At 40.0% G+C, this 144,179-nt stretch overlaps 1 protein-coding gene across 11 annotated transcripts; it reads right to left on the bottom strand.

The window, feature by feature from the left end:
* Positions 1 to 22,067: 22,067 nt before the first annotated feature.
* Positions 22,068 to 103,941, bottom strand: VRK1 (VRK serine/threonine kinase 1). 11 transcript variants are annotated; one of them, XM_087447968.1, is made up of 15 exons: positions 99,906 to 100,085; positions 73,912 to 74,120; positions 68,905 to 69,069; positions 64,069 to 64,124; positions 56,488 to 56,569; positions 55,476 to 55,563; positions 50,574 to 50,682; positions 50,365 to 50,457; positions 48,207 to 48,339; positions 47,319 to 47,439; positions 46,962 to 47,020; positions 42,228 to 42,406; positions 27,309 to 27,399; positions 26,015 to 26,086; positions 22,068 to 22,493 (listed from the first exon to the last, which is right to left on the bottom strand). In XM_087447968.1, coding segments are annotated over exons 2-15 (1,281 nt in total). In that variant the 5' UTR covers positions 73,913 to 74,120; positions 99,906 to 100,085; the 3' UTR covers positions 22,068 to 22,461. The 11 variants fall into 11 exon arrangements, with proteins under 11 accessions (XP_087304094.1, XP_087304096.1, XP_087304095.1 ...); XM_087447970.1 differs by lacking the exon at positions 73,912 to 74,120 and adding an exon at positions 97,724 to 97,975; XM_087447969.1 differs by lacking the exons at positions 73,912 to 74,120; positions 99,906 to 100,085 and adding an exon at positions 103,861 to 103,941.
* Between the last annotated feature and the right edge of the window lie 40,238 nt (positions 103,942 to 144,179).

A 144,179-nucleotide genomic window follows, 5' to 3' on the forward strand; every position in this document is an offset into this window, starting at 1 on the left:
AGGTCTGGAAGCATGCGTAGTATGTTATTTGAATGAATTAAATTTTGTTGAGTTCTATTTCAATCAGATTTTGAAATAAGATGGGTGAACATCATGTCCTCCATCATCTCCTTTTATTTTGCCTTATATTCAATCTCTCTGTGCCCCAAACTCTGCAAATAGGGGCTCTTTATCATTCAAAGATAAAATCCCTTTTAAAGCAATACAATTCTTTTTTTAAAAAATAACTTCATAATTCATTTATTCCACAAAAAATATCATTTATTGAGTGGCCCTTTTGTGCTAGACATTGGGCATCAAGCATTAAGTCAGCAGACAATTATCATTCCAGTATTTCTGTAAGCTTTTCAGAAAAAGACATTAGATGTTTAATTATAAAAATAGTTGTTCATACATGTAAAACAGGGAGCAGACAGGAGGGATATCTAAGCCAGATTGATGGGATCAGGGAAGGCTTCCTGGAGGAAGTGAAGTCAGACTCTTAAAAAACTAATGGGGGGCCAGCCTGGTGGTGTAGTGGTTAAGTTCGCGTGCTCCGCTTTGGCGGGCCAGAGTTCGCAGGTTCGGATCCCGAGCACGGACCTACGCACCACTTATCAAGCCATGCTGTCACAGGCGTCCCACATATAAAATAGAGGAAGATGGGTGTGGATGTTAGCCCAGAGCCCATCTTCCTCAGCAAAAAGAGGAGGATTGGCAACGGATGTTAGCTCAGGGCTAATCTTCCTCACCAAAAAAAAAAAAAAAAAAAACCTAATAGGAATTAGTTAAATGGAAAAGAGGAGAAACGGCTTTTGGACAGAGGGAGTGCAACGTGCAGAGACAGAGGCTTGACAGAGGAGCTCATTTGAAGAACTGCAAGCTGTTTCTTTAAGATGCTTCAACATGATCTGGGAGTGGCAAGACCTTTATTTCCAATCGGCTTTTCTGCTCAATAAATAGAGCACCTTTGGAGTCTTCCTTCTTTTTCCCCTCAGGGTACGATCGTGCATCAGTGTCATAAGTCCATACGTTTTTTGGAAGATAGCCAATATTAGAGAGCATACACAAGCCAGGGTGACAGCGATTTCTGGAGGGGGGGAACTGAAGGACTGGGAGGGCAGTGAGGCTCTTAGAAGAAGGCCTGGTGAAGGGGGACCCAGAAGCCACACGGAAGTGACTCTGACCAGCACAGGAAAAATGGTAGATGCAAAATCAACCACTAAGAGGGGCTGGATTCTGCAATCCCATCTCCCCATATTCATACCTGCATGCGTGCACACACACACACAAAACTAGGGGACATCTGGGATGGCTCTTGGGTCATTTATTCAGGAGAGTTGATTAGACCAGCAACAGCGCTCGCACGTCCTGGAGAAGAAACGCCAGAAATAAGGGCTACTTTGTCAGAAAGGAGTAACTGTAGAGCAGAGACTGAGTTGTATACATGTCAGGAATCACCAGGATGCTAGTCACAGAATCGAGGGCATCCCTAGGATCCCACCTGTCCACTCAGGAAGGAAAGAGTCTATGACTATGGGGGAGGAGAACGACTCTGACCTCCTGAGGTCTTCCGGAAATGTTGCTTCTTTGTGGTGCCCACTCACGTAACGTGTAATGCAACTATCATCCAGTGCTTTCCATTCACTGGAATTCCTTAACCTTGTAGTAACTTCAAACTTTCTTAATTTCCAATACTCCCATTTTCCCAAAGAAAAGGGAAATACAACACCTGGCACTCTTCTGAAAAGTCAATTTACCCAAAGGAAATTCCTTATCAAATGCATCGATGATGCTAATGTATTAGTTCCCCGCTCAACCAATCTCTCTTAATGGCGAACAACAGCAAGGCTAGAGGCTCTACAGATCGCAGGAGAAATGGAGGACATGGGTCTAGTGCAAATGAACTCACAATCCCAGGTGGGGAAATGAGATTCCACGTGGAAATAATAGCACCCAACAGAATGCAGCCAAGAGCCTGAAACGTATGTGCTGAACTGGACATTCAGTCACTAGACCTTTATTGAACCCATTGATTCCATCACTGGTTTACCCATCTATCTTATTATGCAGTGTTTGCAAGCACCTTCCAGGTGCCAAGAACCACAGGGAATACAAGGGTGAGGCAGAAGCAGTGCTTCTTGCCAATGCAGAGCAAGAAGTGAGGATAAGTGACTGTCACGTAGGATTGGAGCTTACGAGGGCTGCACCTTTGGTGCCGTGGGAATTTAGAGGAAGAAGAGCACCGCCCCCCTTCACCCATGGAGCACCACCGGGCAGCCCATATCTAATAACAGGTCCATGAGGGAGAAGGGTGTACAAAGGTCTAGCCCCTCACCTCAACCTGGGACTACCCTGAAGGGCCATCCCAGCTTCCCTGGGATTGAGGACTTAATGGTGAGTGCACCACAGCTTAACTTCTCCCTCTGCCTCATCTTGTCTTCCTCACTCCCCCTCTGGCAGTGGGGTGCTGGAGCTGGCTGCCACTGTTCGCTCCTGGGCCAATTTTGAGCATCCTTCCCAACTATGCATTCAGTCATGTCAGGCTGGTATCTAGAAATCAGCCATGGCGGGAGAATTTACACCATGGAAATCGGCAAACTACAAATCAGGAGTCCTCCCCACCAGAATATTGTTATTAAACATTTACCAGCATACTGCTGCCCATGCTGTCAATCCTCAGTAAACTTCCTGAATGCAAGACTCCTCTCCATCTCAGGGTCTGTTCTCTGGGGACCTGATTTAAGACACTAGGTGACAGTAGGTGGGACACCTCTGCAAACCAACCCTGCCTCGACTCCCAGGACTTTGGCCATTTCGCCTAATTCACTGAGCCTTAGTTTCCCCATCTCAGATGAGAGGCCTGGCCTAGATATGTGCATTTTTGGCTGCGTCGTGTGGAGCGCTGGATGCCCAGGTTGTCTGTAAGGTCTTGGAAAGGATGTCAAGTCCCAGGGTGGCCTGGGATCTAAGCCTTAGGGTCCTCATCTATAAAATGGGGACAAGTCTCTCAGGTTATTAGGAGGAATACATGAGACCAGTGAATAAAAACTCCCAGTCCAGTGCCTAGCCTGGGACAACCTCTCTGCAAATCAATGAAAGGCTCCTGGACTGTGGTTCCAGGAGAGCGGGATTCATTACCCAGCCAGAACTAGTGGCTCAAAAACGTGTCAAATGATTAGATGAAATGAATTGCTGTCCGTTACACAGGAACACACAGCATGGAAAGAAATAACCAACCAACCCAAATGTAAGATTTCCACTCGCTTTTTTTCTTCTCTGTTGCTGCCATAAACAGAAGACAATTAGAGAATTCTAGGGGAGGCTTTTAATAGCCAAATAGTTAAATTAAACTGCCTCTTTAGAAGCACTCTGCCTTGCTTCCCACTGTTAGGCTACTGTCTGGTGCGCTGGAAAGGGTCTGCCTTGGGTTGTGGCGTCACGTACTTGCTTCATAGGAGAGATTCGTTTCACCCTCTCTGCCTTTGTCCAGCTACAGCTGAGGGCTAACTGCCGCCATGGAGTGTGTCTGCTGCTGCAGTCCTCTCCTTGCGGAGGGTAATCACGAGGATTTCCAGTAACCCAAGATGCAGGATCATGCCTTTCTTGGAAGCACATGAAAGCCACTTGTCTTGAGCATTCTGGCGTGCACCTTTACCGATTCCCAAATTACATGTTCGGGAATACAATCTGAGATGTTGCTTCCATGTAGCTGTTTGGCAACACGCTTTCCTGGGCTCTGTCTCATATTATTTGAACATTATCAGCAGCTGCATTTCAGGTGGGGTTTAGCGAGTAGAAATACAGGACGCCCAGTTACATTTGAATTTCAGATCAATCATTTCTTAGCATAAATACGTCCCAAATATCGCCTGAGACACACTTATCCTAAAAACATTACTCATTATTTATCTGAAATTCAAATGTAACTAGGCGTCCTGTATTTCATCTGACAACCCTAATTTTCGGGAAATTTCAGAAAACAAAAAGAGTGAGAGAAATCTGTGAGGTTCGACTTGAAGCAGCCGCAACCAGTTTTCCAATTTTGTGTTACGGGAGATGTGCATCATTGTTCGCCATCACACTGGCCAATTCTAATTTCTTGTATGTAGTAGCTACTGGAGGGCCATCCATGAGAGGAGATGGAGTGTGGCAACGTTCTAATGACTTGACATTAGAACTTCCTACCTTTGAAACATTATGAGTTTTACAGGTATTGCTGGAGTAGTGGGGAAAAATCAAGGGAAATAGTTCCCCCAAACTCTACACACATTGAACACAGCTGCTGCCATCTGGAACGTCTTGTAATTGATCTCAACTACTGTCCCATGAGTAGTTCCTGCCACTTTGCCCATCGTCTCCATGTTCTTCTGAAAAGGGAGGGGATCTATGAGTCAAGACAAGAACCTCTGCCTTTTTACAAGTTAGTTTATTTCTGGATTTGGGGCCCGACTTTTCAAACAAGGACGGGGAACTATGCTGTACTTAGGTGCGGGCGAGAGATCTGAAACCGTGCAGCACAGGACTTGCCCTCGGTTGTAGAGGGAAGATGCTTGATGGATTCCCCCCTGTATTCCCGGACCAAACGCCCAAAGAAAGGGATGGGGTGCATCTGAAAGTTTCCACACTGCCGTTGACTATAGTAGCAGTGTTTTCATGGCTCACATTTCCACCATCAAGGCTTGCACCCCAGGTTGTTGCTGAATGAGAAAGTCCTCACAGTCCCTTGGTAATTACAGAACAAGATCTCCTATCATAAGCTAAAGGGAATTCAAGTCTCATTACTTAACATTCATGTCATTTAGGTCATGATCTGACACCAATAATTTATTGTTATTTTGTGTGTGTGTGTGTGCGTGCGTGTGTGTGTGTGTGTGTGTGAGAGGAAGATCAGCCCAGTGCTAATATCTGCCAATCCTCCTTTTTTTCTTTTTTCTGCTGAGGAAGACTGGCCCTGGGCTAACATCCGTGCCTATCTTCCTCCAGTTTATATGGGACGCCGCCACAGCATGGCTTGCCAAGCAGTGCATCGGTGTGCGCCCGGGATCTGAACTGGCAAACCTTGGGCCGCTGCAGTGGAGCACGCACACTTAACCGCTTGCACCACCAGGCCAGCCCCCAATTTATTGTTATTTTTAACTTCCTATTGCATAGGTGTGAAAGCCATTCACGTTAATCACCAAATATTTCCAGTTCTCCTTCTCGGTGCAGCCTGGGTCATGGAACGTAGGAAAGAAGCAAATCCCTGTGGTTTTTAAGCCACTGAGATTTTAGAATTGTTTGTTACTGCAGCATGACCTAGGCTACGCTGACTGATACAGTCAGGGTTGAAAATATTTGGGGGGTCCAAGGGCCAGGTTGCAATGGCTGAGCATCAAGTTACTCACAGAGATTGTGGCCACAGGGGACAGTAGCAAAAAGGGCAGCTCTGGAGCCAGAGAAGTTTGGGCTCAGATCCTGTTGTACAACTCATTAACTGTGTGACTTTGGGCAAGCCACTTGACCTCTCTGAGCATCAGATTCCAGGAAAATCATAGCATCCTTGACACAGGGTCACTATGAAGATTAAATGAGATAATGCATATAAAACAGCACAGTGCTTGGAACATAGTAAGCACTTAATGAAAGTCAGTTAATACATTTTTATATTTATTATTACAAGATGGAGGTCCTGATATAAGAATCTCCTCAACAATATATTTAGCAATCTCTGCTTGAAGTTTCCAGAGGTGAGGAGTTTACTGCCTCATGGGGCTGCTGGTTCCATCTGACTTAAAATAGCTATCAGTCACTTCTCTGATTGGCCATCTCCCTTTAACTTCTGCCTCATTAGACCTTGTTCTGCCTTCTCCAGTGACTCAGAGAAGTCTTACCCTCCTTTCACATGACAGGTTTTCAAATATTTGTAGACACTGACCTTCTCCACCTCACTCACCATGACCACTTCTGTCCTCTTCTCCAGACTAAATAGTCCCAGTTTTTCCAATTTTCCTCGTGTGGCATGGTTTCTTAACCATTCTCCATCCTTCCCACCCCCATTTGGAATCACCTAAATTTGTCCAGGTCCACGCAGATGGGAGCACCAAGATGTGGTCTATTGGGTGCCAAGAGAGTGAGTCAGCCACGCAGCCTCCAACTGGCATTACCCTCTGTTGACCTGGCCCAGGAGATGGTGATCAGCTCAAGCCTCAGGCCCTTCCCCAGGATGTGCTGCTGGGCCACATCTCCTTCATCCTATTCTTGGGTGATGTTTTTTCCTTCATATAAATTCTTGACAAATTAATTTCATTTCCCAGTTTTCCTTGTCTTCCAACCATTCATTCATTCGTTCAGCAAACATTTATCCTACATCAACCTTGTGCCAGTGCTCAGTAGTGAGGCTACAAAGACCACAAGTGGTTCACAGGCTGCACAGGAGACTAGTAGTCGGAAAGACTGTCCATCTCTTCCGACTCTTGATATCATTCCAAGTATAAATTGTTACTCCTAGTACATTGTTTCATCTGTAAACATGATGAGCAGATTTCTAAGTCTTCATATAACAAATGATTAAAATGTGGAGAGAAGGACTGAGAGTCACAGCAGGGCAGGGGGACTCCTCTGGGTGAGCTGTCAGCCAGCCACGCCTCCACCCAACTGTACCATGCCCATATTTCTGCACTTTTCCCACTTTCTCCAGGACCCTTTGCCTTGCTAAAATAAAGTTTCACTCTTTTTATTCCTCCTAACTTCTAGCAAAGTAAATATACAAGAAGAAAGAAAGCAAGGAGGGAGAGAGGGACAAAAAGGAAAGAAAACTTTAAAAATGAAGAAAAGAAAAGAAAAAGATTTAGGTTAGCATCATCTGTTTAGTTAAACCCAGAATATGGTGTGACACTGACATTTGAAGCTTTGCCCATGTAGGTCTCTGACATCTTTTACTATTTCCATGAGCACTCGAGAAACACCAGTGGTGTTTCTGCTGCCACACATCAGCACATTCTAGCTGTCCCCTTGTGTGCCACAGGTCAGTGCTTGGACACTCAGATTCATTTGAAATGTATGACTCTTCCTGCAGACTCCACACTTCTCTAGAGCTCTGAGCATCCCTTAAGAAGTACTTTCCTTCATTAGGAAAACTGAAACAGATTAACAGGTAAATAGTTCTGCTGGTCCTTTCATCTGCCAACATTAACCCAGTGCCTGGCAGATAGCGGGCACCCAATAAACATTTGTTAAATAAGTGAATTGTTTGAAAAGAGGAGAGGAAGGAGGCAGAGGAAGCCCCTGGAGGGCTCCCCTGAGCAGCACAGGACCCCACGTTCCTCAGGGAGCTGGGGAGAGGTGCAGGGCTGCAAACAAGGGAGCTCGCTCGTTTGCCCTTCCCACTCCACATGGCCTAACAGCCCCCAAAATCTTAAAAGACATCTCCAAACATGTTGAAGGATAAAACGAAGGAAACCCCTCAAAAGATGGAGTGAACAAACAGGAGAGCAGTCCAACAAGCAGCCGCTCAGACCCAGAAACACGAAACAGTGGACTGGAGGGCGGGAATAATCAGAGAATACAAGAACACGTCCCAGAACCGAGAGACAAAGTCCTCCAGCCTGAAAGCGCCACTGAGTCCAAGCCACAGGACGTGACAGTCTCAAACAGCCTCTCAGTGGTCAGGAGCAGTCACCGCTCCACCCTGTTCCTCTCCAGGCAGTCCTCCCAGGGCAGTGAGGTGGTCTTTTCTAGCGTAAAGTGGACCTGTCACTCCTCCGTATATAACTTTCCAAGGGCTTTTCATTTTAAAGAGAATAAAATCCAAGCTCCCTTCCAGAGCCCTATGTGATGTGGCTTCTGCTGAACGCTTGGACTGCATTTTCTCCCACCCCTCCCTCTGTCCACCACTCTCCAGCCACACTCTACTCCCTGCTCCTCAAACACCCTGAGCTCTGGACCTCGACGCCTGCTTTTGCCTCTTTCTGGAACTGTCTTCCCAGGGAGCTTCCTCCTTCTTGTCCTCCAGGCCTCAGCACTAACATCGCCTCCTCAGAGATCTTCCCCAGTCACCCTAACTAACAGCACACACCGTCCAACAGACATTCTTCAAATTCATTTTTCTGTTTTATATTTTTCATTGTACTTGTCACTACCTGAAATTATTGTAGTTATTTATATATTTCTTATCTTTTTCCCCTACCAGATTATAAGCCCTGTAAGAGTGAAAGCCTTGTCTGTCTTACTCACTGCAGAATCTCCAGGTTTTAGAACAGTGCCTGGGACAAAGTAAGTGTTCAACACTTGACAAATAATTGAGTTCCCAGTACAACAAATAACAGTAAGCTCTACCAAGGGATGAAATATTACAAAAGCCAGGCTAAAGAGAAGATCCTAAGAGTTTCAGGGAGAAAAGGGAATCCTGCAGTGGACTTCCCCTCAGCAACACTAAATGCTAGAAGTTGTTAATGGTGCAACACTCTAAAAAATTTGAAGGAAAAGAATTTTTGACCTAGGCTTCTATACCTACCCAAACTATCTATCAGATGTGAAGGCAGATTAAAGATACAATTTTTTCAGACATGCAAGGATTAAAAAAATTAATAATAACCTCCGATGTATGTTGTTAAAGAGGTTCTGGAGGATGTAGTAGTGTAAAGCAAGAGAAAAAATCAGAAAGAAGCTACAGAAAGCAGGAACAGGAGATCCAATACGGTCAAGTGATAGAGAGAAGTCCAGCATCACAGTGGGGGCCCTGGGTGAAGAGCTGCACAGGAGCCCTGGGACTAACTGATGCCATGGAGCAAGAAGGAAGGCTCCAGGAGGGAGGCCTCTAACTGAAAAAAAAAGAAGAAAACTGACAGATTTTCCGATATGATTGAGCACATAAAAGAAAAAGCTACTGATGGGTATTATAACGGATCTGATACAATAACTGTAAAGAATCAACAATACATAGAAAATTTTACAAATAGTGAAAAATAAGTGAGGTCCTCTTTAATTCCAGGAGAAACAAAAAGTTTTACAGAAAAAGAAAAGGATATCACAGTATATTGAAATAAACAATACCTACCTAGTTGAAATAACATAAACACTGACTACCAATTTATCTAAAAATATGTAGTATATTGAAAGGATGAGAAAGAAAAGAGGAGAAGAGAGCTAAGATCTCATTTACCATAACAAGAACTCAGTCCTTGAGTTTTAAAGTGATAAATAGTGAGTTCATCAACGTCACAAGATTCAAGAGCAACACACAAAACTCAGTTGTATATATTTATGCTAACGATGAACCTGCAGAAACAAACATTAAAAACATACCACCACTTACAATTGCTCCAAAAAAAAAGAAATACTTAGGAATACACTTAACAAAATAAGTACCGGATCTGCATACTGAAACTTACAAAGTACTGACAAAAGAAATCAAAGACAACCTAGATAATTGGAGAGACACGGATAGGAAGACTCTACATAGTAAAGATGTCAATTCTCCCCACATTGATCTATACTTTTTTGTGTGTGTGTGTGAGGAAGATCAGCCCTAAGCAAACATCTGCCAATCCTCCTCTTTTTGCTGAGGAAGACTGGCCCTGGGCTAACATCCATGCCCATCCTCCTCCACCTTATATGGGATGCTGCCACAGCATGGCTTGACAAGCGGTGCGTCGGTGCGTGCCCGGGATCCAAACTGGCGAACCCCGGGCCGCCGCAGTGGAGCACGCACACTTAACCGCTTGCGCCACCGGGCCAGCCCCTTGATCTATACTTTTAATGCCATTTATAACGAAATTCCAGCAAGTATTTTTTGTAGACATAAACAAGTCTTTCTAAAACTTATATAGAAAAACAAAGGTTCTAGAATAACTAAAACAATCTTAAAAAAGGCCAAAGTGGAAGGAATCTACCTAATATTAAGGCTTACTATACAGCTACAAGAATCAAAACAGTGTGGTACTGGCAGAGGGATGGACATATAGATCAATGGAACAGAACAGAAAATCCAGAAATAGACCCACTTATAAATACGTCCAACTAATTTTTGACAAAGGTGCAAAAAGCAATTCAATGGAGGAAGGATAATCTTTTCAAAAAATGATCCAGCAACAACTAGACATCTATAGGCAAAAACCTGAACCTTGACTTAAAACTCAGAACATATACAAAAATTAACTCAATGGAAGACAGATTTAAATGTAAAACCCAGGGCAGGCCCTGTGGCTTAGCGGTTAAGTGCGCGCGCTCTGCTGCTGGCGGCCCGGGTTCGATCCCGGGCGCACACTGACACACCGCTTCTCCGGCCATGCTGAGGCCGTGTCCCACATGCAGCAACTAGAAGGATGTGCAGCTATGACATACAACTATCTACTGAGGCTTTGGGGGAAAAAATAAATAAATAAAATTAAAAATATATATATATAAATGTAAAACCCAAAACTATAAAACTTTTAGGAAAGATAGAAAATCTTCAGAATCTAGGACTAGACTGAGTTCTTAGACTTGACACCAAAATCATAATCCATACAAGGTAAAATCAATGCACTGGATGAGTGTTATGGACTGAATGTTTGCATCCCTCCCCAAATTCCTATGTTGAACACTACCACTCAATATGATGGTATTAGGAGGTGGGGCCTTTGGGAGGTAATTAGGATTAGATGAAGGTCATGGGGATGAAGACTTCACAAATTACAGTAGTCCCCCCTTATCCATGGTGGGATTTGTTCCAAGACCCCCAGTGGATGCCTGAAACTGCGGATAGTACCGAACCCTATATATACTATGTTTTTTCCTATACATACATACCTTCCAGCCTCCAGAACTTTAAGAATATTTCTGTTGTTTATAAGCCACCCAGTCTATGGTATCTTTGTTATAGCAGCCCAAGCTAAGACAGTGGAGTTCTCCTAACTTTAGCATTCATAATTCAACCTTTTGGGCAAAGGAATCTTCTCTAGGGAAACTGACCAGTCCAAAAGGAAAGACCTTAGGATAACCACACAGCAGTGCAGGGGGTACCTCTTGTGCACCACTTCAAATCCTCTCTCACTCCAGCCCAAGCCACACTGACTAATTCCACACAGGCCTCCACCAGCTCCTGAGTGTAACCTAATGGCCCCTCGTTTCCTTCTCTGGATTTGCATGAGATGTCTGCCAGGAACAGTGGACACTCCACATGTGCAACTCAGAAGTGTGGCGAAGTTAGCACCTAAAGAAAGGCAGTCTCACAGTGGAGACTGTGAGATGCATTTCACTGGGCTCCTGGGAAGGTCCTGCAAGATGTGTCAGTCGCTCTCAGTTGTAGCCAACTTGATGACGCATCCTTGTCACTGTGCTCCCTTCTTCTCTATTTCCATTCCCTTGTCCCTCACAACTCCTCTCTGGGATCCCATTCACAAATTAACCACCTGCACACAAGCCTTTGTCTCAGACTCAGTTTTCTGAAGATCCCAGCTTAAGAGATGAGGTTCTCCTAAAAGTGACCCACCTCAGTCACTCTACAGGGAAGCCAAAAAAATGACAGGTCCAAACCCCTCCCCCTCACACACAGACTCAGAACTCCCCATCATCTTTTTAGTGGCTCATGCTTATGTATGAACAGACAGCCAAGGAGCGCCAGACATTTAAGAAAACCATCTAAAATGAACGACAAAGACCAAACAAACAGGACGAGGGAGTGGGAATGTAACTTGGAGAACTAGAGACTCTGCAGGGAAAGCCTCCAAATATTATAATTAAACTCCTCAGTGATATAAGAAGATCCTGCATCTACGAACTAAGACCAGGATGATATTTAAAGAAAAAAAAAAAAACCAACAAAAAAAGAACATTTGGAGAACAAAGAGCTCTTGGAAATTAAAAACATGACAGCAGAAATTTTTAAAAATCAGAAGACTTAGAAGAAAATATTGAAGAAATCTCTCAGGAAGTAGAGAGAAAAAGACAAAAGAGACATAAAGTAGGGGTGTGGAGAAGGCAAAAAGGCTTAGAAGATCAGCCCATGATTCCCAACATCTGAATAATACAAGTTTCAGAGAGAACAAAGACTTCAAGTGTGCCCAACAGCAACACTGGAACCTAGAAGGTATCAGAACAATGCCTTCAAAACAGCGAAGGAAAATTATCACTGACCTATAATTTTCTCTGAGTCAAACTGTCAGTCAAGAGGAAAGAAGGAACAAAGACATTTTCAGACAAGCAAGATTTCAAAAAATTTACCTCCCACACACCTTTTTCTCAGGCAACTAATGAAGGATGTGCTCCACCAGATAAGAGGAGTAAACCGAGAAAGAGGAACACTGGCCCAGGAAACAGGTTACCCACCCAGGAGAGACACTGAGGGAATCCGAATGAGGGAGGAGTGACCCAGGAAGACTGTTGTGCAGATGGGCGAGGCTTTGAAAATCTGTGGCTGAGGACTGCGCTGGGCTCCAGAGCCAGTCACTCGTCTCCAGTGAGGACAGACAAAGCCCAAGTCTCTTCTATTGATGCAATCATCGAAAGATCTCCCAAGATGATGATGTAAAAGCGAGACTGAATGATGAGACAACATAGCCCCTAACATCATGAGTAGTTACAATGACGCCTGGTATTGGACCTCATAGCTTGGCTAGGGCTCACACACGCTGGAAAAAGGAAAGGTTCTCCATTTGCTTGCCATAGATTCTTTTGATTTTTAATACAACAAATAAAAGCAGGATTATTTGCTAACTAGATTCCTTAGAGGTCCATGATCTTCAATTTAAGACTTTCACTATTTACCTTTATTCCTATTAATTTTTGTATCATGTACCATTTACATATATTACTTTTTCAAAAAATGAGTATTTCCTAAAAATTAGTTTAAAATGATGTACAGGTAGGTGAGGGCTACTATATATTGCAGACATTCACTTAAAGCCCAGAGTGGTCATCCATCAACAGCCAGAGGGTCCCCTGTTCCTGCCTTCAGTCTTCCACGGGAGAAGCCATCAATGCCTGACCTCTTAGAGAATTTGTGACGTCACTTTCAAAGCCAGTTCTATTTTTTTCAAAGGCCAACTGGTTACATCTACATTTTGAATAGTATATTAATTTTGCTGCATATAATCTAGCACTGGATACGAGGGCCTCTCTTGCCCTTTCCCCCAGCTTCTGGCAGAGGACAGGAATCACCAGGCCCTCCAGCATCTCTGGTCCTTGGCTAAGGCAGATGGAGCTCTGCACCTTGACAAGGAGGCCACACTTCCACTGACGGCACCTTAGCCATCTAGCCAAAGGCTGGAGAAGCAAATCCTGTCCAAGACCCCATGTGAATGCGGGCTCCTGACCATATTTGAAATGGACATGTAATGAACGCCTGGGTTTCACTAGACTCTGTCTGCAGGTGCCTTGGGTAGGGAAGACAGCACTGTCCAAGCTGAGGCCTGACAGCACTTCCGAGGCTGTGAGAGAAGGTAACTACAAGGTGGGCAGACACTGGGGAATGGAGAGCGTTCACACCCACCACCGCTTTAAAGACTTACTTAAGATCACACTACAATTCCTAACATCTTCTGAATGGGGAAATTGAAAAAGCCACCATTTTGGGTTTTTAAAAATCTGTGTATTTTTGAAGCAGAAAAACTATTCATTTCAAAACAGGACCTGGGCAAAATTGGCAGGGTGAGGGCGGGTAACCGCTTCAGAAGCACTCAGCTGAGTCAAGGTGACAAGACTTATTTGCCTTCTAGTTTCTCTCCACATCTTCATCCCACGGTTCTAATGATTCAGAGATGAAATGTCAACTGAACACTCCCTGTACTCGTCTAATTTCTTCTGACAGCCTGCTTCACAAATTATAAAAATTTTTGAAATTCAGTATCTTTGAAAATGTAAAATAGACGCACTGCCCCAATCCGGAGGGAGGGGGACTCAACGTAGTAAGTAAAATCATGATAAACTAATTTGCAAAGGGTGGGTAGGGTTAGTGTTAGAAATGGTCTTCTGCATTTCAAACATAACAACAATGGAGACCATCAATTAGGCACCGAGTGTTCTGAGCCTATGTGCTGGCTCGGCTACAATTTTTTTTGTTTTTTTTAATGTCTGGCAGAATGTTTTACAAACTAAACCCAGCAAGACTACAATTCTACCAGAAGGTGCCTCAGATGGTTTTGCTAATAATTTTGATCAGCTGAAATACAGAAAAACATCCTTTCAATTATTCACTTCTCAAAACCCATCAATGTTAAGTTGGAATATTAAATGCCCCTTTCTTCCTCCCTCCATCACCATCAACCAAGTAAAACCAAACCCCAACAGAACCCTCACAAAAAGGAAAAGGGGGGAGGCAGTGACATTTTTGAATATAGTAATGTACTAAAAATCTTGTCAACGTTAATTTGTCACCACTGGGAAGTGGAGTCCAGCTTTTGTGTAACTTTGCTCAAAGAGAGCAAGTTCCTTTAGAGAACTCGGGGGAGGCTGGCGTTGCCACTGCTGCAAAGACGTAAGCGCGAACCACCCTACATTGGCTTTTGTTTTAACAGCCTTTTAACCAACTCTGTTAATGGGCTGAATGCAATTTAGATATGGAACTTGGCTAAAACGTAGCTTCAATTGGCTATTAAAATTTAAGAGCCAACTAAGATAGCTAATTACAAAAAAAGCTCCAGTGATAATGCTAAGCAGAATTAGTAATAGCAAATGACAGTCTGTCTAGTCTTATTCCCATAGGGAAAGAAACTCTTAACTGAGAAGTCAACCAGACAATGTGCAGCAAACCGAATTGCATTACTGGTATGATGGCATACAAATCTGGCAGCTCACTGGGACAAAACAGGGAGCAGAGTCTGTCAAACTCGAGTCAGAAAGCAACTGCCCCTCGTTTACATACCAGCCAGAGCAGACTGGAGGAAATTCTGTCTTTATTCACAGTTGATGGGTAAGTGCTATGCACGGAGGAACATTCCTATAAAACCCTAGCGGGGACTGATGAGTGAGGATGGAGGGGACAGACCCTCCAAAAGGCACAATCAAAGGGAAAGATCCTTCACCGATACAGAAGTAGATTCTCCCTTTACATACTTAGGTCTGAAAAAGACAACCGTGAATATCTGACTGCTAAAAAGTTGAGCTTAGAAGGGAAAAAAATGTTCTCCTTCTTTGCTTCATTACAGATCCCCTCATTATGGCATCAGCTGAAGTGCAGCCCAGCTCTCCTGTGAAGATTTATCGTGTGTGGTGGCCACTTTGAATCGGAGGTACTGGAGTCTTGAACATTCCCTCGTCAAGAGTCTCCCTGCTGTGCCTGTAAATGTCAGTCCGGTTTCTTCACGGCTGTGCGCACAGATTAGAAACAGCAGGAGAGCGGGGAGTGTGACTACAATACCAGTAAGGACACTTGTCTTCGTGGCACCGCTCAAGTGATTCTTGGAATGCAGGACCCTGCTGTTTTCTAATATTTACACACAACTGGAGTCATCAGGAGCAGTAAATGCAGTCTAAAGGCAGTTTGCTTCTTTTGTTAGGGACTTTACATTCAAATAGGGATATCAACAAAAACACCAAAAAAAAACCCAAACCCACCGTTTTGAAAAGTTTCATATTTCCCCCAATTTTGCTGCTAAAAGACCAACCAGGTATTATCCTGACTGTTCACTTAGCTCGACCCTCCCTTCCAAACATTTTCTGTGTGCATCATACAGCTCACCGGGAAAAGCAGGGGGCTGGGATTCTTGACCTCGAATCGTGTCTTCACAGGCTGCGGTTTCTCTGACCTCTACAGAACAGACAGGGCCTTGGAAAGCATTTTGATGTAATTTCAGCCACCTCTGTTTTCTGAACACTTTGCATGACATATCAAAGACTCATTTGGGGGCTGTAGCACCTGGAATACAGACAATTTCTTTCAAAAGCCTGGTTAGGAACTTAAAAACCCACTGTGACTGTATGACTATCTTAAGAAACCTCTAAATGATCCTTCTTTAAATTATCAATGGTAGGGTAAATTACATATTTTTGTCACAAGCTTTTAAACATCTCCCAAGGATTTTGGACTAGACACTTGAGGGGGTTGGTGGGGGAGTGTTGCACAGGGACCAGGTCACATACCTTTGCAACTACAAACAGATTAGCGTGTGCACCATACTTCTCCAGCTGAATTGACTCATGCATTAGCACCAAATGTTCTATTAGAGTTAATGAAATAAATGAAGACAAAAGAACAAAACTGTTTGGGGGGCGGGGGAAGAGGACACTAAAATGCCCAGAACATAAAGGTCTTCCTAAGGATCTTGAAGGCACATTTCTCTATCTAGAAAAGTTCTAGAGTAAACTATTACTCTCTTCCCTCTTCACCAGGCAACTTAACAGATTCAGTATGTACTTCCCAGTTGTATCTTTCCCGGTGATATACTGCCCTAGAACTTTCCAGCGTTCAAGACTAGCAGACCCTTTGGTTGCTTTACTCTGATTTTTAAGTACTAACATACATTGGACCCTTATAAAGAAAGTTTGAGGAAGTGTGTAGGGCATCTATCACATGAATTATACCAAGGACTATCATGAACTTCTGTAGTAAGATTTTTGCGTCAAGGTCAGAAAATATTGAAGACAGCAACTTTTCCGTTCTTAAACAAACTGTAGCCCAGTAGTTACAAGGTGTTCATTTACATAAATGTGATCACTTTTCACTTGCTTCTAAAAGATATTAGAAGCAGAAAGACAACCTACAGAAAAATGGGACCTGATTTCAGACTACTGCCACCCCCTCCAAACTCTGGATTCACGCCTTTAAATCCCCTTCCTGGGTTAATCTCCATAATATATAAAGAACTCACACAACGGAACAACAAAAAAACAAATAACCCGATCAAAAAATGGGCAGAGGATATGAAGAGACATTTTTCCAAGGAAGATATACAGATGGCCAATAGGCATATGAAAAGATGTTCAACATCACTAATCAACAGGGAAATGCAAATCAAAACTACAGTAAGATATCACATTACACCCCGAGAATGGCTAGAATCACCAAGATAAAAAACAACAAATGCTGGAGAGGATGTAGAGAAAAGGGAATCCTCATTCACTGCTGGTGGGAATGCAAACTGGTGCAGCCTCTATGGAAAACAGTATGGAGAGTCCTCAAAAAATTAAAAATAGAAATACCTTATGATCCAGCTATCTCATTTCTGGGTATTTCTCCAAAGAACTTGAAATCAACAATCCAAAAAGGTTTATGTACTCCTATGTTCATTGCAGCATTATTTACTACAGCCAAGAAGTGGAAGCAACCCAAGTGTCCCTCAACTGATGACTGGATAAAGATGTGGTGTATATATATACAATGGAATACTGCTCAGCCATAAAAAAAGACAAAATCGTCCCATTTGCAAAAACGTGGATGGACCTGGAGGGTATTATGTTAAGCAAAATAAGCCAGACAGAGAAAGACAAACACTGTATGACTTCACTCATATGTGGAAGATAAACTAACACACGGACAGAGAGAACAGTTTGGTGGTTACCAGGGGGAAGGGAGTGGGGGGTGGGCACAAGGGATGAAGGGGCACATTTATATGGTGACTGACAAATAATAATGTACAACTGGAATCTCACAATGTTATAAACTATTATGGCATCAATAAAAAAATAATTACAAAAAAATGAGTGCATTAAAAAAAAAAAAAAACCTTCCTGCCTCTGTACTCCAGGCACAAAGACTATCTTATAGATCATCTCCACTCATACTCTTGATAATTCAGACTTGTAACTAATGTTGGACTTAACTAAGCCAAAAAGAGGAAAGAGGCTTTTGAAGATCATTTGCAGTGCTTCATAAATAAAACTGTAATTTGCTAAATACAAAAATTTTACAGGTTAACTTAATGACAAGCCAAAACTACAAAAATTTAGAACTACTACTCATAAGTTGCAAAATGCTACTGTCATAATAAAAGAAAACTCATCATTATATGAATAACGCATCCTTAGTATAGTGGAATTAGTATTTTATTTGTAAAATAACACTCAAGTGATGGAGAGTTGCCTACCCATCTGGTCAGCAGTATACTGCACAGACTCACTAATATAGGGTGTGAGGCTCTATTTCTCTAAAGATACTTTCCCAATATTATTTCTTCGGTGTGTCCTGTACTCTTTATACCAACAGAGCATAATGAATGAAGGAGGTACAGAATAACCTGTGGAACTTATAAAAACCACAAAACTTTCTCTAAGCAACTGTTACAACCATGAAAAATCATGTAGGCATGAAACAGGAAAAAATAACATAGCCAAAGGATAAGAGTTTGAATTTTGTACTGGTGGTGAGAGGGTCAGTGAATTTCTTCTTTCTTGTGATTTCTGTTCATGTGGTTTGGGCAATAAATAAGAATTAATAAGTTAAATGGTGTTAATTAAATCAGTGTGGTGCGGGCATAAGAACAGACAGATCAATGAAATGGAATGGACAGTCCAGAAACAGATCTTGGTGTAAGAACTTACGGGTAATAAAGCATGCATCACAAACAAACCAGGATGGAAGGAGGTGGGGAACAGAATTTATCTAACAAATGGTACTGGAGCTACTGGTTAGCTATTTGGGAAAAAATCCACTGTGATCCTTACTTCATGCCATACGTAAACCAAAATAAATATGGATTAAAAATTTAGAAGCATTAAAACAAAAAACCTAGAAAAACCCATGGTAAATATTTCTGATTTCAGGATGGAAACTATTTTAAAACAGGGGCAGAAATTACAACGAAAAAGATCAATAGATTAAAGCCATAAAAATTAAACTTTATAAAAACAATAAATCATCAACAAAAAATAAACTGAAAAAGTCAGCAACAAACATGACAAAGGGTTAAGATCATTACTATACAAACAGTACAAACAAATACATCAAGGAGAAAATAGAATGACTAGTTTACAAATAAAAAATTGCTCAGGTTCACTAGCAATTAGAAAAAAACTTACCTTATCAAATTATAGGGCCAGCTCCGTGGCTTATCGGTTAAATGCGCGCGCTCCGCTACTGGCAGCCCGGGTTCACATCCCAGGCGTGCACCCACACACTGCTCCTCCGGCCATGCTGAGGTGGCATCCCACATACAGCAACTAGAAGGATGTGCAACTATGACATACAACTATCTACCAGGGCTTTGGGGAAAAAAAAAAAGGAGGAGGATTGGTAATAGATGCTAGCTCAGAGCCAGTCTTCCTCAGCAAAAAGAGGAGGATTAGCAGGGATGTTAGCTCAGGGCTGATCTTCCTCACAAAAAAAAACAAAAAACAAAAAATCAAATTATAAAAATTAGTAATACTCAAGGATGACAAAAATGAAATTTGAGGGGGCCGGCCCAGTGGCATAGTGGTTGGGTTTGCATGCTCTGCTTCAGCGGCCCAGGGTTCACAGACTTGGATCCTGGGCGCAGACCTACACACTGCTTATTAAGACATGCTGTGGCAGGCGTCCCACATATAAAATAGAGGAAGATGGGCACAGATGTTAGCTCAGGGCCAATCTTCCTCAGCAAAAAGAGGAGGATTGGCAATGGATGTTAGCTCAGGGCTAATCTTCCTCACCAAAAAAAAAAATTAAAAGTTGAGCATTCTCATTTACTGGGCAAAGTGTTAACTGATGGATTTTTTCCAAAGCAAGTTGATAGCATAAATCAATAACCTTCCATTTGCATAGTCTCTGACCCAGTGATTCCCTTTCGAAAATCTAAGGAAATATTTGTACATGTCGACAAAGATTTCTGCCCAGTTTTATCCAAGAATATTGTTTATAATATCCCAATACTGAAAAAAACTTAAATGTCCAATATTAAGGAAATAGTTATGAAAGTATCATAAATCCATAATAAAAAATATTATGGAAACATAAACATTATATTTATGAAGTTAATAATATAGAAAGTATTTAATGTTAGCTTTAAAAGCAGAATATAAAGCTTTATATAAAGTATGATAATTATTCAAAGATAAAAATGCATAGAAAAGACTGAAAGAAAATGTTTCAAAACATTACCAGCGGTTGCCTGTGGGTGGTAGTAGTATGGCTGGTTTGTCCTTTGACACTTTACTGTATATTCTAAATTTTCTACAATGACCATGTGTTATTAATACACCTTGATAACTAGAATAACATAGAGCACTAAAAATAGAATTTTAAAGAATAAGCATATAATGCTGACATATATATGCAGACACACATAAATACATATAATTTATTTATATTTCCACTACTAATTTATTACTGTGCAACTAACGTCTTTATAAGCACATTCAATTGAGTAACTCAGATAAGTAACTGGGGTTTTATAGCTCTGGCCTATTAGCGTTTTATTTGTCTTAAGAGATCACTACTGAAGAACACCTAGAAGCTATTTTACTTCAGGGCTTAGTTGGTTACCAAAGATTTATCAGTTACTTTCTGGAAATGCAGAGCACACATAGCTCCTGCTGTGGGAAGGACAAGAGCCTGGCACAGATGTCGATCCTCCACAGACCAGAAAGCCTCAGCTCGCTAAGGACATAAGCCAGCGGCAGAGGAGGCAGGCAAAGTGGGGCTAGGAATACGTGTTGGAAGAGGGAAGCTGGACTGCGAAGGGAGAACGAAGAATGGCAGAATCCACCGAATGCAGAGATTGGAAAGAAAATAAAAACAATGCAAGATTAAAATAGGAAATATAGAACTGAAAAAGGCAAGAAAAAAAGCCTAACTCTGAATAACAAGGAGGTTATCTGACCATGTTTAAAAATAAAGGGGGTAAGAGACACCAGTGTAAGGTAGGGGACAGAAGAAGAGCAGAACCAGGGTGCAGCTGACACGTCCAACTGGCCACTAGGGCTACTAGTTTCTCATTTCTGCAGCTCTGCCAACAGAGAAACATTCGAGAAAATGCCAGCACTTGTTAAAAACAATATGTGAAGAAATATTTGTTTTCTTAATATTTAACCAACAGGTTTGGCTATGTTTTTGTGTTTTGAAAAATAAAAAAGGCTAAGGCATATACACAGAAACACAGCACACACATTTTATCCTATTTTAAGCGTCAATGTGTTTGAAACAGCACTTGAGAGTTGATTTAAGTGTTACAAATAAACTTGGGACCATAACACTGATGAGCACTAAAATCGAACATTCTACAGAATACAGAAGGAGTCTCTGCCCAAAATCTAGTTCTCTATTCTGTAAAGACACATAGCCCTAGAACTTCAGGAGGCATTTACAAGGTTAACCTTCAGAGCCAAGTCTGCAGGTCTGTTTTGCATATTTCAGCATCTGACCACTAGGGTGGTAAGCGCTTCACGTGACAACCAAGTAGCCACATCAGAGCCAAAAGTTACAGTCTGTTGCTTAAACTTGGTACAACCTTGACAATTTTTGATATGTCTACATTCCACCTGTACTATTATTTACTTAATATTTTCTTCAAATCAACTTGCTTCTTTAAAAACTGGAATACCTACTTTGGGCTTGTAGAAAAATAACCAGTTTAATGTCTACTTACATTTTGAATACATATTAAAATAAATGCTTAAATACTTAAATAAAAGTGTGTCTCTACACCATCTAAAAACATTGCACATGCCACAAATGGTAAGGTGTACCACCCTTTAGAAAAAATACAATCCAATCCCAATTTCGCTAACAAAGTAAATCTTGAAATTGTTCATAAATGTTTACATTCCAAGCTTTTGTTCCCAAGGCAACTACAAAAAGCTGACATTTTAAAATTTCTAATCACTACAGCTCTAACGTGCTTGTTTACTGTACAAATATTATATGCCACAAAAAATGAAACTTGCAAGAAAAATAATATGTAAATGACAATAAGATATATATTTTCCCCCCACAGGATTTCCTTAAAGGAAGCCAGTCTATAAAATCCTTGATCACACCACCACTTGATAATTTATCATGTTTTCTTATCATATAGCTTGCATACTTACATAATTCTTATGTAATCTAACTTTCAAACATGTATATTTTCTCTCTCACAGATATACTTATTATTCCACTTTTTCTTTCATAATCCTTTCCCTTCTTTGTACTTGTCATTTCATATTACAAGTGCTTAATAAATGCTTGTAGAACTGAACAAAATCAATACAAACCAAATCTTATGGCCACAAGTTGCGTGTTTGTATCAAGCAAAAAGAGACTTTTATTTTTAAGTTCTGTGTTTCCTTAAAAGGACTTTGTCATAGCTTTTATATACTCTGGGAAATATACAATGATTAGAGAAGTACATGTCATAGTAATTTTTCTTATACGTACTCCAGAACCTCAAACACATACAGCGTGGTGATAGCTTAAAGGGTGTAATCTAGAGATTTTGAAACTTTATAAATTAGCCTTTAATAAATTGTACTAAGTATTTATTTTAATAAAAAAAGTTTGCTTTTCAAAGACATAGGTATTTCATTGTTACCCCCACCCCTTAAGACTCACACGAAAACAAAACACTTAGAGCAGAAAAAAAGGAAAAAGTCAAATGAAAAGAAGAAAAGAAAAATTGGTTCACAGCATTTGATTTACTTCTGGACTCTCTTTCTGGTTTTTGAACCTTGAAAAGAAAACAAAGAAATTTAAGTCATTAATCATTAATTTATAAAAGCAAAGAAGAACAGAAATATAAGTATTTCCATACATTGTTATTAATATTAAAAACCTATATGATGATTTGTGGAGATGAAATTCATACACCAAGATAAAACTGTTAATACCTTGAAAATCTCAGGAAATTGTGTCAGTTTTTTAATATGTCAAAAAATATGCTAACAAAATCTACCTTCTAGTCTTACGTTACAGCAGCACTCTTCCACGGGTCCAACGCATCCCATTTACACTGGTACTGAAAGATTTCTCCCCCAAATTTTTATTGTACAATTTAAAACATTAACTACTAATGTAAACCACAGCAGCAAGATAAGTATTCATCTCTTGAGGGAAGTGCTGAGCTTACGCATATTATGAGAAGCAAGGAATTTTATTCTAAATGTGTCGCTTTTTAAAGCATGTTACCTGTACTCTTTAGGCAAGAGAGCACCAGGCTATTCCAAAATGCAGTCTTTTCCACTAAGAATTAAATAGATCCCAACTGAGCAGCCTTCTAGAAAAGCATCACATCTGATGCTGGTCTAAGTTATCTTAAGACAGTTCATATCCAACTATTCCCGGGTTGGAATAAATCACTGATTCTTTCTTGGGGGCATGGGAGTTCTGCCTCACCAAGCAGACTCTGTTCCCAACTACCACCCCATGCCACCTCCAACTCGAGCACAGCAGAATCAGAGGATATGTTGAAGCCTGATCATGACGGCCTAGTGCTGGCAAAGGAAGTGCACCTTCCCACTACCTTGTGCTTCCGTCTGCCAGGAAAAAGCAACGGTACAAGTGCGAGGGGCAGCAAGGGAGCCTGTAACTAATCAATGAATGCACTAAACAACAAAGAGATCAATACTTCTTGTCTGACATGTACAATACATTCTTTGAATCTCAGACAAAATATCTACCACATATGTCTAATAATAAACAGTTCCTAAAAGTTTTCTGATTAAAGGTTTATTTAGTTACTTAACTGGAAGATTAGTTTAAAAATCAGAGTTTTTTATTTTTCCAAGTTCTAGCTTCTATTCAATTGCCATACACTTCAGTTAAAGCAAACTTCAAACTTATATGAATATCTTTTTTCTGCCAAGCATAATGCATGGCCTATACTATGGCTGGTTTAAACTTTTGAGTTTTTCCTTCAATTTTTGTGATATAGCCTTCTTTTTTTTGTGTGTGAGGAAGATCAGCCCTGAGGTAACATCCGTGCTAACGCTTCTCTTTTTTTTTTGCTGAGGAAGACAGGCTCTGAGCTAACCTCTATTGCCAATCCTCCTCCTTTTTATTCCCCAAAGCCCCAGTAGATAGTTGTATGTCATAGTTGCACATCCTTCTAGTTGCTGTATGTGAGACGCAGCCTCAGCATGGCCGGAGGAGCGGTGCGTCGGTGCGTGCCCAGGATCTGAACCCGGGCCACCAGGTTTATATTTATTATATAATCAGTATTATGCAACTTGGAGACTTTGCTGCATTTATCAATTCAATATTTTCCCTAATAATCAATTCTGATTGTTGCAGAAAAAATCTATTTCTCTTCTTGTCTCTTTAAAAAATATACTCGTTTTTGGCCGGCCCCGTGGCTTAGCGGTTAAGTGCACGCGGTCCGCTGCTGCTGGCCTGGGTTCCGATCTCGGGCGCGCACCGATGCACCGCTTCTCCGGCAATGCTGAGGCTGCGTCCCACATACAGCAACTAGAAGGATGTGCAGCTATGACATACAACTATCTATTGGGGCTTTGGGGGGAAAAAACATAATAAATAAATAAAATCTTTAAAAAAAAATATATATATATATATACTCGTTTTCATAATATGCTACTATTGGTAAAAGGTCCAATCATAAGACTAATATGTAAAATGTAATATTTGAAAAATAAAATATACAAGTTTGGCATACTCTTCTGTGATTTTAAATGCAGAAGGAAAAAAACAAGTGGGAGATTTCTTTGTAGGGTGCCCTTAAAAAAACCTCTTTCTTGACCACAGATATTCAAGAGTTAAACATAAATCATGTTTTCCTCAGAGAATCCTCAAGAATGGTCCAAAATCCAAGGTACTTCAAAAATAACACCAATAAGAGTAGGCTGCTGAGTACTGTCCATTTTATCAACAGTAGGGACAAAGTATACTAGCCATAAATATCATGGCTACGTTAACTCATTTTTAGTACAATTCTGAAATATTGGCATGGTTTTGAAATGCCAGAATATGCATGGTTTTTTAAGGCTTATCATTTTGTGGGGGAAAAATTACTTGCAGCAAATAACCAAATTTTCTCAATTGGTAAAAATTACGCCTTACATAAAAATAAAAGGATTAGAGGCCTCTGTTCTTCTTGAAAACCACCCTGTCACCCCTTCTCTTTCTTTGAGAAAACCTACACAATACACATTTTGAAAGCTTTCAGAACGTGTTCTTACACAATAGACCCCCAACTAGTCAAAATGAGTTTAGGTGTATCAAGAAAATTATACACGTTTTTAAAATGGTCTAAATAGATATTAAAGGAAAGTTGCTCCCATTTTGCTAGGCACAGCATTCTGAAAGATCACACAGTGAGAAAAATCTCTTACCATATTGTAAACCATAAATTGTGTTTGAAAATAAAATTGTTAATGAAGAAACTGACATTTCTAAAGCCGCTGTTAGAGGTAACCATTCTTGAAACACATTTATGACACAAAATCTTAAAGCTCTAAAACACAGAATTCACTGAATTATATTATATATTTCTTTAAAAAAAAAATCAAACGTAACAATGCACCTTCTCCTTCAAGTTACTTTCAACTGATGAATACAAATACATACATTTTCATGAACTCTTGTTTTTGGGGTTTTTTTCTTTTTTATGCTAGAAGCGATAACATTTTACCATATCAGGTTATCATGTAATATTTCTCTCATTTTTGAACATTTAGATAGTCAAGTACCTTAACTAGACTTATACTTTAGGGGAAAAAATGAATTACAATGGGAAAATAAACAGCATTTAAATAAAGCAATTCAGAGTTTATGTAACTAAGGGAGAGACTGATTATTCTTTTATTTTTTTAATATAAAAAAAATCTGAATTGTTCTCCTTAAATTAGCAATGGAGACTACTCTCTTGTTTTGCCATTAAAAAAATATAAATTAATATATTTTTTCACAGTATAAGGACCTCAAATTAAAATTTTAGGTACAAAAAACATTTTTCATAATTATAGTCGAATTTAAAATTATTTATGTATCAAAACAAATACCTCTGATGCTCATTAGGCAAAGTTCATGTAACAAATGACCTCCCAGCAGTAAGAGAGGTGTGAGTCGTTGCCACAAACAGCTGTGAATTTGCTTTGGTCTAAATGGGGATCAACCTTACTGTAGCAACGTAAGACCTTTCCTAAACTAAAATTGCCAGTTTCAAAGTTTAAGAGATCTTTTTTTTCAAGTAAGAATATTACTCTATAAACGCTCCTTAATTCTGCTCCCACTCACTGTCATAGCTGCTGCTGCTAGCCTCTGGCTGAGACACGCTTCCATGTACTGCTCCTCGGGACTCCTCACTTCCTAATAACAAAGTGAACAAGACAGGGGAGGAGGGAAAAAAAGAAATACAGTAGGGAATGGAAGATGGCAGCCGAAAAGAGAGAGGGACTACTCCAAACCCTGCAGCCTCCAGAATGAAGCTATAGACTCCCCTGCAAATGTCCCAAGTATTCTCTTGGGTAAATTCACATAAACCTAGGGATGTTCTATCCATAATAGATAACGAAGAAAATGTTAATAAAATCAGGGCAAAGATGATTCTCTTTGAAAGAGGAATTTTTGCTTTCCACAAATATGCACCGGTGCCACTGTCAAATATATCATTGGCCTAACTCAACAGGGCACTTATGCTTTAATGAAATTTTTACCAAAAATAAGCCTTTTCTATTAGAAATCAAGAAACATTTCAGGACCAACAAAATAATAAACAAAAGGCAGGCAGAGAAGAGATGTCATCTATAAAAACAAAATGGTACTATAGCCAGCACTGCATGTTTCTTCCTTGAGTCAAGGAAATCATCTCTTAAGAAACCTGGCACACATTCTTCCCTTTTTTGAGCCACCCATAGGTGTGCCTACACATCACAGACTGGCCCTTTCTTAACCAGACCGAAGTCCAACCTCATTCTGCCCTTTGCACATGTTGCCTTTGCTAATGCCATTTCTGGAACTACTCCATACTGGAAGTGCCTTCAGCACCAGTTTATGAGCCAAGAAGTGACTGTATACCTTGCTTTTTGCTCCAAGGGCTTTGAAAAGTGATGATTCGAGGCTTTAATTCCTTGCATCCCAACTAACTGAGAGACAAGAAGAGCTAGCAGACTTTGTGGGGAACAATCAGGCAGCTGCGGTAAGCCATGTACTATCCCCCCAGAGTGCATACATGCACACATGGACCAGTGTGCGGAAACAGAAAGATACTGGCCTGAGAATTAAGAGTTCTGCTCTCTACACCTAACCCTCTCACAATGGCTGTGTCATTTAAATGCTCAGTGTCTCGGGCTCCATATCTGCAAAATGAGAGTAGCTCCCAACTTCCTGATTACCGTGAACAGCAAATAACACAACGTGTGTACAAGAGACATTATGATACATACCACACAAATATAAGGTCTTCGCACACGATATTTTACTATAAAATCACAATATTATGACCCAAATAGTTAACTCCTTATCTAGTGGAAGGAGATGAAATTTGTGTTTATATATGGAACAAGTTAACAAGCAAGACTATTCAACTTACGAGTTTGTGTGGCCTCCTTTGTCTGTGTATTTGAGCATTCCATATCTTCAACACTAGGTTCTGCACTTTCCTCAATTTCTTTCTTTCGCTTCTTACATTCAAAAATTTAAAAAAAAAAAAAAGAGAGAGAGATGTGGTCTGATGGTCAAATAAGCAAATATACAGACTTACCATATATTAGTATATATGTGAATCTATACAGGTGTGGGTGTGTCAAAACATACAGAAAGACGATACACAGCTTCAGGGTAGTGGTGATTTAAGGGAAGGGATGAGGGATGGAAGAAAATGGGATTAAGAGAACCTCCAACTTTACAGTTGGTCTGGATGGTGGCTATATTTGTTATACCCACCTCTAACTTTTTATCTTCACATAGTTCATCACTGAAAGCCATGTTTTAACCATCAGGACTGGTTATACAGAAACTCTCTTTTAAAGCAAAGCGTTTTACAAATTTGATTCATGCAGGCCAATGATACTTACTCTCCCATTTTACAATGTGTATGGTGGGGAGAGGGGGTAAATCTACTCGATAAATGGGAAAATATACACCTTGTCCCATACATTGTATCAGTGGTTATACTTTACAAATTGGTAGTAAAATTCTATTCATGAATCAATAATGGCAAACTTCTAATAAATTTTCTTTTGGTATATTTTTCATTAGAAGTTTAAGAGGGCCAGGGCTGGCCCGGTGGTATAGCGGTTAAGTGCATGCACTCCGCTTCGGCAGCCCAGGGTTCACAGGTTCGGATCCTGGGCGCACACCGATGCACCGCTTGTCAAGCCATGCTGTGGCAGCGTCCCATATAAAGTAGAGGAAGATGGGCACGGATGTTAGCCCAGGGCTAATCTTCCTCAAAGGAAAAAGAAAAAAAAGTTTAAGAGGGTCATAAACCTTACTGTAAAGGAAGGGTCTTAAAATTACATAGCGCTCCTAAAATCTCAAAAACTAGTTGGATTTTCCCCCATTCTCTCAGTTCTTTCCTATTTTCTATTTATTTTTCTAGTTGAGTGTTACTTAGGAGTTAATGCCAATATTCTGTCACCATCCATTCTTCCCAAATTGTCGTTCAATTTCTTTTTATTACTTTCTATCATTACAACATTTCCTAACTAGTTCAGTCCTGTGCAAAGTTTTTAAAGTACTTAACATCTCTATATGTAGGTATAACTATAGAAGGACATTAGTAATAAATTTAAAACATTGTATTTTTCATATAACTTTACCCCATGTAGTCTCAAACTTAAATGTGTTAAAATCCAAATTATAACTCAAAGCTTCTCTAGGTTGCCTGAAATAAGTCTGTACCATTTAGGAAATCATCTGATACTTTCCAAATTTCACAACGCAACAGAATGTTCTTGCTTATATTTTCTAACAATTAGCCTTAAGTTAAACTTCATCTAGAATGTTCCCTGCTTCAGGCCATTCTGTGTATAGCTATGAAAGAGCATAATACCTGCTGACAGCACACTGTTCTCTGTCCTAATGGCAACCATGGGTTCTGTTCCAAAGAGAACTACATGGGAAAGCTCAACTCTATTCAAACCACAGTATCTTAAAACCTCCAAATGGTCAGAACCGTTATTATCTATGTATTACAATTAATCCCCTGTTTCAAAGTATTCTTAAGGTGGCTGTAGAAAGATTAGAACTCAGAGATACCCACCATGTTCCCAAAGAAAATGCTTCACATACACAAAAATAACAACTTGACTAAACCTGAAGAAACTTTAAAAGGCATTCATTTAGCAGATTTGTATATGCAGGTATTGTTTCTCAAAAATAGCTATAAGAGTATCTGTAACTTCATATAACTGATGAGAGAAGGGGAGAGTGCCTTACATCTTTCTTTTCCAAAGTGTTGCTTCATGATTACCATCTAAACCCTGCTGGGCTGAACAGATTGGTTCGATAATTACATACAATAACTGCAGTGGGCAGGTAACCCTCAGCTGGCACAGGGCAGCTCCCCTGTGAGAACTTCCATATGCAAACTGTACTGATGGAGTGCATTAGGTACATCTTTCCTGCCGGTGCACAGGCCTGATTAACGCCAGCCAAGACTCCAAGGTTAGCATGTCAGCAGATTTGTGATGCATTAGGCAGGAATAAACACAGACACTTTTGTTCATTCGGACCAAAATTAAGGAGGAATATTTCAGTACTATATTGCTTTCCATACAGGAAAGAATGCATTTTCCAGTTTTAGGAGGGCAGATTTTTAAATGCTCATTATAAAGGGAGCTATCCAATACATTCTACCCAAGAACCTAGTGCATTCATCTTGTTTTCAAGCTTATTTAATAAAAAGGAGCTTTCTTAATCTCCATGCAGGTAAATTACACAGGAATGAAAATCAGACAGTATTCAACCAACAAAAGAAACACCTGTGTTTTAAGCAGTATGCATTAGGTAAAGCACTGAATTTCATTAATCCACACTTCAGCTGAGTATCTCCTGCCCAACTTTTCTGACAACGTATGTAGTTTGGACAGAAAGGGTCAATGATGTACAGACGAAGACCAATTAAAAAAAAACCTGCAAGTTTAATAGTATCTAAGTATGTTATTCACTTTATAAAGCAATGAGTAACATTCCAAACAATTTGCTGCCAGCTTCTTTCTCCTGATTATCTCCAAATGCTTCATATGTTGTTATTTGTCAACATCTCAGGCTTCAGATAGTGCATATTTTGGTTCTCTTTGAACAGAAAACGGCTTTGCAAAGTGACTATGCTAATCTCTGATTCTGTCATATTCCATACCAGGTCTCACAGGTTCCTTTATTTGCAATTATAAATGAAACCAAAATATTGTACGACACACAAGAATAACATAAAATAAACAGGACAGAGTTTTCGTTTAATTCAACACGGCTAAACTATCTTTAAAAAATTAGGTTTATTTCAAAGGGCATTAGCGTATATATTACAAATTGTAATTTTGAAGTGTTCAGATATGCTAGGCTAAAATTTAGTTAATTAGCAGCTTCTCACTTCCAATTTAGAAACAGGAAGACAAATCAGCTAGATGCACTTGGACTGAAAATTTACTAATAGTCTAAACACTGATTGGAGACCAGGTAGAGACTTAAAACTGTTTTAAAGGAAAAGGAGAATAAAAATCTTCAGGGGCAAAAAACGAAGACCAATTTTTCGCTTCCCAAGCCAAACATCAAAAGATCACTTCTAGATGCTTTCAAAAGCCTCTTAAAAGAGCCAATCAGATTCATGGCTATATCAAAGGAGATGGGTATTCAGGGACTGTTGTTGGTTTTTTCCTCTTTTTACAAAAGTCATAAATGTTTATTATCAAAACTTAGAATATATAGCCTACAATTTTTAAATGTTTGGTACCGTATATGATTCAAAGCACTGACTGCACTAATCAGTTAGTCTTATTTTATTTATTTAAGGCCACTTGAAATCATCATGCAAATGTATACAGTTTACAAATTATTATTACCTTCCTTAATGGTAACCAAAAATAGAATATTTGTTACTCAATAGTAACCGAAAAAAAAAAAGATAAAACATATCTTCCACGAAGGTAAAGCAAACATGTGTTACACCACAATATTTACAAAATCAGTGGATTTCGTTAAAATTCACTATATAGACAGGAAAAACTGAGGCTGGGGACAGAAGAAAGCTAAGGGACTCTGCTCAGTGTTTCTCAGCTGGTGACGGTGAAAGACTAGAACTCAGAGCTCTTTGTCCTTATCAATTTCCTTCCACAGAACTATGCTGCCTCCCTATGTGACTTGTTGGTAGGGAGCAGCAGTTCCCAGCTGTTGTGCCTCTGTTTTAACACACCCATCCCTTCCTAAGGAGTTACAGTACACATATATATGTACTTGGCATACCTTATTCCACACTCTTCTCTGTTTCTCTCCTACTTCTCTCCTTCGTTCTGCTCCCTGAGGGCAAGCAATATGGTTTTCCTCATTTGTCAAACCCTCACTGAGTTTAGCGTGGTATTTTACACATAAATATCTATGGATCTGCACCTGCTGAGCAACTATTCAACTACTATTGTAATAACAGAGAGATAACTTCATATTTTACCCAAGCCCCTCAAAAACTGTGCAGTATTTAAATGGACATGAAGTAACTACACATAAGTTTTGAGGAAAAGGTCAGACATAATTGGAAGGAGAAGAAATGAAAAGATGGGAAGTGGGTTAGGAAATGAATAAGTAACTTAAAAAGAGTGGCAGATGAATTTGAAGAATAATCTAAAAATACTCTGCTAGAATGCATTAAAGTGATTATTTTAAATGACTTTCAGTGATAAAGCCTACAGTAATAAGAATAATGAATACTGCAATTTCCTTCCACAATAACACTGCCCTCCATCTTTGCAGAGGTGAAGAGCACCACACTAAGCAGCTACTGTGTGCCTGGCATGGTTACATGCTTCATTCTCAAGTTGAGAAACAGACACTACAAAACAGATTAAAGCAAAAGAGTAATTTTAGCTTTTATAAAAACATTAAACACACAACAAAACACACACAAGTTAAATTTCTAAAACTGTTTGTATTTATGTAAGCCCTATAAGAAATCACTTTAGAGTTGTGTAAATTTAAGTGTCCAGTGTAATCCCACATACATGGAATTTCATTCCATGAAGTATCAATCCATACGTAAATGTAACACATGCATGACCTCATGGTCAAACTTGGATTTTATTTGTTGTTGTTGCTGTTTAATTGTTTGTTTAAATTTCTATTTCTCTCCTATCAACACTGTTAGTTACCTACTCTGGAATCAGGAAGAGAAGTACAACTTAAGTAATTTTCTAATTATTAACAGTTCTGGGGGAAAGGGTTTAGCAAAAGATGATGTTTAAACACACGACTAACAAAAATTTGAAATATCTATTTTCTTCACTAGTTCAAGCTAGCCCACTCTGATACCATGAAGAATGAAGAATTTACTGTAATTATCTAAAAATGGTACACCAAAAATTACTGCTAATTCATGAGTTTGCCAAAATACACTGATGCATTTGTAGACTCTGTCAGAATAAAGAAATAAATGAAAAAAACTTCATCTAGTTGGCAATCAGAATTGATTGCCTGCTCCTAGGCAATATGTTTTTTAATAAAAGCATTGCTTTAACAAAGTAAGCATAATCCGTCTACTTGCTTATTTGAAGTGTACATGTGTCTCTTCTGAAGTTGGGCCTACTGAAGAACTAGCTGCTTTAGAGCCCTACTGTCACTCAGCCTTCCAGAAAAAACACTCAGTTAATGAGCTGAAAAACAACTTAACCTTGATCACATGATCTACAGGAGTACTACATGCATGAGAACTTACTCTCATCAAATTTTCATATAATACTGGCAATCACAGCCTGGAAAGATCTCCCAACAGAACTTCTGAAAACAGTAAATCCAACTTTCAACTTATTGGCAACAATGGCCTTTCATGATTCTAACATCACTCATATCACAAGGACCACGAAACTTCCAACATGATCAACCTGGTAGTCACTTAAAAACTGAAAGATGTTTGCAGAATTCAATAAACTAAGGTCTAGAAGACTAATATGTCCCTGTATTCTCCTCTACGTTGGAATTAGTATGATACCTCTTCATTCATATTTGCCATGACCTACAGCGTTAACATAAAACTTGAGCAAAGTTAAGATGTTTCAAGGGCAGTTTATGGGGAGAGGCAAATGGGTAGCTAGTTATGCTTTAATTGTCTTTAATATTTTATGCCTAAAATCACTAGGAGACTTTTAAGTGCCTTGAGCTCCTATGTGAAAAAAAGCTATATAAATGCATAATAATAACAATGAATGGTTACATAGCCCTGGACAAGTCACCTAACCTCTTTTAAATTTTAGTTTTACCATTTGTAAGCAGATGTATCTCACATCACTACTGTAAAGTACACATAAAATAATTTAAAAGTACTGACAGAATATAGAGTAGTACACAAAAGCTCAATGATAACCTAAAGTTTAAAGAGTCGATATCCTAGTACCAGTACCAAGCACCATCAAGACCCCAGGGGAATTCTCAAAATAAGAATTAAAAGCACAAGACTCTGAAGCTAAAATACTGCAAACTAAAGAGGCCAATATCTATAAAGATAAATATTTCAATTAAAACCAAACCCTGTGTTATGTACCAGTGGGGAATTAAATGATCTCAAGCCATACATGAATAAGTTTCTTACAAAGTAAATCAGGCTACATCAGAGTTCCTATTAAAAAGAGACTGCCTGACCTCTCCCCAATAAGTCTATGTCCACAAAATACCTAACTCCTCAATGCACAGGTAGAAAATGGCAGACACAGAACTCTTTGGCACCCAGAAGTCCTCTGCTTTATGTTAATTACGTTTTATCCTTTAGTATCAGTCAACAGCTTCAGGGGAAAAAGTTAACTTCAAACTCATTAATGTGATTTATACGTTTTTAATATAAGTAAGTTATGGAGATGAATTTTGGAGTCTTTATTTCACAGTAATTACTATCTTGCCTTTTGTTGCAAAATCAACTTTTACCAATTCCAAATCATTTACTATTCAAAACAATCTAACACACACACTTACCAAGTGAAACATTAAGACAGTCTTCATTCACATCTGCCTAATACACTCTATTTCATAAACTGATTTTTTAAGGATGTAAGATCTTAGTTCAAAAGAAGGTGTTAACAGATTCAAATTAAAACATTCTGTGTGTTATTTTCTTGTCATCAAGAATCCAGAAAGACCTGAGAAAATTTAGTAGGTGAAAATAAAGGCATTAACGATATTGCAGTTAACATTTATTGATCACTTGTTATGTGTCTAGCATAGTTCTAAGCACTTTATATACCTCATTTAATCCTCACAACAATCTTATGAGCAAGATAGACAACATTACTTCCGTAGAAATAAAGTTTTAAAAAAATTCATCCCTTATTAAAAAGAAATTCACACAAATGTTTAACATAATTCCTAAAAACTGTCATGATATCAAAGAAAAATGGAATCTTGGTCTAATACTGTCCTTTCGATCTAAGTTTTGAACATATCTTATAAGGATATTCTTTTGTTACACCAACTAATAAATTCCCCTGGGCACCATTCAAGGCACATATATGATACCGATTTCCTTCCATATCTCTTACAGCCCAGGTCAAAGCATGGCACGTGTGAATCACTGCTCACATATAAAAACTTGTCATGTGGCTGGTAAGTGCTATTATTGAAAGTCTTTTAGACTTTAATGCCCTATATCCGCTTTGTCTATTTGCAGAAGGGCTGTTTTCTACAGATAAGCTAGAATTCAGAGATACTCAAATTTTAGTTTGCAGTGGTTCTCAACTGTGTCTGCACAATGCAATCACCTAGGAAACTTGTAAAAAATCCTGAGGCCCGAGTCCACCCTCACAGCTTTTGATTTAATTGGTCTGGGGTGCAAGGATACCAGCCCTGCCTTTCTGGCATCTGCATTAGAATCACCTGAGGCATTTGTGGCACAGTGCCCTCCCAGACTAGACAAAAGAAGCGGAGAAGCAGGGAGTCCTAACACCCAGAAAACAAGCTATCTGGCCAAAGGTCTCACCCTCTGAAATCACAGGAAGCAGACATCTGTAATGAAAACTACATTAAACCAATAGGCATTCCAATTTTGGTTGAGGAAACTCACTATTAAAATTAGTCAATCAACAAAACATACAAACAGATAATAAAGATTGCCAAAATCTAAGAAAAATCACAGAACCAAAAAAAGATACTGTACTCAAACACAACTATCTCTGTGCCAAAAAAGTTAATAGAAAAAATTATCATAATTACTACTCTCAAAGAGACTTAAGAGGCTATAACATCAAAAGAAGAATAAGCTGACATATAAAGAAAATAATCACTTCCCTTAAAATATGACTGAAAAACAGAAAAGATGAAACTAGTAACCTAGAAGAAGCTCTCAGATCCACCCAGTGCAGTGTTAAGAACAGAGGAAAAAACTTTGGTACAAGAGTTAAGAGATGTGAAGAAAAGAAGCTGGATTCTGAAGTTCCCAGATTCATGCAGTAGGAGTTCCTGAGGGAGAGAACAGAGATGGATGGAAAGGAAATACTCACATACATTAAGAGGATAAATTTTTCGAGACTCAAAGACGGCCATTAAGTCTTTAGATGAAAAGGGTCCACGCCAAGTACAGAGAAGGATGAATGAGGTTTAAAAAAACACCAAAAAAACAAAAAAAAAAACCCACACACATCTACACTTGTGGTGAAATGCAGAACACCAAGGATAAAGAAAAAAGCAAGAAGCTTCAAGAGTGGAAAACATATAAATCTAACAAGAAACAAAAATCAACAAAATTGGATGCTAGAAGACAACAGAGCAATGTCTTCAAATTAAGAACTCTCTACATAGCTAAATTATTCTCAAACTAGAGCAAAATATAGACATCTTTGGACTTTCCAAGATTCAAAAACTTTACCATTCATGAACCCTCTTTAAAAAAATTATTTGAGCATACTTTGAAAAATGAATCCAAGAAAAAGGACATGGATACAAGAAAAAAGTAGTAACAAAAAAGTCAGTTAGACTCATGATTAACTCTAAAGAGCTAATGAGACACAGCATACAAAAACAAAACCCTGGAACTAAAATCTCAGGAAACTGTAATGTGGAACAAGGTCTGTGAGGAGCTGGGAGAGTGGAAGTGAAACATGCGGGTCACTCTCGTGGGGGAAAGACACAGATTCTAGTGAACTCTAAATGTTCACACACACAAAGTTAAAATGTGCTAAAGAAAAAGAGTCGGACATTTTGAAGGCAAGATTTCACAACCTCCTCCCACTCAAAATCTGAAGAAATGAACCAAAATTAGCAATTAAGAAATATTTCAGCAGCAAACAGTGGCAGAGCCTCACACGCTAACCTCTGGGAAGTGGTAGCCAAGAAGGGAGCCAGACATTTCCAGGAAGCAACACGTGGCTCCTTACACACCACTGAACCATACAGGGGAAAAGAACGGGAGTAAACACCATTCTGAAATTTTTCACCAATAATCTCCCATTTACAAGATGTAAGTAGGAACCTTGGAAAAAAAAGACTTGAAAAGAGGAGACCCTCCCTACTCTCACAGTAACTCAACAAAGCAGGACCTGCGATTCTGTTTCTTCTCTGACTGGGAAGAAGCCTGGAGAAAGAGGGTACAACAACCAAAATCATTCAGGACTAATTATCTTCAACAATAAACAAGGATTTACCAGAATAGATGACAAAGGAGAAAACAAGAAAAACATAAAGAGCTAAAGCCATGGAGAAGAGATCCCCAACAAGTCTCTCTCTCACTGTGATTAACTAAGAACGTATTAACAAATCAACAGATTTCACCAAATTTTTGACTCTTCTGGCTAGAAGACAATGGAAGCAACTACTGGGGAAAGACAGATAATTTGGCTTATAGCACCAGCTGAGCCATAGCTCACCAAATTCTCCCCAAATACGTACCAGCAGGCAAAGAAAATCAATTAGCAACACCAAGCCCTCAAATCCAAACTATGAGGAAAAGAAAAACAGTTTTATAAGATGGGAAAGCCAAGGATTCACAAATACAATAATCCGGTAAGTCCAGATGAAGCTATCCCTATTCAGTATTAATAAGATCAAGAGAAAAAGCATGCCAACAAAGTTAGAATACTCAGGGACAAAAAGAGAAAATGAAAGAAATGATCATAGCGTTCAAAAGATAGCTGAAGACCCCACTCTGAAAGAAAACATAGTCCTCTGAAAAAGAAGAAAATTTTATAAAATGCATTGAAGGCTTAAAAAGACTGAGGAAATGAGAAATAATTAAAAAAGAAAACAAAAGATAACAAGGAAATTGCATAGCTCATAAACAGAACAATAATCATTACAGAACTTAGAAATATATTAGAAACATCAAAAAACAGAGCAGACACAACTGACAACTGAGTGACATGAAGGAAAGGTTTAGGATAATCACAGATGATATAAAAGAAATAGACTAAGAATTAAGCAGTTAGAAGAAAACAGACATGGAAGATGCGCATGGTCTCTACATAAATAGAGACAACTAAAAACATGACTAAGATAAATGAAAGAATAAATAAATAAATATAGGGGTATACCATATTCATGGAACAATAAAGAATATTGTAAAAATGTCAGTTCTTCACAAAATGATAGAGAGTCAATGCAGTCTCAATCAAAATCCCAGAAGCATTTTTGAAGAAATTAATAAACTGATTCTAAAATTTAAATGTAAAGTCAAAGGGCCAAGAATACCCAAGACAATCTTAAAGAAGAACAACAAACTGGAGGACTTATACTATCAGATATCATTATGAAGCCAATAGTATGAACAGTGTGCATTGACACAAAGATAGATAAGCAGGCTAATGGTACAGAACGGAGTATCCAGAAACACACCCAAACACATATTTTTACTGAAAGCCCACTACATACTATGGGGACATTATGGTCTTTTCAATAAATAGTTCAGATCAACTAGATATCCACATGGGGTAAATAAACATTGACTCATACCATGCACAGAATCAATTTCTGTTAAATTGTAGAACTAAATGCGAAAGGTAAGATAAAGTTTCTTGGTAATAACACAATATCTTCATGATCTTGAGGTAGACAGAATTTTTCTAAAATAGAATACAAAAAGCACTAACCATAAATAAAATGACTGATAAATTTAGACTTCATTAAAATGAGTAACTTCTGTTCATCAAAAGATACCATATTAGGAGAGTAAAAAGATAAACCACCGATTAGAAGAAAATATGTGCACATACATATATTATATATATACAAAGTACTGAACTCTGGCAAATCAAAAAAAAGCAGGAAACCCCAATATTTTTTAATGGACAAAAGACTTGAAATGCACCTCACCAAAAAAAAGGATAATCAAGGCTGATGAGCATACAAAAAGATGTTCAAAAATCAGTATTTTCAAGATTAAATTAAAACCATAAAGAAATACCAGTGTACATCCACCAAAATAGATAAAGTTAAATAAAATGCAATAGCTAGTGTCAGCGAGCAACTGGAACTCTCATAAGCTGCTGGTGGGAGTGTAAACTGGGATTGCTGCTTTGGGAAACTGCTTGCCAGTATCTACTAAAGGTGAACATACATAAACCCTATGCCACAGTAACTCCACTATATATATATACCCAACCTGAAATACATATGTTTCCCAAAATAAATTGTAAAAACACTCAACAGCATTATTGCAATTGCCAAAAACTGGAAACAATTCAAACATCCATCAGTAGTACAAGGGATAAATGAGTTACGATACAGTCATATAATGGAGTACTATACAGGAATGGAAAAAAAAATTTTTGTTACATGCAACAGAAATTCAGACATACAAATGAATGAAAAACAGACACAAAAGAGTACATACTGTATGGCACTATTACTACAATTTTTTTTAAATGGCAAAACTAATTTATGGTGTTCGAAGTCAAAATATTGGTCATGACTGGGGGAGGGAAATGAGTGAGGTTTCTGGGATTCTGGTAATGATCCACATCTTGATCTGGGTGATGTTTAAATGCATATGTTCACTTTGTAAAGTTCAAATTCCACACTTATGTGTGTACTTTTCTGTATATATGTCATAACTTCACTTAAAAATTTAGAGAGAAAAAATACTTGACAAAATCCAGCCAAATAAGACGAGATTCAAAATAATGCACTCAATAATGGGGCACTGAAGGAAAAGATTTGTTAGTAAACACTAAATTCTCTTAAATATAGAACTATGGCTACACTACCATTATAAAACAGAAAGAAATGTATCAACTTCAACAATCTAAATTCATATATTCAAAATATGGTTTCTCTCTATTACTCTATCATGCTGAAAAAGCTAGACAGATTTTCACCCAATTTAGAGGGTATATTTTGGGTAATCTGACTTAAACTATAGGCTGCCTGGTATAAATTACACACTGCATGAGGCACAATCACCTCAAGGAGACAGGAAGCCGACCACCAGAGCAGCCGTAGGCCTCTGATTGCAATGGAAAGCCTTTGCTCTTGTTCAACTCTTTGTACCACACTCCAGGCTAAGTGCTAACAGGGATTTATTTAACAACAGTTAACAATTTGTCAGAGAAACTCTAGAAAAGCCAACTAGCATAATACAACTTAAAAAACCAAAAAACTTGGAGGTGGAAAGAAGGGTATGTGCACATCATTCACAGGGAACAACAATATATACTATCTGAAAAATAAAAAATAAAATACAAACTGCAGGGCCACAGTCTAAACCTACTCCAAGAACCTCCAGGGACAAGACCCAAGAGAGTCTAATGAACAGCTGTTTTTGTTGGCTTGGGCAAGCAACTTAATCAAAACCCTACAAGAAAATAGCTAGTGGAGGTATTACTGTCCTTCTAACTTAGTGAGTTCCTTCCAGAAAATTGAGCTGTTCTTAACCAGATGGGACAGGCAGGGATTCTTTAAGGATGGAACTACATGTTATCGATCTCTGTGGCTCCAGGGACCTGGCCTAGACCAGGCACATAAATTAGACCTTATACATAACTGTTGAATGTTGATTTAAAAGTACACACTGAACCCAATAACCGTTGGAACCACACTGCCAGATTCTAATGCAAGTGTTTCGCTCTCATCGACAATGAACATCTTTGGCTGTGTACTTTTCAAGGGCAGATTGATAATCAGACTCTTTCTTCTTCAGCTTTATGTCACCCCAAGATTCTGTGCTTTAAATAAAACTCTTAGGCTATTGAGGCTGAAAACACTTCCAAGTGGATAAATTCATATTTCACTCTAGTTTCCAAATATACCATATCATAATTAAGCATGGCTGTAAAAAAAATGGACAGAAAAACCTTGCTTTTTTCCATTGTTGATTAATGCTTATAGGTTTTACCATAACAGATATCTCTTAGGAACATAAAGAGAAATAGATATTGAATTGTTTAACCAACCCCTTTCCAAAAGAGATTTGAGTCTGATAAATACAAAGAACATATATATTTTTTTAACTTATTTTTTTCCTAAACTTACTGTGGTAATAATTTCATGATATATGTAAGTCAAATCATTATGCTGTACACCTTAAACCTATACAGTCAATTATATCTCAATAAAACTGGAAAAAGTAAAAATAAAAAAATAAGGCATTAGCAAAGATTTTTATAAGTGTAAATGCTGTCAGACAAGGTTATCTATTGAGCTGGAGGAAGCGATATATAATGAAAAGAGAGACAAAAAACTTCAGCTCAAATGCTTGACTTTTGTATAACTCATGTAATGATCTCTAAGGTGCTTTGCAGTTATAAAAACAGATTTGTAAGACACAAATGGGTTCCAAAACAAAAACTACAGTTAAACATGGATTCTCTGAATAATAAATCTGAAAAAAAATTTAAAAATTATGACAAAGGAAAAAGGAGGGAGCAAATATGCTAATTTTAAGGATTAATACAGTTTCTATGATTAAGCATCATATTTAGCTCTGAGCTTCCTGGTAACCAGAGCAAAAAAAGACTTGATTATACACCCCTTGCTAAAAAAGAAATGGAATACTAATTTCTCAGACGAGAACGCTTTTCCTTAAAGGGAGCCCCCAACTTTTCAGGCAGTTGAACTCTGCTTTTATCTGTTTTAGATATGGGGTATTTACAATTTATTTGAAGAAAATGTTTTGGGGCTTAAAAAAGAAAAAAAAATCTTTAAAAAAAAACTGTCTGATTCAACTCTTTCACTTTACAAACAAAAAGACAAAAAGTCAACAAAATTAATAATTAATCTACAGTTACACGGCTATCAAGCAGCTTCATGATCTTACCTAATCTTAACTTTTATAATTTCCTTTTATACGAAGAATAACCCTGTGTCAGCCATGAGGACCAAAACAAAGCAGTAAACTAATGAAGGAAATCTCCTAATAGTTCAATTTGGTATTCATTTTTTCCCCCTAACTGAAGCTGTATACATGTAGGGGATGATCCAACAGGAAATTTCCATTTGTGAACTACCCAAGGACACAAGAGAATGATAAGGTCACAGATGTTAGCTCTGCAGCAGAATGACCTATTCAGCTGTAAAGTCAGCCAACCTGCAGAAACCAAATTCTCTCCAGCACAAAGGTCCAAACAGTGCCTTGCAAAGGAAGGGGAACAGCAGTGCACAAGTTCTCACTGTAACAGAGAGCTTTACTTCTCAATCAGCAAAATTTTAGGTTAATCAAATACCTATAAAGTTAATCAAATACCTATAAAGTTAATCAAATACCTATAAAATCTAAATATTACAGTGATACCAGGAGTTATGTACATGCCTGCACAATATTTCTACCATAAAGTTCACAATTTCGTAACATCTCTCCAAAAAATTAATCCTCTTATATACAGATACATAGCTTTACATAATGACATTTCTGTAAAGAGCAAAATAATGTTCAAATGGTAAACACACCACACCAACAAACAAGGAAACTTTCAAATGGTAATTTCTCAAATACCAATGGTTCAAATGGTCAACACTTTGACCCCACCAACAAAGAAGGAAAAACTGAATTCGAGATCAACCTTAGGGGGCAACTTGGGAGAAAAGAACACAAACTATGAATTTAGTGTCCCATCAAAATCCCTCTGCCAGATCTTAGCATCCCAAGTTAGAATCTTTTCAGGAATTTAATAATTGCTACTGTACATAAGAAATATATAAATGTTCATTTTTCTAAAACCCTCTACATGTTTTTCTGTATCATAGTTTGCCTTTATATAATAATGATAAATATTTAATTGCCAAGCAATCTGTTATTATTTTCCTTACTGAGCTACTGATTTACTGCTCTAAAATTAGAATTTGTTGCAATTATAATCACAGGAAGTCCAAACGATAATTCAATAACAAAATTCACCTTTGTTATAGCTTTGGCTTTCAAACCTCCATTCTCCACAACACTGAAGTCCAGTTTGCCATCATCCTTACTTCCTATAGCTTTGAGTCCTTGCAAAAGAATATCTCGTAAATTTTGATAAAGAGGTTTTTCGGCATAGTCCAGTAATTTCACTGTTTCCATGTATTTAGCAATTTCATCTAAAAGAATAACACAATTATTTTGTAATTTTTAAATCATAAATACAACATATTTATTTCTTCTAATAAAATAATTTCTGGTTATAGTAAAATTAGAATGCAAATGTATATCTTGTTAAAATATGGTTCTTTTCCCCAATCACTTCTTCAATGGAAAGTATGCTTTTTCACCCAGGAACTGTCACGTAAATCGAATAAAAAATGTATTTTGAGATACAATGTAAAAAAACATTTTTGTAATTGTGAGAGACAATAAGATAGGAGACATACTTAAAATTCAAACATGCAAAAAAATAACTGCTATAGTTTCAAAGCTATAAAAAAGTATGAAAAGACCTAAAATAAAGATTATGAAGTAAAATGTGCTTAAGTGCAATGTATACCATGGCCAATATTTTTTTTCCATGGAAGCCACTGGTTGTATAGAAGATAGCTGCATTCTTTGTATAAATGAGAAATAAAACATCCCAAAAACAGGTTGAAGAAAGAAGGCCTGGTTTTCCCATAAAAGAGAAAAATCAGGTTCTGAATGATAAAAGGTTTACTGTACACTGAGGCAAAACCATATTCATAAAAAGAAATCTTACGTCAAGATCAACACTTCTCCACATTAAAAACCCATCTTCAGGCTAATGACTCACACATGTACATCCCCAGCCTAGCTCCTTCCCCTGACCTCCAGACTTATATATCCACTGCCTCATATATTGGTTCTTGGATATGTGGGAGATCAAAACTTGGCCACCCCAAAATATGTCTCTTTACTTTGATTATTTTCTCTGATGGACATCTGACCTCCCCCAAGCTAAAGAATTTAACACAGAAAAGACTTGTTCCAGGAAGGAGCCACTATCATACGATGGCTATAAGATAATTTAAAATAGATGTTACAATAGGAAAGGCACCAACAAGCCCATCTTATCAAAAATTCTGTCTCTCCCAGGCCACAATCTCTAGGTGGCCCTGCAAAGAGTTGCCAGACATTTACATTTATAAGGGAAATCTCCATTTGTAAAGGTATTTCCCTCTCTGTATTGAAGAGTGGGGGATGGCCTTATCTGTGGAAACTCTTATCAGTATGGAAGGAGAGGACTTAAATCTGCATACCCTTGATTACTCTAATTTCTGTTCCCCTTCTGTCTCCCTCTCCACCCTCAACATCCTCCTTTGTCTTTAGCTGAAGATGGTATTTAAGATGAGGATCTCTGTCATTTTGTCGAGAAACTCAGTTTCCCTGGTTTCTCCAATGTATACATGTTATTAAACTTGGTATTATTTTCTCCTGCTAACCTGTCTTTTAATTATTTGGCCAGCCATAAGAACCTTGAGGGAAAGGGCGGAGGGGGATTCTCCCTCTTCCCCAGCAGATACATAACTGTCACCTCACATCCAAATCTAAACTCCTGACCGACCACTAAAACCTGCTCCACCTGTCGGTTTCCCTGTCTCGGTTACTGAGAATTCCATCCTTCCAGCTCCTCAAACCTGGAATCTTCTCTTGGCCTACACCCCATATCCAATAAATCAAGAGATCCCGTCAGTGCCACACACACACATATATATACACATTCATTCATTCCAATATTTATTCAGCTCCTACTATGTGCCAGGCACAATTCTAGATACTTGGGATACATGAGGGAAAAAAGGCAAAAAATCCCTCCCTTCAACTTTCTTAATCTGATAAAGGAGATCAAAGAAAACTCGAAGCAAACATCAAGTATGGTAAAATATTGAAAACTTTCCCTCTGAGAGAGGAAAATGGCAGGGATGTCCACTTTCACCACTTCTCTTCAGTACAACAGTCATGTAAGCTTTCCGCCTACAGTAAGGCAAGAAAAGAATAGAAGGCATAAAGAGTGGGATGGAAGACATAAGACAGTTTATTCACAAACATGACAGTGTACATAGAAAATCCTAAGGAATCTATAAAAAACTACTAGAATAGGTAAATTTAACAGGTCACAGGATGCAAGGTAAATATATAAAAATCTATTCTATTTCCTTATGCTAGCAACAAGCAATTAGAAAACAAAATTTAAAAAAATATATATCGGGCCAGCCCCGTGGCTTAGTAGTTAAGTGCGCATGCTCCCTACTGGCGGCCCTGCTTCGGATACCGGGCACGCACCGACGCACCGCTTCTCCGGCCATGGTGAGGCCGCGTCCCACACACAGCAACTAGAAGGATGTGCAACTATGACATACATCTATCTACTAGGGCTTTGGGGAAAAAAAGGAGGAGGATTGGCAACAGATGTTAGCTCAGGGCCGGTCTTCCTCAGCAAAAAAGAGGAGGATTAGCACGGATGTTAGCTCAGGGCTGATCTTCCTCACAAATATATCACTTACAAGATCATCAAAAAACATCAAATACAGTGAAAGATGGGCAAGATTTTTTGCAGAGAAAACTATAAAACATAGTTGAGAGAAATTAAGTGAGACCAAATTAAATGGAGGATATACCATATTAGTGGATTGGAAGACTCAACAGTATAAAGATGTCAATGCTCCCCACTTAGTCTATAGGGTCAATGCAACCCCATTCAAAGTTCCAGCAAACTGGGGAAGGAGGGAGGGGTTGTGGAATTGACAAGGTGATTCTAAAATTTACATAGATATGCAAAATGCCAAGAATAGCAAAACAGCAAGGTCAAGTTTAAAGAATAACAGTGCTGGAGGACTTGAACTACCAGATATCAAGACTTAAGATGAAGCTACAGTAATTAAGACCCAAGAACAGACAAAAAGAACAATGAAAGAAAAGAGTCCAGACACAGATCCACAGATCCACACTTGATTTAAGACAAAGGTGGCACCATAGGAAAGAACGGTCTTTACAAGAAAGGCTGCTGGGTCAACTAGATAGAACTATGGGGGTGGGGCAGAAATATGGCCCCTCCTCATATAACACACAATAATCAACTGCAGGTCGACTATACATCTATCTGTGTAATTGGCAGTCTGTAATTGCCAAAGACTGGAAACAACCCAACAGCAGAATAGATAAATAATAGTATATAAACACAATGGAATACTATACAGAAATGAGAATAAACAAATTACTATTAAACATGCAACAATGGGACTCTGAGGATCTAAAGTACAGCATGGTGACTACAGTTAATAATACGGTATTGCACACTTAAAGTTGCTGAGAGTACATCTTAAGCATTCTCATCATAAAAAAAGTTAACTATGTTAACTATGTGAGGTGATGGATGTGTTAATTATCTTGATCTTAGTAATCATTTTACAATGTATACGTATATCAAATCATCAGGCTGTACACTTAAATATATACAATTATATTTGTCAATTATCCCTCAATAAAGTTAAAAAATAAATAAAAACATCAAAAAAAAAAAAAAACCCATGCAACAATGGGAATGAATTTCATAAACACAATACTGAGCGAAAGAAAAAGGACTCTAACAAACGAGAACGTTAATTTCATGAGAGCAGGGATTTTTATCTGTTTTGTTGGCTCTGATTCCATTTCTACATAGTTCAAAAACAAACCTTTGGTGTTGGAAGTTAGGCTAGTGATCCATCAGCCCAGAGGGAGAGGCCCGTGATTGGCACGAGGCACGAGGGGGATTCTGAGAAGCTCATGAGGTCCCATTTCTTGACGTGGTTGGTAGGTTGCAATTTTAAACAGCATAAGGTCTGAGCAAAGGCTTGAAAAGACTTAAGTATATCCAAACTGACCACTTCTCACTACCCACACTGCTAATTCCTTTGCTTGGATTGCTGCAGTAGCCTCCTAACCTGCTCCTGCTTATACTCTGTCTTGCTTCCTTGGCAGTCTATCCTCAAAACAGAAGCTGGGGAGATCTCCCTTAAAGACAGACAGTTCAAGTCACTCTTCTACTCCAAGCCTTACACTCTTGCTCAAAGTGAAAGCCAAAGCCTTTTTGATGGCCTTTTTAGGACACATTCCTCAAATATGCTGGGCACTTACATTCCTTCTGCCCAGAACACTCTTCCCCAGACTTCCTCCTAAGTGGCTCCCTAGCTCCTTCCTACAACTGCTCAAACGTCGCCTCCTCAGTAAGGCCACCCCGGCCACCCTAGTGAAAATTCCAGTCCTCCTCCCCACCCCAGCCCCGCCCCCTAATTCTAGTCCAATTTCCTCTTTTTTCCACAGTACTAGCCGTGTAATATACTGTAAAATTCACTTGTTTACTCTCTCTCTCTCCCAACTAGAGCATTAGTTTCATGAGGACAGGGATTTTCATTTGTTTCGCTCACTGGTGTATCCCTAGTGTCTAGAATGGCCCCGGGCACACAAACCTCAATAAAAAAATAGTTGAATGAATGAATGAAATTTGGTTCCTTTCCTGAAAGGACTGAATAATAAGTGAATGAAGCTCAAGTATCCATGTAGCCCACCTGTGGAAAGGAAAGTGCTTTTGATGAGAGCAGGCGCCACTACAACGATTGCACTTAAAAATACCTAGGCGCTTACATTAAGGGATATTCCACGGACATCATTAACTTTTTTTCTCCCAGAAACCAAATCTCTATGAACATTTAACAAGTCTTTTCCTACCTGGCTTGTTTTTCTCAGGAAAACATTTGTCCATCAAACCTGCAATATTTTCTCTATATCTGTTAAAAATTAAAGAATGAGTCATTGTTTGAAACTTCATGCCATGGAAAGTTATTAATATTTAATAATAGGAAATAGCACATTAAGCAGCACTGTGCTACATCCTAAATATGCTTACAGACATTCTTCTAAAATAAACTGAACAAAAGACCAAAGAATCTTACTGTTTAATGAGTACTTTCTTATTTCTACATTAGTATCAGATAAAACTATAGTTCCCGTCAAGAAATTCTGACTAAAAAACATTTGCCTCATCGTGATTTTGCCCCAAATAATTTATTCTAAGTTTTCCTTTACCTAATTTTGGAATCTCTAACATAGTTAGGATCTTTCAAATTATCCTCCCAAGGAAGACGCCCACTGAGCCACTGGATCATGCAGTAACCAAGTATTTCCAAGTCACCACGTCTCGACGGGGCTATGGATGCAAAAGAAGCAGATTACGCATAGTGAAATCATTTTTTAAGTATATATAAAGCAAGAAGGTAACACAGTCGACTTTACAGTCTTGTTTTTCATCATAAAATTTTGACTGCATTTAATAAAAGCACTGAATATTGGGCAGTATATAAAGGAAATAATTTACCTCCAATTAATCATTTAGTTTAAAACCCAAACTGTCAAACTCTCAAGTTTCAAACTGAGACCATCAGTCTAGGAAATAAATTATAAAACAATGACGCATTTAACATTGCCCTTGGAAAACTTAAAGATATTAAACACGCTAAAAGCTATTAAGAGGCCCAGAAAACAGGGGGTTTTAGCTCGTCCGCAGTGTTGGGCACAGAAAAAAGAAACGATTGCTCAGGAAATCGATGACAAAATAAAAGTTTACCTGTTACAAAGTTGTAGCTGCATAAGAAACTTACACACTTTTTGGGGGTAAAAAGCCCCAACATTCTGATTAAGCTAAATAAAACTAAAAAGAAATCCTCATCGCAGCTGACTGAACTACCTTCACAGCTAAGACCTCGGTAATCTTTGAAAGTTGGGAGGAAGATAGTGAGAGAACCCAGGTGGCCCTGTTACAGAACTGTAGGAGTCTAACCTCTCCTTCTTTCTCCAGCCCCTTCAATTCTTTTTTATCTACTTATTTATTTATGCAGAATTAAGAATCGTGTAGGAATTCGGGTGAAAACATTAGCAGTGTATTTCTTATTTCTTATTCAAGTGCCGCTGACGTACCCACACCGTTGTGTGCATCGATGCTGGTGAATTCAATAGTGCCATCGTGACATCTTTTGGGGTCTTCTTTGTACTCTTTGTGAACTCCTTCTGGGCAATACCGATAAGCAAGGCCATAATCTACCAAGTACACCTATAAATGTCCAAGCACCAAGACACATTAAAGCCCAAATGATTGCACATACACTCCTTTAAAGCCCAGAAACAAAATACAGTCATTCTAGGGTGGGTTCATTTACAAGCCCATAACATACTACCCAAACAAGTTAGATCCAATATGCAAACAACAGGAAATACTTAATTCTCAAAGACTTTATTTAAAGAAAAATATTAAACGACCATGTAGCTACAGTCCAGATTCACCTGACTTTATATATTTCTAGACAAGTACGTGTTATAATTAATCTTGTCTCCAACCTGAGCAAGGATTATAAACTTTATACTTTTTCTCACAGTCTAAACCAAAATTAAGCACACAGTAAACCATCAATACTTGTTGCACAACAACCGCCACACACCGAGTATAAGACTGCTAACTTAGTTAACACGTGATACATTAGTTGTCTTCTATTCCTCTGCTTCTTCACTTATAAAATCATCAAAAACGAAATTCACTTTAAAAAAATATTTCAAAGATGATAATAATGATCTGAAGAACTTTTAGATAAGGCTCTTAGCTATATTTAAATATTTTATATCGAAGTCAAATCTTCATAATTAAAACTAAATTTTAATACTATATACAGACACATCTGTGGGCATATACATGTGGGGCTGATCAGCATACACAGCTATTAAATTTGGCTTTTTCTATTCGATAGCCACATATTACACCTCTAATTCTGAGTAACTGTCTTGTAAATGTATGCATTTGGTCACAAGAGAGAACTGAAGCAAAAATACAGGGATGGATCTAGCACACACATCTAGCAACAGAAAAATAATCCCACCCAAAGCATACGCCCGAAGGATAACACAGCTGCAAAAATATTTCCATATAAATAAAAGGCAGCATGTTTTAGTCAACTGTAAACTGAAATAAATTGCATTTTTACTTATTATATTGTACAAGTCCAGTCTACTTCAACTAATGGAATCCTTATCGTTCAGGTTCTTAGCTATGTTTTGTTTGTTGTCTGCTTGTTTTTAACCTAAAAACATCTAAAATGAGATGTCTGGAAATTCTGTGACTGCCTTTAAGATTTCTCGATTAGCATGCTATAGCATAGCATCTTTCTTCTGTCCTACGTATACAGATACCTTACAGCCACCATAACGGAATGGGGAAGGGGAAGCAAACATATGAGATGACAGAAAAAGAAAAGGGAGCCAAAGAAAAAAGGAAAAACTACCCAAGAGGAAGTTAAAGACAGGCTTGAGAAAAAGAAGAATGAAGTACGGACTATCGACAGAAACACACTTAAAATGTTTAAATATTCCTCTCCTACACAAGATCCAGTAAGAAGAGAGAATACACATGGAACGGATTAAGTACCGTGGCCCAATTATGAGTGTCAACTAAACCTTACTTTTACCAAAATCATGGAAACAGCTTCAAGAAAATTGTATAAATCCCTTTACTCCAACTAAACTGACCCAAATAAAGGTGTAACATTAGCTTTTCTCTGTTCCTTAAAAAGTAAAAATTACCGAATGCATGTAATAAACAAAACAAACGCACATTTGGATTCCAAACACTAAGGGTATACAAATTTAGACAGCTAAGATATTTCTGTAAACCAATTGATTTGAATAATCAACATGTTAAAGACCAAATTTTCCAAGTAACAGAACACTTATATTTGACGGATTTCTTGAACAAAGGAAATTAAAAAAACGACACAGCAGACAGGCAAACATAATTCATTGGTGCACTATATAATTTTAAGCTTCCACCCCCAAATAGCTATTTGAAATTCATTTTGTATCACGAGCACGTCTTCTGAATATTATTTAGGGAAAAATAGCCAACTTGATAAAGTGCCAACAAATCACATCAAAAATGTAGAATGTTAACTAGATAAAAGTGTCAAGAAGAAATACTATTACCATATCTACTTCAAAAAGTAAAACTTCTATGGGTTCAAAAGTTCAAAGCAACCATATCTGTTTTCAAACAACAGGTTTTAAATAGTAGAAATTAAAACTATAAAGCTACCTGGTCAGGATTCTTGTGGCTCAGAAGAAGATTTGAGGCCTTGATATCTCCGTGTACATACTCATGTTCGTGAATATATTCCAGAATATCCAGCTATGAAAGCATCATATAGAATAAATTAATGTAGTACCTAACACCAACCAGCAGAGGACCGAGCTTCAACACAATTAGCCTTTACTGGATTAAAAACAAGAATGTAGCTCACATACAATTCTTAAGCTTAGCTGCAAGACAGTTTTCCGAGAAAATCTTTTGGCATTTGCTTCATATATTTTCTGAAGGTCACTCCCAAAGCGATCCATTATCATAAACCTGTAACTAAAGACAAACAAGACAAGTCAATGAACCAAATATAACTCAGGAAAACCTACTTCACAACGAGTACTAAAGAAATTTTTTCAAGGCAGTGTGAACAAAAGAGAAGGAAAGAAAAACATTTGAAACAATTTCTTCCAACTAAAATCTCAAGAGTTGAGAGTCTTTTCCTGTTGTGCCTTTTACCTGGAGGGCCTCCTCCCTGTCTTGGTTAACAGACAACGTCCACAGGGGGAACCCAACAGATTCATTCACAGTAAAGATAAAACAATCTGAGTAAGGCTGATATCACAGAATTTTCATAAAGTTAATTTATGTTTCTGGATATTAGCTTTCTGCCTGTGACTGTTTTTCTCAATTTTTAAGGCACATTTTAGCAGTATTAACATTCTATTAAAATCAAGAGTGTCAAGAGATGATGTTAATAGCTAAATTTAATAAAATTGCTTAAATGGTGTAAAAGGCTTGTATATTAAATACTCAACAGACAAGATTTGGGGAGAGAACAAATATCCTGGAAAAATGTGCAGATTTTTGGTTTTGCCACAAAACAACTATGTCACCTTGGCCAAGTCACATTACTTCTTTGGGCCCCAACTTCCACAGGCATCAAATGAGAGAGTGGGGCTTCGTGCTTTCTAAGCTCTTTTCTAGCACTCAAATTCTAAGATTCAATAACCACTCATATTTCAGTGTGTACTGAAAAGCATCACCTAGCTGCAGTAACATGGTTCATCTTTTGCTCAAACGACCACTTTTATCTTTATAAAGTTTTCCAGATTCTGACTTGTCTGGTTAAATCACTCAAAACCAAGACTATACTCAAAGATAGTTTATCTTCCAATGAGGATAAGATTAATAATCACCATAATAACAAGAGCCACCATTTATTGAAGCCTCGGCATGAGATGCCACTACTCCAGCACTTTAGATGAATTAGTGCATTGACCTCACACCACCCTTACGAGGTAGGAGCTCCTATCACCCCATTCTATGGCAGAAGAAAACTGACGATTTGCAATTTGTCCTCTAGGAAACAGTGGCCATGCTTTTGACCACTGTGTTAAACGTATGGAAATAAACAAACATCTGCAGGGACACAAAAGTCCCACTTATATGTTGTAGGCTTCTAAGATAAAATACAGTATGACAAGCTCAATAGGAAAGGAAGAGCTAACATTAAAAGACAAATGCCAGATGAAAAATTCAGGATTCTATACATTTTTGAACCGGAAGACAATTACAGATCATCGTGTCTAAACATCTTTTAATAAATAAAATAATTAATGTCTACAGAGGTAAAGTGATTTGTCCAAAGTCATACATTTAGTCAGTGGCAAAATGTATTTATTCAGGTAAGATTTTCCAATACCCTGACCTCTAAGATAATAAAGAGGGAACAATTTTTACTTCCTGATTTCCTTTGTACAACAGGTTTTGAAAGGTTGAGGGATGAGACCAAGGACATGTGTACATGTTTGTTTTTACAAATAAGTGATATATGTAATTATTATAAAGTAATATATGGGTAACAAAAATACAACCTCTCCTGACAGTCTGAAAGAGGGCTTAAACACAACTGCTTAATTCAACATGAGATCTATTAACACATCACATTACGCAGATCTTTGTTTTCATTCATAGATCATTCCACCACTTCTCTAAACAATCCCTTAATCACCTCACCATTTCTAAATTATACACATCAACTGAAGCATGATTCTGTACACTACACAGAAATTTTTACCACATTCTTCTACAAGGATATTTCTACCACTGAGTAGTAAAAGAAAAGTTATTTCTAAGTAACTCCTCTAAAGTAAAACCATCGATGGATACTTTCCTGAGGACTAACATTTTTATGATCCTAACTCTGTTCTAAGCACTATATACATATTATTTCAAATGAGCTACAGGGAAAAGTAAGAATTTCTGGCAGGGGAGGAGGGCTGGAAGGAAAATCGTACCTTCTATTTCTTTACTTTTGTAAGAACTAAAATGATTATTTTTAAGAGCTTCAACCTAAAAAGTAAATCAATACCATAGAAGTGATTAAATCTCCCTTTTAGAAGGAGACACTTCTAGCAACTTCATGTTACAGGAGAAACAGGCTGAGAGGTAAGGTCACCACCAGGAAGTGGTGAGTTGAGATGCAACTCAAGTGTGTCTGGTTCCAGACTCCCTGCACTTAGAGCATCCTCTGTCCACGCTGTGGAGCTCTCTCCTGCATCACTCCTGTCAGTTAGCTTAGAGAGTCAACCCCGATCCCCACCATCTCTCCAGGCCCTGAGCACCTCACAGGAGCCACACACACACAAGCCCTGTTTAATTGGCTCTGTGATCTATCACAAAATAGGTGATAAAAGAATGTAGAAGGTAAAAGGTGCTATGACAGTGTTGACAGCTTTAAGAAAAGTCACCAATCTCAAACAAAAAAAATGAACAAAGAAATAAAACCAATAATAATAATAATGCTGACTGCAACTAATATTTGCCGAGCACGTATTATGTGTCAGAAAAATCCCTCTTACGACTGACACGTTTCATTTCATCTTGACAGTAACTCCATAAAGTAAGTGCTATTACCCTCCTCTTACAGGTGAGGAAACACGAGAAAGTGACAGTGACTAGCCCAGGACCACACCCGACAGAGTCAAGTGTAATCTAGCTCAGTGAAGTTTAGGTTTTACTGTGATATACTGTCGCTGTTGTTATTAAAAAAAAGAACAAAAAGAAAAAGAAAAAGAAGAAGTTTATACTGAACTTCTGGAAGGAGGGAAAAAACTTAGTTATTCCAAGTCTCAAGTGCTCTAGTCCCAACCACACTTCTCCTCCAACTGTTTCTCCACAATGTGGTTTTGATAATGCATGGTTTCTTAGGAACACAACCACTGTATACGGGAGTACAATCGAACTGCATCTGCTTTCTAGCAAATCATCTGTACAGGTTTTTCCTGCCCAAGTCCCTCCCAGACAGACCCCAATTCACCACGTAAACCATGTAAACCCTTCTCAAATGCCATTTTCACCATCGTGTCACTGTCCCTTGTTCAGAACGGGCAATAGCTTCTGACGACCTACTACACGTTGGTTCCAAACTGCTCTTTCCTCTCCGGTCTTCATTATCTGCCTCACTCTCTCTCTCCAAGTTTACTTCCCTCTCTCTCACACGCACGCCCTCTTCTTTTGTTAAAGAAAGATGGCCAAGAGGCCACACAGCAGGCCAGATCCCATCCTGCCCGTGTTCATGTGACTCTCCCACTTGAGACGCTAACCCTCCTCGTCAATGGTTTTCTAAACCAGTAGTTCTTAACATTTAAGGGATTAAAAACCCCTTTGAGAGTAAAAGATAACACTTACATGTATTTTACATATATTCTAACTGCTTTATGTTTAATCCCTTTTGTTAAGTGGCTAGCTGTTACTCTATTTCACAGACAGGGAAACTGAGGCAAAAAGAAGTAACTTACCCAGTCACACACATTTTAAGGGGCAAAGCACAGATTTGAAACCAAGCAGTCTGGCTCTAGAATCCTTGTTCTTAACTTAATTAATTCTTGCTCTATACCATTTCTCCAGAAAATTTCATAACAACTATAGAAACTTGTCCCGGCAAAACCATATGTAACTAAACGTTCTATATCATTTCAGGGAGTTCCCACATTCCTAAGAGATGCATGGATTCCAGGAAAAGAACTTCCAAGTTGTTTGGTTCCCCACCCAACAGCTACCTCTCCTCTCCACCTTTTCTAACAGAGCACCAATGCAGCGCAGGCATTCCACCCTCTTCCACATGGCCATGTGCTTCACCACGCCCATCAACATGATCACTGCACCTTTGCCAGTGACTGGTGTAAGCAAGAGCACTGGTAAAATTCTGACCAAGAACACACGAGACAAGTCTGCCACGAGACTCCTGGGAAAGGTTTCCTTGCCAGGAAAGTGAAACTCACAAGAAGCAATACCATTTCCTGCTGTTGGGTACCTAGAAACGGGGCAGCCACCTTGAGACCATACAACAGAGAATTAACAGAGAACAAAGACAAGATGAGGAGGGCAGATGGGCAAGATAAAGGAGCCTGAGCCCTTGATGATTACTCAAGAGAGCTGAGTCAAAGTTCTCCTTTACCTGCAGCTGAAAGCATCTCAACCAATACACCCCCAGTTCCAAACTAAATCTACTCTTCAAATCTCAGCTACCAGCCTCACTCCATGAAGTTCCACTCATGCATTCAAATATTTTAAAGTGTTAATTACGCATCAAATTATTGGAGGTTTTCTCCAACTCAACTACGCCAACAATGTTCTCTCCATCCTCTGAACTCCTAGGACATATAAGCGTTTGAATCACACAATTTAGCACTTAACTATTCTCTAATTGTTTGATACATGTTTGTTCTTTCTCACCAGCTAGACTGAAATCTCATAATGAGCAGGACTCTACGGTGGGCAGATTATATATCTAACAGGAAATACCAAAATGAAACCTGAGGGGCTCCCTTTTACATAAATGACATGGAGTTGTTTGCTTGTTTATTTTTAACCACAAAAAGAAACTGCACGGCTCCTTTGGCTTTGTTCCCACTTGTCAGCCGGGTTCCAGTCAGTTGCTACTGCTCTATCCAAGTCCTCCAGACTAGAGACAACATCTGTTCACCTCTGTCAAATATGCCCCACACAGCCCAGATGCAGGCCTAGCAGTATTGTAGGTGCTCAGTAAATAATTCTTGACTAAAAAACTCAACAGTGAAGGCTCAAAAAGAGATAAGAAAAACAAAACATGCATTATTTTTTACCTTTTTCCATTTTTATCATGTAGACCAGACCCCCAATACTTAGGAACACCCAGGTACTTCAGTTTATGGGTACGAATCCATTTCTGAACTACAAGTTAAAACACACATTTGTGATTCCAATTTTGTTACACATAAATAATTTTTTTAAAAAAATCATTAAGAGCAGAATGTACTTATACATGCAATAAGATTTCACCCTTATTCATAAAAAAGGAAGTGAATAGTACATTATAACCAATAAATGAAAAGTACTTTACAATCAAAACATTTTTATTAACCCACAAAATTTTGTTATTCTGCCCTAAACATTGTCTTTTAAATGAAAAACCTGCAAAAGATATTTTTAAAAAAAACAAATCACAGTACTGCAGCTACAATTAATATCTCTAATTATGTAAATGTTTACTTGCTTTCACAGCAAGACTTATCTTTTACCCTAATCCAAAAGTTTTTTACCGTATTCTAAAAGTCCTCAACCAGGAAATTAAGATCTAGAAGAGATGGAAGACTTCCTTGAGAAATTGTCAAGCCTGATACCATCCTACCAGGAGACTCCTTCGATTCTTAGAGTGCAGAGGAGGAGAAGGGAGGGGAGCAGAGGGCAAAAAGGACCATGGTAGCCAGAAGAGGTCCTGCTCTCTTCCTTGATAGTCATACATCAGTTATGGTATGCCCCCCAGATTATGTTCTCCAGAGTTTAGAAAAATACTCAACAAGATTTGGAGATCCTTGAACCAAACCCATGGATTAGGGTTAATTCTCAATTTTTAACAGTATTTCCTAAATCACGTATCATTTATTAACTTTATTCTGTATGTCAATATAGGTGAAATTTTATCATAACAAACCCATTAAGAGATCAGAATTCTTTCATATAAATCTCATTTAAATGGAATTTATTTATAAAGTAAAAAATAATAAAGCATCATAATATAAGATCCAATGCTCTAGTCTTGGCTTAAACAAAATAAAACAAACAGTGGTCATTTTAAAAGTATAAACACATGTGTACCGTATTTCTTACTTTGCTCTGGTTTGGCAGCTCGCTGGTAGAACTTCAATTCAGTAAAAAGAGGTCCATTGTCACTGGGTTCCTTAAAACATAAGCGTTAATTAGTACTAGCAGCAGTTAAAATTACTGAGTTATTTTCAATGAACCTTCAAAAAAGATTAACAAATCAATTTCTCTTTCCAAACAATGCAATTTCGTTACTTAAGTTTATAACTATGTTTAAGATTAAGTCAAACTCTTTAGAAATGTTTTAAATATGCTCAGAATAGTCCGTAAATGTTATATTTCTCTCAAGTTCCATTTCTATAAGTGATAAGCTATAGAAAATCAGACATACAGCTCAGTGTTTGCAGAAGTTTAAGAAAAATCTTTAAACTTATTTTCATTTTCATTAAGCTTTCTCTTAAGCATAGATCAGCAACGATGTTAACTGTTTCACCAAATGGCTACAGCTATTTCTGCGATTTAATAAAATTTCTATACCTGATTTAACCAATTAGTGGCAAAATCCCCTTCCTTTCCTGTTTTCCATTATGGTTGTATCTAGTTTATCGGGACTGGCAGAAACCAACCTTACCACAAACAAGAATATTCTGGAACTCCAGCGTGAGCAAGCATTGTCCATTTAACTGCATCCTTTCCCTTCTGACACTGATTCCCATGTTTTTCAAACTAAGGAGCCCTACAATTTACTTTCCCACATTATAATTTAAAGTCAAGAGGAAAATGGGGCTCCATAACAGTTGTTTTCCACCAACTTTACTGGCTTCGTTTCACATTTTAAGGGATATTAATAGTTAAAATTATGTGTCAAGAGGCATATATTCACAAAAAGGTCTCTGACAAACAAGAAATATCAGCCAGTTTGGGGTTTTAACTTGTTAAATAAATATGGAAGGGTGGGAAGGATCTTATAATTTTGTGGACTTTTTAAATAGTAAATTTTTTCTGACTAAAATTGGTTAGTATTTATCTAATGTTTGTGTTGGTATTATCGTGTTTATTAAGAACCCGAGAAAAATTGTGAAAAGCAGTGAAAACTTCAAATGAGGAAGCTAACATTTCCAAACAAATTTTAGGGTTGCTTTTCTTTTATGAAGTACAGAAAGAAAGTTATCTCGGACAGAATATCTGTGTAGCTGGAGTTCAAGGGTCAGTAGAGCATTAGGAGAAGTGATAAATGAGGCCCACTACCTTCACTGATAGAAAATCTGTGAAAATATGTAGTTTTCAGCTACTGGAGATGCCTTTTGCAAATACTTAAAATGTGTTCATTTTTTTTTCATTCAAGATAAGCTCCCTGTCATATAAGTTAATTTTGCTCCTTGAAGTTTAAATAAAGCCACTCTATACACACAGTTCTAATATCTCACATTTCTTGTAACGCAGAAAACAGACATCCCCAGTTAAAGTACTTACAGGAAGACTAACTAGCCAACCTACAAAGAGTCAGGCAGTACCTAGTGAAGAACGAGCATTCAACATCAAATGGGCAACATATACAACACTTGGATCAGAACCTGAACATAAGCTTGACTTATTTGTTACATGTAAGTCTAGTTTTCAGCCCAGCCTTGGAAGAGAATGGTACACAAGGACTTGGCATGTCATCACCTCTTAAGAAGCAAAAACTAACCAACATACTAAAGTGTAAGCGCCGCAACCCTAATTTGTGGACTCACTGTCTCAAGTTTCGTCGTAACCTGTGGCTCCTGTCCTAGCAGCAATGGTAGCAAGACAGACACTTGTGAATGTTTAGAGCTCGTGGATGAGAACAGGCTTTCTGCAGGAGTAACAGACTCAGTGCAAGAAATGAAGAAAGAAATGGAAATTCAAGAGAAGCAACTATGGTAAAGTTACTCTCCAAAGGCTAACTTACAGAATAGCTCATTAATGTAATTCAGGTTTGAAAGAGGTTTTCCTAAGACAAATTCTGGCTTATTACCATCAGTATAAAATTCTGATTTATTCAGTTTCAACCTATGTCATATCAACTTTAATTTTCAAGCTTTCCTTCAGGCAATAATTTATTAAACTTATAATAATGAGAATCAACCTATATAAATCAGACTACTATAATGAAAGCCCCACTACAATGAAGGCTCTTTGAGCTCATTTCATATTTTTTCTAATCCAATAAGATTCCATTATAACAAAATAAAGGAGCTACTTCCTTGTTCCTTGGCATTGCACTCTAGCCAAAGCTAGCTATTTCTGTTGAAGAAAATACCTTAACTCATAACTAAAATTTTATTAACATATTTCAAATCTAAAATACTTTGCCAACTCTATAATAGCCAAGATTTAGAAAAGAAATTGGGACTGACATTTTAACTAGAATATCACTAAACGTTTCTTTAAGACTTCTAAGTGTCAAAATGAAGATGACAACAGAAAAAAAATTAAAATGTGATATATTTCAATGGCACCATCTAAAAGCAACTGGCTGCCATTTAAAAATGAAGCTGTATAAAGTCTCTCCTTCTTACCAAAAAATTATGATATATGAATTGAAAATTCAGGTCACTTCTCATAACATCAGTGAGAGAAATTAAACATCAGTCTGCAAACTTCTTTCCAGGGAACTTCGAAATACAGATTTATATCAGTTCATACTGGAACTGTTAGGATACAAGATCCAAAAGCCTGACCTCCACCTCTAGTTCTGCTAATAGTTCACTGACATGACTGCAAAGGGTGAGTGTCACTGAAGGAACTAATTCACTGTAAATTCTGTTAACAAGAAAACACAAAAGAGAATTCTTTCTCCTTGCATTATCCAACTTATTATTATCAATTTACCATTTCTCTCTGCAATTTACTTTCCTGACATAAAATATAGTGTCTCTCAGCTATCTAGAGGCAGACAATACAAGTTTACCATCTCTGGTGACCCAGCACCATGACTCCAAGACTGGTCCCATAAGTCAATAAGGATTAAGGCCCTAAACAAAACCAGACACAGTCATTTGGTTAGGAGAGAGAATATATTTAGCATGTACCTAAACATCTCTCTTGAAAATATTTATCTTAACTTTATTTCAAGGCCAAATGTAAGAAATCTGTGGGTTAACTATTTGGAGCTCTTTCATTGAGCAGATATGCATATTAGCAGCAACCACATTTTCTGCCAAATCTTCCACATTAAGGTGGAAGCCTACCAGAAGCACAGGGTACCTGCATGCCTTTACTGAATAAAAGGGTCCCCAAACAGACAGACATGAGCACGCACACGACGCCACTGAAAATAATTAAGGCGCTCTGTGCGCCAGATTCTACCAGCGGTTCTCAACCGTGATACACTAAAGAATCCACTGGGGAGCTTTACTAACAGTACCAACGCCCAGGCCCTGCACCCAGAGGTTCTGACAACTGGGGCTAAGAACCACTGTTTGAGCTGACATGCTATTACATTAATTATTACTTTATTAAGCATAACTTCACACTAAAAATCAATTTGCCTTTGATAATTTCTTAAATAACATTTGCTGAGCTTTCTCCTCTAAAAATAAAATATGTGCTCATTTTAGAAAATTTGGAAATATTCTGATATATTTTCTTCACATATATAGCTATTTTATAAAATTATCTCCATACTATACATAGTTTTCTATCCTGCTTTTTTTAAGTAATGAATTATGAAATTTCCCCAGCATAGTACTTGTTCTTTGAAAACATGATTTTTAATAGCCCCTAATGTTTTAAATGGCAAATGTTCATAAATAGTTCTGATTTTAATACTGGAAAGACCTGATACTCATTTTATATATGTTTGTATCTGATAAATCCTTTCAACTTTTAGTATTATAAAGCTCTGAGAATAAAAGATGCAGAGAAGTAACGGACAGAGCTATGGTATACCATACCACAAGTGAAGGCAAATTATGAATGAGCCTCCTCTGAAAGGCATAGACAAGAGATGCAAGTGCGTGGCATCGAGAAATTAAAACATGGTGGGGAATTATGGCTTAAAAAGGTTCCAAAAGAATAAAATAGGCATTTAAGGGTGGCATAAAGAAAATGAAGCTTAAAATAAAGGTTCTTATCATCAAATAACTTAAAACCCAGTTAGGCAGATAAACACATAAAAAACTAAAAATAACTACCAGCATGAGAAGGATATTAGCATGTGAAATTGTAAAATAAATGGCGATAGAATGAGTGCTACAGGAGTTTAAAGGAGTTCGGAAAAGACAGGTATCAGGGAAGAAACAAGCAAACGGCAGTTACTAAATGCTCTCTCAGAGAGGAAAGAGAAAGCCAATAACACTGTTTTGTTTATGGCATTCTTCCAAGATCACAGACAAACTATGACATTGAAAATGTTACTGAAATATTAAATGCAAGAGAGAAATCAACTGAATATTTATCACTGTCCTAATTACAAAGAGAAGGAGTAATATAGGCTAATGGAAACAGAACTAAATTAGGAGACGGGAGAGGCAGAGTACTGAACCAGGCTTATTAACAAACAACTTTAAACTTAAAAATATAAAGTAATTTGCTACCTTAAGCAGTTAGGAAATACTTGTTTCTACCCATTTTTTTTCATAACTCTGTAAGTAAAAAAGGTAGTAAAAGTTACATTGAATAACCTAATTCTAAACATCATAATTCTAAAGAAGAGTATCATAATTCTAAAATAAAACACAATTTAAAGAAGCGCAGGTTACACAGAAGAATAAAGACGTGGTTATACACCAGTCCCACCAATAAGACATGGCACTGGCACACTTTCCTTTGAAGACATGGAAATGACTGTGCAGATTAACCAACTGCAAAGCAGTCTGAGGTAACCATACTTTTTGAACCTTAAGATTATGAGAAGTCATAAGGGGACTTGCTTTCTCCTCACAATGGAAATTTTTGAAAGATCCTAAGAAGAAACTAATTTTACCCATAGATTTTAATATTTTAATTTGTCACATCAAAGACAAATGCAGATAATATTCTGCAATTCCATACAAATGACCCAATTTAATAGTAAGAACTTTCACTCCTCTGATATAGCAGCAAACTGAGTATTTCAAAAGGAATGTTATTTCACAAACGAAAAAGAAGAAAATTCCAAAATGAAGGGGCATGAAGAAAAGTGAAATGGCAGAGGAAACAAACCAATGACACATGCTTTAAAGTTATCAACTTTACTTCCACTTACAGGCATGACAGAATAACTGGGACCCAAGAAGCCCTCTCACTGTAAACAAATACAAAAATTTGCCAAATATAGGAAATTACCATTTTTAGACATTAGACAAACTAGGCAGTACAGGTCTGTGACCTCAAAAGGATAGGAAACAAAGTGAGCCCCATGACAGCCCCAGCTGTCGTCACAGAGGCACCAGGAGTAAAAAGGAGGAGAGTTAGGATCCTACAGGGCAGAAACGGGGAGACCAAACACAGCACAGCAACAACTCTGACACCAAAACTAAACAACGAGATTAGAAATTTTTTAAATTTAGAAATATTAGAAAAAAATTAAAGACCAATATCCCTCATGAACAGACATAAAAATCCTTAACAAAATACTAGTAAATCAATTCCAGCATTATGTAAAAAGCATAATATACCATAACTCAGTGGAGTGTATATTAAGAATACAAAGTTAGCTCAACACTCAAATATCAGTCAATATAACTGCCACACTAACAGAATAACGGAGAAAAATCCTATGATCCATCTCAATAGATGCAGAAAAAGCATTCAGAAAAGAAACAGGCAAACTACAAACTGGGAGAAAATATTTACAACACATACATCTGAAAAAGGACTTGTATCCAGAGCAACTCTCTCACTACTCAATTATAAAAAGCAAAACAACCTTGTTATTAAAAAAGGGGAAGGGGAGGGGAGCAAAAGATTGAGGAGGCACTCCACAAAGAAAGATATGAATGGCCAATAAGCACAGTGAAAAAGTGCTCAAAATCAGTCATCAAGTAAATATAAACTAAAACTAAGAGACACTACTACACTCCCAATAGCACGGCTACAAAACAAACAGCCCGACTACACCAAATACCCAAGAGGATGTGGAGCAACCAGGACTCGCATACTTTACTGGTGGGTGTGTAAAACGGTACGACCACTTTGGAAATCTGTCTGGTACTTTCTTATAAATTTAAATATACCTCTTCTCTGTAGACCAGCAATTCTACTTCTAGCTATTTATTCAGGGGAAATAAAAACCTATATCCCCGAAAACACTTGTATAAGAATGTTTACAGAAGTTTTATTCATAATAGCCAAAACTGGAAACAATCCAAATGTCTATCAACAGGAAATGGAAAACAAATTATAATATATTATACAATATACTACTACTGAGCAAGAAGACTGAATGAGCAATTGATACACCAACGATATGGATGAACCTTTAAAACACTGAGCATAAAAGTCAGAGACAAAACAGTAGATGCTGTATAACATGATTTATATGTCGTTCTAGAACAGGAATAACTAATCCACAGCAAAAAAAAACAGACAAGTGGTTGCCTCCAAGGCTGTGGGAAGCAGAGATTTGACCGGAAAAGGACACAAGGAATCTTTCTGGGTTCTATATTTGAATAGGGGTGGGGTGTACAATGCTTTGTCAAAAGTCTTCAAATTATTTAATATCTTTGTATTTCCCTGTGAAAACTATGCCTGAATTAAAAAATGTTAAAAATAATCACTAAAACAATTCAGGTCCAAAAATGTTAACTCATAAGGCATCAAATATATTCCTTTTTGAAAAGAGGATAAAATAAAATAAACCCAAACAAAAAACCTTGGGGTAATTCTAATTCTAGAGTTCGGTAGCCTTTAGAAAAAAAAGGAAGGGTGGGGGACTTACCTGGTAATTTGCCAAAATAACAGACCCTGATACCTCTTCTATTGAACAGAAACATGTTCTTCACAAATATTAAGGAACTTTGAGAGAGGGGAATTACAAATGTTGGTGAGCAAAATGATGCACAATATATTGATGATAAAAAAATAGTAGTTAAAATGTCTTTTCGTGCACCAATATATAAACTGGCTGTTAAAAGTATGCTTATGTCAGATGGGATGTTGTCAACCTTCACCCATTACAAAGGAATTTCAACGTTAGTATAGCAAAAAGAGGTTCAAAGTGATCACAACTAAATAGACAATGTAACTTACTAAAATGGAAGGGGAAGGGAAATTAGAAATAAATAAAAAGAAAAAATTGACCAAGTGGAAGTTGAAAAGCAAATGCAAGAGAAAATACAATAAAATTTCATTAAAGTAGTCTAATCTTGTGGGCTATAAATATGAAAGGCATCTCATCCACTGTAAGTACAGCTGAACTGGATGTCTGTGCGCACGTCTACACACCCCCACGCTTTCATTCATTTCCCAGGACCAGTGCCCCTGCGCTCAAGAGAGGAGTGGGACTTTTTGAACTCAAGCTACTTAAAACTATAAAGCTACTTTTGTGTCTCATTAAATATGTATGAAACATTATTAAAAATGTAATACCTTATGGTTTAATTAGTTCTAGTTATCAAAAAGGGTGTTTCACAAAATAAATACACTAAATCAACAGATAAGAAAAAATCAGCTGAAATATTTTCTTACCACTTTTACAACACAGGGTGCATCGCTGCCCACCGATTTTGAAGAATTCATATCAGCTGTTTGAAAAAGTGACACATGTGATATCAGAACAAGAAGTAGCATTATTATAAATAGCCTGTTACTAACCCTTTATTAATATTTAGATCTGTATATCTATAACCCCTTGATAGAATAAATTTCAGTTCCCAAATATGTATTTCAGGATATCATTACAGTATATTTCATAATTTTAAGACTTTTTTTATGTTTTAATATGTTTGAAATTGGAATGCATCTTACAATTGCTGGTATCTTCAATAGGATCATCAATTAAGTATGGAAAATTCTGAGTTAAGATTTAATTCAAAAGTACGCATGGCCTTTGATATGCTAATATATGTTGTGCATACCCAAGAGGATGATAACTGATGCAATTTCTTTAATTTAACAAACTAGGGAATCTTTTTAAGAAGGAGTATCAGGAAGGTAAGAAAAGAGAGAGCTAAAGTTCCAAAAAGCACTAGTTTTGGGGGGAAAAAACTCATCTAGATCAGGGTGTTCAGGATGTTGGCACTAGAACTTTGGACTGCCATTCAGAATAATTTTAATGTGGCTGTCATTTTATTTCATGCAAATAAAGAAACACACTTGCCCTGGAATACTGAGTCGGGAATATACAGCTGCCCATATACTAAACAAAAATTTTTACCAAGTACCTACTATATGCCAGTTTCTAAGAAACAGATTTAGCAGTGAACAAGAAAGAATAATCCCCACAGTTACGAAGCTGACCTTTCAGTGGTAGGACACAGGCAACAATTAAAATATGAAGGATGTTTGACGGTGACAACTGCTATAGAGGGAAAATTAAGCAGGAAAGGAAGGGAGGCAGTGCTGCGAGGTAGTAAGAGAAAACTCCCAGAACAGGTGTCACTGGAGCAGTGGTCTGCAGGCCCTGAGGCAATAAGCTTTGCAAGTATCTGGGGGAAGAACATTCCAGGCCGACCAGCACAAAGGCCCTGCTGTGGAAGCCTCTGACATGTTTGAGGAAGGCAAGGCAGCTCAAGCAGCTGGAGAAGAAGAAGTGAAGTGAAGGTAACAGGGGGCAGATCAGAAAAGCAACAGAGAACAAATACAATAAGCTTGATGGGTGACATAAAGCTGGTGCTATGAATGAGATGGAGAGCCACTGGAAGTTCTGAGATGAGGAACAGCAAGACCAGACACTGATTTTTAAAGAATTCTTCAGGCTGCTTTGTGAAGAATGGAGCATAGAGGGCAAGGGCAAAAGCCAGGAGCTCAGTCAGGATATTACATTGCTCTAGGTGAGAGAGGTGGGGGCCTGAACCAGAGTGGAGCACACAGGGCAGTGGTGGGTGGTCAGACTGTGAACATATTTTCCGAGAAGAGCCAACAGGATTTGTTGATGAATTGGATACAGAGGGTAAGAGAGTAAAAAGGAGGTAAGGATGACTCCAGAGTTTTGGCCTGAGCAGCTAGGAAGAGGAAGTTGCTACTTATTAAGATGGAGAAAACTGCGGAAGAAGCTGATGCTTTGGGGTGTCTTAAGTTTGAGATGCTTATTAAACACCCAAGTTCAAATGATACACAGGCAGTTGAGATACAAGTCTTGAGTTCAGAAGAGTGTTCCAAGTTGGAGAAATAATTTGAATTATCAACAAAGAAACACTGCTCACTTAAAGCCATGAAACTGGAAGAGACCTGCTGGGTAATGAGTGTAGACAGAGAAAAGAAGACACCCTAGGACTGAGCCCTAAGGCATTCTCACATTAGAAGACGAAGAGATGAGGAGGAACAGGCAAACGAAACCAAGAAACTACCAGTCAGCTAGGAAGCAGCAGTACTTTGAAAGGGCTGCAACTAAAATACTTCAGACTAAAGGAACACCAAGTCACAAAACTGGCTAAAATGGGCAAATGAAAAGGTCTGAGCTCCTTAAGGAAGAGCCCCAAGGAACGGCTCTTAGATACTCAATTAGTAATAAAGCAAGGTCAGATTTTTAAAAATAAGCATTTAGTGTACAAAACATCACAATGAGGATAGTATCCCAATAATACTGCATAATTTAAATAAGAAAAGGGGGGAAAAGGAAGCTCAATAAGTAACTCAAACAATATGTACTGCAAAATCTGCCAGGCACTAGGAATATAAGAAAAAGAAGAGCTGTCCCATTGCCAAGAAGCACTTGTATATTCTGGGAGAAAGAAAAGTAATCTCAATACAGCTTGGAACATATTATGACAGGGTTAACGCAAGAGGACTATAAATAGACAGGACCCGCCCTAAACTCAGCGGTGGAAAAAGAAGCAAAAGAAGCATCACATACAGAGATCAAGAGGCAAAGGGCGGCGTGACGGCCGAAGCACAGATTTTGAGGAAATAAAGGGATGCAGGTAAAAAGTTACACAGGGACCAGACTATGAAGGGTCTTGTATAGCATTCTCAAAAGTTTGGCACTTTATCCTAAGGGCAATGGGGAGCCATTCAAGAAGTTTAAATAGCCTAGGTCACTCAAGTCATAACGTAAACAATGGGATGAAGGGGCAAGACTGAGCAGAGATTCACGCTAGAGTGAGAATCCAGGCAAGCAAAGATGGAGAGAAATGAATGGATCTTAGAAATCACACAGCTAAAGCAAAAGGACTGGATGAAGTACTAGGGATATTAGTGAAGGAATACTGGAGAATGCCTTCCCAGGGTCTGCCTCGAGGGGTGTCCTTCATTCAGATACCCTCGCCTGATCACGAGAGAATCAGGAGATGGAAGAGGATGATACAAGCTTTAGACACACCTGTGGAACATCCAAGTAGAGACCCCTTGTAGGCCACTGGCTATGGGCCTAGACTCAGGTAATCAAGTCCAAGGCTACAGATAAAAGCTATGGAAATCAACAGTCAAGAGACAGTAACAGAAGTCATAAGACTCCATGAGATCAATCAGAGTGAATATAGAGAATGAAAAGTGAGCCAGGAAGGAAGGCTGGAGAACACATTAGTACCCACCAAGATGACCAAGCACATCCAGAGAGGTAGGAGAAAACCAGAAGTGAAGTATGTTATCACGAAAGACAATGGAAGCAATTTTTATGAGAAGAAAAGATAAACAGTATCAAATGCTCAGAAAACATCCAAAAAAAATTCAAAAGCAATCTTTTTAATTCATTAGCAGAAATTGCTGATAATCGTGAATATGGCTGTTTTGCTCTATCAGTAGGCAGAGACAGATAAACTGGAGGCAGCAATATTAAAGCAAATCCGTCCTCCAGACTGATCAATCCAGTTTTACAGAAGCAAAGTTTTATTACAGAAATCTGTCAAACCCCATTGGATACTAAAAATACTTACTATTAGATGGCACTTTCTGATAATAAATACAAATACAAATAAAACAGCTGGCACACACCCAAAGCAAGCTGCAAATTTGCCAAAGGTTACAAAAACAAATTAACTAATGCAAAATGAAGAACCTACTTGCTTAAAGAGAAGTTCCCATTCCTAATATGGGATGTCAAAAGTCCACACATTCTGCAGTAGAGGCAGCTTATATAATACACCACTCTAAATCACAAGGTCAAAAAATATGTACCTAGCTAATATAGCTACTAACCTCTCACGGTTTATGAAGATTTTCACCTTAAGTCAGAGATACCCTAGTTCACTAGAATGGGTTTGGCTCTGAACAAAACTAAAGAATCAACACCTGTTTCCCAAAGCCAGGTGCTACTGCCCTAGAAAAATCATATTTATAATATATAGTAAAGCACTGGTTTTTAAGCTATGTTTCATGAACATATCTCCAGAGGCTGCAACTAACCAACCAGAGCCCACTGGTCGTGTAGGAGGTGGAGCTGAAGCCTCTGAGTAAAATAGCTGCTCTCTTATCTGCGTCAGTGGCTCTCTAACTGCAGCATGCATCCGCATCACTGGAGGACTGGTTCAATCGCATTGCTGAGCCCTCCCTACAGTTTCTGATTCGTAGGTCTGGGGTGAGACCCGAGAATCTGCAGTTCTAACAAGTATCATGTGGTGCTAATCTAGTATCTAATATTAGAATTCTGAGAGATATGTTGCTTAAGAGAAAAAAAAGGTTCCACTACTAAAAATAAAATTTTATAAACCTCATGGCAGAAATTAAATAAACTAAATTAAATCAAGATTAGAGGTGGAGTAAGCACACATAATAGAGCTAGAAATACCAAAAGCAAACATGAGATGCACTGTGTCGCTACTAAAATTCTTGGAGAAGCAGGCAGCTTTAGAAGCAATCAGGTAACACATCTTTTAAATCAACAATTCAGTTAACCTATAGAATCTCAGGGTTCTACAACAGGTCTCCCAAAATTTATGGGTAAGTATGCTAATTAATAGCACATTTAATCAGGCCTCATAGGTCGTTCCCTTAATTCCACTATGATAACTATAAGGGTTGTAGAGAAAGAAAATAAATCCACACTTGTTAAAGATCTGAAAATCTCCATATTAAACCAAAATAGAGGAAATAAATCCTAACTCGGTGGAGATGGGGAAAGAAAGATGTACATGGCTTTCTTTCGGTCTCAAAAGAGATTAAGATTATACAGAATATCTTAAAACTCTAAAGCCACAGTGCTCACTAGTGACAATATTACAGATATCTTATCCTCTTTTCCTATTGTGATTAAATTAGCCATCTTCTTTTCCACTCCCATGTCAGAGATGCATTTTTGCCTCATCATACAACATTTAGTTGACTGTAGATTATTAGGAACATCCTGTAAAAGCTCCTAACTGAGAAACTATTTTGATAAGAAAGCATATAAATCTTTGGACTGACAATCAGAAGTAGTCATACACTTACCGAGATATATACAACCAAAGCCACCTTGGCCAATGGGTAATCCTAGTTTCCATTCCTTTTTTGTCATGTCAGTGATTATCTCCCCAGCTGCAAACTGTTCTGCAAGACGTCTCTTTGCAGGGCCCTGTCTTACAGCTTGAGCTGCTTTTACACGAGGCATTTTCACTACAAAACAAAGCAACACACAGAATTATAATCCTAGAAGTGTTGAAAACATTTTTCACTACGAAAAGCTTCTGTGCAACAAAAATGCTGTTCAAATTCCTACTTACTCCAAAACTTAAATAAAGGACATCTGTTAATTCTGATTTATAATTGCTCAAACCCTATTTATCCCTTAACTTTCGAGAGGAAACAATAAATAAAATGATCTATGTAATTATTTAAGAAAATATTTAGCTTTAAGTTCCACTGGTATAATATCATTTCTGACTAAAAATGCTATTTAGCAACAATAACAAAAAAAAATTGCTCTATGAAGTACAGGGGAAAAGGTACACCCAATTAGAACACACTTTATAGTAATGCAATGAGGAGTTTATAAAGGCCAATGCTGATGTGCTAAGAACCTAATATAGAGACTGAAAACACAAGAAATTAACTCAAGGAGAAGGGGAAAGTCTATTTACGGCATGATAGTAGATGCATTACACACAGGCTCCCATCCATCCTCACAACTCTATGAAGATCACAGTATCATGCCCATTTTATAGATGAGGGAATTAAGGCTCAGCAAAGTTAAGCAACCTGTTCAAGGTTTTATACTAGTAAGTGGTGGAATGACAGAAATCTGCCCTGAGGACTACCTGGTTCCAAAGCATCCCCAACATGCCCCACAATTACAAAAGTCACCATAATGAAGGAGTAGACTTTCAAGAGAGTAACAAGGAGAAACTGTGGCTGCTTAGTCATTTGGGTTCACAGAAAAGCCAAAGCTGGTGATACCCAGCATTCCTATGCTTCCCTTCTCAATAGTATTTCTGAAATACCATTTCCTGTTAAAAGAAACCAGGTTCCTTAAAGAAATGACTGATTCCAGGTCTGGAGCTGAAAATCTACAAGAACAACTTGGAACATCTTGTCATTTCTAGATGTCAAGGAATCTATCAAAAACTACTAGAGTTATGTCAAATATGTCTAAGGAGCCAGCTTGGAAGATGTTCCCACTGACCAAAGATGAGCCAATTTGAGTCAATAAAGATAATAACCACAATGGATTAAAACACCAAAAATGGATAAATCCAAGAGTTTATAACAGTAAGAAAACCTAAGTGGTCACCTCTAGAGGATAACAGGAAACCACTCAATTTTGAAAACTAGTAAATAAAGAGACAGAATCAAGTGTTTATCCTTTCTTTCTTATATGAATTGTATCACTGGGTAACCATACAGAAGATGAAGAGAAATTTCTCCTTATAGAAAAATTTCAGCTAATAAATAAATAAGCGTGGTTTTAGGTTAACACCATTTCCACCTCCTAACGAGTTAATAGATCCAGACATTGAGCACTGATAGCTACTAACATCAAAATGTGAGAGATATCTAGACATTATGTGCCTCCTAATAAAAGAACACACCACTACCCATGAAGTAATCTTGCCAAAAAAGAAAGAAAGAAAAAATAAACAGACCCTGAATCTGATCAAGCCTACCAATTCACAGAATATGAAGAGAACAGAACATGATAAACTATAGCACAGGAGTGCAATCAGCAAAATCCTAACTGTGGGAAACCCTACAGTACATATAATCCCATTTCTTCAACAAATAAAGGGAAAAAAGAAGAGATGTGGGAGAAGAAAACTAGATTTAAAAAGACTTAAAACAGGCCGGCCAGGCGGCATAGCGGTTAAGTTCGAGCGCTCTACTTTGGCAGCCCGGGGTTCGCAAGTTTGGATCCCGGGCATGCACTGATGCACCGCTTCTCAAGCCATGCTGTGGCGGCGTGCCATATAAAGTAGAAGAAGATGGGCATGGGCGTTACCCCGGGGCCAATCTTCCTCACAAAAAAAAAAGAGAGAGAGAGAAGGAAAAACAACATACCTGAAACAAAACAAAATCAGGCAAATATAAACTATAATGCTTAGGGATGCACATTTGAGTGATAAAACTACAAAGAAAAGGAAATGATTACCATAAAAGATAGAAGTTACTTTGAGGAAGCGTAAGAAAGTTGTGATTAGGATGGGGCACATGGTGGGCAAAGTTCTATTTCTTAACGTTAAGTGGTGGTTATAAAAGTACCTTATAATTCATTAAGTCTATATTTGCTTGATAAGGTTTTCTGTATTATAAAATATTTTATGGTTTTAAACATTAAAAAATTACTGTTCCTATAATTAACAATCACCAAGGGATTAAAACTGGAAATCTTTTCATACTGCATGAGCTTGTCCAATCATACACCCACCAAAAAAAAAAAAAAAAAGAAAAAGGAAAAAGAAAAGACTCCTAAGTAAAATCTGTACTTCATTTCCTGTGAACTACTGGTAGCCTTCTGCTTTTTTATTTATACACACTTCTTATATATTCTATATTAAAGAAATTAGTTCTTTGTATTGTAAAGTCTTCCCAATTTATTTATCTTTTGATATTGTTTATTTTTAGCTTTTAGATTTTGTCATCCTTAGAAAGACCTTTCCCAATCAAATAATGTTTTTCAAATATCTCCCATATTTTCTTTTAATTATTTTATGATTTCATATTTTGCTGGTAAAATTTTGATCTGTCTACACTTATATTGGTATAAGATATGAGGTAGGAATCCAGCTTTTTTCAAATGGTTATCCAGTCTTTTTTTTCCTCAGTCATTCATACACATTAGAGAGAGCCACAGTGCTCAAGGAACTTAAACATATACCAACCCAAGTAAACTAAGTACAAAAAAAGCTCAATGTTCAATAATGTTGCTCAACGTTATGTCCTAGATTACCAGCTTCTCTGTAAACAAACAACAAAAAAGAAAAATACATTTATTAATTAGTATTTGAAACTAACTTTGTGCTTGGGTTAAAACCTCACTCCCACTTACATCTGCTCCACATGAAAGTGAAGAAGTCATTGAAATATTCTCTGCTGCTCTAACAGAAAGAGGCTACTACAACACAAAATATTTCTTTAAAATGCCCTTAAATGAAGTTCCCTTTCTCCTGTGGCTTCTCATGGAAATAGATGTGGAGGCCTCCCTTCTGTCAGCCCCTACAATCTTAGGCCGGCCTTGGGCAACCAACAGCCATGTCAGTGCTCAAGGGCTGGCTTCTGCTGGGTGCAAGGGAGGCGGATGGCCATGGATTAATAAACAAACATTTGGTCAATAACTCATCTTTTAAAATATTAAGAGACTTAAATAAATGTAGCTGGTACCATATACTTGTACAGGGCCATTTAACATGATGCCCCTTCCTAAAAAAAAAAAAACACTTGATGATGGTTATGATTCTTATAGTGTGCTGCTGGATTCTGTTTGCTAATATTTTATTTAGGAATAAAATTGATATTCATATATCAAGACTGGTCGGTAATCTTCTTTTTTTCTACTATATTTACCTGTTTTGATATCGATATTACACTCACTTCATAAAAAGACTTTAGAAGCTTTTCTTCTTTTACCAACTATGAAGAATTTAAACAGCATTTGAATGATCTGTTCCTTAAAGATTCTGAAGTCTTCAACTGTGAAAGCCTGACAAAACCAAGTGTTGGTAAGGATGTGGCACAAACGGACTTCTCATACACTGTACGTTGTGTCAACCATTTTGAAAATCTGTTTGGCAGTAGCTGCTAAGTGAGCCAACAATTCCTCTTCTATGTATATACCTAAGAGAAATGTAAACATGTCCACCAAGACATACAACAATAACAGCAGCTTTACTCAAAATAGCCAAACACTGGAAACCCGTTATGTCCATCAATAGGAATATGGATAAAATAAAATAGATGAAGCTCTCAAACACTATGTTGAGAAAAAGAAGCTAAACACAAGATGACATACTGTATGATTCCATTCATATGAAGTGTAATAATAAACAAAACCAATCCATGATGATAGAAGTCAAATAGCGGATACCATTTGGGGGAGGAAATGACTAGGAGTTGGAAGAGGAAGGTTTCTGGGGATCTGGCAATGTTCTATATCCCAATCTGGATGATATTTAAACTGTATGCTCACTTCACAAAAATTAAGTTGTATACTTATGATTTATTTCACTGTTTTTTATTTATGCAAAATTAACACAGTAAATTACATAAATCATAAGTGTTTTAACAGTCAGAGTTCAGTCAGGAGATAAAAAATACCCAAGTAACTAAAAGAGGAAAATTTAATATAAAAAACTATGAATTTGTAAAAGGTGGCTGACTACTGAAAGAGGTAAAAGAGAACTTTCAGGAATGCAAGCAGAGCGAATGCAGGGAGCAGTTACTATCCACAAGTCGCAGGGAGAGCACACAAGGAAGGAACTCTTCACTGGACAGGCCATGGCTCCAGCCCACTGGCTAGCAGAGTTCTCTGGCATGCCAGCGGGCTGAAGTTGGTCCACAGGAATCTACCCTCTGGGGTTCTGGTGGGACCAAAAAGCTGCCTACTGGAGTACTAAAGAAAGTCAGGGAGTAAGCAGGGCTGTCAGCCACCCCTTAAGAGAGAGGAAAAAACAAGCACACTGCACAGCCCACTGTGCCTTGCAGTGTCCCTCCCTCAACTTTACTGACAAAACCTAACACTGTGCTGGAAAGGAAAAAATGTTTCGAGTCCAGTTCAAGTATCACAAACAGAGCAAAGAAGGGTGCGTTTGGAGTTGAGAGGGAATAAACTGGTAACCTGCACAGGGGTACACACAGACTGATGAATTTTTACATATACATACACACTTGAGCAACCACCACCCGGACTAAGATACAGAACATTTTCATCACACCATCAAGTTTCCTAGCGCCCTCTTCTGCCAACACCCATTCCTGTTCTTCTAAGCAAAGCCTTTTTGGTTGTCCCCCTCAGGGTGTGCCACTTACTTTGGAGAACACTATTCTGCCAGCTTTGTCTGAGATCTGTGTCCCAGACCTGAAAGTGTCCCCTTTCAGGATCCTCCCATACCGCTATTTGACTTTCACTGCATTTGGCAGCCCCTCTTATTTTCTGGTTCAGGGTTATAGAAATCTCCTAGTTTCAGAGAATATAAAATCTGTGTTTCTCAATCTCATAGTTCCTTTTCAGGTGATTTCTGAAAAGAAAAGAGAATAATTTAAAACCAGAAGTCCCTGCTCAAAAACTGTATAAATAACATAACCACAAGCATTTGCCTCACTAAGTTAGTGAATTTTCTAAAGAACTTAGAACACTCATTTGAATTAAACAATTGCGTTAGTACATTATAGGTTTCCTCTAACAATGAAACCAATACCTACATTAAGGTTTCTTCTAAAGAATACACTGGAGGACACAAACCTAGACCAAATTAAATCTTGCCGCATAATTTCTGCCCACTTAGACCAAAACAAATCCACTATTATGATAGCCAAACCAACAGAGAGGTTTCAAAGAAACAAAGTTTATCACCACATAACCCATTACATAATCTGACCACTCCTTTTTCCCACTGATATTACAAGAAATTCAGATACAAGTGAAAAGCACATCAAAATGCAAATCAACACGGCCCTTTGTTGAAATCACTCACTGGTATATTTCATATTAGCATATTCACCAAAATTTAATTGTAAACAGAGTAATTATGGTACTAAAGTTATTAAATACACAAAGCAGGCTTGGAACTATACATATTCAAATAGAATTTCAGTGGCAGATCAAATTTTATATCTGAAACAATACCCTAATTAATAGTCAGCTCTGATGATAAAATGGTCCTGTTTTTCAGATAACATTCCAAAAAAAGTTCTGCTATGAATATTAAAATAAAGTTTTGTGAAGAGATTTTTAAAATTTCAATAGCTATATTTATCACAATATGGTACTGTATTTAGACAACTGGCATTTATCAAGTCCTGGATTCAAATTTGGAATAATTTTTTTTAATCTTCTGCCAAAGAGAGAAAAGAGCTTGAATGAATCAAATAATGCCGCTTACACTTAATGAGCTCTAGGAATTCATCATACCCAAAGTGGGAAATTACAATGCTGTATAAAACTTGCCACACACTGGATGACTAGTCATAAATTTCCACTAAAATAGGTATGCACGTTAAGATCCTTTGAGGGGGTCATATATTTTTATGAAATTTTCTTTAATGTCATAAGCTTCTCTGATGTTTTTAAACTGCGCAGAGACACGTTGATTCAAGGATAACTTTGAACGAGCTGGACTGTTCCCCATTCCATTAACATGGTACCAACATACTCTTATCTCCACCCTTGGCAATGTGAAGCTTTTTCTCACCCTCCCCCATCTACATTTACTGAAATCTTTTCCATACCCAAGATCTCTTTCTTCCTCAGTCAGATATGACCTCTGAAGTTTCAATACTGTTCTTACCTCTTATTGCATTTGATACATGTTCCCTGTAAGTTTATAAGCTCCCTGGGTACGAGAACTGTCTTACTCACAATACACTGCACTTGGTAGGAATGCAATAAATGTGGAAAATTAAATAGCAAAAAGGTTAAGTTTTTTTTTCCTCAAGTGCCTGACATCTAACTTTATGCTTAATATACATCACCCAACTGCAGTGGATATGGCTACTCCTTTTAAAAGCCCAGCAAGTGAAAAATCTTCCCACACTCTACAATGACTATGCAAGCCCTGTTTATTCTCCTCAAAACTATAATTCTCCTTCCTAATTCATAATTGTCAATAGATGAGCTCATCTCCGAGTTTACAGAAAGAAACAGAAGCTTCAGGTAGGAATTCCTGTATCTTTCCAAGACTCAAACTACAAACCACCTGCACCCACTTCAAGCCCAACTTTGCATCCATCCTATCTTCCTTCTCTCTGCTCACAATTTAGGGAAGCTATCCTCCTCAATCAAACATCAGGTCCCTCTCTGCCTTGTATCCACCCCCTCCAACCTCCTCAGGACTTAAACTTAATTAACCCTTCTCTCATATATTCAACATCTCCCTCAACTAGATCCTTCCCATCAGCTTATAAATACGTTTATGGCTCGTCCATTTTTTTAAAAAAAATGTTTTTTAACCACCTCCAGTATCATCCTTTCTTCTCCCTATCAATGCCAAATGTCTTAATAATTGTCTGCACTTCCTAACATTTCCTTTCTCCTCACTCATCCACAACTCACTCCACCTGGACTCAACCTTCTTGCGTCCACTCTAACTACTCTTGCTAAGGTCACTAAATCCAAATGACACTTTGAATCATCTCCTTTGCCTGCTCGCCAGCACTCAACACTGTTGTTCATTCTTTCTTTCCTGAAACATTCTCTTCCTTTTGCTTTCACGATATAATACTATCCTGGATTTCATTCGACTGTTTAGGACACTCACAGTCTAGGTAATTTGGGAGATACAACAACGATTAACAGCTCATTCTTTCAAGGAGTTTGTTCCACTTTTTGATGTACAGTTCTCCACGACTGTATCATGTTAAAAAAGCAGACCACCTATACTTCCACTGCTTACACCAAAATATGAATTTTATTATATAAGAATACATTATATAAAAGAAAAACAAGCTGTTAAATAAAATTAAGAGTTTTAAAATTAAGATGTAAGCATATACTGAAAATATAACTGATTTGTTTATTCCTTTAAGCTAACAGATCTCAAGAAAAGAGTTTATGGCCTCAAAGAGGTATTTACACACCCATGTACATAGCAGCACTACTCACAGCCAAAAGATGGAAGCAACCCAAGTGTCCATCCATGGATGCATGGATAAACAAAATGTGATATACATATAACAATGCAATATTATCCAGCCTTAAAAAGGAAGGAAATTCTGACACATGCTACAACATGGATGAACCTTGAGGACATTATGTTAAGTGAAATAAGCCAGTCACAAAAAGACAAATATTGTATGACTTCACCTATATGAGGTATCCACAGTGGTCAAATTCATAGAGACAGAAAGTAGAACGGCTGCCAGGGGCTACGGGGAGGGAGAAGAGGGTAGTTGTTGTTTCATCTGTATAGTTCCAAATGTGCAAGATGAAAAGAGTTCTGGAGACTGCTTACACAACAATTTGAACGTACTTAACACTACCGAACTGTACACTAAAAAACAGTTAAAATGGTAAATTTTACATTGTGCTTTTTCCTACAATTAAAAAAAGAGTTTATAAATGCAATAGGTAAAACATAGAAATTAATATAATTTCTACCAAATAATTATAATTTCTATAATTTTGAACCAAAATAATACCAATATATTCTTGGTGATTATGGAGTCACGCCCCCCACCAAACACACACACAATTGGAAAAGCATTACAAAAGTATTATTTCAAAGGTTGTTCTTATAGATACCAATTACATAAATCTACCAGTCACCACAGCAGTAAAGGTTATCTGTGAATTTCTGAAGAAGAGTAATGGTGTGTTCACTCATTCACTCACTCAAGTATTTACTGATAATCTGCATGTGCCAAGCAAGCACTGCTCTGCACACCTGCTATATACTTCAAGGAACAAAACAAAGGTCCTGTCCTTTGACACATTGTAGCAGAAAGAGCCTGATAATAAAAACAAACATAATAAGTAAATTACCTAATATTTTAGAGAACGTAGGTGCTATGTTTAAAAAAATCATAAAATAAAGCCGGTCCATAGGGCTGGAGGACAGGGAGTGCAAGGTGGCAGGGGCGGGCTTGCTGTATCAATAGAGCAGTCACGGCCGGCCTCTTGGAGAAGTAAGATCCGAGCGGACTTGCAGGAGGTGAGGAAGCTGACCCTGTGACTATCTGGGGCAGACATTCTAGGCAGAGGGGTGAGTAGCGTAAAAACCCTAAGGTAGGAGCACGCCAGGCAACAAAGAAGAGGAAGGATGCCAGTGTGGCTGGAGTGAGTGAGCAAGGGGGAAGCAAGAGGAGTCAGAGAGCAGACACGGGAGCGAGAGATCAAGCAGAGCCCTGAAGGTCACTGTAAGGACCCTGACTTTAGCAAAAGCGTAAACACACTTCTACAAGGTTTCAGAACGTGTATTATACTTGCATGTTAATTCAGAATACTTCAACCAAAATAAAAATCATACTCTGAATACTTGAGCCAAGGAAAACTCTCCCATTGACCAATTTCTCACCAAAGTTTTTACATTTTTTTATATTTCTTGATAACATACATTATTCCATTCCCAAAATCCATTTCATCTACAGACTGAGCCATATAAACTTGATACAAATCCAAAATTTTAAGTGCCTTTGTCACTAAAGTCACCTCAAAGTAGGAATGGGTTTAGAATGGATCAAATTCTATTCCTAAAAAGGAGATGATATGACTAGGCCCTATTCTCCCTTTAACTTAAATATAAGTAATTCGGTAGTGCTACTAGAGTGAATGGTTTGCAACTTTTTGACAGGAAATAGAAAAACTTTTACCATGCTATACCCCCTTTTTAAGATAAAAATAATACTAAGTCCCATGGAATTCTGTATTATTACAATATAGTACCTGCTTCATTAATTCATTTGTTCAATAAATATCTATTGAGCACATACTCTGTGTCAGGAACTGTTCCAGAAGACGGGAATAAAGCAGTGACAAAGCAGACAAAAATCCCTGCCCTTGCTGGACTTATATTTTATTTAGGAGAGACTGATAATTTTTTAAAAATTAAAACATGTGCTATGTCCAATGCTAAAAAGTGCTATGGAAAAAAAATAAATAAAGCAGGGACAGCAAGTTCGGGGGAAGGGAGAGGAGTAGGGGGGTGAAATTTAAAAGACGATCTGGTAAAGCCTCACAACAAAGTGACATTTAAGCAAAGACCTGAAAAAAAAGTGAGGGAAGCTAGCCATGTTGTTACCTAGAGGAAGAGCACCCCACACTGAGGGAGCAGTAAGCACAAAGGCCTTACGGCAAGAGCACGCCCACCTTGTTCTAGAAGCAGCAAAGAGGCTGGTGCAGCTGGCAGAGAATTAGCCAAGGGAGGGCACTGGCTGATGTCAGAGATGTAAAAGGGGACAGCACAGAAATCACTCCAACACCCAGGCCACTGTAAGGGCAGCGACTCTACCTCTAGGTGAGAGAGGAAATCATGGGAAGCTTTTGAGCAGAGGAATGGCATGCTCTGACTTAACGTTTTCAAAGGATCACTCTGGTTGATGCATCAAACAGACTGGAAGGGGACAAGGCAGAAACAGCCACCAGTTGTCACAATGGTGTTGCTACTGGAATTACCAATGACTGCATCAATCCTCACTGAGTAAGGATAATGTCAATTTTTTAAAAACCGCACTGACTTTTAGCCACTAAACAGAGGGGTGCAAAACAACCTAAGAGTTTTTCTTTTAATTTTTTAACTTTACACAAGCTTCCTCCCCTCAAAAAACAAGTCTTCAGTGCCAAGTAGAAACAATTGATATTAGTGACAGATGGTCTAGGAAACATGTTATTTATCTCTTACTCTAGATTTTATAAGCTCTATCTTTATGGCAATTTAGTTCACCATGAAATTAAACACTTGAACTCATTTATCCCAAAGGCATTTATAAAACACCTCCAAAACAGGTGCCAGAAAAACTGTGCTAGGGGCTGGAAATAAAAACATGAATAAAATACAATCTTTGGCCTTACGAAGCTGCACCTAGCTTCATGCAGAAACACCATCGCACAGTTATGATTTAATATTATACCATCAGCTTCAAACAAGGATCAATAACAAGCCCTCCAGGTAAAGAATGTTTCTGAATCCTTTGATGAAACTATTTATTAAAGACAGTGAGCAGCTACTAGACATCTACAAAATCAAATTCCGTTACTTTCATGGTGGGAAAAGAGTGTCTCTTTCAGTGATGCAAGTTTTTAAGATATTAAGAGCTAGGAAACTACTGTTTCTTCTTTTTCAATGAATGCCAGAAGTTAGGAGCAAAATTACAATCTCAATTACATACTACCCATCGTCTGAGGCAGTAATTCTTCATCTTGGCTATACTTCATAATTACCAGTGGAACTTTGAAACAATAAAGCCCCACTCCACAAGAGCCCCAGCGTCTGTGTATTTTAACGCTGCACAGGGGCTATGATCCACAGAACGGACCACCAATCTAGATATTCTGGTACATCTTCTTTCCTTCATTAAGTCATTCATTCTCAATGTAATGGCTCTATTACATAAAACGCTACTGTATTAGAGGATTTTAATAAAAGCCCCCTCCAGTTTATTTTAGAAGTTGGGTAAAAAATATAAATTAGTGAATGAATGATCCAAGAGGAGCCCCCAAAATTGCCCTTTTCCCATTCCATCATTCCCAAGGCCAAAATCACTCATTTGTATTTCAAATTTATTTGGGATTAAGAAGTAATTACATATTTTGGTGTAAATGGCTTCCTGCCAAAGTACAGTAAGTCAAAGAATAAAATCAAACACGAGATAATCGGTCAACAAAGAACTTCATCACCTCTTTTGCTAAATTACATCAGAAACAATTTGAAAGCAATACATCTAAAGACAATTCTCTTATAAATGAGGCAGCTAATCAGAAGTTGATTAATGCATCTGATTACTGCTAAGAAATCATCTGAAAAACAAAATATAAAATCTTGAGTTTATATAGCCACCTCCCAACAATACAGAGGGTCTTCGTATATTTACTTCATTTTGTCCCCACAAATTCTGCTGTTGAGACAGAACTGTAAGGATATCCATAGGAATAAAAGTATAGTTATCATCTATACCATTTAACATAAAAACCTGAGACACAGGTTAACCGTGAGCTCCTTTTAGAGGCATCCAGTCAGTCCCCTGGTTTAACTCAGAGAACCACACATATCAACAAAAGTATGAAAAACATTTGCGGCTATATGGTACCTTTAGCAACATTAACAAACCAAGAGCCAAATATAACACAACAAACCATGAGAATATGGAAGTGAACCTCCAGAGATAATGATCCTATAAATTACTAGGTTTATTCCCAAAAAACATTAAGCTAAACTGAAACTGTGCTACAATCTTTAGAAGCAACTGTCACACTAGTCATGTTTTCACACCTAAGCTGGAAAGAACGAGGTGAAGACTCATGCTTCTAACTCTTTTGAAAAAGAAAGTGGGTATCTTCAGAGAAGAAATATTCCTTCCTAATTAGAATCTTTTTTCCTTGTATTAGAAAAGTGATTAACATTAGCTTATAAAATTTTGTGGTATAGTGAATAAAATGTTTAAAATACAGTATCAAATGTACTTCTTCAACTTTTATTTCCTTTAAATGATTTCTAAAAGTTCTAAAAGAAGAACAGTAACTGCAGAATTAATTTCCAACTGAGAACACACAGTATGGCACAATTCTAAGCACAAGCCCAAGATACCTCACTTCCCCCCAAAAAGGAACAATTCCGTGAAGTCTCTGCAGTGCACTTCTCTTTCTGATTTTTTTTTTCTTTGTGAGGAAGAGTAGCCCTGAGCTAACATCTGTTGCCAATCCTCCTCTTTCTGCTGAGGAAGACTGGCCCTGGGCTAACAGCTGTGCCCATCTTCCTCCACTTTATATGTGGGACGCCTGCCACAGCAGGGCTTGATAAGCGGTGCGTAGGTCCACGCCCAGGATGCAAACCTGCGAACCCAGGGCCGCCGAAGCGGAGCGCGCAGACTTAACCACTACGCCACCAGGCAGCCCCCTCTCTTTCTCACTTTTGATGTAGTGATTAGAAGATCCATCCCTGGAGTCCTAACAGGTTTTGAGGCACCAATCATGAAGAAGACATGACAGTAATGTTCATGCATCTATTCCTACAGGGAGTAGAAACCGGAAACTTCCTGCTCTGCCTATGCAAAGGCATCAAACCTAAGAGAGGAGCAAGCCTGAAAATGCCGACTTCAAAGGGACGTGACACCTGGCTCCTTGACCCACAAGCCCTACAAAAAGAGCTAAACAGAATGCTTCTTTATGTAAAACAAACACTGAAACTTTTCTAAAATCAGAAATTTTGAACTATACTGTTAATATTTTTATATAACATTTAGTATAGTATTTTGACAATTTTGTAAATGATAGATTTCCCATTAGTTGTCCTTTTTGGGAGGCAAAATTAACTATCAAACTTTGTTTACAGTTAATTCTCCGGGTGCTCACTATTAAATCTACACAGAATAGGTACTGAACAACATTTTTCCTTAACTATTCTTGCAGCAGGGCTCAAAGGGAGAACATTTCTATATACTGTAAAAGGAAATTAAGATGACCAAATAGTCAAAGTGTATCAGAAGCATACTATAGTCACTAAAATTCTTCATGAAAACATAAAAGAACTTTTTAGAATCTCAGAGAAAAGAAGATTGTTCTAAGCAAAACACAAAACAAAACACTCAAACCATAAAGAAAATTGATAAATTTGACAAAATAAAAATTCTCCACAGGTTAAAAAACATCATAAGCAAACTCAAAAGACAAATGAGCAAATCTACAAAACATGACAAAAGGTTAATTTTCCTAGTATTTAAAGAATCATTTAAATCATAAGAAAAAAAGACAAAAGCTCAACAGAAAAATGAAAAGTGACATGGAGAGGAAAATTCATAGAAAAAGAAATACAAATGGCTTAAAAAAAAACTTGTTATTAGGGGAATTTTCAAATACATACAAAGTGGAGAAGTGATATAATGAACTCCTATGTACACATCACCCACTTGCACCAATTATCACCATGTTGCCAATTTGTTTCCTCTGTGTATCCAATCCACTAGCCCCACCCAAGATCATTTTAAAGCAAACCCCAAACACCACATCATTTCATATTTAAAATATAGTCATTATATATCATTGTCACACCTAAGAAAATTAACAATAACTCCTTAATATCACCTAATAATTGTCTCAAAAAAAAAAATCTTCTTATAGTTGACTTTTTAGTCACTGCATTTGGCTGATGGGTCTTTAATCTCTTTAATAGACAAGTGTCACCTCCCTCTTTTATTTTTTTCTTTCCCCTTGTCATTTGCCCTGTAAAATTTCCCACATTTTGAATTTTGCTGATTATGTCCTAATATTGTCACTTAACCTGTTCCCCCATATTTTTTGTTATTGTTGTTGCTCAAACTGTCCTACCTCTGGTGTCAATGCCCTTCAACAAAAGAACACCAGGGGGCCGGCCCTGTGGCATAGTGGTTAAGTGTGCGCACTCCACTACTGGCAGCCTGGGTTCGGATCCCGAGCATGCACTGATGCACCGCCTGTCAGGCCATGCTGTGGCGGCGTCCCATATAAAGTGGAGGAAGACAGGCACAGATGTTAGCCCAGGGCCCCTCTTTCTCAGCAAAAAAACAAGAGGATTGGCATGGATGTTAGCTCAGGGCTGATCTTCCTCACACAAGAAAAAGAACACCAGGAACACACCTGTAGTTAAACAAGCTGGGAGAAGACACACCATGGGGAACAGTTGGGCGTCTCAGTAAGACTCTTAGTAACCTTAGTAACCTCAGTAAGATTCTAAAGAATCTATTATAGGACTTGGGCTTTGATTGGGTAATTTGGGGGAGGCTCTAGGGAAGCAGGAGTTTCTCTAAATTGTATGCTCTCAGAAATCGGGGTAATTCTATGATTGGGTATCTCAGTAAATCTTATCTAAGGGAGGGGAGACTAGAACAAAGAAAAAGCTGTAATTGGTAAAGAAGCTGCGGTCACTCATTTTGGCCAAGTATTTTGCAGGTGGCACAGTGACCTTGGTTTTGTTTGTGCTTCGTCTCACTTCATCATGATCTCAGAGAAACCTTGTCTGAGGTATTCTGTGAGACTGCTCACATATAACTGGAGAACTCCGAGTGCCAGGCCAGCTTCTGAGAGCCAGGGCTGCTCCTTTCTTTTCTTCTGCACTAGGCAATGGAAGTCCTTCAAGTTGGCCACTGTGTCTTCCTGACACGACCTAATAGTCTTGGGTATTTTCCTCGCTTTCTAGGACAAAATGTCCTAGGTTCCTCATGCAAGTTTTCCCATACCAAATCCAAAATCAATCACTTCGACAAAGGGCCTGTCTCCTTTCAGTGGAAAATGATATTTACAGACCAAAATCTGGGCACTGGGATAGTCACTGCTCCCAGGTTATCATTATTTCTAGGTCTTTTGAGTGGACAGAGCTACAAGAATTCTTTTCAAAAAGAAAATATATCATGAGTTTATATTAATATTTCCTGTTTAAATTTAGGATTTTTCTTAACTTGATTTTATATTTCTCTTTCACTAAAAATCTTGGTTCCTAATAACATTAACCTAAATATTTAACTGATATATATTTTTTCTCTTTAAATTTTTAGAATTTTGTAAAATATTTACATTTCCAAAGCCAAACAATGCAAAAACACAAAACCTGGGAGGAGAGAGTAATAATAATTGAGCTTTACAATGGAATCAAATTTAAGTTGTTATCCATTTAAAATAGACTGTTATACATATAAGTTGTTATATGTAAGCCTCATGGTAACCACAAAGCAAAAACCTCTAGTAAAAACACAAAAGATAAAGAGAAAGGGATATAAGCATACCACTACAGAAAGTCATAAAACCACAAAGGAAGGGAGCAAGAGAAGAAGCAAGGAATAGAGAGGAACTACAAAAACAGTCAGAAAGCAATTAATGAAATGGCAATAAGCACATACTTATCAATAATCACCTTAAATGTAAATGGACTAAATTCTCCAATCAAAAGACATAGAGTAGCTGAATGGATTAAAAAACATGACCCATCTAGAGGCTGCCTACAAGAGACTCACTTTATAAGTAAGGACACACACAGACTGAAAATGAAAGGATAGAAAAAGATATTCCATGTAATGGAAACCAACAGAAAGCTGGACTGGCTATATTTATATCAGACAAAATAGTCTTTAAAACAAAGACTGTACTAAGAGACAAAGAAGGGCATTACATAATGAAAAAGGGGTCAATCCAACAAGAAGATATAACATTTGTAAATATTTATGCACCCAACATAGGAGCACCTAAATAGATAAAAGCAAATATTAACAGACTTAAAAGGAGAAATACCAATACAATAATAGTAGGGGACTTGAATATTCCACTTATATCAATGGATAGATCATCCAGACAGAAAAATCAATAAGGAAACATTGGCCTTAAATGAAACATTAGAGAAGATGGACTTAATTACAGAACATTCTATCCAAAAGCAACAGAATACACATTCTTCTCAAGTGTACATGGACCATTTTCCAAGACAGATCATACGTTAGGCCAGAAAACAAGCCTTAAGAAATTTAAGAGAACTGAAATCACACCAAGCATCTTTTCCAACCTTTTCCACCTTTTCCACTGGTATGAAACCAGAAAGTAATTACATGAAGCAAACTGGAAAATTCACAAATATGTGGAGATTAAACAACATACTACTGAACAACCAATGGGTCAAAGAAGAAATCAAAAGAGAAATCAAAAAATATCTTGAGACAAATGAAAATGGAAATGTAACATAACAAAATTTATGGATGCAGCAAAAGCAGTTCTAAGAGGGGAGTTCATAGCTATAAATGCCTACCTCACGAAACAAGAAAGGTCTCAAATAAACAACCTAACTTTATACCTCAAGGAATTAGGAAAGAAAGAACAAAGCCCAAAGTTAGTAGAAGAAAGGAAATAACAAAGATTAGAGCAGAAATAAATGAAATAAAGAATAAAAAGACAAGAGAAAAGAGCAATGAAAGTAAGAACTGGTTCTTTTAAAAGATAAACAAAATTGACAAACCTTCAACTAGACTCACCAAGAAAAAAAGAGGACTCAAATAAATAAAATCAGAAATGAAAGAGGAAACGTTACAACTGATACCACAGAAATACAAAGGATCACAAGAGACTACTAGGAACAAGTATACAGAACAAATTGGACAGCCCAGAAGAAATGGATAAATTCCTAGAAACATACAACCTACTAAGACTGAATTATGATGAAATAGCAAATGTGAACAGACCGATTACTAGCAAAAGAATGAATCAGTAATCAAAAACCTCCCAACAAATAAAAGTCTAGGACTAGATGGCCTCACTGGTGATTTCTAACAAACATTCAAAGAAGAACTAAAACCAGTCCTTCTCAAACTCCTCCAAAAAACAGAAGAGGAGGGAACTCTTCCAAACTCATTTTATAAGGCCAGCATTACCCTGATACCAAAAACAGACAAGGATGCGACAAGAAAAGAAAATTACAGGGTAATATCTCTGATAAACATAGATGCAAAAACCCTCAACAAAATATTAGCAAATCAAATCCAACAATACATTAAAGAGAGCATACACCATGATCAAGTGCGATTTATTCCAGGGATGCAAGGATGGTTCAACATCCATAAATCAGTCAATGAGATACACCACATTAACACAATGAAGGATAAAAATCATACGATCATCTCAGTAGATGCAGGAAAAGCATTTGACAAAACTCAACATCCATTTATGATAAAAACTCTCAATAAAGCAAGTATAGAGGGAATGTACCTGAACATAATAAAGGCCAAATATGACAAGTGCACAGCTATCATCACACTCAAGGGTGAAAAGCTGAAAGCTTTCCCTCTAAAATCAGGAACAAGACAAGGATGCCCACTCTCGCCACTTTTATTCAACATAGTACTGGAAATCCTAGTCAGAGCAATTGGGCAAGAAAAATAAATAAAAGGCATCCAAATTGGAAAGGAAGAAGTAAAACTGTCACTATTTGCAGATAACATGATATTATATGTAGAAAACCCTAAGGACTCCATCAAAAACTGTTAGAACTAATAAGTCCAGTAAAGTTGCAAGATACAAAATCAATACACAAAAACCTGTTGCATTTTTATACACTAATAATGAACTATCAGAAAGAGAACTTAAGAAAACAATCCCATTTACAACTGCATCAAAAAGAATAAAATACTGGAATAAATTTAACCAAGGAGGTGAAAGACCTGTAAATTGGAAACTACGCGACATTAATGAAAGAAACTGAAGAAACAAATAAATGGAAAGACATTCTGAGCTCATGGATTGAAAGAACTAATATTGTTAAAATGTCCATACTACCCAAAGTAATATACAGATTCAATGCATCCTATCAAAATTCTAATGGCATTTTTCACAGAAATAGAACAAATGATCTTAAAATTTATATGGAATCACAAAAGACCCCAAAGACCCAAAGCAATCTTGAGAAAGAACAAAGCTGGAGGCATCATGCTCCCTGATTTCAAACTATATACAAAGCTATAGTAATTAAAACAGTATGGTACTGGCATAAAAACAGACACATAGATCAATGGAAGAGAACAGAGAGCCCAGAAATAAACACACACATATATAGTCAATTAATTTACAACAAAGGAGCCAAGAATATACAATTCGGAAAGGACAGTATCTTCAATAAGTGGTGCTCGGAAAACTGTACAGCCACGTGCAAAAGAATGAAACTGGGGGCCAGCCCAGCGGTGTAGTGGTTAAATTTAGTGCACTCCACTTCGGCAGCCCGGGTTCCCGGTTCGGATCCCAGGTGCAGACCTACACCACTCGTCAAGCCATGCTGTGGTGGCAACCCACACACAAAATGGAGGAAGATGGGCACAGATGTTAGCTCAGGGCCAATCTTCCTCACCAAAAAAGAAAAAAGAATGAAACTGGACCACTATCTTACACCATACACCAAAATTAACTCAAAATGGATTAAAAACTTGAATGTTAAGACCTGAAACCATAAAACTCCTAGAAGACAACACAGGCAGTAAGCTCCTTGACATAGGTCATGGCGATGATTTTTTAATCTGACACCAAAAACAAAAGGAACCAAAGCAAAAATAAGTAGCACTACATCAAACTAAAAAGCTTCTGCCCAGCAAAGAAAACCATCAACAAAACGAAAAGGCAACCTACTGAATGGGAGAAAATATTTGCAAATCATATATCTGATAAGGGGCTAATATGCAAAATATATAAAGAACTCAAATAACTCAACAGCAAAAAAACAAACAATCCAATTAAAAAATGGGCAGAAGATCTGAATAGACATTTTTCCAAAGAAGACATACAGATGGCCAACAGGTACATGAAAAGATGCTCAACATCACTAATCATCAGAGAAATGAAAATCAAAACCACAACAAGATATCACCTCACACCTGTTAGAATGGCTATTATCAAAAAGACTAGAAATAACAAGTGTTGGTGAGGATGTGGTGAAAAGGGAACCCTTGTGCACTGGTGGTGGCAATATAAATTGGTGCAGTTTCTACGGAAAACAGTATGGAAGTTCTTCAAAAAATTAAAAATAGAGGGGCCAGCCCAGTGGCATAGCAGTTAAGTTCGCAAGCTCCACTTCGGCAGCCCAGGGTTCGCAGGTTCAGATCCCAGGTGTGGACCTAGCCACCGCTTATCAAGCCATGCTGTGGCGGCATCACAATGAAGTAGAGGAACATGGGCACGGGTGTTAGCCCAGGGCCAATCGTGATCAGCAAAAAAAGAGGAGGACTAGCAACAGATGTTAGCTCAGGGCTAATCTTCCTCAAAAACAGATAAATAAATAAAAGTAGAACTACCATAGGATCAAGCAATTCCACTTCTGGGTATTTATCTCAAGAAAACAAAAACACTAAATCAAAAAGATATATACACCCCTATGTTCACTGCAGCATTATTTACAATAGCCAAGATATGGAAACAACCTAAGTGTCCACTGATGGATGAATGGATAAAGGAATTGTGGTGTGTGTGTATACATATAGACATAGATCTATATATATATCTCATACAGTGGAATATTATTCAACCATAAAAAAGAATGGAATCTTGCCATATGTGACAACATGGATGGACCTTGTGGGCATTACGCTAAGTGAATTAAGTCAGAAACGGACAAATACCATATGATCTGTTTTATATGTGGAATCTAAAAATAAATAAAATTTTTAAAAAAACACCAAGCCCATAGATACAGAGAACAGACTGGTGATTGCCAGAGGTGGGGGATGGAGGGTGGGAGAAATGGGTGGACTATTTTAGGTTTTTTTTTTTTAGTTTAAATAAATTAAATTAAAAAAAAGCAATAACACAAAGTGTGTTCAGAAGTCTAGCTTCCAGTCCTCCCCCACCTTTTTATTCTTTCCCTTCCCATAAGTAATTGTTTTCACTAGTTTTTAGTTTACCCTTCCCTTTTTCTCTTTTTAAATAACAAATAAAATACATTTATCTGCATCCCCTGCTCCTTAGATAACAGGTAGATTTATACACCTTGTTCTTCACGATGATTTCTTTCACTAACACTATATTCTGGACATCAACAGCAAATAGGCTCAGCTTCATTCATTAATAAAATGCAAAATAAAATTACAATGAGACAATTTACGATTACAACCATACTTTTCAGCTATCAGATTAGCCAAGTTCAAAGAGTTAGAAAATGTAATGGGTTAGTAAAAGTATGAGAAAAAGGCACATCAATTTAGCATTATCTATCAAGTCCACTTCTAGCAATTTATCTTATAGGTGTACTCACATCCTGTCAAATGTACGTGGATATTCACTGCAGCATTGTATATAATAACAAAAGACGAGAAATATCCTTAATTTATATCAAGTGAGAACTTATTAAATGAATGATGGCATATCCACAAAATAGAATATTATGCAATTTAAAAAATGAGGTGGGGGGCCCAGTGGTGCAAGTCATTAAGTGCGTACGCTCCGCTGCCGCAGCCCAGGGTTCACCGGTTTGGATCCTGGGTACACACTGATGCACCCCTTGTCAAGTCATGTTGTGGCGGCATCTCATATAAAGTGGAGGAAGATGGGCATGGATGTTAGCCCAGGGCCAATCTTTCTCAGCGAAAAAAAAAAAAAAAAAAAAGGAGGATTGGCAGATGTTAGCTCAGGGCCAATCTTCCTCACAAAAAAATAAATAAAAAATGAGGTGGATCTACATATACTGATATGTAATGGTCTCCAAGATATAGTTAACTGAAAAATGCATGGGAAGAACCATGTATAAAACATTTCTATTTCTATAAAATAAAGGGATCTATTATACATATGCTATATATGCTTGAATATATATGCATAGCATCCCCAGGGAATTGTACAACAATGTAGACGCCCCCACCCCATCCTGGGTGTATATAGAGCATATCACTGATAGCAGATGATGCCTTTGGGGTCAGAGGTTTACTTTTCATTCTTTATCCTTTTATACTGTTTAAATTTACTATTGTGTATGTATTAATTTTTCAATTAAAACATTTTTTAAGAATTCTTCATGAATAACGAAAGAGCTTTATTAAATGAAATACCAAGTAACTTTCCAATGTTGTTAATCTGGAATTTGCCAGTGCTTAACATCAGCGTCAGCCACAAGTCAGCCCTACCAACTGCCTCAAAATAAAAACACTGCAATCAACCATGTAGAAAAACAACTCTCAATACCTTCATTTGCAGACAAGACCATACCTTCATGTTTGGATGTAAAGACTAGGTCAGTCTTTGAAGCTCAATACAGCCTCTAGTCTTTAAAGAGTAATACAGTCTCTGAAAGACTATTGTTTTTTTTTTGTGAGGAAGATCAGCCCTGAGCTAACATCCATGCTAATCCTCCTCTTTTTGCTGAGGAAGACCGACTCTGAGCTAACATCTATTGCCAATCCTCCTCATTTTTTTCCCCAAAGCCCCAGTAGATAGTTGTACGTCATAGTTGCACTTCCTTCTAGTTGCTGTGTGTGGGAAGCGGCCTCACCGTGGCTGGAGAAGCGGTGCGTCAGTGCGCGCCCGGGATCCGAACGCAGGCCGCCAGTAGCAGAGTGCACACACTTAACCACTAAGCCATGGGGCCAGCCCCTGAAAGACTATTAATTGAAAGTGAATATTGACATGATGTTCTTACATTAATTTGATCACTTATTTTTGCCCAATTAATCCTAAATAAGTAAAAATATGAATAAATGATAATAAATATGAATAAATCTATAACAGAAAGAATCAATTAACCATTAATTTTAACTTACAGCTCTTATATATGAATGAACTAATATGTAACAACAACTGCTACCATCACTGTTAAGCAGCCATGTAGTAGGATCTATGTTGGGTAATTTAAATGCATTATTTCTAATTCTTACAATGACCAAAAAAATAGGTATTTTATACTGACTGTACATATAAGGAAACCAAGGAGAAGAAAAGTTAAATAATTTGTCCATGGCCTCACAACCAGTAAGTTAGTAGTGTCAAGATTCAAAAAATATGCATGGAAAGTGTAATTTTTGCAAAAATACCTTTTTGATAATTAACAGAAACATTACAAGAGAGCACATACTGCAGAATCATTTGCCAAAAGACTAGAACTCATCGATCGTGAATTACTTCTGCTGATTCCTGGGACTCTATCTACATTGTTTGTGGTTCTTAGAAGTTCATTTAGGAAACTGAAGGAAGGGACAAGTAAAATGAATAGTATATGACGTCATTCAAAAACGGAATCAGTGTCCTGAGCCACAGCTATTAAACAGAATGAGGAGCTCCTGGCAAGCAACAGAGCATACCAAAAACATCAGAAGAACATGACCAACGTGGTCAAGAAAGCTGTCTTTCACCAGCAGCTTGGATGAAGATCTAGATGGCATACTCAACCTAAGTGATGATAACATAAAGCTGGGAGATGTCATGAATCACTAGATAACGGAATCCAGATCCAAGAAGATTTTAATAAGCCTAAATAAAACTGTAAAACTAGGTAGAATGATCTAACAAACCAGAGCCAGAATGAAAATCAGAAAACATTTCACTCAAATCCACAGATGAAGCTGAGGCCAGAAGGGTTTAATAACACGCCCAAGTTCAAAAGATGCATTAAAGGTACATTAGGTTAAGGCTGAGAACACAGGACCCCTAACTCCCAGGCTTGCGTCCACCTGACCCAATGCTACCTGCTATAACTTGTATAGATAAGCATATAGGCACAAAAAGGAACCTTGACCCCTCCCCCACAAGACACAAAAATCAATTCTTGGACACTTAGACCTAAATGTAAAAGGTAAAATAACAAAGCTTCTAGAAGATAAAGTAAGAAAATGTCTTAGGGGCCGGCCCGGTGGTGTAGTGGTTAAGTTCGCACACTCTGCTTTGGCAGCCCAGGGTTTGCAGGTTCAGATCCCAGGCACGGACCTAAACACCGCTTATCAAGCCATGCTGTGGGGGGCGTCCCACATGAAAAAAAGAGGACAATGGACACAGATGTTAGCCCAGGGCCAATCTTCCTCAGCAAAAAGAGGAGGATTGGCAACAGATGTTAGCTCAGGGCTAATCTTCCTCACCAAAAAAAAAAAAAAAAAGAAAGAAAGAAAGAAAATGTCTTCATGACTACAGGGTAGCAAAAATTTCTTAAACATGACACAAAAAAACACTAGCCATAAAGGAAAAAATTGGTAAACTGAAATCGATTAAAATTTAGAATTTCAGTTCATCAAAAGACACATTACAAGAGTGCAATGGCAAGCCATCGGATGGGAAGAGATTTTTACAATTCATATATTCAACAAAGGATTCATACCCAGAATATACAAAAACTCCAACACTTCAATGAGAAAAAAGATAACCCAATCTGTTAAAAGTGAGCAAAAGACTTGAACAGGCACTTCACAACCAAGAATATCCAAATGGCTAACAAGCATATGAAAAAGTGCTCAAATCACTAGTTATCAGGGAAATGCCAATTCAAAACACTCTGAGATCTACACGACCAAAGAATGGTTATAAAACAATTTGTAAATGTTTAACTGACAGTACCAAGTGGAGGCGAGGCTCCAGAGCAACCAGAACACTCATCTTTTGCTAGTAGGAGTATGAATTGGTACAACCACTTTGGAAAACTGTTTGGGAGAATCTATTAAAGCTGAAGATACACATAAACTCTGAACAGCAATTCTACTCTTAGATATGTACTCAACTAAAATAAATATATATGTGAACAAAGAGATAGGAACGAGAAGGATTACAGCAGCATTATTCATAATTGCTCTAAAGTAGAAACTACTCAAATATCCATCTACAATAGAAGAGATAAATAAACTGTAGCATATAACTGTCGTGGTTTTAAAAAACAGCCACAAATTTTTTGACACACCTCCCATAAAGATGTGAGGCTTAAGTTCCCTCCCCTTGAATCCAGGCAGGTTCGTGTCTATTTTAACCAATAGAGTATAATAGAAATAATGTTCTGTGACTTCTGAGGATAAGTCACTCTCAGGAAGCTTCCTCTGGGAACCCAGCCAACACTCTGTGATGAGCCAGGCCTTGTGGAGAATCTCCTCGTGGAGAATCTGCAACCAGGGCACAGCCACCTTTATAGCAACCACTACGCTGGTGATAAGGTGATAAGACTTATTTCCAAAACAGAAGATATAGCAAACGCACTGAAGAATATAGACCACCAACACAAGCCCCTACACATGCCGTGTCCACTTCAAGCTTGGTGTCTCATTACAAGGGCCCAGAACAAGGATGCAGGAGCTCATCCCCAAACTGGTGATTTTACCCAACACCAAAAAGACTGTGCTCACCAGCCATCTCCTAAACCTCCTCTCCTCCTCAAAGGAATCTCTGCTTCTGGATACTGACATTAACCTTCCTCTGGTCATACATGATCATCAACTCCATACAGCCTTTTCAGCAGCAATATCTGAACACTATCTCAATAGTTTACCAGGGACTCAAAAGTTGCAAAGAAGCAAAGCAAGTTTCAGGTAGAAGTTTCCATCTCCATTGAATTGCATTTTAGATACACCACTGGAAAAATAAAACAGCCACTTTTCAAAAAAAACAAAAATGTAGGTGCTTTAGTCCCAGATGGTGCTGGTCTTCAAGATACCACAGCCAAGGTACCATACATGTGAGTGAAGGAGCCTCTAAATGATTCTAGAGCAAACCATCATAGAGGAGGGCAAGATCTCCCCACCCGATTCCTAACCCACAGAACCCATGAGCATAATAAAACGGTTGTTGTTTTACTCCACTAAGTTTGGAGTGGTGTGTTATGCAGTAATCAAAAACCAAAACAGGGCCTGGTCCCGTGGCGTAGTGGTTAAGTGTGCACGCTCCACTGATGACAGCCCGGGTTCGGATCCCGGGCGGGCACCGATGCACCGCTAGTCAGGCCATGCTGTGGCGGTGTCCCATATAAAGTGGAGGAAGATGGGCACGGATGTCAGTCCAGGGCCAGTATTCCTCAGCAAACAGATGAGGATTGGCATGGATGTTAGCTCAGGGCTGATCTTCCTCACCAAAAAATAACAAAAAAAAACAAATGTGGTATACAATAATAGATAACCAGAACTATAGAGCTATAAAAAAAAAAAAAAAACCTACATGCAACAACATGGATGAATCTCAGAAACAATGCTGAATAAAAGCTTGGTAGAAAGGAGCACATAAGGTATAATTCCGTTTACATATGAGTGCACAACCAGGCAAATCTAAGCTATAGTTATTGAAGTCAGAAGAGGTTACCTTGGGTGGGAGTAATTACTGGAAAGGGGAACAACAGAGGCTTCTGGAGTGCTAGAATAGTAAAAGTCTTGATCTGGGGGGTGGTTATTATAGTGTGTTCACTTTGTTTAAAAAAATCATTGAGCTAGATACTGAAGATTTGTGCACTTGTTTTAGTACGCATGCTATATTTCAAAAAAGATTTTTTTTTAATCAGTAGCACTTGCTAACCTAATAGACGCAAGAGTGTGAAGGAGAAATAAATGATGACAAGTTTTCAGGCATGGTGAACTAAGTAGTGCCATTAACTAAACATGGGGCGAATAAAAACAGCAGCGTAAAGCCGGGACCATGTCCTATTCATCTCGTATCCAAGCATCAACCACAACACTTAACACGTAGTCACTCCAGCCTCCAAGATGCTCCTCTCATCTTCATCTTACCTTTGAGCCCACCCACTCAAGAAGAGACCACTTCTTGGTCTCTTTTGTTGCCTTCCTTCTCCCAGCTGCCTCTTAATATTGGGATTACCCAGGCTTCCAGCCTCAACCCTCTCTTCATGTACGCACACACACCCCTTTCTCCCGTATTTTCAATCTCAGTTGGTGGCATAATCACCTACTTGTTCTTTTAAGCTAGAAACTTCAGAGCAAACCAAGAATTAGGATTGCAATTAGCTACATCCAATAAAAAGAAATCTAACAGGATAAACATAAGTTCTCATGGTTGGACCCTAAAACTAATGCATAAAAACAGGATGAACGTATGGCTCAGACATCCAGAGGTTTTATTCATCTCTAGGTTCAAAGTATGATGTGGTCATCAAAAGATATAGCTTATAATAAGAATATAGTATACAGAAGAAGAAAGGTAATATTCTTCCCTACACTAATAGAAGAAAAGTGCTGTATCTAAAACAAGAGCTGCAGCTCTTTTACTAATCAAACCATGCCTAGAGTATTGCATTCAATTCTAAGCACTACAGTTTAAAGATGGGATGAAATCAAAGGAAAGCCACCCATGTGGTGAACTGACATGAAGTCATGCCTTGTAAGGAAGAGTTAATGAACTGGAGATGTTTCAACTCGAAAAGACTGAGAAGTCTTGATGACCATCTTCACATATTTGAGAGGACGTTCTGTGGAACAGGGATTCAGCTTGTTCTCCGCGTCTCCAAAAGACAGAATTGGGTAGAAATACGAAAGCAGACCTCCAGTCAATATAAGAACTTACTAACAGTCAAAACTTTATTAAAACCAGGATAGGCTCTCTAGAGCAGTGTTTCTCAACTGGGGACAATTTTGTCCCCCTGGCCAGGGATGCTGCTGAACATCACACAATTCAAAGAACAACCCTCCACAACAATGAATGACCCATCTAAAATGTCACTAGCCCCACAGTTGAAAAACCCTGTTCTAGGGTAATGAGTTCCCTGTCATTGCAGGCATTCCATTATAGACCAGACAGCATGATAATATCCAATACACTACTTTCAAGAATGGTAGGAAATGAGTTGAGAAGAGATTTTCTGTTTCAGATAATTCTCCAGAGAAAAATACCCTCAGATATGTTACAGTGGTGATGATGACAAACATTTACTGAACACTTACTGTGGGCCAGACCTTATACCAAGTGATTTATGTACACATTTCATAGTTAATTCTCACAAGCACCCTATGAAATAGGTATGATTGCACCTTGATTGGGTGGTAAAATTAGGTTGCCCTAACGTCACAGAGCAGTGAATATCTGAACTCAGATCCACCTAAATGATACACATCGCTGTCCAAAGCAGAAACATGAAATGACTGTCAAAGCTTTTGTACTCTAGAAAACAAATGAAGCAGCACATATTCTAGAAGTATCGGGACAATGTCTGAACAGGTTTGTACTCACTGCAAACCTAGCTGGCTAGGAGAAAGAGGAAAGGATTATTTGACGTAGCCCTGTGATGAAGGAGAGAACAATTATCCTGATTGTCCCCAGTTGCCTACTTCTGTAAGAGCCAAGAAGCTCTTATATACCCATGGAATCTCAGTCAGAAGCTGAGATTAATGATGACATCCCTTTATCCACAGGCGGGAAAGCTCAGGATGGACAGACGTTTGAACATCCCTGACTGGGAATCCTGCCCTTAACAAATACACTGGATACAGATACATGGTTTCTTGGCTGCCTAGACTCACGCCCATCTGTCAGGATGGCAGTGTGCCTGCTCACATGTTGGTCAAACTGTCACTAGGGCATAGGTGCCAAGCAATGATAGTTTTACATGGGCAGCTTGCATAGCACTGTAAGAGCTTGCTCTTCTACAGAAGAAAAAAAATTCTCTGTGATAATAACGAAGGGTTGCAATCACAAATGAAATATTCTTGGTCAATCTCAACATTTCAACGGAAAAAAGATCTACACTTGTAGAAAAGAGTCACACTAAAGAAGTTACATCAAACAGAAAAGGTACTTTGAAGACAAATAAGTGGTTGCACTAAAGCTTTTCACACCGCCAATCTTTCATTAATATACGTCATGGTAATCTCTTATGCAGTAAAATCCTTTGCTCAACAAGTCATCATTGATTGTTCTTTAAAAATGGGATGATATGCATTTCCATGTTCTAAAAAAAAAAGCAGAAATGCACTGATATTTAGTAGTTTGTCTGACATTAAATAAGTTATATTTGTTGGTGGTTATTTTAAAAATGACCAGAAGTCTAATCTACATCCAAGATAATCTTTTAAATGCATAAAAGAAAGCAGAAACCAAATGAGAGTCCCACAGATGAAAAGAAAAAAGTATAATGTGTTCAGAGAAAGAAATCAAGAACTAAAGTGGGTGCTAAGAAAACAGAAACCGAGTATTTTCAGTCACAAATTAATAAATTAGGACTCGAGGACTGTCACCTGTCACATCCCCCTTACTATAAGCAAAATGTTCCTAAACTACACTAGGTTCCTATTCTACCCTTAAAGATCTCTTGGTGTCTAATGTCCCTACTGTCCGGAAATTCTTCCCTCAGACTAAAGCCCCAATATGCTGCAATTTGAGCCATTTGTCCTTGTTCAGTCCTCAGTGATTTTGAAGAACAGCTGGTCCTCATCATTCTCTGTATAGTTCTTCAAATACAAGTACCAGGACATGCTCATTAAACAACCCCCGAGTCTCCTCTTTGCCATGATAAATAAAAGTGATCCATTAACTTTTCCTCATTGAACCAATTTATCAATTCTTTATGTTTTTATCACTTCAGTTGCTCACCTCTTGAACCCTTTCGGCCTAATAAGAAATGTCATCCACGTCAACAATGAGCCAATAGAAACTACTCCTCTTCTCACTTGTACAACTTATTAAAAGTAGCATTAATATGAAGGAGTTTGAAAGTCCAGCAGAGTTCTCAGTATCCATCACCAAAGACAGTGGCAAGTCTGAAATCTAGTAGTATTATTCTAGGAAATATTAGGGACTTAATATTCTGAAGGGACATCACTTTTTTAGCTTTCTGGTAGACATCTGTAACACAAAGTGGTAAGTCAAGTTAAAGATCATGGTTATACCCTGTTCTTCCCGCCAAACTATTACTGCCATACATGGCCCTAAAACAACTTCTCTTGAATACCATTTCTCCTGTATCATTTTCCTGCTCAAGAACCTACAGTACCTTTCTAGAGACCAATGAAACAGATTATAAACTCTACAATCTAGCCAGCAGTTTCTATAATCACAAACTAACTATCCTTCCTTTACTACCCTCCTCCACTTCACTCACATGACCAAAACAGCCCGTTCTTACTTATTTTCTCTAGGACCTGTCTTTGCTCAGGCTAGTCTCTAAAATGTTTTCCCACTTCCTCTCAAATCTATACACACTTTTTTCAAGACTCAAGCCACGTCACACCTTCCTAAGACTGTACTAATTTTCATACTTAATTGCTTACTCATTTCCTCCTATCCTCATTTTGTATGCAGTTTAGGGCGTACGGCCAACTGATTTTTGATAAAGGTAAAAAAAGTGATTCAATAGATTCATTTTGGGTTCACTTTTGCACAGGATATGAGGTTTAGATCTTGGTTCTTTTTTTTCTTTTCCTTTTGCCTATGGATGTCCAACTGGTCCAAAACCATTTGTTGAAAACAACAGTTGCACTCCTGGACATTTACTCTAGAGACATGAAAACAGAGATGCACCCTAAAATCTAAACGAGTCTTCATAGCAGCTTTATTTGTAATAGTCAAAACTAGAAACAACCCACATGTCCTTCAATGGTGAATGGCTAAATAAAATGTGGTAGAGCCATACAATGGACCAGCATAATACGATGATCAAACCTAGGAAATTGACATGGGTACAGTATTAGTAATCATATTTCCTCGAGTTTCAGTTTTTACTTCTTTTTGTTTGTGTGTGTGTAGAGACACTTTATCATGTGTAAAAATTTGTGTAACCATCACAACAATCAGGACTGAGAAAGGCTCTATTACCCCAAAGAAACAACTTCGTGCTACCCCTCCATAGTCACATCTCACTCCACCCCAGCCCTAACCTGGCAAAAACTGATCTCCTCTCCACTTCAATAACTTCGTCATTTTGAGAATGCTATATAAATGGAATCATACAATCACACATTCTTTTGAGATTGGCTTTTCTCACTGAGTACAATGCCTTAAGCTCCATCCAAACTGCTGTGTGGGTCAACAGTTTGCTCCTTTTTGTAATGAGTGGTGTTCCATTACATGGCTGTACCACATTTTACCTAACAAGCTACCCACTAAGGATGTGTGGGGTTGTTTCTGGTTTTTAGCTAATCTAAACAAAGCCACTATGAACATTTAAGTACAGGTCTTTGTCTGAATATAAGTTTTTACATCTCTAGGATAAATGCCCAGGAGAGCAACTGCTGGGTCGTGTGTTTAAGTGTCATGTTTAACTTTTTAAGCAACTGCCAAATCTATTTCTACAGTAGCTGTACCATTTGACTTTCCTCCCAGCAACATGAGCGGTAACGTAAGTCTGAAAGTCACAACTTCTAAAATATTTTCCAAAAGCCCAAAAACAATAAGATTAAGCCTCTTAATTGTTACAATCTGAACTTAGTTTTAAAAAAATGAATTTTAACAACTTTTTTCCTGATTCTCAAATAATACTTTTTTCTCATTATCTCTAAGAATTTACAATTAGACATAATCTGTATGTTGATAGCTCTGTTGTCATATTATATAGTAAACTGCAATAAGTGAAAAAAAGCAACACTGCCCCTAGAAACAGTAAAAGTTTCTGCTTCTACGTCTTCCATACACAGTCTATGAAGACTAAAGGTTTAACAGCACTTTCTAACACTTAGTATTGTGAAATGTGATCACAATTCACTTATACGTAGAATCATCAAACAATGGCATTTGTTCAGCTGTTACTTGGTAAAACAATCTGAGAAAAGCAATTTACCTGAAATAAAGCTGTAGTTATCTTAGCTATAAGATTTCTAACTTCAAGATTTTTTTTTTGACTGTAGATATAATTGACAATTAGATAGGTAACGGAGTCGCTTTTGGGTTCTTGAAACAAGGAGCTGGGTCTGGAGCAGACATATCTACCCCACATGCAAACAGCAGCAAGACAGCCAGCCTGCCAAGAGAAAACAAAATAAATGCACAGAAACAAACTATAAGGCCTCCCAAAGAGTGGGATGGTGCTGCCCTTGCTCCTAATGACTTTCCAGTTCTCATTTAGTTCCTTGCAGGACCAGCTATATTGCTCTGGATATTAAGCTCCATAAGACAAATGTGTCCTTCCAATTAAGTGTGTTATTTATTCAAAAAGTATATGACAGAACATTGCCAAATCTCAAACTTAGTAACCCTCCAATTTAATTATATGATTCCACGTAGTATATCTTCCCACTTAACGTACATGGCTTTAATGATAAACATTTTAGTATGTGTGTATGTTTAATATTCATCCAAATATCTGCCAGTGTGAACAGTGTTTATCTTAATTTTCAAATCCTAGAGCACTGGTTCCCATCCTATGGGCCAGAGACCCATGGAGAGATAGGAGTTACTACAAAGAATCATCAAAATTCATGCACCTACATGAAGACTAAACAAGTAATATGATTCACAATGTATTTTTCCAAGCTGACAAAGATGCTCTGGCTAATAAAATTCTTAATAAATTTACTGAAGAATGTTACTAAAAGTAGAGTAGTTCTTGTCAACAGTATTTACTAGTATTAAAAATCTAACTTCTATTAGGGGGGAAGGGTACACCTCATACCTCTCTAGGCTCTCTAGAGAGCTTTTCTTTTTTAATGTGGTGTCCATATGTCATCTATAACAAGAATAATAAGGAGAATGTGCTTGAGTTTGAGTGCAAAGATTTAAGACAACATTGGGAGAGATGGAGCAGGAGTAACTGGGAAAGTGCATGAAAGTACTTCAAAACAGCAACCTCAGAATGTAAGGTACTTAGGGGCCAGCCCGGTGGCACAAGCGGTTAGGTGCGCGCGCTCCGCTTCGGCGGCCCAGGGTTCGCCGGTTCAGATCCCGGGCACGCACCGACGCACCGCTTGTTAAGCCATGCTGTGGCAGCGTCCCATATAAAGTAGAGGAAGATGGGCACGATGTTAGCCCAGGGCCAGTCTTCCTCAGCAAAAAAAAAAAAACAGGAGGATTGGCATTGGATGTTAGCTCAAGGCTGGTCCTCCTCACACACACACACACACAAACACACAAAGAATGCAAGGTACTTAAAAATATCCTTCAGGAGTCAAGGGGGAAAAAAAATCTAAGGGTACAGCCCTCTTTGCATCTTTATAATGGCAAGTGGGAACATATTCACAGGAATTTGGGTCACAAGGAGCAAATACATCCTAGGGTACAAACACATCTCGGTTACACCACCTAGCCAAATGCTTTGTCAGGATTCTATCACCTTTCTAAATTAATCTTACATCCTCTTCAAAATTCCATACTTTCTTCAAATGTGCCCTACACATTTACTGACTTCTTGTGTGCTGGATGCTAGATAAGTAAAGTAAAAACAAATGACCTCTACTAATCTAAAACAAAGAAAACTTACTTCAACAAAACACTACAATACCAAGAACAGACTCTGCACCTAGCAGACTTCCTGACACAGAGTAGGCACATGGTTATCTGGGCAATAAACGAGTCCATTTCCGCTCACTCTGAAAAATAACCTCAGCAAGCACGTAAAATATCCTACCAGTCTGAAAAATATTCTCCAGTCCTATTCAGTTACCAATCCATTCTCAAAACCCATCAAGACCAATTTTCATGAAAGCCTAACCCACACACACAAAGAGGCAGCATTTAATTCCCACTAGGTTCACTGCCTGATATATGGAGATACCAGCATTTGCACATTTGCATAAATTCAGGAGTCATCCTTCATTTGATATATGTTAAATTTTAAAGCTTTGCTTCATTTCCAGTAAGTTTTGTTTTTCAAATCAAAATTCTATTCATAGTACATTATTATCTTATTAAGGATGGCTTTAAGGAAAAAATACATAGTAGTCAAAATAAAAATCTTGTTTTTTCTTTTCTAGACATCTAGGACACTCACATATATATTTATTATTATTTCATATTAGTTCTCAAATACAAAAAGAAAAAAGCTGGCCTAATTAAGAAATTTAATTTTAGGGCTTGTCAACATTTTGAATGCAATTACTGTTATTTTTAAAATATACACTTGCATCCTGGAATAAAACTTAGCATAAGTTTTCCATGTAACCATTTCCTGGGTACTTACTAACTTACTATATGCCAGGTTCTATGCTTCACACGTTACTGCCCTATTTTATGTTTAACAAATAACCTCTCATAATTTTTGCAGCACTGAACATAACAAAAAGCCAGTATACTATAAACCTGATATTTGTAGTAGATACTAGTGCTAAGTTGACAGTAATGCTTAACACAAGTTTATTGTTATTAAATTTCAGTTGTATACCGTATTAACACAGAATCTGATCAGCAATGTTGAGATGCACAGAGAACACCATCTGTGGCAGTTTCAGCAGAGAAAGCTATTATTAAGTGACTACTTAGGTTACATTCCCTTCCATAGGTAGAAGAACATAACCTTGTCTACCCAGAACCTGCCGTTTTGAACAGCATAATTGGAATAAAATGATTATATAAAGAACCTTTGCTTCCCTCTGAAATTGCTTTCAAACTGTAGACTAAATTCTCTCCAAAAGTATCATGCTCAGCGTGTAATAAAAAGTAAGGTGCCTTTATTCTGAACTCTTAAAAACAAATGCTGCCCTACATTTTTTTTTTTACTCTTGCAAATTTCAGACTCAACAGATGGGCAATTTTAGTAAAAAAAAAAAAAAAACAGAGAGAGAGAGAAAAGAAAAATAATTAATGAGGCTTCTCAACAGTTTCCTAAAACCACTACCCTCCCAACAGCAAAACAGGTATTTCCAAGTTGTTCCAAGAAAGGCAGATGAGGGAGAGAAAAGAAGAGTCGATACAAAGTGAGACAAAAATGGGTGACTTGACAGAAAAGAAGTTAGAGGATGGATGCCTCTACAGGAACCTAGTGTCTGCCTCCCCTCCCTCCCTCCCTCTCAACCCAGCCACTCTGGTGCTGTTTGTCAAATTTAACTAAATCACCTAAGAGTTTTGAGACCAGAGCCAAAAACTATTTCGACAGTAGGAAAACTACCTTTTGCCGTTGCATACAGCTGCATCAGTTGCCACCCTGCCAGTTAGGGAGAGAGAAGAACGGCGGAGGAGCTGTCAGACAGACACGAACTCCCTCCTAAAACTCCCGCACCGAGCTCCACCGCCCTGCACCTTGCTCTCAAGTGCAAGCTCTCCCCAGGCCTCACTGCGGCGGTGACAGATAAGGGACAGGGCGGTCGCAAGCTGGAAGGCTATCCTCAGGGGGGCAGGTTCCCTCTCCCCTCTAGGTCTCAAGTCAAACGTCACCTCCTCTGAGATGCCCTCCCTAACCCCATCACTGCGGCCACAATCGCCTGTCCTCCTGCTAAGAGCGTTGTTCATGCTATGCATGAACAAACAGAGTGTTTGTTCTACTCTGTTTCCCTCCGGAGTGTGAGCTCCATGACAGCGGAAGGACCCCATTTCTCAGACCCGCCCCGAGCGCCTCGACGTGGCGCAAGTCTCCCCGCGCCCAGACGCCGTCCAGAACGTGGACCTAGGCCTGGGGACCAGTCCGGCCCGTGCAGGCAGCCCGGGGCCGCCGCGGGCCCGAGGGAGACCGGGCAGGAGGGACGCCCGCGCCGCGCCGCCCGCAGCCCTCGGCGCCCCCGAGGTCACCGCCGCCCGGCCGCCCCGCGCCGGCCCGGCCCCTGGCCTCCCCCTCCGCCGCCGCCGCTCGGCGCTCGCAGCCTCCCTACCCGGAGCCGCGGACCCGCCGCCTTCTGCTCACTACGAACTTCCCGCCGCTTTCGCCGACTCGCAACTCCGCGGCGGCGCCGGCCCCGTCACACCCTGCAGTATGGGGCCTTCCCATTGGCTCGGGGCGAGCGGGGGAGGCGGGGCGAGCGGGGGAGGCGGGGCGAGCGGGAGCGCCGCGCAGAGGGGCGGAGCCCGCGCTGGCCCCCGCCGCCTCCCCAGGAATGCCGGGAGCCGTGGGCCGGCGCTCCCGCTGCCTGCTGGGAAATGGAGTCTTTTAAAGGCAAAGCAAGAACCGGGTCTCTGCCCCCGAGGGCTTCTGGGAAATGTGGTCTACAGCCTCTGAGTCTGTCCTTCTAATCAGATACTGTACCCATCAATGCACTAGGAACCGAAGTAAATATTGCCAATGTTCGCAGTAGCTTGATTTATTAAATAAGTATATTGACAAACGGTTAGATGTAAAAGTCCTATGTTTGCATTGGCTGAGTGTCTCCGCTGCGTTTTCCCATCTTCTGGTCCACTACCCTGGAATGTAGTTTGGTTCAGTATACTATGGCCCGGCTCTGGAAGCAAATCAGCCCCCAGTTCAAATCCCAGCTCTTCCACTTTGTATGTAGCTTTGTGACCTAAGTTGCTTAACCCCTGTGAGTCTCAGTTTCCTACTCCTGTCAGGATTAAATGATCTAATTTATAGAAAGTGCTTTGCACGTAGTAGGTTCTCAATAAATAGTAGATAGTGTTAATGTTATTCTGCCCTCCCATTGCCATGTGTCTAAATCCTGTCTTTCAAAGCCTGTTTCAATGTCTGCCTAACCTTCTGTAGTTTTCATTGCTTTGCATTTATAATGAGTTGTCTAAGCCTCCATCACTTGTGAGACTATAAGCTTATTGTGGACTGGGACGCTGTTTTAGAACAAAATCACCAAAGCCATAGGCATAGGGAGCTTCACAATGAAGCTAATAAAGCATTAAGCTCAGAGCCTCACATGCATGGGTCCCTTCCAAAGCGCTGGGAAGGGCCTTAACAATGTGTTCACATTGTTTGTTTTGGGGGGAGGGAGGGGGTGTTATTTGCCACAGTAAGATATTTTTGTATGATTTTCTTAAAGTGGACCCCCCAAATTGTGTGAGCGTCAGTGCTCACAAAACCTAGAACCCCCGTGTCCATTGCACAGTGCAGCATTGTGCCTGATGACTTACATCTGCCCCTCCACACACCCTCACCTGCTCCCGATATTTCTCCAGCCTGCCCTCGATCCCAGGAGGCTGAGCTGTACAAACCACTTCGAGGTTCCTGTGCCCCTGGCTTCAGGTGGATTTGGCCAGTGTGAAATCCCACAGAGGATTGGAAGGAAAGAGGAAGGTTGCTGAGGGTAGGTATTCCTCTGGATCCTTGTTGGCAAGGTCACCTCCAGCTGGCTGGGTCCCTCAGCTGAAGGCTGCTGCTCACTGGCCCTCCCCTTCAGCTTGCAGTGACAGCTCCCTCCCTTTGTGCCTCAGATCTGCAGATGATAACACCATGACTGCTGCTGAGCCACAAGTTGCTGCTCCATCCCTGTGGTTCCCACCCCCATACCTATTAATAGTCTCATTGCAAATAAACCCTCCTATTTCAAATATGTCATCTGCTTCCTCTTGAGACCCTGATGGAAACACACACTCCAGGTGAGCACTTGATGAATATTTTTCAGCAAGGAGGTCTCAAGATTCACACATCTCATGGGTGTGGAATTCCCCAACAAGACTGTGTGCAGAATCCATTAAGAGAGACATTCTACACACACACACGCTAAGAAGACTTAAATCTGTCACATTGAACCATGTTCCCCTAACCTCACTATACACATGCAGAAGAGATGTCCCCGCTTCCACACTGGGTTAACAACTGGCTGGCCTTAAAGCACAATTAAGTCAGCAACAGTGCACGGAGTATTCCAAGGTGAGACTGAAAGGTATTCACTCTGGAGCTGATGGTTACGTCACCCTCAGTCGGATGGCTTACTGTTAAATGCGACTGAAATCCAGCTATGTTCCAAGGCGGTTACCAACACCTCCAACACCACCCACACGTGCTGAGATGTCCTACCAGTGCCGAGCATGCAGGAGACCAGTCCAAGCTGCCGTCACAGAGAAGCATGCCTGAAATGCTGTAGGTGGGGATACAAATCTGGGACATAAGAGACCCTTGATGAATTTTGATAAGCTGATAGCTTGGTATCAAGATCAAGACTGTGCAGAAGGTTGCCCAGTGAGGTCTAGCTGTGGCTGGCCTTTAGAACTTAAGAATTGAACTAGAGAGGAAAGGTTCATGAGTATAGCCCTGCCATATATTCAAAAATATCTAGACAGTCCAAACAAATGTTCACTGAGCACTTATTGTGAGCTAGGGGTTGGGCTAACCTCTAGGACTCTGGAGATTCTGGTTTAAGTAATGTTTAAAGAGGTCCTACTATGTGGTCAGCACTGTGCTTTTTCACATACATTGTCTCATTTCTTAAAGGGAAAAAAATATCTCAAAGAGTTTAAATTATTCCAGGCCCCCTGAATCTACTTCTATGTGCCCTTAAATGCACAGCCTCAGTACCTGAGGAAAATTCTAATAAAGAAAAATTTCAATGCAGGGATAGAGATTTTTCAAAATGCTGTCATAGTCAGGTGATCGGATTCCTGGCTAATGGGTCATCATGGATACAGCAGGGTGACCCATGAGTGGGTTAGGCCCAACGAATAAAAATTTTCCAGCTGCCTAGCCAGGGCAGACCAGTTAAAAATCTGTGCATGGGATCTGTATTGATTTGTCACATAGTCTGTTCCCAGAGTGCCCTTTTTATTTTCAGAAGCCCCTCCAACTCTGATAACCCTAGCACAAAGACACAGAAAGGTAGTAATGAAACAGGGCACTTCGGGAAAGGGAGAGGAGATTGGTATTGGCTAGACCATGGCAGAAACTCAGTCTGTGAAGTTCAAACAATCATGAAGTTCAAACAAACAAAGTCACTAGGAAGCGACACTGCCCTGCCAGGCTGCCCAGCAGGTGCTGGTTCTACCCAGTCAATTCATGAGTCCTGGTCCTTGTTGTTTTCATCTGTAGAATGGGAACAACCATCCTGGACCACCCAGTTCTCTGCCTCTCCAAGCTGATGGGAGGGAGATGAGTAATGTCTGAGAAGGGCTTGGATCTACCAGGAACAAAGCTGCTAGGGTGTCAGTTACGCAGTGTAGGTGACCTAACAACAACCCAAGGAAATGTTCCCTTCTGGGAGGAGGGAAAGGGGAGAGGAGTGAGGAGTGGAATGTGTTCAGGGATATTCTGAGTCCCCTACCCCTGGTTTTGATGCCTCATCTCATCCCAGGTGCCCAGAGCCCTTATTTCCATTTTAGCAAAGATTGTTCAGCATCTACCATGTGCCAGGCACAGTGTCCTTAACAGATTTATAATCCAACGGGAGAACCAGACATGTCCACAAATTCTAGTAACTATGATCTTTATGAGCACTTATTCTGTGCTGGGAAAACCATCTCATGTAACCCTGAGAAGTGGGTAATGTGATCCCTAGGGTCCAGATGGGGAGACAAAGCCCCAGAGAAAGGAACAGATTTGCTCAAGGTCACTGCTGGTGACCAATAGAGCTGCCTGACTCCATATCCCACCTGATAGCAATCACAGCTGCTGATGTTGGAAAATGCCAGGAGATAAGAGCTAACTGATGGCACACAGACTCTGGGCAGTGAAAACACAGGAAGAAGAGCAAGTTGTTTTGCCTGGCTTCGTAGACAAGGTAACGTCGACCTAGTTACTCTGCTGAACTAATCTAGTGACTCCCACAACAGTAGAGAGAGGTCCTTTTAGATTTAATGACACAATAATTGATGTTTATAGATTGTTCTGAGGTCAGAAGTGGATGGATGGGGTTTTAAAGGCCTAGGAAAATGTTCCCTCCTTCTCCTTTTCTTCATCCTGATAATGGTGACATCAATGATGATGATGATGATGATGATGATGATGATGATGATGATGACAGCTTCCATTTATTAAGTTTTAAGCATTTTCCAGGAACTGTGCTAGTACTTTACAAACAACATTTCAGGAAATTTTCACAATAACCCTTGGTGGTTGGTATTATCCCCTCCCCCACTGCAGAGGTAAGGAAACTGAAGATCAGAGAAGGTAAGTAACTGGCTCAAGGTCACACAGCTAATAAGTGATGCAGTTGGGCTTTAAGCCAGGGATTCCACTAACTCAGAAGACCAAATGTTTAACCACTCTCCGTGTAGTGCACCAACAATTCATCATTTTGTGTGTTAATATCTTTTAGCAGGTTTTTGAGATGCCATAGTTATTTGTCTTCCCCAAGTTTTGAGAGATTAATGGTACAGGAAAATTTAATATGTGAGCCTCCAAAAATGACTGAATTGTTTCACAATGTGCTGGTGAAACTCTCTGAGCCGAGGGTGGTGTAAGCTGCATATAGATGGGTTGCTTTCTGCCCACTTGTCGGGAGGAGTGGCAGATATGTTCTACTGACACACAGCACACGTTTCTACCACCTTCTACTGTCCCTTCCTATTGCAGAGGCTGCAAAGCTAAAACCCACGTTTTCCAGGCACCCTAGTGCTTAGGGCTCTGGATGCAAATTAGGTTCCACCAGTTAGGTTCCTCAAGAAAGATTTGGAGGGCAGTGAGGTGTCAACACAGCCATGGAGTCTTGGGATTTTTCTGCAGCAGTGTTCCAATGCCAGTGTCTAATTTCATGAGTGTCAGAAGGCAGTTGTGTTGGTAGCAGTAGCAGCTTCTTGATCTCTGGGTGGCAGGTACAGTTGTGAGTTTGTGTAGTAAAGAGTTTAACCTTGCCCAAAAGGAGCTCTGGCCTTTGCCGTCAGCTTCTGGGAGGTGATCTCTAAAACCTTGAAATGCCATGCCTAATAGGAGTGTCTTTGTTTGCCTAGGAGCCTTTGATCACCAGATAGTCTAACAGTACAATTTAGGGTGGGGACTGGCCATACCAGATAGTCTTAGGGTGGTGGCTGGCCATGCTAGAAGGACCAACAATGCAATTTATGGTGAGTGCTTTGGGTCACGCAGTGTCAGTCAACCTCCAGAGGGACTAGAGACTCAGATCAGCCACATGGGCAATCAATCATACCTTTGTGATGGAGCCCCAATGAAAACTCTGACACTGAGGCTTAGGTGACGATTTGGCAATACTCCATGCATATTGTCACACGTTGATACTGGGAAAGGAAAGTTGTCCTAACTCTACAGGGAGAGAACAACTGAGGCTCCACATTTGGAACCCTCCTAGCCTCTGCTTCTGCCCTTGGCAATTTTAATCTATATCCTTTCTTGGCAACAAACCGTACTTATGAGTATAACAGCTTTCAATGAGTTCTGTGAGTCCTTCTAGCAAATTATCAAAACTGAGGGTGGTTTGGGAAACCCCCCCAAACTTGCACTTTGTGTCAAGAGTGAAGGTGGTGGACTGTGTTCCCTCTAACTGTACAGTTGGCTAGAACTCTCGAAGTGTTGCTAAACTCTGTAGTCCCAGGAGTGGACTCCTTATTCTTTCCCTTCTTGGTTGTGGCAGAACTAGTGCTCTAGGCAGAACTAGAGCACTGCCTTCCTAGAACAAGGCAGATCTGCAGTGCTCTAGCTAGATCCTGCTGGTCCAGCCCTTCAGTGATTTTATAAGTACCTGACTCCCTGTATTAAATCCATTTGTGCTTAAAATACCTAGAGTGTTTATTGTGTCCTGCATTAAACTTTAACTAATATAGGAGAGGAGCTGGCCCTTATAACTGACATCTTGTATCAGTTCCAACATGCAAACTTTTCACATTTTAATGTCTCTGAAATCAGGATGTCTTACAATCAATGCCAACTGTAATTGGCAGTAATTTTATTTTTTCTTTATTAGTAGCTCAAAAAATAATAGGGCATCTGACAATTGATGGAGTCTTAGATTTGATTAAATTCTAGGACACCAGTGCTTCTTTTGTTAAAACTTCTCTCCAGGGGCCGGCCCCATGGTGTAGTGGTTAAGTGTGCGCGCTCGGCTGCTGGCAGCCCAGGTTCGGATCCTGGGTGCCCAGAGACGCACTGCTTGTCAGGCCATGCACTGCTTGTCAGGCCATGCTGTGGCGGCATCCCACATAAAGTGGAGGAGGATCGGCATGGATGTTAGCTCAAAACTTCTCTCCAGATCATCTCTCCTCTTCATTCCACTTCCCACATTGCACACTGGATCTGACACTCCCAAACTCCCAAGACCATGGATCTTTCTTCCTTTCTCCCACTCTACACTTTTTGAAAGTGAAGACAAACGTCCTTAGAGAAAGAGAGAAGCAGCGTGGTACCGTGATAGGAACATGGGCTTTGAGAATGAGACAGACCTGAGTTTGGAACCTTCCTCTGCCCCTTAATTGCTGTGCAACCTTGTAGAAACGATCAACCCTGCTGAGCCTCCTTCCTCATCTATAAATTCTAGTAGTTGTTGGGATTAAACGAGATAGTTGTTGAGATTAAATGAGATGTAAAGTTCTTGGCCCCTAGTAGGCACTCAGCAAAGGTTGTTTCCTTCTCCTTCTGCTCATCCCTCTCTTATTTTCCTCTTTCAAAACATCATGAAGTCTACCTCTCACATCACTCCATCTCCAGGAGCCAAGCTTCAAGCAGCTGTCATCATTTATTGTCAGTGGCTAGCCACAGACTCAGGTCAAATATACATACATGTTCATATCCAGCTGCCAAGTTGCAAACTAGGAAAGGAAGGAGAGCTTTTCCAAAAACAAAAGCAAATTCTTGCTTTTATTTTTGCAACCATCCAACTCTTGTTATGTTTTGATTTCAGGGCTGCTCCAAGAGTCTGGGACAAAAGGCACTATATATAAGCATTATTATGAGACTCAAAGGGGCTTTGAGCAAAACAAAATCCTTTTATCACAAAAGAATTGGAGAGACTTGTTGCCAAATATAGTCACTGCATAGAAAATGTGTTTTTCCTTTTCTCCACACATCATCACCATCATCGCCACCTTGCTTGAACTAAACCCATAGTGTTTCAATTAATCTATAGGCAAATATTTTTAAGTAATAATAATTAACATATTTTAGCAGTTACCATGTGCCAGGCATGGTCCTAAGTGCTTTATATCTAGTAGCTCATTTGGTTTTCCCAGCAACTCTATGAGGTAGGTACCATTATTAGCCCATTTTACAGGTGAGGAAATTGAGTCTTGGAGAACATAGGCAACCTGCCCAAAGTCATACAGATAAGAAGTGATGAAGGCAGGATTTGCACTCAGCTATATGATGTCAATGATTATGCTCTTGCTCTATGTCAAAGGGAATATTGGGTTACACAGTGAAGAACCAGCACATGGCCCCGATCTTCAAAAATCCGGGAACTGATCATTGAGATAAGTATCAAGCTCAGGTGTAGAAGAAACCTTAGTGGGCCAGGGTTCTTTAAGAAGACAGAGTACAGGGGGCTATATTTTGTTAATGAATCACTTTATCCCCCTACTTCCCTCCATCAATTTCTCTGTACTCTGTGGTTTCTCCCCAGTTCAGGCCACAAGGATGTACCAGTTCTGTGCCTCAAAGTAGGAATGCCAGGGGCCAGCCCTGTGGCCTAGTGTTTAAGTTTGGTGCACTCTGCTTCAGCGGCCCAGGTTCGGTTCCCAGGCACGGGCCTACACCACTTGTTGGCCGCCATGCTGTGGCGGTGGCTCACATACAAAAATAGAGGAAGACGGGCACAGCTGTAAGCTCAGGGCAAATCTTCCTCAAGCAAAAAGAGGAAGATTGGCAACATACATTAGCTGAGGGCGAATCTTCCTCAGCAAAAAAAAAAAAAGAAAAAGAAAAAGAAAATGGTGGAATGCCACAAGAAAGTGAACCAGAGAACAAAGATGGCAGTTCTCAGCATTTGAATTTTAAAATACACTTTTGAAACTCATGGCACAAGCATTATAATTCAGAGAAGATTTGTGAGTTTCAAAAGCCTGGGCTTTAGGTCAAAGGTCAAGGCCCTGGAGGCCTTGGAGGCAAGGCCAGAGCATAGCAGAAGTTTCAGCAGACCCCCGTCAAGTCCAACACTGAGAGTAGGGAAAGGGAAAAGGGAGAGGGAAGTTACGAGGTGAGGGCGCCAAGGTGTCCCTGGGAAGGGCCCTGTGTGTATCTCACCCCTTCTCCTCCCCAAGACCAATCCCAGATAGTGGGGGTGAGAGAGCCCCGTATGGGACACATCTGATGTGTCGAGGAGTGTGGGGTCTCACTTTTTCTCCCAGACTCTGGTCTGCTTGCTTTGCTTCCACAGTATTACGGGCTGAACTGTGTCCCCTCAAAGTTCATATGTTAAAATTCTAACTCCCAGTACCTCAGAATGTGACTGTATTCCAGATAGGGTCTTTAAGGAGGAGATTAAGTTAAAATGAGGCTGTTAGGGTGGGCCCTAATCCAATCTGACTGGTGTCCTTATAAGAAGAGGAGATTAGGACACAGACAGACATCATATGAAAACACTGGGAGAAGATGGTCATCTATAAGCCAAGGAAAGAGGTCTCAGAAGAAACCAACCTCGCCAACGCTGATCTTGGACTTGCAGAGAAAATAAATGTCCGCTGTTTAAGCCACCCAGTCTGCGGTATTTTGTAATGGCAGACTAAGCAAACAAATGTACACGGTGACCAAACCTGAGAGCTGCAGAGTTGTGTGGCCCTGCATGTAAGCCCATCCCCACACCCCTAGAGTCTGCTCCTCCCGCTCCTCCTGAAGACCTGGGATCTGGCTCCAGCTTAGTGCTCCATCTCTATCACGCACCAACATTTTGCAGCAACCTGGCTGTGCACCAGGCCTCAAGCCCTTTCTTCTTCTGCCATTCTGTTTAGAAGGAAACTTCTATGAGACCAAAAGTGTGAACTGAAGGAGAGATGTTGGTGCAACTGTACTTTAAAATGTAAACTGAATGGACAGAGTTCCTAGAAAATAGCAAAAGGGAACAGGAATGAAAATGTGTTGCACTCCTATGATGGGAGGCCTTAGGAGGGGACTTATTTAATCCTCATTATCAGCCCTGAAAGGCAGCTCTGATTTATCAGTACCTTATAGATGAGAAACAGGGTCTTCAACTGTGGTTATGGCTAATTAGTGACAGAATGGGGTTTCATACTGGAACTCTCTGACTGCAAAACCATGATAACTCTACACTACCTACTAAAACTAGATAAATGGACAATTTTTTCTCTCTTTTTCTGCATAACTGTCTCTTGCTAATACCTTGAGAGAGAATGAATAATCAGCAAGTTGATAAATTATACTCACTCCAAGCAAACAAGCCAATTGCTGGTTTGCATCTAACAGGTGTGGCTTGAATGCAGACCATTAGTGACCATTAATAAAAGAAACCCAGGCTGCAATTCACCAGTACGTTTGAATTTCCCAGGATTTGCATTTCACACCAGGGAGCTGAGCTCAGCCAATATTTTCATAAGCTAACACCTGCGATAGAGGCATAAAGCACAATTTAATGGAAGTAACATTTATCTTTGGGAATTAAAATATAAACTAAAGGATAATTTGTGGACTTGATCATTCTTTCCCCTGTCATGGGTCTTAGCTTAGCATAGAGAGAAGGCCTCAGGTGTTTTTTAAAATCTGTTAAGCAGCTTTAAGAGGATTCAGGACATATGGCAGGGCCCTTTGATGTATCCACTAGACTAACTTGAAGTTTATTCATTTCCTGTGGAACAAAGGTTTACTGAGCACCTACTATGCCCCAGGTGCTGTGCTAGGTTCTCAGGATGGGGATGAACAAGACAAGATTGCTGTCTCTAGTGGGGGGCCACACTCTACTGGGGCAGACGGACACAAAGTGACCGTTACAGGGTGGGGATGGTTGCCTCATGAGAGGGGATTGCTGTTCCCATCCTCAAGTTCCCATAAGGGAAATTCCATTCCACACCCCAGGGAAGCACTGTAAGAAAGGAATTTCAGCCCTACTCCCACTCACTCCTTCTAAATGAAAAGTGGCTTGGATTGGTAAGACTGGGGGAAGGAAGTCAGCCTGGGGCTGAGGCCTTTCTCTCTCTCTCTCTGTCTGATCTGCCTGCCTGGTCCTGCCTCCAAAGGGTAAGAAAGCTCAGATCAGGGCCAGCCCTGCCTTCCTGACTCAGGTCTGTAAGCACAAACCATTCTGTTGAGGCTCACAGGTGTGAGGCAGAGATCTGCCCCCCACCAGCCCATTGCATCCGGCTGCATAGGGCTTGGCTCAGGGGAATCAAGTTTAGATCTGGAGACACAGTCCAAGGAAGCCCATTCGGCCACAGGTCAAGCCACATGCTCCAACCCAGCTTTGTAGATGACAAAGCTGACATTCTGATATTCATCTGTTTGATTCTGTGTCTATGTTTCAATTTATTTCAAAACTCAGAGGAAAGGAGAGTGTTAGTTAATTGGGTTCCTAAACCCCAATAGCTGTGACAGAAGTTAGTAGGAGGAGGCGAAGGAGCGAAAAAAAGAGAAGAGATGCCTCACCTAGCAGGCGGAGTGGGGCTGGTGGGTAAGGCTGGACCCTCAAGTGGAGTTCTGAAGGATGAGTGGATGTGAATCAAGCAGACAGGGATGGGAAGGGCATTCCTGGCAGGAGAAAGGCATCTGCAAAGGCATAGAATATGAAAGTGGCTTGGTGCTTTTGAGAAATTGTAAAAAGCTACCCATGTCTTGTGACCTCCCGGGGGCTGCACCTTTCTTAGCCGAGGCCCCTCCCTCTACATCTATGTCTGCGTCTATACCTTTGCTTCTTCATCTCCTCTTTGACCTTCTCTTTGACCTCTCTAATATGCCACCTACCTCCTTCACATCACCAAAAGCACACTTGCTCTGGTCACCAATGACCACGTGTTACTAATGACAATGACCATTGTTCAGTTCTTACTTTACTGGGCCTCCACACAGCATTCAACACCATTGCCCATTCTCTTCTTCTTAAAGCACTTTCTCCTTTTGGTCTCCATAAGGCTACTCTGCTCTAGTTTCTATTTCCTTTGCTGAAAGCTCCTTTGTAGTGTCTTTCCCTAGCACTTCTTCTTTGGCTCCAACTTCTTCGTCTTCAAGGCCCTTTCCTCTATCTTTATGTTCAAATCCATGCAGATTTCAGAGGGTGAAGATAAAAACTTAGGAATCATCAGCATATTGTTGGCTTGTTAAAATGAGAATGGATTATCCATGAGAATGGATAAACTAACCTAAGGAGCAAGTGTAGAGTTAAAAAGCAATCAAAGTGTTCCGGTGGCAACTGCTGGAGTAGTATATATCACACTAACCTCCCACCAGACAGTAGCCAAAAGCACACAGAAACCGGAAGGGACTTGACCCTTGAAAGAAGGGAGCGACACTGGGGGAGATCCACGTTGATCTGACTTGTCCACTGAGGACACTCTCTAGTCTACATGCCACATGGTGGCTAGAACTCCAGAAGAAAGTCACAATCTTATTAGCCTGAGAAGTCAGAGGGTGCAGTCTGATCTGCTAGAGCAATTGAAAATTGATGGGGGTTGGGGATTGTGGAATGGAGGGAGGAACAGGGGCAACTCTAAAACCTCCGTATAAACACCCCTGAAATCCCTGACTGGTTAATGAATTGCACTTGCAAGAGCAAGACTCCAAGCAGCCCAAAGGGGAAACAATTGGGAGGCTGAAAGAGCAGGCAGAGACTTCAGCTGCAGCCCACGGTCGGGGAGACCAAATTTGGAGTTCGAGCCCTTCCAAGTCAGAGGAGCTGATCGACATTTCAGGCTGTCCATTGAAATCCAAAAAGGACCATGACTTCAGAGGAAAGGCTATGTCCAAGGACAGAGGACCTAAGAAACGGAGCCCAACGAGGCAAGTCAGTAGCTTGTCCAGGGCATACAGCTAGTGAGTGGCAGGGCTGGGATTCAAACCCGAGGAGTGTAGCTCCAGGGCCCATGCCTTCAACCCCCGCACTCAACCACCTCTCTCTCAGCATCCTGCGTCTCTCTCTCTCTCTCAGCACCCTGCATCCTTCCTTTAAAGCACTCGTCACCAAATTCAGTATCCAATGTCATTGCACATTCAGCTGTTTGTCTTCTGCACTAGACTGAAGATCCACAAGAGCAGCAGGCTTGCACAGTGCCTGGCTCGCGGTCCAATGAGAATTTGTTGAATGAATAAATGACTAGTTTGGGATGGCTGACTCACTAAAGCCTATGCGTGTACAATGTATTAATATATTTTCCATTGCTAAAGACATATCATTAAAAATCCATTCCTGCCACATGATTTCACTCCCCCTTATGATTCTGGAGTGAATTAAATAATTACTCTGGTTTGTAGCTGGGTTTATTTGTACGTATCTGTTACTGACTGTTTTTAAGCACGATCAGGAATTTCAAAGTGTAGTATGAACGACTCAGTATTTTGATTAATCAGCTCAGTAGGGAAAATTTCCACCGGTAATCAGACTGAACATAAAGATAGGGCACATGCTGAGAATGAATGGAGGGGAGGGGAAAGAGGGAGAGAGAAAGACAGAGATAAGAATTTTTTTGTAATCAGAAAGGCAGTTTCTCAACCCTACAAAACTTACAAAGTTTCTGTTTTATCACAAACTTAGGTTGGCAGCTGTATTAGTTTTCTGTGCCTGCCACCACAAATTACCACAAACGGTACCCTAAAATAACAAAAATGTGTTCTCTCACAGTTCTGAGGCCAGAAGTCCAAAATGAAAGTGTCAGCAATGTCTCCCTTGCTCCAAAGCCTCGAGGGATGAATCCTAACTCGCCTCTGCCAGCGAGTGGGGGCTCCAGGAGTTTCTTGGCTTGTGGCAGCATCACGCCAATCTCTGCCTCCGTCTTCTCATGGTCTTCTTCTCTGTGTGCGTCAAATCTCCCTCTCCTTTCTCTTTTAAGGACACCAGTCATTAGGTGTCCTTAAAAGAGATTAGGGCCCACCCTAAATCCAGGATGATCTCATCTCAAAATCTTTAACTTGATACATCTACAAAGACCCTATTTCCAAATAAGGTCACATTCACAGGTACGGGAGTTAGGACTTGGACATCTTTTGGGGGGACACAATTCAACCCATCATGGCAGCCATGGCCGATGTTGCTGCCATAATTCCCTTTAATGGAATTAGAGAGAAGGCTGTGTGACAATTTCCCACTGACCTCAGGATGGGCATGTCTCCTGCTGCTACAAGACCTCTCCAAATCAGAGCCTGTCTAACTCAAGCACAACCGCTCTGCAAGGGCCCCACTCTCCACAGAAGGAAACAGAGGGCTGAAAAGGTTAACTCAGCTGCTCAAGGTCACACGCGTGGAGGAGTCGAGGCTTGAACTCAGGCATGTCTTCTCCAAAGCCAGGAACATGGCCATCCCGCACTGCCTGAAACACTCCTATGGTTAGAGAGCCACTGTGTTCTTTACACTCCTTTGTTAAAATACAAACACTTCCCGAGAAAGGTAGCCCAAGCCTTCGTGGAAACCCAGATTGCGAAAGAGTGTATTAGGACACCTTCTAGAACAGATCCCCTTCTGGGATCTAGAGACCCCAGGGGTGTGCATGTGGGGAGAGAGGCAATGAGTAGGAGGGTAAATTTACAAACTGAGAAACTGATGCCCAGAAAGGGTAAGTGACTTGACAAAGAGTACTCAGCAAATCAGTAGCGTAATCAGAAATCACACCTGGGAGTCCTGACTCTGCATAAGGAAACTTGGAAGACATCGGCCAACTTGAAATACTCTATATTGGCTGTGTCATCGGAAGCAAGTTTAAATAGCAAAGCCCTCACCAGACTCTGCCAAGAGGCTCCCCTGGGTCAACCCCTCCCAGGATGCCTTGCTGCATAGCTCAAAGAAGAGAGGCAAAGTGCATGGAGCTGAGGGTAGGAGACCCGAGTTTTAGTGGTAAGCCTGCTAAAAAGTGCCTCCAGCACTAAGTATTTATTATTTATAAGCTTCCAGGGCTTGGCCGAGCCACAAGGCCAGCTAGAGCTTGTTCAAACCCCAAATGGATATCTGTAATTTCCTTTACCTGACATCCTTCCCACCTCCCTCTGTCAGCAGCTTACCGCTATTCCAATGGGGAACCATCCTCTATCACTTTTACCTTACAGTTGCAATGGGCTGACCCCACTCCCCATTCTGCTCTGGAGTGGGCATGTGACTGAGGCCTGGCCAATCAGTGTAGTTTGCACTGTGAAAATGGTGATTGGTTCAGGGATAGACATGTGATCCAATCTGAGCCAATGAGATTCAATCCAGGGGCTTTTGTTGAAAATAGTAGGAGAAAGTTACCAAGCAGTAAGAATGTGAACCTGGAGCAAAGGGAGGGCAGCACGTAGAGGGAGCCTGACTGACAGTGATGTCAAGAGACAGAGGGAAGCCAAGTCGTGGTAAACATTGCTGGAGCATCTGGATGCACCCTTGCCTGAATCCAGACACTTCTGAGATTTTTAGTTAATGAGCCATTATAGTCCCCTCTGGCTTTTTTTTTTTTTTTTGGTTTAAGCCACTTCGAGTTATCACTTGCAACTAAAAGTTTCCTGATTGATATAAAAGCCCCCATGTTAAGAATGAGGAAATGGAAACCCAGAGTGGAAAAATGACTCTTCCGTATAATCTGACAGCAGGAAGCACCTCAGAGTCCATCAAGTCCCATTCTCATTATTTCCAGATAAAGAAACTGGTGTCTAGAATGAGACGTGACTTGTTATGTGTGTACAACACACACATACACACACACACCCTGCAGTGTGAGTTGTCTTATTACAATGCTGAGAAATTCGGTTTATCATCAAACATTTCATATATCCTATTACAGGTGAGAGAATTATTATCTAGCCTGGTGCCGTGAAATGCTTTTTCCCATAATGGAATCTTACTCTGGAAGTGTATGTTGGTATTAAAAGGTTCCACTTTATAATGTCGATGGTTCAATCTGTGATCTAAAAGGCACTTAAACGCTTTGAACAAGAGGCATAAAAATCTTTTATTGCAGAAGCCTTGCCGGATCTACCAGTTTTGCCGTGGACCCTTCGCCCCAGAAGGCTCCTCCAGAGCCAGCCTATGGCAGTAACAAATCCCACAGTGGGCTTGGACCTCCAGCCGGTGAATAAGACACATTTCAGAGAGCTGCACCTTCCATGCACTCATTTGCAGATATCAAAACCATTCTGATGGACTGGAACGAGCTTCTTCAGGCATTCCCTCAATCATCCAGAAAGCCCGTGGAGTTTAATTCTCATTCCCCTCATTATTCCAGTGTGCCTCGTTGGTTGGGTCACTTCATCCATAGCATAAGTTCAATAATACCAGCTCCCAGTGTTCTTGTGAGGGCTCAATTAATTACAGATGCTAAGAAGCCTGATACATATAAGTGCTCAGTGAATGTAGGTTTCCTGTCCCCGGTTGACATGAGTCTTCAATAAGTGAGGGATTCAGGTTCCACTGAGAGCAGTTGTGCTGTGGAAAGAACCACACGCTCAGAGCCTGAAGACCACTGATCCTGCAGCTCTAGCCTGGGCCGGTCACTCGCTTCTCCAAGCCTCCACTTCCTCATTGTAAAGGGGCACTTGAATATTTCACAGAACTGTCATGGTCACTTAGGTTGGGCGTGGACCAATATGGCTGCCTCCACCCAGATTCCATGTGACCTTTCAGCTCAGTCACCTGCCGTGGAAAAGAGGAGATGATTGGTACCTTTTTGCCATTGACCCACCCTTTGCCAATAGCTGGGGTCCAGGGACATTTGGTCCACTGGTTGTCAGGGGCTAAAGGCAGGAGTATCCCCTGAAAGGAGCCATGGGCAGAGCAGCAGTGAGAATCCAGAATAATAGAACAACATTTCCCAGAGAGTGTACCGTGGACCAGTGGCCTACCAGAGTTCCAGAGTGAAATAAGACTGGGAAACATGGCATCCTATACTTTCTGTGAGGAGATTTCCAATGCCCATCAGCATGTTTAACTCCTAAAGTCAAAGCGAAAAGTTTTAATTTTGTTTAATCTTGGGCTTCCCAAATGTATTCCACCACAGAACAGAATATCTTTCCCCCAAGCAATGTCTAGCACCATTCCATAGCACATTAGTGGAAGGCAGAGCACACTTGGGGAGCAGGGCTCCAAGATTCCAGAAGCTGAAATGGAATTTTTCAGTTATTTCTTAGCTCTGAGATTCCTGCTGATACTTCATATGCCTCCACTCAGGTATTCCAATATATTCCTTAGGCCACATCATCCACCTGTTCTGTTCATGCATTCATTCGTGCGTGCATGCCACATTCACAAAATATACTCCGCTTCCCATGTCCTCTCCTAGGCAAAGAGAACACCTCAAAAATATGGCTCCTGGCTGCAAGGAACTCATTGTCTAAAAGGAAAGATAGGCACCTGAACAGACAATTACTGCACAAAGTGACAAGGCCCATAAGATAAATGTGCACCTTGTGAGATGGGATGGGGTGGTGCGAATGTCACAGAAGCACTGTTCAAATGATGAGTTGCTGCCCGGGGAAATAGTTGCAGGAGGCGGGAATGCTACAGAGGCAGCATGTGCAAAAGCCTAGAAGAAAGACAAGGGCATTTCCGGAATTTTGAGTAATTAAGTTAGGATGAAAAATAGGAGATGAGGGAGAGGGGTAGAAAGGTAGGTAGGAGCCAGGCCATGAAGAATTTAGTGAGCCATGCGTGCAAAGGAGCTTAGGTATCCTTCCAAGGAATTGAAGAGCTGTATGTTTGTGAGTATGTGTGCAGCTGCACACACTTGGGGCAGGAGGATGACACGGTTAGATTTATGGTTAAGAATGATAGTTCTGAGACCCTGTGGAGAAGGGCTTGGAGAGACCACCTGGAGCATTAGATAATGGCTGATAGGCAGGATGTGCTTTAGAGGTTAATGTGACTGCAAATTTGCTGTCAATCTTCTGATCAACAGGTAGAGTTGATTTCCCATCCTCTTGAATCAGGACTGGCCTTAGTGACTTGCCTGGTCCATAGAATGTGGGAGAAGGGACATTGTGTGAATTCTAAGTCTAGGTCATAAGAACCCTTGGAGTTTCCACTTAGCCTTCTTGGAATACTCACTCTGGAGGGAGGCCAGCTGTCCAGTTCCTCTAAGACCACCATGCTATAAGGAAGCCCAAGCTAGCCACATGGAGAGCTGTGTATTGAGAGTGAGACACCCAGCCAGCCCTAGCTGTTCTAGTTGTCCCAGCCCAGTCATCAGACATGTGAGTACAAATGCATCTTGGATAATTGAGCCCCAGCAAACACAATGTGAAGAATCAAGGAACCCAGCCAGCAGCCAGGACCAAGTCCCAAGCATTGCAGCCCCAGTTGTGCAGCCCAGCCATCTCTGTTGTTCAGGTCATCCAAGCTGAGGCCAAGCCATTGTGGAGCAGAGACCAGTTGTCCTGTGTGCATCTCTGCCCCAATTCCTAACCCACAAATTCGTGCGTATAATTAAATGGCTATTGTCTCATGCCACTAAGTTTTGGGGTGGTTTGTTACACAGCAAGAGATAAACAGAACACTGGACAAGCTCAAAGCATCTAATCTAGTGAAAAAATATCCTGTGAAAAGATAAGAAGTACTGCCTGCATGCCTGTATGTACACACACACACACACACGCACACACGCACACCTTTCTCAGACACATCTCCGGTTTTATAGTTTATTCTCACCCTGTCTCCTGCTCCAGCACGTGTCAATCCATAGCTACAATTCCGAAGGCCCAGAAAGAGCGGCCCATTTGAGAAAGAACATGACATAAATGTGGAGAACATCATTAGTAGGTGGGTTTCGTTAATTAATGAGAATTTAGTGCAATTCCAGGAGCCAAGCAATAACACCGTGTCAGTTGGTGTTTCGTTCTCATGGCAGGATCATCTCTGCAGCAATTTCTTATGTTCCTGGGTCAAATCCAAGACCCCATTGCAAAGCCAGCAAAAACCTCCCTTCGAGGAAGGCATTTGGGGGAATTTCAAGCCATTCGTCTCCTTCCACGGCTCAAAGTCTACCTGGAATAGCACAGGCACAGCTCAGCCTCCCCTCGGCCTCCTGTACTGGGAGTGCAGGGACTATGGGCGGCCTTGGGAAGGGGGGGCCACTCTGCGGGAAGGAGAGAGACAGTCCTGGAGGGCCCTAGAGTAAGCCTCCTCACCAGGACACTCCTGGTGTCCTGGGATTGGGAGACCCGCGCTCAGATCTCAGTTCTGAACCTGAGTCCCTGGAGCGTGACAGCTGTTCATCTGTCTCAGAGGTGGCAAACTTGCAAACTATCTGTTAAGTCTGAGAGAAGGAACCTTGAGACCAGCTTTCTAAAGGGTTGTTATGGGTTGAATTGTGTCTTCCAAAAATTTATATGTTAAAGACCTAACTCCCAGGACCTAGAAAGGTGGCCTTATTTGGAAATAGGGTCATTGTAGAATAATTTTTTATGATGTGGTCATGATGGAGTAGAGTGGGCCCCCAGTCAAATATTACTGGTGTCCTTATAAAAAGGGGAAATATGGACACAGACACGCACACACAGGGAGAAAGCCATGTGAAGAGTGGAGTTCTGCTGCCACAAGCCAGGAACTACCAGAACCTCAGAGAGAGGGCTGGAACACATCCTTCCCCAGCTCCTTCAGGGGGAGAGTGGCCCTGCCCACAACTTCATCTCAGACTTCCAACCTCCAGAACTGTGAGAGAATAAATTTCTATTGGTGTACACTACCCAGTCTCCGGTACATGCATTCATCGAGTTCTTTGTATGTCCTGGGCTTCATATAGAGAGATGAATAAGACACAGTCCTTCCTTGTACGGAAGGGCCTTCTTGAGAGAAAAACTCATCACACAGCAATGTGCTAAGTTCAAAATAATGCAGTGCCAAGGTGCAGAGAAGAAGCTCCTAACCCAGCCCAGGGAATAGGGAAGCCTTCTGAGAAGTGACAGCTAAGATTTGGGTAACCCCCCAGGGCTGTGAGACACAAGTTCCCCATTTGACAAGGGCCACTGTTATGTTCCACCTGGAAGATTCTGGCACTTGACTCATGCCCTCCTATCTAAAAATAAAACCCCAAATGGCAGGGTGTGGCCAAGATGAGAACTCTTTTTCCACATAGAGGTATTGTTAGCATAAGAGCAGCTAGGGGTGTTGGAGAAGGTCAGTGAGGCCTTCTCGTGACTTCACAGTTCTGTACAAACTCTTTGGGGCAGGGAAGCGTTGTATTTCATGGACTTTAAACCCAGCAGAGTCAAGATCAGAGCCTGGAATCATATAGGTTCTCTGAAAGTGTTTATTGAACCGAAATGAGAGCAGAACTGAACCCCAGTCCATCCCATTCCTGGGGCCATCAGTCTCCAAGGCAGCCTTGGAGTGTTTGCACAGCTCACGGAAACCACTGTGACCACCTGCTCCTTCACGTCTGGCAGTGGACCTACTCATCAAGTCCATCCATCTGTGGCCAATGCAATGAGTCAGCAGTGGAAGGGAGGGGGTCACAGTACACAAAGTGTCAGCCAACTGGGCATCTGACCCAAGCTGAGCCATTAAGTCCCTTCTTCTGAGGACTTTGAATTGAATAGATGGGGAAGAGAGATGATGAAAAAGAGATAGATGGGCACCAAGAGCACCTGAGACGAAGAATAAGACTGAGAGAGAGAGAGGATTTGAACAGTCTTTGTCCCTGGCTCCAGTCCTGTCCCGAGGCTGGCAGAATTCTCCAGGAGAGACGAAAGCTGAGGATTCCTTTTCTCCCTGCCTCCAATCCCACTGGCTCCTCTAAGGAAGAATACTAAGGATGCCTACCACCAGGTGCCTCGGTGGGTTATTTCACAACGACACAATGAACAACAAGAGAAATCTTGGCAAACTTTAAAGAAAATACAGTTAATTGCCACTGACATTCTCCCTTTAGTGACACAAGCGAGCCCTGGGTTTAATCACATGCATTATTGTAATCAGCCTGCCAATCACATTTTGAAATATTTCATTTTTGACATAATTACAGTAGAATACCCACAACCCATCAATAATATGGGTAAGGCAAGATTGATATTGTGTTTCCAAACGGGACCTGACAAAGCCATCAGGGCTTTTGTTCGGAGGAAGAAAGGTAGGACGGACAGCGTCTCCCTCTCACGTTATGACTGGGTTTAGCGAGACTGTCTAGCCCGTCGCTCAGACGAGGCTGGAAATCCCCACTCGTCGGAACTGTAATTGGGAATTTTCAATTATTCAAGCCTCCTATATGTTATTCTTATTGAGTAACAAATTCAACATGAATGCTCTAACCTGGGGCCTTTGTGCATAGACGTTATTGTGAAATGGAGGCCTATTGTGAATTGCTCTCTTATGTTAATTTACCTCATTTTACTTATTAGCTCCTTGCTGTATCTCAGCTTATTCGTGTATACTACTCTCAAGAGTAAAACACGTGCAGGAGAAATCGTAAAATTAAGACTTTGGACTTTTCCAGGGCCATAGATACCCCCCTCTGTCACCTGTACCCTTTTGTCTTTTCATTTCAAGGTACAACTTTGCCTTTATTCCCAACAGTGAGTATTAGAAGCCCCAGACAAATCCTCAGACAAATTGTTCAAAGAATGACTTTTTTTTTTTTGCACACAGAGTTCTGTTCTTTCAGGAGAAGCCTGTTTATCCACTTAGTTCAAGTGTTAAAGTTGGGAGAAAAAGGAGGAAGCTCATATCTGAGGTGAGCATGTCCTTACTCAAACCTTTTTTCTAGAAGCATCTTTTATTAAGAACATAACATTGAGCGTGCTTGACCAACAGAAGGGGATGTGAAATAGCTCAAAAGCAAGTCCCCAGGGGTCTAGGATGGAGGCTCAGGTGGGTCAGCAGTGTGACTCTGAGGTGACCATACCTCAAATAACTTCACACAGCATGAACGCCCACCCTGGGAAGCGCACTCTCCTCAGCAAGGCCAGGGCACCTGCAAACCGCCCCTGGTGCGGACACCTTGACCACAGACTTCTGGTCTCCAGAACTGGGAGGCAATACATTTCTGTTGTTTAAGCCACCTAGTTTGTGGTATTTTGTTATGGCAGCCCTACCAGACTAATACACTCAGTAAGGCAGATCACTGAGTTAGCCAGAACCTTCATTCCCTGCTGCCCCTCCATTTCTGGTTAGATGAGGCTCATCACCTGCTCTGAGGCTGGCGGATGTTGTCTTGTATCACTTACTGCAGGCACCTGAGTGTGTCTTCTATGGCCTCCCTCCCTGAGCTGTGACCATTTTAATAGCAACCTGGGGTCTAGTATAGTGTCTCATATAATTTGATCCAGGAAAAAGAAAGAAGAAAGAGAGGGAGGGACGGAGGGAGGGAAAGAGGGAGGGAGGGATGAAGGAAGGAAGGAAGGAAGGAAGGAAGGAAGGAAGCTAGTTTTGTAGGTCAGAAGACATAGATGGTATGGCTGGGCTCTCTTCTCAGGGTCTCATGTGGCTGAAATGAAGATGTTGGCCTGCTGCCTTCTCATCTGGAGCTCAGGTCCTCTTCCAACCTATTCCTGTTATTGGCAGAATTCAGTTCCTTGTGGTTGTAAGTCTGAGACCCTCATTTTCTTGTTGGCTGTGCACTGAGGGTCATGTCAGCTTGTTGCAGCTGCTCTCTGTTCCTTGCCTGGGGTCCCTTCCATCATCAAATCAGCAACAGCAAAGCAAATCCCTTTTGTGCTCCGGATCTCTCTGTCTTCTTCTGCTACCAGCCTGAGAACACTCTCTGCTTTTAAGGGGCTTGTGTGATTACGTTAGACCCACCCTTATACGATAATCTCCCTTTTGTCATATAAGGCAACATAATCATGGGAATGATATCTCACCCTATTTGCAGGTTCCATCCACACTCAAGGGAGATTCTACAGGACAAGGGTCATGAGAGGTCATGTGTAGAATTCTGTCCACCATGCATGGGAACATATATATGTGTATAAACGCACAGACAAGGCTCTGGAGCCATACACGTCAAAATGACAACAATTCTTTTCTTGTGTGGAAGGAGAATATTCATTCTAGTTGATGCTAGGAATATATGTCGAAATATATGTGCTAATAATTAAAGAGTAAAAGCTAATGAATGCGAGTGAGATATAACTTCCAAATGCTAAGAAAAGAAAAATCAATAGAAAAAGAAAACTTAATTTTTCCAAGAAAAGGCTGGAAAGAGGACAAAAAAAGCTACCATAAAGAATGGTAGCTAGAAAACATAAAATAATCTCAGTGGAAAAATAAATGTCAATGCATTAAATTCTTACATTAAAAGTCAGCAACTCAGACTGAGGTTTTTTTTAAAATCCAGATATATATAATTTATAGGAGGCATAACTGAAAAAAAAAGACACAAAAAGACTGAAAACAAAGGCATGAGAAAAGATGTAGAAAGTGTTAGAAAAAGAGGCAGTTTTGGTAATGTTAATATAAGACTACATCGAATACAAGGCAAAAGTAACATTTCATATTGATAAAACATATTGTTTACAAGAAAATGTAATCGTTATGAAATTTTTGTACCTGACAACATTATTTAAAAATTTTAGTTAAAAAGATGGAAATAAAGCAAGAAATTTACTCATACAAAATCATAGTATGTCTTTCACATACTTTTCTCAAAAATGAATGGATCAAATAGAGAAAGAAAGAAATATATAGAAGACTTATATAGCATAATTAACAAGCCTTATGTAATAGAAAACAGAATTTTGAACCCAGCAATCAGAGAATATATATTCTTTTATTGGAATACTCATAAAATCTGATCATATAGTAGACCACACAGAAAGTCTTTTGTAAAAAAGAAAAACAAAAAAGGACAAATGATGTCAACACATTTCTGACCACAATTCAACAAAACTGGGAATTAACAACAACAATGAAAACAGCTAAAGTCTATCTGCCTCAAAATGTCATTCTTAATAACTTCTGGGTTAAAGAGAAAAGCAAACTGAAATTAAAAACTATTTAGAAATGAACAATAATGAGAGTACTACACGTAAAATCCTATGGATTGCAGCCAAATTAATACTCAGAGGAAAACTTATAGCCTTAAATCTTCTATTTGAAAATAAGAAAGATTGAAAATAAATGAGCTAAGCATTTAACTCAGGAAACTGAGAAGGTAGGAAGAACAATAAAATAAACCTAAAGATGGTAGAAGGAAGAAATTAATAAACATAAAAGCAGAAATTAATTCCATAGAAAATCAGAAAACAGACAACCAGTAAAAACCTAAGTTTGCACCTTAAGAGATGAATAAAGTACACATACTGTCAGCAAGTATGTTTCATCACCAATTCACTGAAAATTGCTGGATCACTCACTATGTGCCAGGCGCTGTTCTAGGCACTGGGAAAATAAAGTGCATGAAACAGAAAGATCCCTGCCCTTATAGAGATTACACTCTGGTGGAGATGGGGACATAACAAACAAACAAGTAAAATCTAAATATGTCTGATAATGATGAGTGTTACAGAGAGGAACAAGCATGGAAGAGAGAAACTGAGTCCTAGGTTGGGGTTGGTTTGCAATTATAAATAGGATCATGGGGGCAGACCTCACTGAGAAGGCACATTTGGGAAAAGACCAAGAGGAGGCAGGGGAGAAAGTCATGCAGATATCTGGAGAAAAGCACTCTGGGCAGAGAGAACAGCCTGCCTGGTGTGTTTGCATAAGAGGCAAGAAAGATAGTGACGGAGAAAGGGAGGTGGAGGTGGGCAGAGAGGGAGAAGTTATTGAAAATATGGCTTATATTAATAAGATGTAGGGTCAAGGGCTGTAGCAAGAACCCAAAATAAGTGGTTTAAACAAAAGAGAAGTCAACTTTCCTCTTGCACAACTGTCCGGAAGCTGGCATGGCACTAAGGACTCAGGCTCCTTCTGCTTTATGGATCTGCCATCCTGGCTCACTGCCAGCTGACTCACCTCTAGGCCCCCCTTCTGGCAGCACACTGAGGGAAGAAGAGGAACACTCCCACACATACAGGCGTGTGTCAGAAGTTGCACACAAACGTCGCTTCCTTTACAACCTGAGTTCTGAAATCTTTCACAATCCGAACTTTGGAACTTGTTCACATCTAGCCACAAGAGAAGCTGGGGAAAGTTGTCTCATTTCAGGCATTTATACCCAACTACACATTGAGGGTTCTCTTATCTGAGAAAAAGGAGAGAACAGATATTGTGGACAATTGGCAGTCTCTGCCACAGTAGCCGATGATCTTTCTCTAAAAAAATCACCATGCCAGATGGTTTTCAGAACAAATTCTCCCAAATCTTCAAAAAATAGATCGTTTCATGATATATCAACTATTATAGAGCACGAGAAAGAACAGAAATTTTCCTAGTTCATCTTTCCAGGTTGGCATGACCCTGATACCAAACACAAGAATAGTTCACACATAAAAACTGTAGGTCAATACCATTTATAAATATAGAAGTAAATCCTAAATTAAACATGATCAACAGGCTGTTTAGGGAATAATGCAACTTGATTGAGAAGAATCGAATCCCAGAAATGCAAAATGGTTCAACATTAGGAAGTCCATGTCATTAACAGATTAAAGGAGAAAAATCATACGGTCATCGCAAAAGATGTTGAAAAATAATCTGGTGAAATCAAGCATCTAATCCTGGATTTAAAAATAAACTGCTTGTTAGCTAGAAATAGAAGGAAATTTATTTAAGTTGATGAAGAATATTGTGGCAGAGACTGTTTTAGTCCCTCATTATCCATTCTCTCTTTCCCCCTTTTTGTAATTGTGCCTTACCCCCAGTTTCAGATGGCAATATGGCTCCTAAGCCAGAGACTTCATTTCCCAGCATTCCTTGCAGTTGAGAGTGATCAGGTGATTAAGTTCAAGCCAAAGGGATATGAAATGGCAATGATACCTACAATTGCCAGGTTATTGGTCTAAAGAGAAAGCTGTTTTCCTTTGACTTTCCTTCTTTCTTCCAGCTGGCTGGAAAATGGCAATGACTAGAGCAAGTTTGGAAGCTACCCAAGAGAATGGCAGAACCAGCTCAAGGCTACTTACCCTCGACTCTCACTGTGAACTCTGATATAAGTGAGAAATTAGCTTCTATCTTATTTAAGCCCTAGTTTTTTTGAGTCTCTTTGTTATAACATTTAGCCTATGCCCTAACTAGTACACTTATACAGTAGTTACCAGAAATCACTACAAACATAATTTCCAACGATGAATCATAGAAGCATTCTTGTTCAAGTCAGGAACCTGTTGTCTTCTTTATCGTTCATCATTTTTGCTGGAAGTCCTAGTCAAAACAATTAGGTGAGAATAAAATGATAAATGTTAGAAAGGAAGATAAAGATTTCCTTATGTACAGGCACTATTATTATCTGCTTTCCTACTAAAAAAGTACTAGAAATAATAATAGATTTCAATAAGTGGCTGGAATACATATACATATATATACACATTTATAGAGATAGAGAGAGAACCAGTACCCTATACATAACAATAACCAATTAGAAAATATAATAGGAAAAAATTCTATTCACCAAAAGCCAAACAATGACAAACAAACAAATAAACCTTACAAGAAATGTGCATAGCCTATTTGAAAATAAAAAAACTTTTAAAAAAATCAATAGCATACTGTTTTGAGATGGTGAACTGCTACAAAGATGGTCAATATTCCCTAGGTTAAACTTCAAATGTTACATATTCCCAATAAAAATTTTATAGAATTTGGTAAGCTGATTTCCAAGTCCACCTGTAAAAGAAAATACAAAAGAGAGTCCAAGAAAAACAAAAATATCAAACATCTTAAAATGCTAAAGTAGCTAAATCAATATAGTATCAACACAGAAATAAACCAATAGATCAATAAAGTGAGAGAGTATGAAGAAAAGAACTGTTGTATAGACGACTATTTAGTTTGTAGTAAAGATGCATTTTAAATCAATGGAAAGCATGGACTATTCAATAAATGACTTTGGGATAATTGACTCTCCATTTAGAAATAATTCTAGAACCCTACCTCACACCATACACAATAATGGATTCAAGATAAATCAAAGAGCTAAGAGTGAACTTCTAAACTATAAAAGCATAGAAATAAAACATCGGAGAACATTTTTTAGAACCTCCCTATGCAAGGTACAAAACCTGAAAGCCATCATGAGTAGATCTCAAACTCAAATCCTTCAGGGGTCTGGCAGATTACTTAAAGTTATGAGTCCATTGCGGGGGAAGTTGATCAGGATGGTGGAGACTAGGTGAATAAAAGGAGAACATGACTCACCTAAAGACATCTAAAATTTTAAGTGTTAAAGCATGGTGCAGACTACTCAAAAAACTCTTGGGGGCCAAATTCAATCCACTGGATGTCAATTTGCAATCCCTGTATTATCACATAAAAGAAAAGATGAACAAATTAGATACCAAAAACAAAAAAATTAAAATTCTCTAAGATGAAAAAGCACTATAATTAATTTAGAATACAGGTAATACACTGAAGAAAAGATTTACAATATTATAATAGACAGTGAATTAATACATGACCTATGGTGCCGGTTTTGGATTAAATTGTGTCTCTTAAAAAGACAGATTGAAGTCCTAACCCATAGTACCTCAAAATGTGACCTTAAGATGAGGTCATATGGGTGGGCCCTAATCCAACATGACCGGTATCCTTATGAGAAGAGGAGAAGCACAGAGAGCCAGAGACGCACAGGGAGAAGGCCATGTGATCAGAGGCAGAGATTGGAGAGATGTGCCTACATGTCAAGTAATGCCAAGGATGGCCAGCAACACCAGAAGCTAAGAGAGAGAGAGGCATGGAACAGTTTCTCCCCTACAGCCTTCAGAGAGAGCACGGCCCTGCTGACACCTTGATTTCAGACTTCTAGCTTCTAGAACTGTGAAAGAATAAATACCCATAGTTTTTTTTTTTTTTTTAATATAATTTTATTTATTTATTTTTTCCCCCCAAAGCCCCAGTAGATAGCTGTATGTCATAGCTGCACATCCTTCTAGTTGCTGTGTGTGGGACGCGGCCTCAGCATGGCCGGAGAAGCAGTGTGTCGGTGCGCGCCCGGGATCCAAACCCGGGCCGCCAGCAGCGGAGCACGAGCACTTAACCGCTAAGCCACGGGGCCGGCCCAATACCTGTAGTTTTAAGTCACCCTGTTTGGGGTGCTGCCCTAGGAAACAAGTGTAATGCCTTCTATGATGTGACCCCTCCATTCTCTTCCTGTGCTCCAGCCACATTGGTCTCCCAGCTCTTCCTGAACGTTCCTAGCAAGCTTCCACCTCAGAGGCTTAGCATTTGCTGTTCCCTATGTCTGATGTTCTTCCCCCAGGTCCTTTCCTGACTACACTTTTTTAAAAAATAGCAACCCCACACCACCCCACCCCCTGGCACTGGTGCTCCCTGTCCTGCTTCCTTACTTTGTTTTTCTCTAGGATAGCATTTACAATTATCTGACAAACTGCCTCTTTTGCTATTTATCAGCTCATTGTCTGTCTACCCCTCTCCCAATAAAATGTCGTCTCCCTGAGGGCAAGGACTCTGTGACCTCTATTTACGGCTCTACGTTCAATGATGGAAACAGTCCTTGACCCACCGTAGCTGCTCAAGTAGTGTTTGTCAACTAAATGAATATGTAAAATAATTACTGCAAAATAAAGCAGATAACCCAACATAAAATGGACAAAGTGTACAGGCAACTCACTGAAGAAATATAAATGGTCATAAATATATGAAAGATGTACAACACCACTAGTTTATAATTAATGAAAATTAAAAACAACAGTGAAATATTATTTTTCACCTAAAAACTAAAAAAAAAAATCTTAAATGATCGATAATATTTCGTGCTGGTGAAGGTGAGAGAAAAGGCATTCTTGTCTCCTGTTGGTTGGAGCATTAGTGGTAACTTGATAGAGGATCTGTGGACGTATCTATCAACATTCTTAGGTACATAGCCTTGAACTACTTCCACTTCTAGGACTCCATCCTAGAGAAATATGTACACGTATGCACAGAAACATACTTAATAAGCATGTCCATAGTAGCACTGGAAACAGCCTACATGTGCATCAACGTGAGAGGGTAAATTATCGTAGCTCTGTACTATTAGACTAGCATGTAGAAATTAAAAAGAATGAGACAAACCGAGATTGCTAACTGAACAGATTTTCAAGACATATGCAAAAACCAGGTCACAGAATCATACATTAATATGATCCCATTTATGTTTTTAGAAATTCTAAACATTTTCATGTGTTTGTGTATATGTTTACATATAATAGTAAAAGGACCAGAAAGATACATGGGAAATTGAAGAGATGGTTATCTGAGGAGGACAGTGGTATTGGAGGGCATGGATGGGGATTTGGAAATTTTACTCACTAGTTCATAGGCCCTGGAAAAATACTTGACTTGCACATGATTGCACAGCTAGTCCATGTGGGCGCTGGGATGGGAATTCAGGTCCCTGGATTCTCAGTCCAGGGAGTTTCCCCTGTTCCACAATGCCTCGCCAGAACATCAACTTGAGCCTTGGTGTTAATGAGAAAACTAAATGGAACTCCACACCCTTCTCCCAAACCCTATAGTAGGACAGGTAAGAAGCCTCAGGATACCATATATGACCAGCATTATATTTTCTGTATACCAAATGAATTCCCTAAAACAACTATTGGGCATCTTCATGGTCGTCCATGCAACATTCCTAAAGCTGACATTCTAAACTTGCCCCTTTATCGGCAGTTATTCCTGTCGCTGTAGGCCATGTTGTCGTGGACAGGACTTGGATGTTGGAGCCAGAAAGACATCCATTTAAGTTTCTGTCCCACCACTTGTCAAATCTTTTTGAGCCTCAGTTCCTTGTTTACAAAATGGGGATGATAGGTCCTCATAGTATTATCATGAAGATTAAATGAGAAACTGATTGGAAAATGCCTAGCACCGTGCCTGGCACATAGAGGCACTCAGTTAATTCTGTTCCTTCCCTTCTTTCTCATATAGCTATAATTGGGAATCTCACACATCTATCTATTACAAGAGAAAAAAGACTTCTTTTCCAAGGCTCTAAAAGTAAAATAAGGCTCTACTAAATCTCAGCATTCTGTGCTGAGGCAAAGCCCTAAAGGAATACAATGGAATCAGGGGCTCTCTGGTTGGAAGAAACCTAATGGATTAGTTTGTCCAACAACCTATCTAGGTCCTGAAGTCTCTCTACAATCTATGCTTGAATGCTTCCAATGCCAGAGAAAGCATTATCTTCCAGGAGGATCTGTTCTTTCAGTCCATCCACCAACCCATCCATCCACCCACCCACCCAAACACCCAACCCTCCATCCATCCACTCATCCACCCAGCCACCCATCCATCCATCCATCCACTCATCCATCCATCCATCCACCCATCCATCCACAGCACTATTCCACAAACACTTATTGATCACGTATTATGCACCAGGCATGGTGGTAGACCCTGGGGCTTTTAAATTGAACATATCACCGGTCGAGCTCAAAGAACTCAGAGTCTAGTGCATGTGAACAAATAACAAGAACACACTGTGACAAGTGCTAAAATAGAGTCCCCTTGAAAATCGCTCTGAGAGAAAGGAGGTAACAACTTCTGGGGGTGTCAGAGAAAGTTCCCAGCAAGGATGGCATTTTAGCCACGAGCTGAAGAATGTCTTAGAAATATTCCCCAAGCAGAGAAGAGAGGAAGGGCAGTACAGACAGAGGGAATAGAAAACTGAATACAGAAATGTACACACACAGTATGTTCAGAAAACTGCAAATAGTAGGGCAAAGTGGGGGTGCGTGGAGGGAGGTGGGTGGGGCAGGAGGAGGAGTGTCAGGCAGTGGGCCCGGAAAGGTGACAAGACACAAAACTCTGAAAGACTTTATAATCTGTACTTAAGTTAAAGTTTGAGTGAGTAGAAAAGTCATTCTCTAGAAATCTCTGTAAGAAAATATGCAAAGAATCCCCATGATGTTCTTACATTAATCTGTGCTGCTGACTTGGGCTTAGATGCAGCTTTGCAGAATATATTTTTTAAAGTTTCATTATGCCACTGTACATCAAACTAGGCCAATATAAATTATAATACGGTCATGCCAATAGGCCTTGCAAACACAATATTTTAAGTTTATATTGCATTCCAAGACCCATAAAAATTATTCCGAATGGCTGTTTGCTTTTTGAAGCCAAATGAAAAGGTATTTGCAATTTGATTATTAACAAATCAAATCACTGATATGATATTGGATTCGGTACATCTCAAACTGACTGAGAGCGAAAAATCCTCAGTGGTCAATTATGTAGCATGGCTGGTTTATAGTTTCCTGTGTGTCATTAGGAATATAAGCACCACAGCCAACTCTGATTTTATTTTGATTTATTTTAACCATTTCCCTGCTCTGAGAGTTTCTCTCGAGGCCTCTACCAGGCATTGGAGCTGTTCTCCATCTGAGGCTGGTATGGGCATGACCAGGTGGATAGTTGACTATGTGAATAGAGCAGTGGATGAATGAACGAATGAATGAATGAGTGAATGAATACATCATCACATTACCACCAAGGCTCAATGAATGAATGATACCATTTTAATGCACCAGATTTAAGAATTTTAAGAATTAGAAGCTCAAGAACTGAATTGCTTTCATAGTGGAAAGAGTGCTGTTTTTCTTACTTCTGGCATTGAGTCTTTTTATTTTTTATATTGCCTTGTGTTTCTGCCCTGTGTCCTTGACTAATGTAAAAGTCTCTTTTCTTTAGTTATGTTCAGGCCTTTTGAGAGTAATGGCTAGAGAGAAAAGAATATGTGTATATGCTCTTAAGAAAAATGGATCATTCTAGATCGGGGCCTCCCAGGCGGCGTCTCTGATCCCTCTGCAGGTTCAGGCGACGACCTCCTCCTTCCAGCAAAGGTACATCTCTTCACCCTTACTTCAAGTTGAGACCTGGATCTTAGGGAATCCTTAGATGACCCAAACTCTGCTAATGCACAGAAATGTATGACCCAGGAAACGCAGGACACAAGTCTCCTGCGGGGCAGGGCATCTGGGGAAACTTCCTTCTGCCTACTGACCTGGAAACCTTGTGTCTGGGTTCCTTTCCTCACCAGGGACAGGATTGGGTTTAGGGGAAGATGTCTTGTCCTGCTTTGTTCAGCCTTTAAGCAGTCTCCAAATTGCTAACAGTGCTGATGGTCTCCTCTTCCAGGTAGATGCTGGGGACAGCTTTCCTTGGCTTCCCGCTGTTCTTAAACCTGAGCAACACAATGAGTTGGGCAGGACAAGAATTATTTCTTGAATTTTTCTACAATAAGAAACAAAGATTTAAGAAAGTTATGAATTGTACACAAGGTCACAGGAATGGACAACTATTTGTGCCTACCCAGGGTCTACTTTCCCCTCTTTGGTGGTGGTAGCCCCTTAAATATCCTTATAGGAAGTGTTATCCTCCATGCTCAAGCCTTGGTTTGGGCAGGGCTGATGCCTAGTCCTGCTTCTAGAGGCAGAGAATGTTCCTTCCGCACCCCTCCTCCAGCCACATCAGGAAAGATTCAAGGAAGATCATGTTACCAGGGGATGTTTCTGTTATATCTACAGAGAGAGAGCAGGTCTGTCCACTGGTAGACCTGGAAGCAGGGGTCATACAAGTCTGGAAGTTCTGGGGAATAACAGTGGAGAGAGGTGGTTTAGAAAAAGAAACCAGCAAAGAAGAAAGCAAGACAGGAGAAAGAGAGAAAAACAAGACCCAGTGATATTTTTTAAGCACCTGGATCCAGCCACCCATGAAACTAGACCTCCCCAGACTTTTGCGTTACGTATGTATTCTGGTTATCTACTGCTGCATAACAAACCATCTCAAAATTTAGTGGCTTAAAACACTTATTTATTATTATCTGTATGGTTCTGTGGGTTGATGGGCTCAGCTAGGTGGTTCTCACTTGGGGTCTTTCATTTTGTTGTATTCAGATGTCAACCAAGCTGGATGTGCAAGATGGCATCTTCCCTAACATGTCTGTTGGGTTACTGTAGCTGGACCAGCTGGAGGCTCGCCAGGCACCTCTCCCCATGCAGCCTCTCCACGTGGGCAGCTTGGACTTCCTCAAAGCATGGAGGTCTCAGGAGAGCTGGACTTCTTACAGAGTGTTGGCTTTCCTGGAGTGAGCATCCCCAGAGAAGAAGGTGGAAGCTACAACACTTCTTCTGCCTCAGAAGCCAGGCAGCATCATTTCTGCCACTTCTATTGGTTACAAGCAAGTTTTGGGGTTCACCCAGATTCAAGGGAAGGAGCCTATACAAGTTATGAATACCTGGAGGCGTGGTTCATCGGGGGGGGGGGGCATTTTTGAAGACTAGCTACCACTATCTGCTGGAGTTAGATGCCCTTGTATTAGGTTTCCATCAGTTGCCACCAAAAGCCAGCTCGAGCAGAGCCTGGACTGGGGTGCAGGCCTGCTCCGCCCTCTCCCCTGCGAAATCCTGCCTGTCAAGCCCCAATCAAACACGCTTCGTGGTGCGCCCCCTCCCCCGGCTTCCACTGCTCGGATTTCTCCTCCCCGGTCAGAAGTAATTGCGACCCTCTTGACCCGCTGCACTGTTGAAAGTCAATGGAGAACTGGACAGACCCTGAGATGCCACTCAGGCTCAACACCCTACTTCAGCAGCTGGGAAACTGAGGCCCAGAGAGGCGACGAGAAGCCACCAAAGTCCCTCAGCAAGTTAGGGGACTAATGAGGAAGCATTGAGAGCCCACTCACATTCCTGCTGGATAATAGGTATTATGGACACATCTTATTCTCTCTACTGGGCCACAGACTCCTGAGATGCAAGAGCTGTGTCTGCTCCGTCTCTGTGTCCCCCACGGCCCCTTGAACAGGTTGTGGACAGGGAAGACCTTCAATGCTTAAACAAGCGTTGTTTGCAATTTGATTTTACACTGGGAAATTCCCGGGCCTGCTCTGCCCTGAGCAGCCCTCTGGTCCCCGGGGAGCCACCCCTCTGCTTCACAGGAAAGGAAGGAAAGGAAAGACAAAAGGCAGCATGATGAAGTGAAAAGGCAGTGCACGGGCTTGGCGTTCCAGGCCTGGGCTCTGACATGGGCTCTGCTAGTTGCCAGCTGAGCCTCCATTTCCTCATCTCTAAGATGGAACCTCATAACCACACCGCCTCCCAGTCTTGTGGCTGCCGGATGCAATAATGTATGCAGAAGGGCTCTGAAAGCCCCCATAAGCTGCACAAAGCAGGGGGTTGGCATCATTACTAGATTGGGATGCATGGTCCAGTGCGCTGAGGAGCGCGGGAGGGGAGGGTGAGGAGCCGACACGGCCCTGATCCTCGGAAGAGCTGCCACCCTACCACTCGGAAGCCTGCCCCCACAGCCCTCCCCAGGCCCAGAAGATGAGTGCCACCACCCAAAGCTGCCCATCACAGCCCAGCGCTAAGGGAGCAACTGAGCCTCCTCAGATATCCCCTCCCCCCTCAGATTCCCCACCCATTATTAGCCCCGAGTGGGGAAGGAGACATGACTAATTGTGCCCACAGTTGCCTCCTGGCATGGACAATTAGCCACCTGCATCTAATTCTGAGGGACCCAGAGGCTAATTGCATCTGCCAGACCCCATGGGTTGTGTGTGTGTATGTGTGTGTATGTGCGTATGTGTGTCTCCTCGAGCTACCAGTAGGCACCAGAGCAGAGGCTGGTAAAATAAGTAGTATTATTGCATCTAACATCCACCGAGAGCCTGCTGGCCCCTGAACACAAAAGGACCAGATCAAGACACTGTCCTTCCCCAAGGAGGAGGGACGACGGAGGCTTTCACTGGTGAATTAGTAAAGCACAGTCCTGTAGCTGGTGAGCACTCTCTGCGTCATTCTGGCGGTGAGGGAGAGGATCACTGAGGGCTGCCACTGTGATCAGAGCCACCCTGCCTCGGGGTTCCGGAAAGATGCCATCCCGGACCCTCCTCTGCCCCCACACCAGGAGAATTGACAGCCTGTTCTGATGTCTCTGCCATCACCCTGCCTTGCACCCACCCATATACACTTTGCTCTCCATTGTCCACCTGGCGATCCCCCTGTACTGGGTTGGATTGTGCCCCTCAGAAAAGATATGTCCCAGTCCTAACCCCCGTACCTGTGAATCTGACTATATTAGGAAATAGGGTCTTTGCTGATGTAATTAAGTCAAGGATCTTGAGATGAGACCATCCTGGATTTAGGACTGGTGTCCTCATAAGAGAAAGGAGAGGGAGACTTGACGCAGAGACACAGGAAGACACAGGGAGAAGACCGGGTGAGGATGGAGGCAGAGACTGGAGTGCTGCAGCTACAAGCCCAGGAACGCCAAGGGCTGCTGGCCGCCACCAGAAGCTAGGAGAGAGGCGTGGATTCTCACTCAGAGCCTTCAAAAGAACCAGCCCTGCCGACACCTTGATTCCAAACTTCTGGCCTCCAGAACTATGAGAGAGTAAAGTTCTGTGGTTTTAAGCCACCAAATGTGCGATGATTGTTACAGGAGCCCTAGGAATCGAATCCACCACCTGTGCAGAATCTGACTGCGAAAGACAAGCTGCATATGTTGTACCAGGTTGTACCAGGAGCCACAACTCCAGTGCCTTGAGAAGCCAGGCAGGTGCCCAAAGACAGTGCCTGCGTCTGTGTTGAGCGTGAGAACATAAACCTCTCTGAAGAACGTTCAAATTTATTTACTTTTTGTGTGTGTGTGAGGAAGATCAGCCCTGAGCTAACATCCATGCCAATCCTCCTCTTTTTTGCTGAGGAAGACTGGCCCTGGGCTAACATCCGTGCCCATCTTCCTCCACTTTATGTGGGACACCGCCACAGCATGGCCTGACAAGCGGTGTCTCGGTGCGCGCCTGGGATCCGAACCCAGGCCACCAGCAGCAGAGCACACGCACTTAACCGCTATGCCACAGGGCCGGCCCCCATTCAAATTTATTTTAAAAAAGAAAAGAAAATGCTGTGACAGTAAAACAAAGCACATTCGTATTAGGCATTTGGCTTATAGCTTGGGTGACCATATGTCCCGGTTTTCCCAGGATGATCCTGGTTTATCCCAATCATTCCACAGTAATTATTGATAGCCCACCCCCTCTCAGAAGTATTCCGTTTGGATGATAAATATATGGTCACCCACCCTAACCATGGACCAGGAGTTTTCTATGCCCCTCACAACAAACATTCTGAACCTTGCCCCACTTCCAACCATGCCCCCCACCCTACGGATAGATTAGATTATTGTTCAGCAAAATTCCCTCCCCCTTCCACGGGATGAGTGTTTTTCTCTGTCCAGTAGATGTAGGGCTTGGCCATTATGACTTGCTTTGGCCTCATGGTACATATGGGCAGAGTGTCCTTCCCTGCCACTGAATTTGGTCCCAGCCATGTGACTTGCCTTGGCTCATGGGATGTTGGAACATGTGGCTGAGCTGAGAGTTGAAAAGCACTCGCCCGACTGGGATTTGCTTCTTGCACCTGTGGCATCCTGTGAGCGCTCTTCCCAGGTAGTTACTGCCCCTTCAGCCTGGGCGCTGGAATGAACATTCTTGGAGTAGACCTGAGCCCAATCCTCAGGGAGAAGCCAAGCCCAGCCAGTCTAGATCTGCTGAACCCCAGCCAATCTGCAGAGATGTGAGTGAGAAACAAATGCGTACTGTTTTATGTCTGTGCGGTTTCGTGATTGCTTGTTACACAGCAAAAGCTGACTTATACACACTCAAACAACCACTTGATCCCATTATGTCTGCGCTCACTCTCAGCTCCCTGGATCCCAGCTCCAGCCTCCTGACCCCAACTTCAGTTAGGACCTCGAGCTTCCCCACACAGCTGGAGCCTCAGCTGACCTCTCCATCCTGCCTTTGAGGAATCCTCTCCATGTCAGGCTCCAGCTCTTGAAGGATCTGGAAAATTATAGCACTCTCCTTATTGTGTTGTAATTAGCCAATTACATGTCTGCAAATCTAGACCAGCACTGTCCAATAGAAATAGAATGTGAGCCACTTATGTAATCTAAAAAAGTTTCCAGCAGCCACATTAAAAAAAACGTAAAAAGAATGAAATAAATTCTAATAAATTTCATTTAACCCAATGTATCCAAAATATTATTATTTCAACATGTAACCAATATTAATTATTTAAATTATATTATTATATATTTCTAATATGTGACAAATATATATTATATAAAAGATATTTTACATTCCTCTTCATGCTAAGTCTTTAAAGTTCAGCTTGTATTTCACATGTGCAGCACATCGCACTTCAGACTAGCCACGTTTCAACAGCCACACGCGGCTTACGGCTACCATATTGGACAGCATAGATCTAGACAATGGAAGATAGAACTCAGTGCCACCAATCCTTAGCGTGGTACCTGGCACATACGAGGGACTCAGTAAATAATTATTGAATGAATGAAGGAACGATAAATACACAGGCGTTGTTTTCAAGCTCGTGTTGGTGGGTAGAACTAAACTCGTGGTAAAAACACCCAAGGCTTGCATAGATCAAATTTCCGTATAAAGAGTGATGACGTTTTGAAGCACCGCGTTCGCGGGTGCTGTATCTGAGTCTTGCTCAAAGGAGTCATGTACAACTAGAATACGACCTCAGGCAGGATTTGCCAAATTTGTTTGACCATGAAGTGTTACTTAAATTGTACTGTTTTGTCAGGGTGCCAATAGAAGCTCATGCAATATCATTGAAATTAAAGTAGACGGCAAAAAAAATGGTCTCGCAGTCGAATTAATTGCAGTAAGAAATGATCAAAATTTGATCCATATGCCTAATATAAACACTGAATAATTGCACCAATAAATGTTAAAATTATGAGATAAAATGCATAACAAAGACAGCAATTGTCAAATGCAGTAGAAAGAACACAGCTTGGCAGTGGGGAGGCAAACGCACAACCCGCTGGCGAACATCGCACTTTTTCCACCACCGTCTGTCATGTGACTTCCGATGCTGTCAGGGGTGGGAGACCCGTTCCCAAAGGTAGAAGATCAGTTAGAAATCAAAGCTACCTCCAGTCAGAGGCTGACGGTGTGCCAGATGCGTTTCTGATCTCTAAGGCACGGACGATAATGAGTGCCATTTTACAGATGAAGAAACTGAGTCACAAAGCGATCGAGTAATTCCCCAGGTCAGTTTGTGGCTGGGGATTCTGGTTCTGGAGTCTGTACTCCTGAGTATTATGCCGTTCAGCCTCTTTGGTTTAATCATTAGAATAGCTCTATAAATAAGCTTAGCTTAGCATTTTTTTAGATACTTTAAAATTAATTCAAGATAAAAAATGCCACCAGCTGTGATTTTTTTCCCCTCCTTTCGAAGATCTCATGGAACCTCTGGATGCCACAGAACAGAGTTTGGGAAATGGTGTTTGGGAGCCACATGCAAATTCCATTTAATGCTGCCAGAGCTATTTTAAGGCCTCTGTTGATTGACTTCATCATGAGCTTTCTCCCCACCTTCATTTCCAAAAAAGCAGATTACAATAAAAATAGAATACGATTAGATCAAGCAACCGAGTACAATATCCCAGGTAATGCTACAAAAATTAAGCCCAAAACTTTCCTTTGAGCTTCCCAGCACCTGGAGTCCAGAGGGAAGGATGGAAGGCCACAGGGTTCTTATCGTCTAGAGTAGGATCCAGCCTGGATGTCAAGAGAACCCATTTTCCTTGGCCCGGCGCCCTAGGATGCATTTGTCATGGGGACATTTGCATAAGTGGCATTGAGCAGTGTAATGAATTATGTCCCCAATAGTCATTTTATAAAAAATGCAGTGATGGTCCTTGGGTGGCTCTTCTTATATCATTGTGTAACCTTTGCTGAGGGCAAAATATTAAAGTGTTGTTCCACAAAGGCAATTCTAAAGGGGATTTAAGTCACTCTGGTACCTTAATTCTAGACAAAAGAGCACACAGGAATAATTCTGGAATTTTAGTTAAGCTGCTTCCAAATCCGTCCCCTCCTCCTCATCCTGGTTGCCATGGCCCCGGGCCAGCTCCTCCTCATCTCTCCTAGCCTTTCACAGGAGTCTCCTCAAGGGTGCTCCGTCTTCTGACCCCGTCCACCTCCAGACCTCCTCCAAATTGTCACCCCAGTGAGTGTCCGAAAACCCAGATCTGAGTACGTCTCGTCTTGCTCAGAACCCTGCCACTCTCCCGCTAGAATGCAGAAGCAACCACCTTGTCTGTTTTGTTGCTCTCTAAACCCCCAGGGGCTGGCACATGATAGGTGCTCAAAAAATGTTTACTGCTGCATAAAGGAATCATTCAAAAAGAAAAAATAAAAACCGAGAGCAAGGCCTCAAATCGGTCCTGCCAACTTGTTGGTCCCCAAACTTGATGTCCACTTGCCTTTTTTCTCTGTGTCTTCTCTCTTACCGGCCGAGCCCCGTCTGTGAACATCGTACTCAAAGGCCGCCTCCTCTATGATGTTTTCCTCCTTGCACCCAGCGGGAATGAACCCCTCCTTCTCCAGGTCTCCACGGTGTCCAGTACAGGCTGCTGCCTGTGGTGGGCAGCAGGTACACAGACATGAGTTCCCAGGTCAGGCAGCCCGGCTTTGAGGGACTCAGGGAAGTCAATTAAGCAGTCTGAGCCTCAGTCGCCACATCTGTAAAATGGCCGTGGTGTAGGTAACTGCAGCACAAGGTAGCAAGAAGGAGCAAACGGGATAGTTTCGTAAGTTACAAAGAGCTGTCTTAATGCCAGCCCATCCAGCCTGTCCCCTCTCACCTGCAGGCTGCTCCAGAGCGCGTTATCTCAGACTCATCTCTGCATCCACCAGAGTGCCTACAGGGTCCTCGCTCAGAAGAATTTAATAAACACCCTCAGTTATAACACGTTGGCTTTATGGCTGGCTTCCTAGGTCTCGAACCCAAATTTCCTGGGTAATATTCATAAATATCCAGAATAACTCCCAACACTTCAAATTTCTTTGATTTCATGGTTCTAAGTATAGAAATAACCTTTTGATTTTAAATAGGAATTGGGGAGCTGAAGACCAGTGATGAAAGTCTTTCGAGATATCCAGGCACAACTGCGGAGTTCAGGGAGGGCACCGAGCACCGAGGGGGAGAGCTGCCTGACGAATCTCAGGGAATCCAGAGCCCCGAGAGCGAGGTCTGAGCATGTGCTCCACTGGAAGCAGGCACAGCCTGGGCAGGGAAGATGATTAGCAATAAACGGAGAGCACCTCAGGGGACCCTCCTACAGACAGTCTGTCACCCAGTGTTTTTACCATTCCATTTCAAAGTTTAATTAGATAATCACTTTCCAGTGCTTAGATGCAATTAACCCTTCGGAGCAGTCCTGGTATGCAGTCAGCTTTCACAGGCCACAGAAGCTGAAATGCCCACGATGATCTTTGGCATCGCAGATTTGAGAAAAACATTTCTCAAAGAGAAAAATAACTGACAAATATTTGTGGGTTTTCGAAAGAGAACTTCTTTCCTAAATGTTAGAAGAAAACAATTTCTCATCCGAGTTCAGCCTTCGCCACCGGCTCCTCCGTCCTCGTGCAAGTCTGTAAACAGAAAGAACCCTTGTTGCTGGAGCTGAGCTCAACTTCCCTGTTGAGGACGAAGAAAGGAAGTGCAACCTTTTGTGCACAGCCAGTGTCTGCTTAGCTGCAAACGCACACCCTTTCCCTCGCTTGCTGGTTGCTGTGGGGTCCCATCCCACTTAACTTGGTGGGAGAAGATAGATCCCCTTCGGTCCTCTTTCATCCACATGATGCCCAAACCTGAGACGGCAGAGAACCAAAGAGAATTCAAAATGTCCCTGGATTTTCAAAAGCAATTTGTTTATTTGCACGGTTGTCAAAGCATCCCTATATTTTACTTAATTCCCACAAGATCCCCGTGAGGTGGGCAGGAAAGGGATTATTATGCCCATGTAACACGCAAGGATGCCAACTCAGAGAGGGGACATACTCAATGTCACACAGCTAGTAAGAGCCAGACAGACAAACCCGGGGCCCCAGATGTGGGCTCCCAGTCTCAAGTGCTTCCCACTAAGCTTTTTTGTTTATTTATTCAACAAGTACTTCTCCAGCGCCTACTATGAGCTAGGCCCTGGGGATTCGGCACTTTGTAGGGCATAGGAAGGAACTCTAAATCTAATGGAAGAGGCAGACAAAAAGATGTAGTGTGGGAGTCCGATGAGAGATGGAAGCCCTGGAGGGCACGTGATCCCAGATGATGGACCCAATTTGATGCTGGGAAGCCAGGGGGAAGTTACTCAGCAGAGCCAGGACTAGCATCAGACAAGCGACGTGC

The sequence above is a fragment of the Ceratotherium simum genome, chromosome 24, assembly GCF_057802395.1.
Source record: "Ceratotherium simum simum isolate JZ-2026a chromosome 24, ASM5780239v1, whole genome shotgun sequence".
NCBI lineage: Eukaryota > Metazoa > Chordata > Mammalia > Perissodactyla > Rhinocerotidae > Ceratotherium > Ceratotherium simum.

Bases quoted from the DNA above. Each gene is read 5' to 3' on its own strand.
- VRK1 (XM_087447968.1), bottom strand. The intron at 50,458-50,573 runs GTATGTGAGCTA...ATGCTTTCATAG, and splicing joins TGCAGCTAAGCTTAAGAATT to CTGGATATTCTGGAATATAT. The intron at 27,400-42,227 runs GTGAATTTTGTT...TTTGAATGTAAG, and splicing joins AAGCCAAAGCTATAACAAAG to AAGCGAAAGAAAGAAATTGA.